A 126,878-nucleotide genomic window follows, 5' to 3' on the forward strand; every position below is an offset into this window, starting at 1 on the left:
CACCACCACACTTGGTTTTTTTTGAAGTGCTGAGAACAGAACCATTAGCTTCCTACATGCTAGGCAAGTGCTCTGTCAACTAAAGTCCAGCTACATCCCCAGGCTTTGTATTTTAAGACAGGGTCCTATGTAGTCCAGGCTGGACTGGAACTCCCTCTGTAGGTGAGGATGACCTTGAACTTGAATCCATTCTCCTGCCTCCACCTCTTGAGCCAGCACTCAAGAGTTATTCATTGAGATAATAGTGGTGTGTCCTTTAATCCCAGCATCTGGAGGCAGAGGCAGGGGAAATCTGTGAGTTCAGGGCCAACCTGGTCTACAAAGCAAGTTCCAGGACAGCCAGAGCCACACAGAGAAAAGTCTCGAAGAAAAAACAAACAAACAAAAATGAGTTATTTGTTGAGGGGCTGGAGAGATGCCCGGGTTAAGAGTGCATACTGCTCTTACGGAGAACCCAAGTTCGGTTCTCAGCTCTAGGGTCCGGGATCCACCTGCACTGCACCCACGTGCCCTCCACAGATAGACACGTACATATACACACAGATAAAAACTAAATTAAGAAATAGTTCTTCATTCAAAGCACTTATTGTTATGAACTCCCGTGTTTCCAGTATGTTCCACGCCATCTGAGTACACGAGACCCAGAGCTGAGGCTTGACCTCCTGGTACTATACAGCTTCCTGCCACGAAAGGACTCGGGCAGGGTGGGGACCAGCTCCTTTTCCGTCCTCACCACTTATCTCTTCCGCCCAGTTGCTGCCCTCTGATCCCTTGGATCTCCAAGGTGGGAATGAAGGTCGCTCCCCAAGGCCTGGTTACAGTCACAGTGAGACTCCCTTTCCAGCACTCCCGTCTCGCCCCTTCCCAGTGGTCTGGATTTCCGGCATGAGTAAAAGGCTAAAGGTGTTAGGGCGGGTGTGAGCAACAAACCCCTGTATTCCTGGCGCTAGAGACTGGAGACAGAAGGATCAGAAGTTCAAACTAATCCTCGGGTGAGTATCCAGTTAAGGCCAGTCTAGGACAGGAGCCCTTACCTCAGAAGCAAACCAACAGAAAATGTTATGGGTCTCAGGTGGTAAAGTGGTTGCCACAAGGTCTGATTTCAGTCCTCAACACGCATGTAAAAACGGGGGACGGGGGCCAGCCAAACGGCTCAGTGGGTAAAGGTGCTTGCTGCACAAATCTGGCCACCTGAGTTTGACCCCTGGACACCACGAAAGGGTAGAGGAGAGAACAGACAGCACAAAGGTGTGCTTGGACTTCCACACACACTGTGACTCGTGTCCCTCATCACACACGTGACCCCACACACTAAGGTGTGTCATGGCCACAGGGAGGTGGAGACGAGCAGATACCTTCGGCTTTATGGTCCACCAGTCTAGCCTTGTCGGCAAGGTCCAGAGAGCTAGAGATCCTGGTGGGGATCAGCAGGTAAAAGTGCTTGACACCAAGCTTGATGATGTAAGTTCAGTCCCAGGACTTCCACGGTGGAAGGAGGAAACTGACTCTGAAAATTGTCCTCTGACCACCACCTGTACTGTATCACACACACACACACACACACACACACACACACACACACACACACACACAGAGAGCAATGGATTCCAGCCCTTGGGTCGCCTCTCCTCTTAAAGAGTGAATCACCACCCCACTCTCGACACCTTCTCCTTCCTGTGCCCACCCGTGTCTCAGTTTACCCCCCAACTTGCCTTTCCACTCTGCCTGTCACAGTTCGCTGCAGATAAGTAAAGGCAGGGATCAGCTGCAACCCCACAGTGCAGACCTCCCCTCCTCCTCCCTCAGCAGAGGCAGAAGGAGAGAACAGCTGGGCCTTCTCCAGGCAGCCTCCTCCTCATTTCTGCTCCCTGAAAAGCAGGAACACACAGCTCTGGCGAGGGAAGTGGGTCTAGGCAGCTCTCACCTCCATTGGTTGCTCAGATGCAAACATTTAATCAGCGAGGATGAGAACAGGAAGCAGGGCAGGAGACTGCAAAGCTGTGCCAGGGATACAAGCATGACGGCCCCGGCTAAGTGTGAGCCCTGCCGGCTCTCCTCAGCCTGCAGTCATCTCCTCACTCACTCCTACCTGCCTCCTCAAGCTTCCCTGGGGCTCACAAAGTCCTGCTGACCAGGGCAGTTCCTGTTGGCTTTTTTTTTTTTTTTTTTTTTCCTGAGACAGGGTTTCTCTGTGTAGCTCTGGCTGTCCTGGAACTTGCTTTGTAGACCAGAGTGGCCTCGAACTCACAGAGACCTCCTGCCTCTGCCTCCTGAGTGCTGGGATTAGCATGTGCCACCATGGCTAGGGAGCTGAAGCTCCTAAGCAAAAGATTGATAGAAAGCCAAATTGTGTGCTGAGGAGCTTCCGGAAGTCTGTAAAGCCTGAGGAGCAGTTCACACAAGACAACCATGATGGAATAATACAGGGGAAGACGGTCAAGCCTGTCCTAGGGGTGGGTAATTATCCCCCAGACTAAGGAGTGTGCATTTCTCTCCAGCAAAAGGTTCTGTTAGGGGTGGAGATGGTTTGCCCAGTCAGGACTCACTGAACAGCCAGCTATGGTGAATGGGGAGGCAACAGCCACCCTGCCAACCCAGAGCCTGTCTGACCCAGGGAGCCTGTGGGTGCGTTGGGAAAGCTGGGCCACATTCACTTTTGGCCCTGAGTAGGTCTGAGGAGATTGAGTCAGGCCCACTGACTCGGTCAGGGTGGAGAGATGTAGGGAGGCTCCGTAATGGCTCAGAGAGAAGGACTGAGGGTGACAGAGAGCTAATTAAGTTAGCACCTCCTATCCATACTGTGTGCCCATCCTTGATCTGTGGAGGAAGCAGCTGACAAATGGATGGAACCTTCTGGTGCTGCATGAGACCTTGATTGTGTTGACTTCAGTATCTTCCTAGGTGTGAACTTCTGAGATCACCTGACACTTGATGAGAACAGGTGGGAACACATTCAGAGTGTTTCACCAAGGTTGTCTTTGTCACCCCACTCTTTGTTATGGGATGGGGGTTCGGGACATTGCCTTGTCCTGTCCTCTAGAGGAACAGAATTTACGTGTGTGTGTGTGTGTGTGTGTGTGTGTGTGTGTGTGTGTGTGTGATTATATATAAGTATATATAGTGCACATACATATACACTATATATTATATGTAACTGTACACATACATCATATATAAAGGGGATTATGGATTCAGAGCAGACACCAACCCCCACTGCCCAAGGAGCAACATGTCAGCAGACCGGTAATGCCACGGTCATGTGGTAAAATATAGATTAATAGAAATGGGTTAATTTGGGGGCTGGAGAGATGGCTCAGAGGTTAAGAGCACTGACTGCTCTTCCAGAGGTCCTGAGTTCAATTCCCAGCAACCACATGGTGGCTCACAACCATCTGTAACGAGATCTGGCGCCCTCTTCTGACCTGCAGTCATACATGCTGTAAACCTAATAAATAAATAAAATCTTTAAAAAAAAAAAAAAGAAATGGGTTAATTTAATATGTAAGAGCTAGCTAGCGATAAGCCTGCCATAGACCAAACAGTTTGTAATTAATATTAAGCCTCTGAGTGATTATTTTATAAAAATGGCTGCTCCCCAGGCTGGACCGAGAGGAACCAAGAAACTTCAGTCTACAGGCTATGGTCCAACTAGTCCAGCAATGGCCCTCTGTCTAAAAACAGAAGGTCCAAGAATCCAGTAATTGTTCATTTTATAAGACTGGATGTCTCAGCTAGTCTTCAGTATATTCTGGAATCCCAAAGAAGTAGGCTCTAATGCCAGTGAAGGAGTAGACTTGCCAGTGAGAATGAAGGCAAACAGGCAAAGAGAGAGCGTCCTTCTTCCGTGTCCTTTATAGAGGCTGCCAACAGAAGGTGTGGTCTAGATTAAAGGTGTAGCTTCCCACTTCAAAGATTTGGATTAAAAATGGGTCTTCCTACGTCAAACGACTTAATTAAAAAAAATCCCTCATGCCAGGTGGTGGTGACACATTCCTTTGATCCCAGCACTCAGGAGGCAGAGGCAGGTGGATCTCTGTGAGTTCAAGACCAGCCTGGGCTACAGAGTGAGTTCCAGGACAGGCTCTAAAGCTACACAGAGAAACCCTGTCTTGAAAAACAAAACAAAACAAAAAACCCCCCAAAAAATCCCTCACACGTGTGTCCAGTTGTTCACGTTTTAGTTGAAAAAGTATTACAAATTTAGAATGGGTGGCAATCTCCCTTGAGGGACATTTTTTTAGTATCTCAAACTTAAATATGATAATTATTGATATTCTCTTAAGTGATGCTACACTGCCTAATAAAGAAATCGTGGAAAGAAAAGACAGATATCTGTACAAATGCATTCTTAACAAAATGTGACAGAAACATTCATGTCTATTATAATCCTCTTGTCTACAACGGGTCACGTGGCTTTAGCTGGTATTTATAACTGCCTTCCTCTGCTACCCATTCTGCATTTCCTCCATCCTCAACAAGAACCTTGGCAGGCCTTGGCTCTTCCCCTGGAGGAGTGACCCACACCTTCACTCCTGAGGAGTCTGTGTTCTTTGTCATCCTGCCTGCACTGGGCTGCTGCAGTTTCCCACTGACTTTAATCCCAGGACACGGTAGCCCCAAGACATCCCTAAAGGATCTCCTGCACTCCAGACGTAACCTTCCTTACCTCCATTGTGGAGAGGTGATCCAATTTCCCCACGGTAATCTGGATAAGTCACCCCTCCAGACACTGTTATTCCTTTCTTAGACTGTTGGCTTAAAGGCATCAGAAGACAAAGTGGCCAGCAGGAAGTCTGAATTTCCGGTTCATTGGAATGTTTGTGTGGCTCCTGGCAGGAGTGCTTCCTACTATGGAACCAAAACTTCTAGGCCAGCTTAACTTCAGGTCACAGGACCAGGAAGCAAGAAGTTTTCTTGTGGGCCACTAGGGGCGATAGTGAGTGGGGCCATTCCCTTTACCTCCCTTTGATTCGTGGACCTGTGAATCCTGGCTGTGGGAGAAGCTGGACCATGTATTAGATGCTGATTCAAAGAATATACCACCTTCTGAAGAACCCTGCCCCAGCCCTCCAGGCTGCTGCTGGTGTTGTAACTGGTTTTTGTTTGTTTGTTTTGTCTTTTTTTTTTTTTTTTCTTTCTCCCAAGACAGGGTTTCTCTATGTAGCCCTGGCCATTGTAGAACTTGCTCTGTGACCAGGCTGGCCTTGAACTCAGAGATTTGCCTGCCTGTGTTGCCCCACCCCTAGGGTGCTGGGATTGGAGGGCTGGGCCACCACGCCCATAATTGTTTTCAAAAGGCCATTCCAGCTTTCTATGAGGCCAGCTGCTCCAGGATGGTGAGGAACACTGTAAGACCAGTGGTTTCCATGATCTCAGGCCCACTGTCACACTTCTCTGGCTGTGAAGTGAGTTCCTTGGTCAGAAGCAATATTGTGTAGAATACCATGATGGTGGATAAGGCATTCTGTAAGTCCATGGATGGTGGTTTTGGCAGAGGAATTATGTGCAAGAAAGGCAAATTCATAACCAGAGTAACTACTCCAGGAAGGGCAAAGCATTGTCCTTTCCACAGAGAAAGTGGTCCAATGGAGTCAACCTGCTACCATTGCTGGCTGGTCATGCTGGAGAATGGTGCCAGATCTAGAGCTCAGTGCTGGCCTCTGCTGTCGGCAGCAGCTGTAGCCGGGCCAGCCTTGGTGAGTGAAGTCCATGTTGATGAACCTATGCATAATTCCCATCTCTGCCACCATGGCCACTTTGTTCATGGGCCCATTGGGCAATGACAGGGATGGCTGAGGAAAGAGGCTGACTGTCCACAGAATGGGTCATCCTGTCTGCTTGATGACTGAATGCCTCCTCAGCTTCAGTCTTGTGTTTTTGAGGCAGGGTTTCTCTGTGTAGCCCTGGCCATCCTGGAACTAGCTCTGTAGACCAGGCTGGCCCACAACTCTCAGAGATCCTCCTGCCTCTGCCCCCTGAGTGCTGGAACTAAAGGTGTGGCCACCACTGCCCAACTGAGTTGATATTCTTAAAGAATTATTCGTTACAGGTCAGGTCATCATGGACTTCGCTTTGTCTATGCTGCCCATTATGACAGCAATCATCTTGCCTTTGGTTATTCAGTGCTGCTAGCTGGCCGCTGCTACTTTGTGGCCCAATTAGTCCATCCAACTGGGCGGCAGTGTCTCCAACCCTCAGGTCTGGCACAAGGAAAAGGGAGACAACACAGCTCTTCAGATGTGCTGGTGGCCTCTCACCGTTTTATGTCTTACAGGATTAGTGAAGGGCACGGCTTCTGGGCCTTCCCAGTGTGGAAGGTTAGGTTTACACAGTGCACCCACTTTGGCATTACACTGTCTCTGAGCCTGAACATCCCTTCATCAACACTAAGCCAAGGGATATCAGGATCTCCAACTCCTTTTCAATCGGCCATCTTTTGACAAATACTTTTTTTTTTTTTTTTTTTTTTTTGGTTTTTCAAGACAGGGTTTCTTTGTGTAGCTTTGCACCTTTCCTGGATCTTGCTCTGTAGACCAGGCAGGCCTCAAACTCACAAAGATCCGCCAGGCTCTGCCTCCTGAGTGCTGGGATTAAAGGCGTGTGCCCCACCGCCCGGCTTGACAAATACTTTAGCCAACCATTCAAACAGACTTTTGACACCTTTTTCAACTGTGAGCTTCCATATTAAACCTGGAGTCTGCACTCAGAATGTCCATATCAATAAACAGCCTGGCCGGGCGGCAGTGGCGCACTTTAACCCCAGCACTTGGGAGGCAGAACCAGGCGGATCTGTATGAGTTCGAGGCCAGCCTGGTCTACAGAGCGAGATCCAGGACAGGCACCAAAACTACACAGAGAAACTCTGTGTTGAAAAATAAAATAGAAAAAAAAAATAAATCAACAGCCTGGTCCAGTTTCCTATAATTCTCTGGAGAGGACTTCAATAAGCAGATTAATAAAGCTGACCTCTGAGTGTTGTGCAGGTTAGGAAGGCCATTTGAGACAACCAGGTAAATGGTGCTTCTAACTGCCTTGCAACCCTGCTGGGGCTGGGTTAATTAAAAGAAATAAATCCAATGCTGGGCGGTGGTGGTACACTCGGGAGGCCGAGGGAGGCAGATCTCTGTGAGTTTTGAGGCCAGCCTGGTCTACAGAATGAGTTCCAGGACAGCCAAGGCTACACAGAGAAGCCCTGTCTCAAAAAACAAACAAACAAACAAACAAACAAACAAACAAACAAACAAACAAAAGAATCCAAGAGGTACCCTAAAAAGGTGAAAAAAGGACACCACTAAAGGCCATCTTCCTGTAAGTGTAACAGCTCTGAAGGGAAAGGTGTATCCTGGTGGTCGGGAGCCAAGGAACACCACAAAGTCACACTGCACAACAAAACTCACACAGGAGGGTGGCTGCCTCTGCTTGGGGAAGAAGCAGCAGGGTTTATATAGGGTTTCTTTGGGGCAGAGTTCAAGGTGGGGGATTTCCAGGGTGGGGATTGGTGGGATTTCAAGTCATCAGCTTGGGACAAGGCCAGGGACTGGTGGGATTTCGAGCTCAGGGATTGGTGGGTTTCGGTGGGTTCTCAAATCCGGAAGTGAGCTCAGACCTTTTACCCTACACTCCTTCCCTGAGGTCCCACAAACGGTAAAGGCTTTGCTCCCGCTGTTGGTTGTAGGCCAGGGCTAAACGGTGACACCCTGTTGCTGAAGACACCGCGCGCGCACGCTCTGACTGTAGGACATGGAGACGCTAAGCTGGGACTGAACTGGAAACTCCCATCCTGCTCTCTGGCTTTGGTAGTGTCAGAGGGCTCACGCAGGCTGCTGTCCCCAACATTCCCGTGTGGATGTGGACCCTGTGGACTGAAACACTGACATGCCAGGCAGGCTGTGCCTGATTGTGCAATACTTGCTCGGCCATTATGACTAAGACCAATTCACCTGGATTTAAGCCCCACTCCACAGAGTTCACATCTGGTACTGTAAACCAGACAAAAACCTGTGGCTGCGGAGGTCCTAGGTCCCAGTGGGGAGGTGACTTGTGTGGTTTTTCTAGGTGGATGTGATGTGCCTGTCACACGCCTTCTAAACATGTGTGTTTATACCCACAGATCCCTGTTGTCACCCTCAACTCATAACGACAAGGGACTGTTACAGTGGCATGCGTGGTGGCCTAGTTCTTCGCCCCAGGTGGACACTTACAGTCACCCCACCAAGGCTCAGAGATCATCGGGGAAGAGGGAACAGAAAGAATGGAAGAACAGGATGTTGTGTTACAATTTCCTCAGAAATTGAAACATTCCATCCCTGCTGTTCTTCAAAAACGTAGGTAAACAACTCAAACCAGCTTCAGGAAGTCCCTAAAACTGACCAGATTCACTAGCCCCTCCCTGCCAGAGAAGCAGAGCCACCGCAAAGACGGCTCAGACCAAATGGCTTCCCAGAAGCAGAAACCAGTTAAGCTGCCTGGACCAGGTTTGGACCAACAGGTACCAGGAAAGGACACTTTCCAACCTGTTGAGCTTCCTGCAGACTGTGCAGTGTGCCTTAGGAAGGGAGGGAGGGAGGACAGACAGACCAGAGTTCCATCCCCAGCACCACATAAAGTCCCAGCATGGATGAGTCTGCCTGTAATCTTAGTGCTGGGGAGGATCCTGAGGGTCATTGGTCAGGCAGCCTACTCAAACACTGAGTTCCAAGTTCAGTGAGAAATTTCATCTCAAATGAAAGGGAATGGTCTGGAGACATGGCTCAATGGTTAAGAGCACTTGCTGCTCTTGCAGAGGACCCTGGTTAAGTAACTCCAGTTCCAGATGATCCAATATGGTTGGGTATTCTCCTGACCTGTACAGGCTCCTGTGTGCATGAACACATACAGAGAAAAATAGTAAATAACTGGGCGTGGTGGGACACATCTTTCATTCCAGCATTTGGGAGGCAGAATCAGATGATTTCAGAGTTCGAGGCCATGCTGGTCTACATAGAGTTCCTAGAAAGCTAGGGCTATGTAGAGAGAGCCTGTCTCAAATACAGACAAACAAAAACAGCAGTAAGAAGACAAAACCTGGGAGGCACAGGAGATGATAAGAGCCAGTGAGACAGACCCAGCTGCAGACAGTAAAGTCTGTCCACATCTGCCATCGAGGAACTTGCCAGACATGGACATGAGTGCCCAGGGCCTTTGTCACTTGCATCCCATGTAGCTTCTCTCTTGGGCTAGATCCACAGGTGACTGTAGCTTTTCTTGGTAGACCTACACTCTGTGCTCTTGGAATCACCCAACACCCTGAGGGGCTCTATTGCAGCCTTGGCTTCCTTTCCCCAGCTTCACACGGGGCCCTCTCAGAGACTCCCCAAATGCAATCTGTCCTCTTCCCACCACACTCGTTCCCAGGCTTTCTTTAGCATCTCTGATGCTGTAGTCCCTCACTGTGAGCATGCTGTCCGAACCAGCACCCCGTGGACCACACCAGACGCTCACACTGCCCTGAACAGTACCTTCATCCCTTGGACCACGGCTGTAGCAGCTTCTAAGAGTCTGAGTAGGTAAACCTGGAAGCATATTCCTCTGGGTGACTCTTGAGTGCAGGGTATCCAAAGCTCCGGTCTCAAAGCAAAGCATTTCAACTGAATTAGAATTGTATGGTTTCAAGATTTCTTTCTTTTCTTTCTTTCTTTTTCTTTCTTTCTTTTTTTTTTTTTTTTTTTTTTTTTTTTTCGAGACAGGGTTTCTCTGTGTAGCTTTGCACCTTTCCTGGAACTCACTTGGTAGCCCAGGCTGGCCTCGAACTCACAGAGATCTGCCTGCCTCTGCCTCTTGAGTGCTGGGACTAAACATGTGTGCCACCAATGCCTGGCTTCAGCCTGCTTCCTTATAGAACCCAGGGCCGCCAGCCCAGGGATGGCACCACCTTCAATGGGCTGGGTCCTACCCCATCAATCACTAATTAAGAAAATGTCTTACAGCTGGATCTTTTTTTTTTTTTTTAAATATTTATTTATTATGTATATAGTATTCTGCCTGCATGTGTCCTTGCAGAGGACATCTCATTACGCGTGGTTGTGAGCCACCATGTGGTTGCTGGGAATTGAACTCAGGACCTCTGGAAGAGCAGTCAGTGCTCTTAACCACTGGGCCATCTCTCCAGCCCCACAGCTGGATCTTATAGAGGCATTTTTCTCAATTGAGGCTCCCCATTTTCAGATAACTCTAGCTTGTGTAAGGTTGACATAAAACTAGCCAGTGTGTGTGTGTGTGTGTGTGTGTGCATGCACACCCACATGCACATATGGAGTAAGTGTGTCACTGGAGGTGGGCTTTGAGGTTTCAGATGCTCAAGCTAGGCTCAGTATCTCTTTCTTCTTGCTGCTTGCTGATACAGATAAAGAACTCTTGGCTCCTTCTGCAGCACCATCTCTGCATGTACGCTGCCATGCTTTCTGCCATGATGATAACGGACTAAATCTGTGAATGTAAGCCAGCCCCAGCTAAACATTTTCCTTATAAGAGTTGCCGTGGTCATGGTGTCTTTTCACAGAAATAAAATCCTAAGACAGAAGTTGGTACCAGGAGTGGGGTGTTACTGTGATAGTCTGGACCATGTTTTTGTTTGGAAGAATATGAAACACTTTGGGACTCTGGACTAGAAAAGCGATTGAACATTTTAAGCATAGCTTAATGAGCTATCCTTGTAGAAGCACAGAGGACAGTGGTACTTAGAATAATATGAACTGTAGGGGTCCAGCTCAAGAGGTTTCAGAGGAGAAGAATATTTGTATGTGGCCTAGAGACAGCTCTTGTGATATTTTGGTAAAGACTGGCTGTTTTGAAGGAAACCCTTGTCTGAAAAGTCTGCCTGAGGCTAAATTGAAGAGTTTAGGATTAATTGCATTGGCAGAGGAGATTTCAAAACAGCCCAGTATTGACTGTGTTGTGTGATTAGTGGCCAGTTCTATGCAGATCTATAATGAAAATGATCAATCTGAGCAAGGAAAAATACAAAAATGTACAGTCTGAAGAGATAGGGTGCACCAGGAAGTGTAATTAGATTCAAGAAAGGGTGGATACTTTAAAGAAAGAAAGAAAGGGAGTGGGGATCTCAGAGCAAATCCTACCCAGCTAAGTTTCCAACTTACGAAAAGGAATTAAAGAAAACTTGGGGCCAGGTGTGGTGGTGCACACCTTTGAACCCAGCACTCCAAAGGCAGAGGCTGGTGGAGCTCTGAGTTTTGAGACCAGCCTGGTTTACAGAGTAAGTTCAGGACACCCAACCTTAGGTAGTGAAGGAAACCATTGAAAACAGAAAGCTGGTGAAAATGTATTTAAAAGAGGGGCCATGTTCCAGCGCCAGCAAGCAGGAGAATTTAGCAGCCTTGGCCACGTGGTTCTGGTTTAAGAGTCAAGTATACAAGAAACGAGTTATGGAAACACCCTGCCCCACCCCCCATGACTAAGGAAAGTCACTGAGGCCAGACATATGTCAGGGGGGATCCCTTCATGGGGACCAAAGAAGCCATTGAAGCTATGAAGGTGAAGCCTGAATTGCCTTGGAGACCCGGAAATGCTGGAGATGCTGGAGTTGTGGGATACCTGCTGAGGAAAGATGCTAAAAGGGAGTGGAACCAGCCAAAGAGAAGGAAGTGTGTTGCATCAAGAAAGCTGAAAGGAGTTGGAGATGTGAGAAGTACTTTGACATCAGACATGGAGATGCAGTTTGGAGTTTGGCCAGCTGGTTTCCTGTCCAGTATTTCCTCACTATGCTCCCTTTCCACCCTTTTGGAATGGTAATGTATATCCTGTGCCATTGTACGTTAAAAGTATGTGATCTGGCCGGGCGGTGGTGGCGCACGCCTTTAATCCCAGCACTCGGGAGGCAGAGCCAGGCGGATCTCTGTGAGTTCGAGGCCAGCCTGGGCTACCAAGTGAGTCCCAGGAAAGGCACAAAGCTACACAGAGAAACCCTGTCTCAAAAAACCAAAAAAAAAAAAAAAAAAAGTATGTGATCTGTTTGATTTTATAGAGGATTACAGTAAAGAGAAAAAACTTTGAACTTTTTTTTTTTCTTTTTCTGAGACAGAAGGTTTCTCTGTGTAGCCCTGGCTATCCTGGAACTCACTCTGTAGACCAGGCTGGCCTCCAACTCACAGAGATCTGCCTGCCTCTGCCTCCCCAGTGCTGGGATTAAAGGCGTGCGCCACCACCTCCCTAATCTCTTTCCCTTCTTAACATAATCTTGCTGTGAAGACCAAGTTGGTCTCAAACTCCTGGACTTAATCCATCCTGCCTCATCCTCCAAGTGCAGGAATTGCATGCATGCACCTCCATCTCTCCACCAGAGATTGGTGGCCTGTGCACCCCAGGGCCCACTTCTCATGAATATGCAGATCTGTGCACCCCAGGGCCCACTTCTCATGAGTATGCAGATTTGTGCACCCCAGGGCCCACTTCTCATGAATATGCAGATTTGTACTCATTTTAGTTTTCAAACAGTCCTGCTTGGCCTGGAACTTACTGTGTAGACCAGGCTGGCCTTGAACTCACAGAGATGCACCTGCCTCTGCCTCTTCAGCACTAGGATTAAAGGTGTGTGCTACCTGCCCTGCCTTCACATGTATGCATGCATGGGAGCTAGAGGTTCAGCTGGGTATCTTCCCCAATGGCTCAGTCTTACTTTTTTATTTTTTGGTGTGTGTGGGGACCTATGCCAAAGAGCATTCATATGAGGTCAAATGTAATTTTTGAGATTCTGTTCCTTCTGCTGGGTAACATGGGTCTGTGCCCACATACCCAGTTTAAGACTCGGTCTCGAAACTAAAAAAATGGGTGTGGGAGGCCGCTTGTCTGTAACGCCAGCCCAGGGAAGGCAAATACAGCTGATCCAGTGGCAAGTGTTCAGGGAGAAGACCCGTCTCAAAAAACACGGTGGAGGGCCAGCAAGGTGGTTCAGGGGATGAAGGCCCTTACTGCAGAGCCTAATGCCCTGACTCCATCCTGGGACCCACCCAGCTCCCACACCTGTGTGTCCTCTGACCTCCACAGGCATGCTGTGGCATGCACCTGCAAACACACATGTGCATACACAATTAAAATATCAAAACAGCTGTTAGGAGTGGTGGTGCAGATCTGCAATTTTAGCACTTGGGAGGTTGAGGCAGGAGAATCGGGAGGTAAGGGCAGCCTGGGCCACACAAAACACTGTTTTACAAATAAAAGAAAACCAAGCCTTGAGACATGCTGTGCAGCTCAGGCCCGTCTCTAACTTGCAATCCTCTTCCCTTAGCCTTCCCAGTTCTGTGTTAGTAGATGATTTGGGTGTTTGTGCCGCACGTGAGTGTGCAGGAGCACATGTGTGGGTCACACAACTTATCTAGGAAAAAAAACTCATATGGCTAGGCCTGTGTGTAAAGGCCTTTACTAGCTGAGCTATCTAGCTGGCTGGCTCATTTTAAAAAATTACTTGTTTTTTAAAGTTAAGCTTGAAAATTTTTGTATGTGTGTGTATATGGGTGTTTTGCCTGTGTACACACACACACACGTATACACATACACATACATGTGTGTGTGTCTGTGTGTATACCACGTGTATTCCTGGTATCCTTAGAAGTCGGAAGAAGGCATATGATTCTCTAGAACTGGAGTTAGTGATGGTTGTGAACTGCCATGTAGGTGCTGGGAATTGAACCTGGATCTTCTGGAAGAGCAGCCAGTGCTCTTAACCGCTGAGTCATCTCTCCACCCACCGTTCTCCTATTATTATTATTATTATTATTATTATTATTATTATTATTATTATTTTGGTTTTTTGAGACAGGGTTTCTCTGTGTAGCTTTGGTGCCTGTCCTGGATCTCGCTCTGTAGACCAGGGTGGTCTCGAACTCACAGAGATCGGCCTGGCTCTGCCTCCCGAGTGCTGGGATTGAAGGCGTGCGCCACCACCGCCCGGCTCGCTCTCCTCTTTTAAAATGTGGTTCACTCTTTCACCAGACTGACTATATATACACAATCCATGTTTGCTTGTTGTTTTTTTCCGAGACAGGGTTTCTCTGTGTAACAGCCCTGGCTGTCCTGGAACTCGCTTTGTAGACCAGGCTGGTCTTGAACTCACAGAGATCTGCCTTCTGCTGCCTCCTGAGTGTTGGGATTAAAGGTGTATGCCACCACTGCCTGGCTACAATCCATGTTTTTTACCATCCCAAAGAAGAAACACCCCTTCCCTTCCCAGGCTGGGGGAGATATGCAAGGATGCGTAGGGTGGAACCCAGAGCTCTGAGTAGCTCAACCTTCAGCATGGTGTTGTAGAAAGAGTGAGAACTGCCTCAGGTTGGTCTGACAGCCCAGCAGGTAAAGATGTTTGTAGCCATTGAACCTGAGTTCAATTCCCAAAATCCACATGGCTTTGGGAGGTGAGAATCAACTCCTGAAAATTGTCCTCTGTTTTCTGAGACCACCCCATGCCCAAATGCACACACATACACAGAAATAAATGTAAAAGAAAATCTAAAGTAAGACATAATTAAAAATAATCATTTCTGAAATGATTTCCTTTTATTTGGGGTTCAGCCAAGACTGAGTGGGAAAGGGGGAAGCCAGGGTGACCCCCACAGGTGGACTCTGGACCTGAGGCCTGACTCCCCAACTGGGATTGCTGCCAGCGAGGCAGGCTGGGTGTTTCTTCCAAGGTGCTCTACTCTCTACCTATTCTCCTCTGGAGAAACTGAGGCAAAACTGACTTGGCTAGATAAGAAGAGCTTACAGTTCCTGAGTCGGGTTTAGGTGGGAGTCCTGGGACACCCCACATCTGCCACACAACCTCTTGGGCTGGACGCTTTTCCTTGGAACCAGCCAGCAACTGGAACAACGGGTACCGTATTTCTTGTACCTGGAGATGGGAGTGAGGGAGTGGGGTATAAGAAACCACCATTTAGGATGCAGCGGGGAGCTAGAAACCACCAGGAGGAAACCATTTTCCTCAAAAGGTGGCTGTTTTTCTTTCCCCAGTTCCCACACTAGCTGAGTCCAGTTTGATCGCCCCACCCACCCCACGCCTCTGGGTTGAGGACCTGATGCCACAGGCATTGCAGAGCGGGGTCCCGTCTTCAGCATCTCTCCAGAGCGGAGTCCTTTGAGTCCTACAAGAAGCACAGCGCCGAGGCCCTGGAGGGTCAGAAGTCAAAAGGCACAGGTCAAAGGCCAGAAGTCAATTTCAGAGGCCTGTGTCGGGGGGAGAAGTCCAGGGGATGGTCTCTGTTCAGGCTTCAGTAGCTCAGGGTCTGTCTTGGGTATTGGCAGATAGAGACAGGGGGAGAGCTGGGCACTGGGACAGATGGTGAGTCAGACAGATGGTGAGTCTCTGCTGAGGAGGAAGCTGGGGGTGGGGGTGACTCAGTCTGGGGGGGGCTCCTCTGAGCAGGTCTAAATGAGGAATTGGGATGAAGAAGGGGGCATGGAGAAAGAGAGGATGTGAAAATGGCACCCTCAAGATATTCCTAGCTCACGTGTCTTTATATCTCACCGAGGGCCTCGCTGCCTCCTGGACTGACAAGGGCCTTGGAAGGGCTTGCAGGGAGCCTTTGTAAACAACTTCTGCCAGGCAAGCTGCAAAAAGGACAAGACGTGGCATTGGGGGGTCTGGAAGGTGGTCCCCAAAATGACTACTTCCCAGGGCCTCACAAGCCCAAGCAAATGTCACCATTAACTGTTTCTAGCCTCCTCTGCCTTCTTTTAAAATCAAAGAATTTTATATACTTATTTATAGATATATTAAATCATAATAAAATAAATTTAAAAGTAACAATGTCACAGGAAAAATAAAAATTAACTAATTCTCTCTTTCCTTCCCCCCCCCCCCCCCAAGACAGGGTTTCTCTGTATAACTGACCTGGTTGTCCTGGGACTTGTAGACCAGGCTGGCCTGGAACTCACAGAGATCCACCTGCCTCTGCCTCCTGAGTGCAGGGAGTAAAGGTCTGCACCACCACCACCCGGCCTCTCTCTACTTTTGAGACAAGGTCTTAGTAGGCTGCCCTGCGTCAGCCTCCAGTGTGGCTTTGACAGCAGGCCGCACGGTCTCTTGATTTTCTTGCTGTTAAAACAGGGTCTCAGCCGGGCAGTGGTGGCGCACGCCTTTAATCCCAGCACTCGGGAGGCAGAGCCAGGCGGATCTCTGTGAGTTCGAGGCCAGCCTGGACTACCGAGTGAGTTCCAGGAAAGGCGCAAAGCTACACAGAGAAACCCTGTCTCGAAAAACCAAAAAAACCCAAAAAACAAAAAAACAGGGTCTCCCCATGGGAGGCCTTGCCTTCTTGTGGGGGGAAGTGGGGGGTGGGCTGGGGGGAGGCTGCAGGGGCAGGAGGAGGGAAGAGGGGGATCTTTGATTGGTCTCTCTCTATAGCCAAGGCTGGCCTCCCGAGGACTGGGGTTGCAGGTGTGTGGCGTCAGGCCTGGCTGGAGAGAAAGGCCTCTGGTGTACCCCAGGGTTTTGTGCATGCTAGGCAAGCACTCTACCCACTGAGCCACAGCCCCAAACTAAGATTCATTATCAAGGTTAACAGGCACCCCTCAGGAGGTGTCTGATGCCAGAGTCTAGGCTTTGTATCCCACTAGCAGCCATCAAATAATTAATACTGTATTAGTCAGGTATGTTACATTCCTGTAATTCCAGTCTTAAGGGGCTGAGGGTGCAGGATGGTGGAATTCTGGGCCAGACTAGTCTATATGAGATCTTGTCTCAAAAATTAAAGGAAAAAAAAAAAGTAATTGAATAAAAATTAGCTGGATGTGGTGGTGCACACAGATAGTCCCAGCTCTACAGTAGTGGCTGCAGGATTAGAAGTACAAGGCCAGCCTGGGCTATGTGATATCGGAAATGAAAACAGAATCCCACAGGGCCTTTGAAGGAACTCAGTAGGTAAAGGGACTTGCTGCCCAGCCTGATAACCTGTTTGAACCTTGGAACACACACAATGGCGGGAACCAATTCCTGCAAGTTGTCTTCTGACTTACACACACACACACACACACACACACACACACACACACACGTGTCATGGCACATGTGTACCTCTGACCTCCATTCACATACACACTGACATACACTGTAGTACGTACACACACGCACACACGTGCGCACGCACCACACACAGACACACACACACACACACACACACACACACACACACACACACACGTGTCATGGCACATGTGTACCCCCTAAATAAATAAATGTAGTAAAAATAAAATTTTTGCATGAGAATGTGTGTGTAGGTTCTAAGCAAGCACAAACAATAAGCCTTTTTTAGTTCTTTTTTTTTTTTTTTTCCCTTCGAGACAGGGTTTCTCTGTAGCTTTGGAGCCTGTTCTGGAACTCACTCTGTAGCCCAGGCTGGCCTTGAACTCACAGAGATCCACCTGGCTCTGCCTCCAGAGTGCTGGGATTAAAGGCATGCACTACCACCACCTGGCGCCTTTTTTAGTCTTTATTACATCTGTGTGTGTGTGTGTGTGTGTGTGTGTGTGTCTGTGTGTCTGTGTGTGGTGCGTGCGCACGTGTGTGCGTGTGTGTACGTACTACAGTGTATGTCAGTGTGTATGTGAATGGAGGTCAGAGGACAACTTTTGGGAGTCAGCTCTCTTCCTCCACATTGGTCCTAGGGATGGAACTCAGGCCGTCAGGCTTGGCTACAGGCCTCTTTACCCACAGAGCCATCCACTAGCCTGGATCTGTGTATTTTTTTAAGCTGGGTCTTTAGCCCAGGCTAGCCAGCTTCCAACTCGAGATCCTCTGACTTCTGCATCTTGGGTGGTAGTATTACAAACTTTTCCATTTGGGGTGTGTTTTTGTTTTTAAGTGGTTTTGTTTGTTTTTCCAGACAGGGTTTTTTGTGGAGCCCAGGCTGTCCTGGAACTCTCTTTGTAGACCAGGTTGGCCTAAAACTCAGAGATCTGTCTGCCTCTGCCTCCCGAGTGTTGGGATTAAAGGTTATTTTTAATTTTTTTCTTTGTTTACTTGAGGCTTGCTTGCATGAGTTACATGCACCAAATGTGGGCCGGAGCCCAGGGAGGCAGAGTCCACTAGAACAGGAGCTGCATGCAGCTGTGAGCCGTAAAGGGGGTGCTAGGGATGGAACCGAGGTCCACCATCTGCAGGAACAGTCAGCATTCTTAATTGCTGAGCTCTCTCTCCAGGCCCAAGGTGTTGTGTTTTGTTTTCTGAGCCAGGGTCTAGCTCTGTAGCCAGGCTTGTTTCAAATGTACTTCCCTTCTTTCCCAACATGCCCTTTTATACATGGCTCCCAGCCTTTCTCATTCTGTCTGGAGACAGTGTCATTAAATTGCACAAGCTGACCTTGAACTCACTCTGTAGCTCAGGTTGGCTTTGAACTTTCCATGTCCTTCCTCAGTCTCCCAAGTAGCTTAGATGACTGGCCTCTACTACCAGCCCTGGCCTGTAAGTGTACTGTTATTATACTTAGGCATACATTATGGCCGAGAGTCCCTACCTGTAGGTGGGTACAATCTGGAGGCTAGAGTCCGGCTGGATCTGAAACTCCAGAGTCACCCCCTTGAACCTGGGGTCCACTTTCTCAATACCCATTCGGGGGTTCAGCTGCTTCCGTGGTCTTCTCTGGAGTGAGGCCGGGGAAGCAGCGCTGGAAGGTTCCGGGTTGGGGCATTGTGTGCTCTTGGGATTTCTGACCGTATTTAGGGGGTCTGACATCCCTATGACCATCAGCTCCCAGCACGGCCCCAGGGCCTGGGTGGCCGGCGAAGGGGATCCCGGCGGCCCGTTTTCTTTCTCTTGGAGGTAAGGCAATGCTGTGCTGACTGAGTCCTGGCACGAAGGCCACAGGGACCTGGGGGATAAGAAGCGGTAAGGCGTGGCCGCCCCTTTCCTGGGGGCTTGGATTTGATAGGTATGGAGGGGGTGGAGCGCCCAGCTGGGGCCTCTCCTTTGGTAACCGTGTGCTCCACCTGGAGCCACAATCTTGGGTTATTAGGTTTAAAAGTTGCAAAATAATTGTTAGCAGAGACTGAATACTCCCGTGGCTGGCTATCAGTTACCATCAGCCACCCCCATCACTAACAAAGCAGGGACCCCCCACCACTAACAAAGCAGGGACCCACCCTAGGCAATCTGCTCAATGCAGGCTGCTGTCGGTAGCAACCATTAATCATCCATCGACTGTTGTAGGAGGTTACCCTCATCACCCCACGGATGACTCTTCTTCATTGGCACCTCCTGGGGCCACACAGCCACAGCAGGGTGGGTGGGATGGAAATCACCTGTCCCTCTCTCTATCTAGGGGCTAAAACTTGTTCCGTGCCAGTAACTAAGGGCCGGGGGGGAGGCTCGGAAGCCGGGGATCACGACCCCTCAATCTCTGGGCCTGGTGAGGCATTAGTTGGGATGGGCGGTGGAGGAGTCTCGCCCCACGCACCTGCCATTGGGAGTGAGGCATCTCAGGGCTCCAGGCTCCCGCGCGGGGGGTCGGCCCTTACGGAGCGACTCGGTGTCCAGACAAGGTGGCGCCAGAAGTTCCTGCCGGCGGCGGCGCGTCAGGTCACGGGCTGGTGCCGCCTCCATGCCCACTGTGGGACCAGCAGCAAAATCTCTCTGCCCCGCTCCCCCAGGGATAAACCCGAGTATGAGGGGGGTGATGACGATGGGCGCCACCTGGGCGGAGCCGGCCGGCGCAGGTCACGTGGGGGCGCTGTTTGCACCTGGGAGCACTTTTTGCAGTGGCTGCTAGGAGCCTCAGCTGTGTGGCTCGTGATCAGGAAGGTCCCCCTGGGAGACCCCCTCTTTGCTATCTTCTGATCACTTAGCACCGCCTTGAAGGTCAAGGGGCGCTGTGGATCCCTTCTCTGCGGCTGGGGCGGAGCCTGGCCACGCAGGCGCATCCCCAGGAAGAACGATATGGCGGGTGCTGTCAGGGGGGGTGCAGGCACCCCCAGGGCCCCGGCACTCGTGGCTGGACAGACCAGGGCCCCAAAGACACGAAACATGCCGCAGATGTGTATGACTTTTTATTGCAGCTCTGGTTTGAGTCCATCCCTAATTTATAGTTCGATTCTCCCTGGTGGACTGACACACCCAAGATGGAGACCCATTCCCCCTCAGGGCCCAGACAATGGCTGTCCCCAGAAGCGGCTCTGGTCTCACACTGTGCTTCCAACTTCTCTTTCCCTGCCAGTCCGTGCTCTGGGGCCGGAAGCATGGCTTTTCAGTTCAGTGGCCCTGGTTGGTCCAGTGGCCTCATCTCAGTGAGGCTTGGGGACGTGGCCATCCACGTAGAAGTTCCTGGTGACCTTGGGAAGAGCAAACTCCACTCCTTCCAGCTCAGGGGTCAGCACAATCTGGCAGCCCAGTCTCGAGTTCTCCTGGAGCAGCGGGGCCATGTCCAACATGTCGTCCTCCCTGGGACAAAGGGCAGTGGTCAGGATGGTGTGGGACCTAAGGTAGCTGGAGTCAGATGCCTGCAGTGTAGCTGGGGGCTGCCCACTCACCTCTCCTCAGGAGGAGGCAGGAGATCCAGGTGAGCCTCACTCACATACACATGGCAGGTGGAACATGCCAGGGAGGCTTCGCAGGCCCCTGGGGACAGGGAGGGAAAGGGACAGCCTTAATGAGGAGCAAGCTCCACCTCAGCTCCCCAACCCCACCCTTCTCAGAGCTGAGAAGATTTCTAAGTGGTCTGTAGGCTTGCTTGTTTGAGCTGTCTCATGTAGCCTAGGCTAGCCTTAAACTCACTATGTAGCCAAGGATGGCCTGAAACTGGCTCACCTGCCACCACCCGCCAAGTGGTGCAATGACAGTTGTGAACCATTGTGTCACACTGACTCTCACCACCTCAGGCTCGGCACTTCTGTACCAGGGCCTAGCGTGTTCTCTACTCTGCATGGCTGCATTCATTCAAGGCTTCAAGTGTTTCTCAATCCCCACTTGCCTTTCTTCACTTTCTTGTGGCATTTATCACCATGAAACTTTAAAAAAAACCCTTTCTAAGCCGGGTGATGGATGTCTTTAATTCCAGCACCTGTCTTGAAAAACCAAACCAAACCAACCAAACAAACAAAAGCCCTTACTAAACACATCTTGTTACTGCGATGTGTGCTGGGGTGGGGGCGCTTGCACAGCATCCACACAGCAGAGGGCAGCTCTGGAGAGCTAGTCTCTCCACCCACCTTTACCTGGTCCTGAGGACTGAAAAGGTCACCAGGCTTCTGCTCCAAGTGCCTTGACCCACTGAACCACCTCCTCATCCTCCCAAATGTGTAGTTTTTGAGACAGAGACTCTTGGTAAGTCGTCCAGGCTGGGTGTGAATCTAAACAGGCACTGAACTTCCCTTTTGGGGGGGTGGGGGAGGGGGGTTGTTTTTTGTTTTTTTGAGACAGGGTTTCTCTGTGTAGCCTTGACTGTTCCGGAACTTGCTCTGTAGACAAGGCTGGCCTCGAACTTAGAGATCTGCCTGCTTCTGCCTCCAAGTGCTGAGGGGACTAAAGGCGTGCGCCACCACACCCAGCCCTTGAAAGCTTTTTAAACATTTCTTTGTGAGAATGTGTGTGGGAATGTGCACACCACAGTCCACAGGGAAAGGTCAGAGGACAACTTGAGTTGTTCTCCTTCCAAGTCAGTTCTAGGGATTGAATTCAGGCCACAAGGCTTGGCGGCAATGAGCCATGGTGCCAGCCCAGATCCTGAGCTTTCCACTCTCCTAGTTCAGCATCCCAAGCAGCTAGGATTAAAGGCCTGAGCCACTAGGTCTCACTTGTTTTGTTTACACTGGGTCTATGATGTCCAGGTTGGTCTTGAACTCCAGGACTTGAGTGGTCCTGATGCTCAGCTTCTGAAACAGCAGAGACCACAGGAATGCCCACCATTGCCCAGGTAATTTATAGCCACCTTTTTATCCTAGGGTTGGCCAGCTGTCTGTTTATCTACCCGCATCTCTGCCAAGTATTAAATATGTTCATTCTCAAAGCAAGCAGTTGAGAGCAATGCTAAATCACCCTTTTAAAAAGAAGAAACCAAAGTCTCAGGAATGGCTTCGAGCTCACACAGCTGGTGAGGCACCAGAGACATGCATGGCCTCCTTGCTTCTCGAAACTCTGTTCCAAATTCTGTTCTGCACAGCAGCTGTTGAACTCACCATCCACTCACAACATCTTTATCGATTTTTACTGGTTTTTGGTTTGTTTTGAGAAAAAGTCTCACCGTGTAGCCCTGGCTGTCCTGGAACTTGCTATGTAGACCAGGCTGGCCTCAAATCACAGAGACCCACCTGCCTCTCCTGCCAAGTGCTGGGATCTAAGGTGTGGGCCACTGCCCAGCCACGTGTGCCAACTTCAGATTAAGAGCTTTAGTCAGGCCCCCTATTCCATTAACCCAGCACAAACCCTTCCAACTGGTCTGTCAATGAAAACCTAACAGTTTCTTTATTCCTGGACTTAGAGTTCCCGTTAGGCTCAGGCTGGCAGGGTACACACAGCAGACGGCATTCACACAAGGACTCTCGTCAATTTGTTGTTGTTGTTGTTTTGTTTTTTCGAGACAGGGTTTCTCTGTGTAGCTTTTGAGCCTGTCCTGGATCTCACTCTGTAGACCAGGCTGGACTTGAACTCACAAAGATTCACCTGGCTCTGCTCCCAAGTGCTGGGATTAAAAGTCTCGTCATTTTTTGAGACATAATTTTTCATAATTTGTCTTTTTATAATTTTATTATTTTTGAGACGGGGACTCTTGCTAAGTTATCCAGGCTGGGTATGAATCTAAACAGACATTGTCCTTTGTTTATTTGTTTTTTTGAGAGAGGATCTCACTATATAGCTCTGGCTGTTTTGGAACTCACTATGTAGACCAGGCCGACCTTAAACTCAGAGATCTGCCTGCCTTTGCCTCCTGAGTGCTGAGATTAAAAGCGTGTGTCACTATACCAGGCTTCCTTTTCTTTAAAAAAGACAGGATCTCACCAAAAATCCCTCGCTTGCCTGGAATGCACTCATTGGGTAAAGGGATTACTACCAGCCTAAAGACCTGAGTTCAGTCCCTAGCAAAACAATATGGAAGGAGTCCCTCAAGTTGTCCTTTAACCCCTAGAGAGGCACACTCGTGCACACTAATAAACACAATAAAGAAAATACCCACTGCAATTCACAAAAGAGCAGCAGGAGAGGATTACAATGCCCCGTGTTTGAATCATGTTTTTTTTTTTTCTTTTTTTTTCTTTTTTTTTCCGAGACAGGGTTTCTCTGTGTAGCTTTGCGCCTTTTCCTGGAACTCACTTGGTAGCCCAGGCTGGCCTCGAACTCACAGAGCTCCGCCTGGCTCTGCCTCCCAAGTGCTGGGATTAAAGGCATGAGCCACCACTGCCCGGCTTGAATCATGTTTTGCCACATGACTCTTGCTTCTGAACCCCACCTACCATCACACGGTGCAGTTTTCTTCTTTGCAAGGGAGAATTATTGCCTCATCTACTCACAAAGCTGCCACAGGGAACTGGCACTCAACACACACTGAGGACCACAGGAGGCCACAGGTGATGTGAATGAGGCTCACTGCAGGACAGATGGCAGAGGGCAAATGAAACATAAGCTCCGTGAGACCACTGACACACGGACAGACATGGGCATGGGATGTAAGCTGGGGTGACAGGATGCCAGACGGTCAGGTCTGAAGAAAGAGGAGCCAAGCAATATGCTGGGAAAACAGTGACACAGAGAACACTAAGCTCAAAGGTTTGGGAATGATAGCACTGAGTTCTGCAGCCTCAAGAACAGCAAGAGAGCCATGCGGGCCAGAGCAGAGGGACAGGCCACACACCTATGATTCCAGCACTGAAGGGCAGAGCTCTGTCAGTCTGACCTGCACAGAGATCCCGTCTCAATACCTGCCACTTCTCCCCAAAAGGCAGGCAGTGGCTAGGATAGAGAATGCAAGGGTCAACAGCAAGAATCCACAAGCTACAAGAGAACCAATATTCCAGGAGCCTGTAGTAAATGCTCAGTAAGCGCTGCTCCAAGACTCTTTTAGTTAAGTGTTAAATTTTTAATTTTAAGTGTTTATTTGTATGTCTGTGTGTGTTGTGCATGAGAGTGCAGTGCCCACGGGGGTCAGGTGAGGGTGTGAGCCCTAGGAGCTACTGTTACAGAAGGTTGTGAACTGCCTGGCATAGAGCAGGTGGGAGGAACAGACATGGTCTTCTGCAAGAGCCGTATGCACTCTTCAACACTGGGCAACCTCTCCAGTTCCATGATTTTCTCCATTTAAAAATGTATTATCACTGTATACATGATGTGCGTGTACCTGTCACGGCCCTGAAGAGGAGCCAGTTTCTCTCCCTACCTTCGTGTGGTCTCAGGGAATTGAACTCTGGTTGGCCAGCGTGTATAGAAGCCATCCTGCCAGCTCAAACACAGAGGTGGCTAAAACAGTGGAGATAGTCTGTAATCCCAGAACTGAGAAAGCTGAGGCAGGAGGATGATCCAGTGGGTTTAAGGCTAAGTCACAGAGACTTTGTCTTAACCTCAGCATCCAAGAGGCGGAGGCAAGAGGATCACTACAGTGAGTTTGGGCTTAGCCTGGCTACATAGCTAGCAAGTTTCAGAACAGCCTGAGTTACACAGAGTTTATCTCAGTTCTTCCCACTTCCCACTCATATGGTGGTGTGGTAGCACATGCTTGCAGCCTCAGTACTCAGAAAGTGGAGGCAGGGGGATCAGCGTAATGGGTTCCAGGCTAGCCTGAATTACATACTTAAGGTGCTGGACAGCCTGAGTTACAGCGTGAGACTCAGATTACTGACCCACTCACACCACACCAAAACAAAAATATTGTGTATGGTGTTATGGTAGAGCACACCTGCCAGCCACACCAGTACTCGGGAAGTGGAGGCAGGAGGGTCAGAAGTTCCAAGCCATCCTCTGATAGATAGTAAGTTCGAGGCCAGCCTGGCTTATATGAGACCCTATCTCAAAAATACAGAAAGGAATAAAAAAGAACGGCCAGGGTCTCCCCATTTTCCTATGACCTACCTTCCAGGTCCACCCCGTGGCGCTGGGCCAGGTGAAGAACATTGTCCCCGACTCTACCCCTCACGGGGATCCGCCGACCAGAGCGGTCCACGAAGACCACGTTGACCCTGGGGACAGACAGGGTGCAGGCGCTGAGCCGACCGGCCTGCGGCCGAGTGGCAGGGCGGGGCAGGGCGTGGCGTGCGGGCACTCACGCGTCCCGGGGCAGCTCCGGGCCGTCCGCCTCGTCCTCGCCTGCGCGCCGCTCTCCTGGAAAACACAGTGGGTCAGGGGCTGCGGCCTCGCTGCCAGCCGCGGCCCGGCCCGGCCCGGCCCGAGGTACCTGTCGTCCCGAGAGTCCTGGACGTCAATGCCGCGTGCCCAGCCCAGGTACCCCAGGAACCCCCGGCGGCCCGCAACAGGACCCGGGCACTCACGCCGCGGGCCATGGAGGCGGCCATGCTAGGCCACGTGACCGGAAGACGGAGCATGCTCAGTGGGTAGGCTGGACTGTAATCGCAGTGTTTGAACGCCGAGGTCAGAGGTGATGTACCAGAATTCAACCCGACTTCCGGCCTGGCCCTGTGGTTGGATCCCGACGCGCCCCAACCTCCCGCCGTGGGCCTTATTGTACGTGTTCTGCTCTTATGAATGAGCACCACGTGAGTGCCTGTGGCGCCCAGAAGACTGAGGCTGTGTGGATGATGGGAACCGAACTCTGATGCTCTACAAGAGCAATAGTGACCAAGCTGATCCCTTTTTGAGACAGGGGAACCTAACTCCAATCCTCTGCAAGAGCAATAGGGACCAAGCTTCCTGACACAGAGTTTCACACTGTAGACCAGGCTGGCCTTGAATTTAGAGATCATTTGCCTCTGCTGGAATTGAGGGCTATGTGCCAGCATGCCCTGGCTTTAAACAATGTTTTGTTGTTGTTTGAAACAGATTCTCTCCATACACACCGAATCATTCTAGAAATTGCTATGCAGACCAGGCTGGCCTGGAACTTGGATTTTCCTACCTCTGCCTCTCGAGTGCTGAGATTAAAAGCCAGTGCCACTACACTCAACTTAAATTTCAAGGATTGTGTGCGCACTCTCGCATCCATGACACATGTAGGTCAGAGGACAACTTGTGAGTCAGTTCTCTCCTATCATTTGGGCCCCAGGGATAAAACTGAGGTTGTCAGGCTTGGTGCTAAGTGTCATCAATATAATACCGAGCTATCTTGCTGGGCCCATGGTTTATCTCAAGAACCAGCCAGTTCTGATGTTTTTTTGTTTTTTTTTTTTTTAAAACCGTTTACTTACAAACTTTAATTCAGCAAAGGTCTGTGTGGGAGGAAGGGGTGAGGGGATACCCCCCCTGGAGTGGGTTTGGGCCATCAGGTTTGGGGAGGGAGGCTGGTGGCTCAGCTGGCCAGGGACAAGAGTCCCTGGGTCCCCTCACCCGGGCAGGCTGTAGAGCTTGTCTGTGTGGGCAGAGAGGAGGCCAGCTCCAGTGATCCGGCCTGGGGATGGTGGTGGTGATCCAAGTTTGGAGGGACACGGTAGAGGCCCAGTGACTTGGGTACAATGGTCAACTTTCACAGACAGTAACAGGGACTGTTGAAGCCAGCAGAAAACATTGGTTTCTGTACCCAGGCTTTGGGCTAAGGGGTGGTTTGCCAAGACCAAGGCTTTGGCCTTCTGTCCACAGGGCAGACACCCTGGGGAAAGGACGATCCCTAGGTCAGAGCTCTTTGGTCCTGAGTCGAGCTTCCGGAGCTCAGCATCTGAGAAGCTCTGGCCTAGTAGGACCTGTGACCCAACTTTAAGGCATCAGAAGGCAAGAAGACTATGGCAGGGGCTCTGGAGATACTGGGGTACTGGCCAGAGTAGGCAGGCAGGGGCGTGAGACAGCTATACCTGCAGCAGATGATTGGGAAAAGAGAACAGGGTTAAGCTGTTGGAAACCAAAAGTGTGGAATGGAGGCCCAGGTAGGCCAGACCCTGAAGGAATCAAAGTCGGGGCTTTTCTGAGGTGGGGGTGGGTGGGATGAATGTGGTCATCATCCTGGTTGTTTTAAAAAATAAAAATTAGAAAAGGAAATCAAAGTCAATTGTCTAAGTTTAAAAAAGGGGACTGTCCCTGATCCTCACAGGTCAGGGACACCTCCAAAGGCACTCGAAAGGCCAGAACACACGAGTGATGAGGCAGGCGAGGAGGCCTGGAGAACTGGGCACAGGAGGCCAGGAGTTGGGCAGGGAAAGAGAGCAGGCCGGGCCCCTCTCTCCTAAGGCTGCAGGGTTTTGGCTCCAGGAGCAGGCCTGCAGGTAATGGTGTGGCCCCCAGACACCCCCACATTCCTTGAGCTCCGGCTGGTTGGTCAGCAAAGTCTTTTTCAGAGATTTCTCTATTACCCAAAGAAAGGACATAAAAAATAAAAATAAAATCCCACAAAACACAAATACCAGAAAAAACCCAAAAGCAATTTGGTGCAGGCCCTTGGAGCATCTCTGGCGCTGACCCCTTAGAAAATCCTCTTCCGCTTCAGGTAGGAGTCTGCGTAGTGGCCGCCGAGGCCCTGGGAGTGCTGGCCCACGTAGCTGCCCTCTGGGCTGGGCTCAGGCGAGGGCAGCAGGTGGGAAAAACTGCGTTTCTGGCCGCCCAGTGGGGTCTGGAGACAGATGGCAGGGGAGGCTGGGTCAGGGGCCTCCCAGGGGCCAGGGCTCCCCAGCCCTGTGCCCCCCCTCCCCTTGCCCGTACCTTTAGCAGGTGGCTGTGACCATTGGGCCCAGGGCCGAGGCCCAGGAGCCCTTCACTGGAGCCCATCGGGGAGGAACCAACGGCCTGCAGAAACGAAAGAGGTGGGGCAAGTCACCCCTGGAGGAAATCTTGAGTGTTCAATTCTAGCCTTGTGCCTGCCACCTGGAGCTATGAGGCCTGGTGGTAATTGAACTGTCTCTCCTGTGTCTGTCCTCTGGGAATAAGACACCTACATTTAGGTGACCTTGAGATGAAGACAAGCTCAACAGTGTTATGCTCCACACACACAGCAGGAAACCAGAGTGGGCCATGGCCACTGTAGCGTGAGCAAGATGAGCCCTGCCACCGACGGAGCCATATCTGAGGCACCCTGGATGACAAAGCCCTACAGACAGACATGGACACACAGGGCCCAGTCCTGGGTGGGGCAGGCTCCTCACCTTGTTGAGGTGGCTCTGCTTGAGGCCAGCCTGTAGGCCACTGGTGAAGTAGGAGGTGGGTGAACCGGAATAAAAATGAGAGAGGGGTCCCCCACTGCCTCCACCACTCCGAGGCTCACTGAAGTTGTTAGGTGGCGGGGACATCTGCAGAGAAAAGTTCAGCTGAGTGAGTGAGGAAGGTAAGGGTAGAAACCCTCCCCCACCACGACTCAGCTTGGTCATGGTGCTCTTCTGGGGACCTCTGGGAGCCACAGTTGCTTTATCAAACTCAGGATGGACCACAGAAGGATGAGCTGTGTGACCTGAGCCCAGTGACCTTCACTTCAACAGACCTGTGTGTGTGGCCATGGGGTAAGCTCCCAGGGAAGCACCCACTGCCCCTAGGGGGAGAAATAAATGCTTGAGCCTAGAAATTTGAATTGGGCAACACAAGATTGCCTCACAAGTTTGTGGAAGCCAGGCAGTGGTGGCACATGCCTTTAATTCCAGCACTCTGGAGGCAGAGACAGGTAGATCTCTGAGTTTGAGGCTAACCTGGTCTACCGAGCAAGTTCCAGGACAGCCACAGCTACACAGAGAGACTCTGACTCAAAAACAAAAACAAAAACCAACCAAACAAAACAAAGAACAAACATTTGTGGAGTTCAGTTCTGAAGAGATGGCACTTCTTGTTACACAGCTGGTGCTGACTGCCACATCCACTCTGGCACACAGCCAGTACGATGGTGTCTTGGCTCTTACCTTGTGTCGGCTGGGTCCATGAGGCCCTAGGGCTGGCTCCCGAGGGTGGGAGAAGAGCCGTCGAGGTCCCACATCCTAAATCAAAGGGGCAAAAGCATGGGGGTGGGTGGGTTGGTGTTTGCCAACCTTACCCTGGGTCAGTCCACACAGTTAACACTAGGGATTCATGACCACACGTGGGCCTGCAGGGGCTTCAGCGAGCGAGCACAGCTGAGGCCAGAGCAGGTGAAGGAATGCCCTGTCCCAGAGGTAGCTGTGCCTGCCTGGGCTCCCGGGATGGGTGCTGTGAAATGACATGTGTCGTGCTCAAAATGGGAAAGACACAGACAGACAAGATGCTAAGCCCTTTCTCTAGGGAGAAAGCATGCCTTGGGACTTAGGCTAAGCTAAGTCCCCGCCCAGCGAGCAAGTATAAAAGGCTGGCTTCCATCCCCAGTACCATATAGACTGGGTGTGATGGTAAAGGCTGAGATCCCAGCACTCAGGTAGAGGGAAGAGGATAAGACATTCAGAGTCATTCTCAGCTACACAGTGAGTTGAGGCCAGCCTGGGCTACATGAGGCCTTGTCTCAAAAAAATCAAAACCCAAGTAAAAAATCAACATGGACTGAAGTCTGAAAGAGACAGACATGGACAGAGACTTAAGAAAAGGGAGCATGTTGGCGACAAGCTCCTGACTGCCCACCTGATACTAGAGAAAGGAGGCTGAGCGGCCTTTGACAAAGTACCTGGAACCAACTGGGAGTGTTTCTGACCAAGTTGCCTTGGATTTTGGAATGCCACATAAAGAAGGAGACATTGGGGGGGGGGGGGGTGCGGGGTGTGTGTGTGTTCCTAAGTCCAACGAGAAAGTCACCAGCGTCTCAGGTACAATTCACACACATTTTATACTATTAAAAAAATTTTTATTGTTTTTGTTTTTTTTGAGACAGGGTTTCTCTGTATAGTCCTGGCTGTCCCAGAACTTGTTTTGCAGACCAGGCTGGCCTCAAACTCAGAGATCTACCTGCCTCTGCCTCCCAAGTGCTGCATTAAAGGCGTGAGCCACCATTAGCTGGCAGGAAGTTTTAATTACACTTTTTGTGCCTGTGTGTACCCATGTGTAGGTGAGGGGACAACTCGAGGGAGTAGGTTCTCCCCCTCTGCCATGTGGGACTGACCAGCAACAGAACTCAGGCCTTCAGGATTGAGATAAGCATCTTGGACAGCTGAGAATCTCACCAGCCACACCTTTAATTGTCTGTTTTTGAGGGTCTCATGTAACCAGGGCCAGCTCTGAACTCCTGCTCATCCTGCCTCCACCTCCCAGTGCTGGCACAGCAGCACCCAGGTGACAGTGTGTGTGCCTGCTTTGTCCTGTGCCCCACCTGCACCTGTGAGCGTGCCGGAGGATGACCCTGGTGCTGTTTCTGGAGCCACCCACCTTACTTATTCTCTGCAGTTTTGGGCCTGTTTGCTCATGTGTTTGCACACATGTGTATGGAGGACAAAGGATGGCATCCAGGGTCTTTCTCCACCTTGTTCACTGAAGTAAGGTTTCTCACTAGTGTCCAGAGCTTGCCAATTCCATTTATCTAGCTAGTCAGCACCCTCCAGAAATAGTTTCCAGCTCATACTCCCTGGGATTACAGGTAAACTGCCATACCTGCCCAGTTTTTACACTGGTTCTGAGGATCCAAACCCCAGTCCTTCACACTTCACATACTGAACCACTGACTGGCCTAGCCCTGTCCACCTTTTTGGAGACAAAGCATCGCTATGCAGCTATGGTTCACCTGGAATTTGCTATGTAGACCAGGCTGGCCTCGAACTCAGAGCCATCTTCCCGCCTCACGAGCAAACCCAGTAGAGACAGGATCTCTTTATTGGCCTGGAGTTTACCTATTAGACTAGATCTCCTGCCTGTCTCTGCCTCTTCAGAATGGGGCTACAAGCATGCCAGTCCTCCTGGCTTTATTTATGTGGATTCTGAGAATGAGACTCAGATCCTCATGCCTGTGACTGAGCTATCTCCGTTGGCTGTTTGGACCAGGGAAGCTCACCCCGCACGGTTTGTAGATGGACAGGCAGAATCCAGGGCAGCCCTGGTACTCACCGAGGGGTAATCAAAGCCATAGCTGTCAGGCAGCCCTGGCTCAGGGGGCAGGCGGTTGCTGGCAATGGGGCTGAGCAGGCGGGACTTCATCTGGAAGGCTTTGCTGCCACTGCTGCTGCCACTGCTTCCCCCAGGAGCTGCAGGACTGGGCAGAGGGGGCTCAGCCGGGCGGCGGCCTCTCCCAGAGCCTCCCCAGCCCCGGGTCTCCTTGCCTGCCAGGTTGCTGGATGGAAGCAGGCTGTGTAGATTCAGGTAGGGGTTCAGGGGGATGCGGTAGTCCTTTGGGGGCTCCCCCAACAGTGAGACCTGTAACAGGAGGGTTGGTTTTTCTAAGGCCCTGGGCAGAGGGGACCTCAAAGGAAGGGGAGGCTGGAAACAGGGTGGCACCTTACCCCAGGGGGCGTTGGCAGGGGCCCACTGTCCTTCGGGAGGCCTCTAAGACTGGAGCCTCGGAGCCCCACAGGGGCTGGGGGTGGAGTGAGCTGGGATGCTGGGGGACCCAGACCCATGGGCTCCCGGTCACCCCCAGAAGGGCCCAGCAGTGGTGGTAATAAGGGTTGTGGCTTCCCTCGGCGGGGCGGCAGTTCCGGGGCCAGGCCCCCCCCTAAAGAGAGAAGGAAGGTGTCAGCTAAGGGCCCAGACCTGAAGAGCCACTCTACCCATGGTCCCTGGGCCCTAGCGGCAGTCAGTGACCCAAGGACTCTTTGAGCATCAGCATTCTAAGATATTCCCAGCGGCCCCATGAGGTGGGCACCAAAGCAACAGGAGAATGACCCAGACAAATCAGGTCACCTGCCCAAGGCTAAACAGAATTCATGGGGAAGGGCAGCAGGACAGAGGTGGGGTGGCAGGGTCCAACTTTACCTGCAGACAGCTCCCCAAGGAGGGAGTTGGCAGGCTGGGCGCCGGCCTGGAGGGTACCCAGAGGTGAATCTCCCAGGATCCCAGGCTTCTAGAACAGAGTACAGTCAGCTGGAGGTGGGAACAGTGTGGTCTGGGCAGCAGACACAGGCGGGCCACCCACAGTCCTGGCAGTCACAATGCCCAGCACCAACTCCCAAGTTAGTCACAGGCAGACACACACGGAGCCTCCCAGCACCTTTGACCTCCACCTGTGACCTACTCATGTGGCCTATGGGCTCCTGAATGTGAAGCCCTGTCCTATACATTGGGGATCATATGGGAAATACTTTCCACCACTGTCACACATACACAGTGACAGTCCTTAGCACCCAGGCCCTTGCTCATCACACAACAATGCTGACCAAGAGTAACTACATCCCAATCGCACAAGGTCAGGCTTTCTTGGCCATATTCACTTTGGGGATAGCTATGGATGCCCTGGCCACCAGAGCAGAGACATCTCATTCTGACAGAAGGGGTGGGCTAGAACAGGTGCCTGTGGGGGCGGCCCCCACCGTGAGGCTCTTACCTTTTGGCTCTGGCTTTGCAGGGCTAACTGCAGCAGTGCAGTGGACAGGGCAGGCCCACTGAGCAGTGGCATGGCAGGAGGCGCACCCAGGAGGCCTGGAATGAGAGAGACATGGATACACTGTGACAACCCACCACCCAGCACAACCCCCAGTTCTCAGAAGTGATGGGTGGGTCTCTTCCTGCTTCAAGTTCTGCTCCCTTTAGGGACCTCCATCCTCATGCCACAGCCACCAACGTAGGAGGAGTGGCTTTTGAATGACACCCTACAACCACGTGTGGCCCGTCTTACCCTGCTTGCCACTGGCGCCTGCATGCAGCAGAGGGTTGAGGAGCAGCTGGAGGGAGGCAGATGGGCCCAGGTTGTTCAATAGCTGCAGGATGTTTGGCTCAGGCAGGAGTCCCTTGCCTCTGTTGAGAGCCTGAGGAGAGGAGCAGAGGAAGGCTCAGAGCAGAGGTCACAAAGGGGAGACACTGGTGTCCAGGGTGCACCCCTACTCACCGTGGCCTGGGCAGCAATGAGTGCGGCCAGCATGCTCCGGCCAGGGGGACCCGGAGCACAGAAGGACACGCGGAGGTGACTGCCCCCCAGCGCCAGGCCATCTGCCCGCTGTTGCGCAGCCTCTGCCATCTCTGCTGTCTCGTACTCCAGCACCGCAAAGCCCTTCAGCTGCCCATCCTGGCCACACGCCAGCTGTGGGAGATGCACGTGTGAGCACCAGGCAAGCAACCGCAAAGACCCCAACCATTGACAGTGAGCCGCTGGAGAGGACGACTACTTGCTACTCACTGTTCCCAGCCCTGTGCCCATTATCTGGTCACTAAATCTGTGTAGAGGCTAGAAGGCCCTAGGTCAGCTTGCCCAAGGCCACGTGGCTAGCCAGAGGGCAGACAGGACCCACCTCAACTAAAGCCGCCGCTTTGGTATTTGTGCTGCCATGCTGGGAACAAATTCTGACAGGAACATCAGGAGGTAAGGGATGGTTTGCAGAGTGTCCTGAACATATACATTGGGCTATAGGTACTGTGGTAGTTGCTGACTTGGGAGGAGGCACCTAGGCCTGCCAGGTAGCCAGGGCCCACAGGCTGGCTAGTCAAAGCTGCTATTGCCGGGTGGATGTGGAGGTCACGGTGCCAGGACAGAGAGGCACTAGTCACAGGCAGAGCTGTCACTTCACCAGTGGTCTGCTGGGGCATAGCCCTTTCCTATCTAGAAGCTCACACTAGGTGTGTTCCAGCAGTGAGACTGGATGGAAGCTACACTGGTCCAATGCTGCCCATACTCTATTACCGTATTCTAAAATCTTTACTAGACAGGAGCTCACTGTCTTGCTCTGGCTAGCCTGGAACTCACAGGTACCTGCCTACCTCTGCCTCCCGAGTGTTAGATTAAAGATAAATGCCACCACACCCAGCCCTTCAAGAAAATAGGTTTTTGGCACTGTGTGTGTGTTTTGCACATACAGAGGAAGACAAGTGTTCTGTAGTCAGTCTCCACTCCTTTCAGACAGGCTTTCTTCCTGAGCCTGGGGCTCACATTTTCTCGGCTAAGCTACAAGTCAGCAAGTAATCTTCCTGTCTCCACCTTCAGTGCTGGGTTTATACAGTGAGACACTGTTTTGAAAGACACTGTCTTAAAGAGAAAAGGAGTAAGGGAGGAAAAAAGGACGGGAGGGCGAAGGCTAGGTATGCTGGCATACCCCTGTAACCACAGCACTCTGTAAACACAGAGGCAAGAAGGCCTGGACGACATAGCAGATTTCAAAATAGCCTTGGCTACATCATGAAAACTTGTCTCAAAAGAAGTAAAATATCAGCCCTTGCTCTGCCAAAAAGAAAAAAAAAGTCACCAGGCGGGGGTGGTGCACTCAGCACTCAGGAGGCAGAGGCAGGTGGATCTCCAAGTCTGAGGCCAGCCTGGGCTACAGCGCTAGTTCTAGGACAGCCCAGGCTGTCACACAGTGAAACCCTGTCTTGAAAAAGAAAAACCAAACAAACAAAAAGCAACCTAAGTCAGTAGGGCTGGAGAGATGACTCAGGAGGTAAACACCAGTCCACAGGACCCACACTAAATTCTCAGAACCCACGGAGAAGGCAGGCAGGGAAAGCAATGAGAATCTAAGCACAGAATCAGGCACAACAAACACGTGGCCTGTCCTCAAGCTGAACTCAGCCCAGGAAGCCTGTTGCTGAGTCTATTTCCATAGCAACTCACCTGCCTGTGGGCCCAGGCGGGTGGGGCCCTCACCTTGTTTTCTTACTTTTGTTAAAGACAGGGGTCTCACTGTGTAGCCCAAGCTGCCCTGGAACTCACACAGATCTTTCTGCCTCTACTTCTGCAGTGCTAGGATTTAAAGGTGTATATCATAGCCTGACTCCAGCACTCACTCAGGAGGCAGAGTCAGGTGGATCTCTGTGAGTTCATGGCTAGCCTGGTCTACATTTTGAGTTCCTGGACAGTCAGAGCTATGTACAGACCCTGTTTTTTTTAAAAAACAAAAAACAAAAAAGAAAAGAAAGGTGTGTATCATTATGCTCAGTGCTTTATTACTTAAAAAAATTAAATTATATTTTATTTTGTGAGTTCATGTATGTCATGGGGCATGTGTGGAAGTCAATGGACAACTTGAGGGAAACTGTTCTCTTTCTACCATGTAGGGCTCAGGAATCAGCTCATGTCATCAAGCTTGTCCTTACCTACTGAGCTGGGATGAATCCAGGTCCTAGCACAGGATAGGCAGCTAAGCCATGCCCCCAGCCCCTCACTGGCACATTCTAGGTAGGCACTCTACCCATGAACCACACCCTTGGCTCATAACTATGCTTATCTTATAAACCAACAGAGACAGATGCAAAGGAGTCACAATGTGACCAGGACCACATGAGTTCTGAACAGGAAGATGGAGACCCGGACCAGGATCAGTCTCTGACCCTCAAGCCCATGTTCTTTCTATTCAGGGCACCAGAACACAACTGCAGACTCAACACTGTTCAGTAAGTATCTACTGAGGAACTGCCATATAGCTCTGTGGTAAAGCACTTACTGGACAAGGTCCTGAGTTCCATTCAGCATTGACAAAATAAATAAATACATGGGACCATAAGAATGAAGGAGCACCAGGCAGCGGTGGTGCACGCCTTTAGCAGATCTGTGTGAGTTCGAGGCCAGCCTGGTCTATAGAGCAAGATCCAGGACAGGCACCAAAACTACACAGAGAAACCCTGTCTTGAAAATCTCCCCTCAAAAAGAATGAAGGCACTAGCTTTTATAATCATCATTCATAATGGCCAGTGAGAGGGCTCAGTAGGCAAAGCCCCTTGCTGTTAAGCCTCACAAACTGAGTTTGACCCCCAGTGTCCACATGGTTGAAGAAGAAATGATGCTTGCAAGCTGTCCTCTGAACACTGTACAGGTTCAGAGGTACTTAACTACTGTACAGGTACTGTAGTATGCACACTTATATGCACACATATATACAGAGGCATACAAACAAGTAAGTTTTGGGTTGTTTTTTTTTTAAAGATACTGTGGTGGATTGGAAGAAAATGGCCCCCATAGGGAGTGGTACTATTAGGAGGTGTAGCCTTGTTGGAGTGGTGTGGCCTTGTTGGAGGAAGTGTGTCACTGTAGGAACAGGCTCTGAGGTCTCCTATGCTCAAGCTACTCCCTGTGTCACAGTTCACTTCCTGTTGCCTTTGATCAAGATGTAACCAGCACCATGTCTCACCATGATGATGAAAACCTCTGAATTCAATGTTTTCCTTTTTAAGAGTTGCTGTGGTCATGGTGTCTCTTCCCAGCAACAGACACCTTAACAGACATTTTTTTTTTTTTTTTTTTTTGGTTTTTTGAGACAGGGTTTCTCTGTGTAGTTTTGTGCCTTTCCTGGAACTCACTTTGTAGACCAGGCTGGCCTTGAACTCACAGAGATCGCCTGCCTCTGCCTCCGAGTGCTGGGATTAAAGGCATGCGCCACCACCGCCCGGCGAGACAGACACTTTTAATACTTGGCCTCTCTAGGCTAAGCACTGTGGCACACGCCTTTAATCCCAGCACTCAGGAGGCAAAGGCAGGCAGATCTCTGTGAGTTCCAGGCCATCCAGGGCTATGAAATGAGATCCTGTCTAGAAAATGGGTCAGGGAGGACAGGAGAGAGAGCAAGGTGCAGACAAAAGGATTTGCTGAGGATATAGAGGGCTGGAATCCATCTAAGCCCTGGCTTGGTGCTAGGAGCCCAGAGGCTCAAGAAGCCTTTGATGGGGGCTGGGGCTGAGCAGGTAGAGAGTACTTACCTAGAATGCAGGAAGCCCTAGGGAATTCCAACCCCTATACCCCATAAATTTAGCATGCTAGAGCATGCCCTACTTGAGAAATAGAATCAGGAGGATCTGGAATTCAAGCTCATCCTCATTTATATACCAAGTTCAGGGTGAGTATGTGCTACATGAGATGCTATCTCAAAAAACAAAATAATGAACAAACACACTTGAGTCAAGTGGAGTGTCACCCTACCCATAATTCTAGCAATTATGAGGTTTAGGCAAGAGTAGGCTAGCCTGGGCTACATGATAATGAGTGTATGAATGATGAGGATATGAGGACTCCCTGCCTACTTACAATAGATGAGCTGAGGATTGGCATTCACGCCTTTGGAATACATCTGGGTTCTCAGACACCATACCCCAGAACCTCTCCCAAGAGTCTCATTCAAAAGGGTGGCACTGCTTTATCAAAGGGCCCAGGACCTACCTGACAGAAGGTGGGCGTATAGACGGCTGATAGTGCCCGGCGCAAGGCATCCACATCGCTGAAGCCGGGTGGCAGGTGGTCCACACAGAGACACCGGGAGTGTAACAAGGCAGGGGTCAGCTGCCCGGCATCTGTCCAGTGCACGTACAGTGTGCGTGGGCCCAGTGGCTTGCCCAGCAAATCAGACTTGGCCCTGGCAGCCGAGTCTTTCTTCATGTACTCTGCAAAGCCATAGCCCTTAGAGTGGCCTGTTCGCTCACTGTACACTAGGAAGCAGCGCTCCAGGCTGCCAAATGGCCGCACCAGCTCCTCAAACTGTGCCTGTGTCAGGCTGGGTGGCAGGTTGGCCACACACAGCAGAGCATCGGTAGGCTGCAACTGCACTGACAGCTCCCGCTCTCGAAGGTGGCTCTGGTGGAAGGCGCTGATGGCAGCTTCAGCCTGCTCCCCATTCAGCAGGGTCACAAAAGCTGCAAGGCAGAGAGGACCTGGGGTCAGAGTGGACTTGTGATCCTATCCTGGGCCCTCTAAACCAAGTGTGATGGCCAAACCAGGAACATGAACTGCCACTGGCAAGCACAAACAAGCCATCTGGAGCCTTGGATTTCCAGTCCCTTCCCTGACATCTCCCACAGCAGTTCACAATCCTGAGTGGTTACTCACTGTGCACATGGCTCTGCCCAGTGTGTCACTCAGGTGACACTAAAGTTAATGGTTAAGCAGGTGGTCACTAGAGCTCAGGCTGAAGCCCCAAGCTTTTTGTTTGTTTGTTTTCAAGACATGGTTTCTAGCAGCCCTGGAATTATTTTTGTAGAGACCACAGAGATCTGTCTGCCTCTGCCTCCGGAGTGCTGGGATTAAAGGAGTGCGCCAACACTGCCATCTTTTTTAATTGTATTTTATGTGCATGCTTGCCTGCATGTATTTCTGTGCACCACCTATGTGCCTGCTGCCTGCGAAGGTCAGAAGAGGGTACCAGATCCCCTGGAACTAGAGTTACAGATGTTTATGAACCATCATGTAGGTGCTGGGCATTGAACCTCGGTCCTCTGGAAGAGCAATCAGTGCTCTTAACCACTGAGCCATCACTCCAGCCCCAAGCCCAAAGTTCTTAAAGGTTCTGGCATCTCAACTTTCTCATCTGTCAAATGGAACAGGTTAACCCTCACATCTACCATTTTTGGTGGAGAATAAACAGGCCCAGATCAGCAGCCCAAGAGCCAGGCTGTGGGTAGGGAACGGTATCACCTGTCTGTGATCCCAGCATTTGTAAGACTGGGCACAGAGTTCATCCTGGGCTGCTATCTAGTGAGATTCTGTCCTAAAAAACCAAGGGCTGGAACCAGTAACATAGCTTAGCTGGCAGAGGGCTTGCCTAGCATGCATGATGCCTTAGGTTCCGTCTATAGGGCAGGTGTGGTAGAACATACCAGTGACTTCACCACATGCAAGACTGAAGCAGGAGGATCAGAAATTCAAGGTCACCCCTGGCTACATAGTGAGTTGAGGCCACCTTGGGCTACATAACACACTGTCTCAAAAACACCAATCGAAGGCTGGGGATGTAGTCCAGCATTAAGAGTATTCATCTTTGGCACCACAAAATAACAATAATAAAAAAAAGAAATAATCAGGACTAAGAATGTACCTCAGCATTAGAGCGCTTTTCTAGCATGTGCAAGGCTCGAAACTTAAGCTCCAGTATCACACACATACAGAGCACTCACAAAATCAAGTAAAAAAAGTTAAAAATACAAAAGGGTAGAGGACCAGATGGCTCAGCACGCAGAGGCCTTGACACCAAACTTAACAACCTAAGTTCAATCCTCAGGGACATGTGGAATATGAGAAACAGACTCCTACAAGTTGTCCTCAGACCTAAACGCATGCTAACACACACACACTCTAAAAAGATACAACAAAATCACCCGAGACAGTTGGTCTTCAGAGTCGCGTTCTGCCCCGCTAGCTTCCTCACTCAGAAGCCATCTTACGACCACAGGAACCCTTGGTCAGAGACCCTAAGCAGGTGGCCCAGCCTGTGTCCTCTTCAGCTCCCATCACGGCAATTGGTGTGGCTTCCCGGACCCTGCCAGATACGCCCTGCCTGAACCCTGCCCCTTTACCTGACCCCCACTCAGTCCCCCATGGCTTTTGATTCCATAACCTATTTTGCCTCTTCAGTTTTTGAAGGTCTCATGTACCCCAGGCTGTCCTCAAAGGCATTCTGTAGCCAAGGAGCCTGAAGCTCTGATCCTCGCCCTCCAGCGTCAGAGAACACCTCTGAAGGGTCAGTTCTCTGCTTTACCACGTAGGTGCAGGGACTGGCCTCGGGCCATCAGGCTGGTGCAGTACCGTTACCCACTGAGCGCCCTCACTGCTCCTAGGATGATTTTTCAAAGAGGGACTCAAACACCCTTGGGTTTTGGTGTGCTCCAGGCCCTGTGGAGGTGACTGCACAGGGGTGCTTGCCAACTGTCTGACTTGTTGATGCCTATGACCGTATTCTTCTTCTTCCAGCTGCACAGGTACAGGTGGAAGCTGGTCTCTCATCTGAAGCCTGGGCTTGCTCATCAGGCTAATCGACCTAGCCAGCTCATTCACACTTGGATGAGGAGTGGGTCATCAGGCCCACCCTGCACTTCCGTAGATGTTGGGGTTCCAACTGTGGTACTCATGCTTATCTGACAAGTGCCGCGCCCTGGCCCTGGCCCTCCTAGGCAGCTGCATCCTAAGCACTCAGCTCACCCTGGCTTGTTGTGTGCACACACTCACGGTGAGCAGGGACCAGCTCTCCAGCTGGAGCCCACCTGCCTCCAATGCCCAGGATCTTACCCAGTGCCTAGCCTGCCAGGCAGGGCTTAACGGGGGCACATTCTCCACATGAGATGTGCAGAGAAGGTTCTAGATGCTCTTCACACCTGGTACATACTGGAAAGCACAGACAATCACTGATGGCCTCACACAAGAAGCCAACCCCCGTCTTATCCATGGGCACGGACTTGACCACTCCATGTGAGGGCAAATGTGCCAGCCTCAGCCTACAATGACAGAGGAGGGTGGCCCGAGGGCTTGGGTTATGAGGGGACAGGTAAGAACAGTGGTGGAGCTGAGCACAGTGATACATGCCTCATATGGCCAGCACTTTGAAAGTGGAGGCAGGAGGATGTCTTGATGTTCAAGGTCATCCTCACTCACACAATAAGTTTGACTCTAGTCTGGTTTATATGAGACCTGATTAAAATAAAACCAAAAGTCAAAAACCAAAAATGGGGCTGAAGAGATGACTCAGCCCTTAAGAGCACTTGTTGCACCGGGCGGTGGTGGCGCACGCCTTTAATCCCAGCACTCGGGGGGCAGAGGCAGGCGGATCTTTGTGAGTTCAAGGACAGCCTGGTCTACAGAGCGAGATCCAGGAGAGGCGCAAAGCTACACCCTTCTATAACTCTTTTTCCACAGAATCTGGTGCTCTCTTCTGGCCTAACACCCATACACATCAAATAAAGATAACTAAAACTTACAAAAAAAAGGCCAGGTGGTGACTTTTTTTTTTTTTTTTTAAATTTGGTATTTCGAGACAGGGTTTCTCTCTGTAGCCCTGGCTGTCCTGGATCTCCCTCTGTAGACCAGGCTGGCTTTGAACTCACAGAGATCCATCTGCATCTGCCTCCCAAGCAATGGGATTAAAGGCATGTGCCAGGCAGTGACTTTTAACCCCAGCACTCGGGAGGTAGAGGAATGTAGATCTCTGTTAGTTCAAGTCCAGCCTGGTCCGCAGAGGGAGATCCAGGACAGCCGGGGCTACACAGAGAAACCCTGTCTCGAAAAACCAAAGGAAACAAACAAACAAACAAACCCAAAGCAGCAGTGGAAGCTAAGGAAGGATTGCTACAAGCTTCAGGATAGCTGGGGCTACATCAAGAACTCCAGGACAACCTGGGCTACAGAGAAAAAAAAAGAAAGGAAAGAGAAGGAGAGAAGGCCAGGTAAAGGAGCCTGCTGCCACGCCTAACAACCTGAGTTCTAGTCCCAGACTCCCATGTGTAGGTGCGCTCTCATATGCACCTGTAATCCAGTCTTCCTAGTCTAAGATGGGAGAACCGCCTATGACAGAGACGAGATGCCGCCTCAGCAAGGTGGAAAGAACTGACTTTAGACAGCTGTCCTCTAACTTCCCCACTTGTTGCTCATGCTCACACTCATACACACAAAATAAACAAGCTGGCATGAAGGTACACGCCTCTAATCCCAGCACTCAATCAACAAAGGCAGGAAGGTGGTGGACCTCTGTGATTTCACGGCCAACCTGATCTACATAGTGAGGTACAGGCCAGGAAGAGCTATATTCACTACACTGCCCTATCTCAAAAATGAAGAAATGGACAATCAGAACAAGGATCAGACAACGGCTCCTGGTGAGTGCATCCTCTAGGACAATATAGGACCCACAGTTCAGGAGAACAAATGCTCAGCCAGGTCCCTCCTGTCACTGTTGGGGACTGTCATCCTTGCCCTGGCCCGCCCATGGCCCACAAACCTGTCCCTTTGTATTTGTCCACGAAACAGTACTTGAGTTCGTAGTCGCTCAGGAGATCATGTACTTCCTGCAAAGACACAATCAGAAGCCAGGAGTCACTGGCCAGGCCGGCCATACAGTAGATAAACGAACATCTCCATTTTACTGTAACAACAATCTTCTACCCAAGGCTGTGCAGGGCAAGGTTGTAGATTACATGCTAGGAACACCAACAACTCAAATTGAATGCCTTCAAGGAGATTGCCCGACCTGTCTGATCCTCTATGTAAGGGTCCAACAATTTTACATCTAATTACTTACTATTTTGTCCACAAGGAAACTGAGGCTGTAAGAGGTGAACTACACAAATTGTTAGGCCAACACGGGGCATGCTACCCAGGGTACCCAATCAGGGACTCCATGCACTTAAGGACTATACACCGTGTGGCTGATTGCACAGGCCACCCCAAACTCCCTCATATTGACAGGGCTGCTGTCAATGAATGCTGGCTTCCAGGGCAAGTTGCCTGGCCTGTTTTCATCTGATGACCCATGTATGATGTAGGATGGGCAGTTCCAGATATGCACTAGATCATGCACACAGGTTTCTATTCCAGGTCTGTCCCCTTATCACGCTCTCCAACACCTCTGGAGCCTCAATAGCCATGTGCCCACATAGTAGTAGGTACTAGGGTGAGCCAGTAAGCAGAGATCCTTTTGTTTTGTTTGGATGAGACAGGGTTTCTCTGTGTAACTGCCTTGGCTGTCCTGGAACTCACTCTGTAGACCACGCTGGCCTCGAACTCAGAGATCCGCCTGGCTCTGCCTCCCAAGTGCTGGGATTAAAGGCGTGTGCCACCAGCGCCCGGCTATATGAGCAGAGATTCTTAGCAGCGAGCAGAAAGGGCCTATCCCACCACCACCGGGCAGGGCAACACAGATACCACTTTCTTAGGTTCAAAGAGCACTGCACGCCCTGCTCCATGCAGGTCCCCAAGAGAAGGGCACTCCCGGCAGACAAGATTAGCCATAGGGAAGTGCCTCAGAATACACAATCCCATCCCCACCCCACCCCCGGCCCGTTCACATCGAAGGGAGACTTCATTTTCTCAAGTCAATTCTAGTAGGCCTTTTGAGAGATGCAGCTCCAACTTCCGGGTCTACTTCTTAAAGGTGTTGATTCATCTTTGATAAGGAAGGCCATACTCTAATCCTGAAACTTCCAGATTTGAGCTCCCGCCACCCCACGGCAGAAGAGGGAAGGCACTCTCTGAGTATGCTTGGGCCAGTTGGATTCTCTATTTCAATCAATCCATTCACAATCTCCCGCAACACTTCAATGAGGCCACAGCTGCACGCCCCCTGAAACTACCTGCCCCTTTCAACCACTTGGTCTCGCCCAAGCCCGGTGGTCGCCCCTAGCAACGCTGGCCCGTAGTCCAAAGTTGTTTTTTTTTTTTTTTTGCCCTTCCTGACCATGGCGTTTCCACCTCTTTCTTAAAGTCTCCTGAACCCGGGAGAGGATGCAGCACTGGGCAAAGTCCCCACACACAGCAGCGTTGGTTTTGCCTGGTTTCCCCTGCGCACGCGCACCGTGGTATTTCCCGCCACGCTCTCACCCCCCCCCATACCTGGTTGGTCACGTCCCCCGGGAGGCCTCGGATCAGTATCTTGCGGCGGTTACGGAACTGGCGCTCAGTATGTTCCAGGCGTTTCCGGATCTCTTCCGGATCGAGCGGCGGCAGCTCTTGTTCAGGCGCCCGGCGATCGGCGGTCTCGGGAGTTTCCGCTTCGGCCTCCGCCTCCGGGCTGAGCGGCGGCCGGTGAGTAACGGACACGTCGGCCGCCATCTTGGGAGACCCGGCGCCTTCTGGGACCAGCGAGCTCAGGGCGGAGCGACATAGAGCGGCAAGGAGGGCGCGCGTACTGATTGGTTGGTGGAAGTCCCGCCTCTTCCCCGGCCCACTTCAGCCTATTGGCTGGAGCGAGTGCAGCCCCCTTGCCCTGACTCTTGGCCATTGAGTAGATGGGCGGAGCTGCAGCAGGGAGCCCGTGCCAGGTAGTGACGAAAAATCCATTCTATCCGCAGCAGCGCCTGAAAAGTCGGTGAGGCACACACCTGGAATCTCAGCCTTTGGGAGGTCTATTATTAGTTAGCAAGTGCTAACCAATAATAATTAGTATTATATTGTGCTTTCTCAAACATTTTCTGAATTCACTTACTGTAATAAACTGTTGGGTTTTTTGTTGGTTTGTTTTTTGTTTTTCTGTTAGAAAAAGAAATCAAACCACAGGCCATGGAGTTTGAAGGTTTTATTGATGGGGAACTTGATACAGCCCAGTCACCCATCAATCTTGCCCTAAGATCCCCCCAGCTCAGGACAACTCTTCCAGGGCTGTGTCTTCAGACTGCAGTGGCTTGAGAGGCACAGAGGTCCTTGTGTTTCTCAAGTGGTAGCTGCCACTCTGGTTCTGCATCTGAAGACATACGGTAAGGCCATTGCAAAGGTCACCACCCATTGGGGCATGAACAGACCTATGATGATGCTGACCAACTCAGAGCCCTGATCTGCCCAGAGAAACCCAAGTAAATATGTGTGTCCTGGGCTCCTGCTAAACTTGCCCCTGCAGACCTTGCAGGATCCTGTCTTACCCTGAATGTCAATCCTTATGAGAAAGATGTCCCTGCCCCTTGCCTTGGGCTGGCACTGATAGGTGCTATTGTGGCTTAGGTTGACTCGGAATGAGGTCCTGATGGGTGGCACCTCATGCCTAGAGCCCTAATGTTGGGGCTTTGGAGCTGCATTGCCCTGGGCCTAGCACTTCAAGAGGTGGATGTAAGCCTCTTGAGGTGCAAGTGGCCAGGCCCTCCCTGCCCCTAGACTACTCTAACGGCCAAACCCTACCCCTTGTGGTGTGTGAATGGCCAGGCCCCACGCCCAGTCAGCCAAGCTCTGCCCTACAAAGAAAGCTCAACATCAGGCCACAAAATCCCACTAATTGTGGGGGCGGGGGACCCTATATAAGATAGTCTCCTGTTCAGTTCTTTCCTGAGCAGAGGCAGCCACCCTCATGTGCTTTTCCAGTAAATCTCTTGTGTGAGGTTTGTTATGCTGTGTGACTTTGTGGTATTCCTTGGGTCCTGACTGCCAGGATGCCTTTTCCCCTCAGAGCTGTAACACAGTAGGTAGTCCTGTCTTTCCACACAAAGCACTGGGGACAGACATTTAGCACAGTCAATCTTGGAACCATCTCTACAACCAACCACCATGTGATCAGACAGTCCAGAACTCCCCAGAAGGAGAGTGGGCAAGGGAAAGGTCAGGGCTCCCCAGCCAGGGCACAGGCAGGAGGGCTAAAAGGTCTGAATAATCAGCTCACACAGGACATGCAGATGGACAGTGGTGCTCCTGTGCCAAGTCACCCATCCACCTCCAGAGTGGCATTTCAGAAGTCAGGCCCATCGTCCCTCTTGGTGACCTTGCCTGCTTCCCAGAAGAAGGGGCAGGATCACCTTCCAGCATGACCAGGGCTTGGAGCCCATATTTGCAAGTCCCACTGACTGTGGACAGCTCTGTGATATTGGTACAGCTCAGCCTTAGAATAGGGAAGACATGGCCCAGGAACAGACTGACCCTATGACCTTCCCAGGCTCAAGCCACACCTTCATTATGGCCTGGCCCACCTGCCCTTGGTGCAGCTCAGTCTCTGCCCTTGTGGGGCCCCACCTGTGGAGCCCTGTCCCATTCTTTTTTTTTTTACATTAATTGTATTGATTTATTACATTTATGATATTATGTCATATTATGTCTTGATACTACTGTCCCTTTGTGGGGTTTTTCCATCACACAAAACAGATTTTGTACTTAGGAAATCATTGCTCTATATTCCTTTCTTCTCTGTCTTGAGATAACATCTAATCTTTCTGTCTCTATGAAGTTGTATATTCTATATATTTCATGTAATACAATTTTATAGTATTTGTCCTTTTTTTTTTTTTTTTTTTGGTTTTTCGAGACAGGGTTTCTCTGTGTAGCTTTGCGCCTTTCCTGGAACTCGCTTTGGAGACCAGGCTGGCCTCGAACTCACAGAGATCCGCCTGACTCTGCCTCCCAAGTGCTGGGATTAAAGGCGTGCGCCACCACCGCCCGGCTTGTCCTTTTTTTAATGTAAAAACATTTTATGTACAACTACAGGAGAAATAATACTCAGACAGCCTGAACATAAACCCCTGTCCCATTCTTACTGTCAAGTTCTCCCAGGCCTCCACACTTCCACATCTGCGGCTCACATTACAGATGTCTGTTTGACACCCTCCTGGTTCTGGCCAGCTGTGGGGGTGGCTCTGGCTGGAGCATGTCCCTGTGGCTTTAGACTGTAGTAGTGAGCATCTTGACCCCCAGCATCATTTGGACTGGCCTCAGAAGTCAGGAACAGCCCATCCAGGAAGCAGTCCACAAGCCTCCACGTCCCTACCTCTAAGACTGGGGGGCTTAGGAGGTATGGAGACTTCACTGGCCAGACTAGGGATATGGAGTCAACTCACCCAGGGTCCTCCTCAGCATAGATTCTTTTATCCTGCACCATGCACACCTGCCTCACACCTGCCTTACACCTGCATCACACCTGTAGTGCCTTGACAAGAACCTTCTCGCACTCATGGCCACACTCATTCCACTCATCTCTAGAGTCCTGCCCAATGGCATGCATGTATCTTCTCAGCTTGGATACCCACTGTTCTGGCTCAGTTCAAACCCCTTCCCTTACTGGAAGTTTGAAGCTGTCGGGGCTGAGGTCTTCTGGTATAGCCCTAGCCCTGTGGCTGGAGGTCCAGTTCTGTACAGCAGGAGAAACTGGCCCCGTGGTGGCTTCTGTTCTAACACTATGGCTGTGACCTCTGTAAGGTTCCCTCATCTTCCATGGGCTGTCCGGTCAACTCTCCCTCCCCATGGAGTACGACCATGTTGAGGTGGTCCCAAGGCCCTACACCCACAACCTGGCAGTGTGGTGTAAGGTTTCTGCCCATGGGCTGACAGGGGATTGGGGGGTGGGCAACTCAACATGCTCAGGAACCCTGCCGAAAAGGGCAGGCACAGTCCAGAGACCCCTACCATAAGAACTGGGAGGAGGCTGGGCGGTGGTGGCACACGCCTTTAACCCCAGCACTCGGGAGGCAGAGTCAGGCGGATCTCCGTGAGTTTGAGGCCAGCCTGGGCTAGAGAGTGAGTTCCAGGAAAGGCGCAAAGCTACACAGAGAAACCCTGTCTCGGGAAAAAAAAAAAAAGAAAAAAAGAACTGGGAGGAGACAGGATATACCAACTGAAGAACTATTAGAAAAGGAAAAGAACTAATTGGGCCTTTTTTTTTTACACCCTATCACAGGCATGCCACCAAGCCATGAAGCAGCCTCTCTCTGGGAGATTCTAGGCAAGGACTCTACCACTGAGTTTAGCTCCCAGCCCTTTCTTCCCTGGGGGATTCTAGGCAGGCCCTCTTACTGCTCAGCTGTATCCTCAGCCCCTTTTCGGTTATTCCAGAAACATTCAGTGGACAAAGGGGAATTTCCTGCACCAGGCACTAAGATAAAAGGTATTTAGTTTCCAAGGACATTACAGTGGGGGGAAAGTTGACCATTTATGGTCTCACTGTCCATCACTGTAAGAAACAAAAAAGAGGCCAGCCTGGTCTAAAGAGTGAGTTCCAGAACAGCCAGGGCTACACAGTGAAATTCTGTGGTGATATTTTAATTGTGCTGAAATGTGATTTTATTTGTATGTTAATAAATAAAGTTTACCTGGCGATCAGAGGTCATAGCTAGCCAGGAAGAGAAGTCAGGCATTGGTAGCTCATGCTCTTAATCCGATCACATGGCAGGCAGAGTCTCTGTGTGGTGAAGGACACAGCCAAGCTCGGTGACACAAGCCTTTAATCCCAGTACCAACCATAGAGACCTGGAGGTCTGTATAGACAGGCAGTGATGAGGAAGTCATGTGGCTGGGCTTAGAGCCAATGAGAAGGCAGAACAGAAAGGCAATAAAAACACAAGTCACACAGGAAGAAGCTCTCTCTGGGGAAGCCATGGCAGCGAGGTGGTAAGATCAGGTAGTCGTGGCTCTCTGATCTCTTTGGCTATTACCTCTGTATTTGGCTCTGTGTTTCTTATTTGATAAGACTGTTTAGGAATTCCCGAACACACACACGAAAGCAGACATTTATCACTACACCTGCTGTGCACCGCTCTGCACTGTTCCTGTGTCAGCCATCTTCAGACAGCTCCTGAAACCTGATTGTTTTTCCCGTTTACAGATGGGGAAACATAGACTAGTGAAGTGAAGTGATTTTCCCAAAGACACACAGCCAGAGCTGAGAGAGCCTGAGTTAGAGTGTGTGTCTCTAGCACACAAGAGGCAGAGGCAAGAGGATCACCAGTTCTAGGCTAGCCTGGGCTACATAACAACAAGACCTTGCCTCAAACAACTGAAAAGAGAGACCAAGAATATGGCTCAGTTGTCAGAGTGCTTGCTTAGGACTCATGAAGAGCTGGAGTTCATCCCAGTACCTGCTAAACCAGACATGGTGGTGTACATCTGTCATCCCAGCACTCGAGGCAGAGGCAGGGGCTGGAGAGATGGCTCAGTGGTGAAGAGTGTGGGTCCTCTTCCAGAGGACCTGGGTGTGATTCCCAACACTCACATGACAACTCATAACCGTATGAATTCCAGTTCTGGGGGATCCAACGCTCTCTTGTGGCCTCTGTGGGCACCAGGCTTACACGTCATGCACAGACATCCATATAGTCAATACATATAAAATTTAAAAAAAAAAAAAAAAAAAAAAAAAAAAAGTGAGAAGCAAGCCAGTAAGCAGCACCCGTCCATGGCCTCTGCATCAGCCCCTGCCTGGGGGTTCCTGCCCTGTTTGAGTTCCTGTCCTGACTTCCGTCAGTGGTGAACAGCAATGTGGAAGTCTGCTCTTCCTCTACCTGGCTCTCCAGTCTGTCCACGATCCCGTTCAGGTCCCTGAGGAGTACATGAAGCCATATGACTTTATCCAAGATAAGCACAGACGGATTTATGCAGGGATGGTGTCCCTCATGGATGAAGCAGTAGGAAACGTCACCGAAGCCTTGAAAAGCCACGGGCTCTGGAACAACACTGTGTTCATCTTCTCCACAGACAATGATGGGCAGACTCTGTCTGGGGGCAACAACTGGCCACTTCGAGGAAGGAAATGGACCCTGTGGGAAGGAAGCATCTGTGGAATGAGCTTTGCGGCAAGCCCCTTGCTGAAACAAAAAGGCGTGAAGACCCGGGAGCTCATCCACATCTCAGATTGGCTTCCACCTCTGGCGAATCTGGCTGGGGGAATCACCAACAGTACCAAGCCTCTGGATGGCTTCGATGTGTGGAGGACCATCAGTGAAGGAAGCCCACCCCTCCCCCAGAGTGGAGCTGCTGCACAACACTGATCGCAACTTTTTGCACAGTTTGCCGTGTCCTGGCAAGAGCATGGCTACCGCAAAGAACGACTCTTTTCCTTTAGAACATTCTGCCCTTAACACTTCTGTCCACGCTGGGATTAGATACAAAAACTGGAAACTCCTCACGGGCCACCCAGGCTGTGGTTACTGGTTCCCGCCTCCATCTCAATCCAACGTTTCTGAGATACCTTCACTGGACTCATCAACCAAGACACTCTGGCTGTTTGACATCAATCAGGACCCTGAAGAAAAAAATGACCTGTCCCAGGAGCACCCCCACATCGTCCGGAAGCTCCTTTCCCGCCTGCAGTACTACCGTAAGCACTCTGTGCCTTGGTACTTCCCACCCTTGGACCCCCGCTGTGATCCCAAGGATACCGGCGTGTGGAGCCCCTGGATGTAGGGTCCCAGGGGAGGCTGGAGCGCATGTGTGCAGGCTAGACCTTGGGCCCCTACTCTGCTGGCTTCTTTCTTTTTTTTTTTTTTTTTTTTTTTTTTTTTTTTTTTTTTTTGGTTTTTCGAGACAGGGTTTCTCTGTGTAGCTTTGCGCCTTTCCTGGAACTCGCTTTGGAGACCAGGCTGGCCTCGAACTCACAGAGATCCGCCTGGCTCTGCCTCCCGAGTGCTGGGATTAAAGGCGTGCGCCACCACCGCCCGGCTGGCTTCTTTCTTTTTTAAAAAATAACCCCAGCCCCTTCACCTGGCCCTCAGGCTACATAATCCACCAAAGGAGTCCAGTTTCAACCACAGTACATTTCAAAAGCCAGTAAAATCCAGATGGACGGATCCTGATGTTGGCTGGTGTTAGTGTCTGGAGGCCAGAGTGACTGGGTTCTTCCTGCCTCCTAAATGGCCGACACTGGAAACTGGACATAGAAGGCTATCCCTGAGTCCTGGAGGCCAGAGCAGCTGGCTCTTTTTGCCTCACAAGTCAGTCCTTAGAACTCCCTCTGCTAATAACCAGTTTTATTGGCAAAACACACGTAACAAAGGCAGGGAGCAGATGATTTCTAGAGGTTCTGCTGGCTGTGAGGGCTCCCTGTCTGTGAGATCTTGTTCAAGCTTTCCACATCCTGCCGGCTCACCCCTCACTCACTCACCTCACTGTGGAGAATAAAGCCCATGGCAGTAAACCAGCATGGAGGAATGTCTGTGCCTTGGTTTGGGTTTGTACAATAACTAAATGTGCTCTTATTCTATCACCCCCACCCACTGTTGCTCATTCTGTCTAAACTTCTGCTACCTCGGCTTGTGTGGCCCTATCCCTGTCATGCTTTTAGATGTTGCTGTCCTGTGCCTGAGGTCACTTTCTCCTCTTCTCCAAGCATTCTGAGCTCTGGGATAGTCCCGAACCCTGCCCAGAGAAGGTGGACCGGTCATTCTGTGGCCGTGCTCATGGGAGTTGTAGGTCTGTAGCATCTGCTAAGGAGGTTTATTCTTGTTGCATGGAATCCAGCCAGATTGTGGCTGGGTCTCCCAATACGCCATGATCTATGCTGCTTTCTCAAGCAGTGGGAAGAAAGGCCAGGAAAGCACCTTTGTCCAGGTGATGGGTGGGGCAGTTTGAGAAAGGGAGTGGCCAACGTCAAGTGTGTGGGCCTTAGTAAAGCCGAGGAGCGCCATCCTTATTCCTCCCATTCCGTGTTTCACTGCCTCGTATTGGGGTTCTGGGGTGGAAGAATGAGGATACACTAGTTGACCTTCAACCCTTTCTCAGGCCCTCTATATCCTCCTAATGTGACTCCATCCAGATTAGCCTCAGAGAGTGCCAAACCCAGAGAGATGCAAAAACGGTGCTCCTCATCACCACCGCTGCCTTGTTCACAGCTTACACCAATGCCTGCTACAGGGTCTGGGACATAATAGGCACATAGTAGATTTTTGAAATGAATGAATTAACCAAATAAACAGCAACTACTCATCATGAATGATACTAGTCCAGTGAGCTGACTATAAGGGCAATATAACTATCCTCCAGCTCCTTAAGCTCTCTGCCCTGGCGGGAGCACGATCCACATATCGGGACAGTCACTGGCCCTGCATGGCAGGGCTGTGATGTCCTCTCCAGGGGGACAAAAGAGAATTCTTTTTCCTAGGAATTCTCCTTTGCCAGCAATCTATTCCCATTCTTCACTGAGCACTAGAAATTAAAACCACCAAATATGATACAGGTCCTTGTGTACAGCCATCTTCCGTTCAGTAGCTGTATTTCCTGGTCATTGATATTCAGTATTTTATTGTGATAAGACTATTGTGAAAAAATGGTGCTAAAGCTAATGACATTTTTTACCAACCTTTACTCAACGCACATGCTGGCCATGGGTCCCCCTCTACTCCAGAGCCCACGGCAGAGAGTCTGAGTGACGGGAGTCTGGACGTCCCTCCTGTCCCGCAGCTGTAGGTGGCCGTTAGGATTCTGAGACCGAAGGTTACTACGACATAACACCTATTTGAATTTTCCTGATTATTCTCTGAGCAGCTGCCTTCAATCCTTTGACTGTGAGCTAACATATGAATAGATTAAAGGAGACTTTCAGAAAGTAATGTTAAAAAATGACTGGAGAGTCCATTTAATAAAACAAATAGAATGGCGTAGGTCTCAGGATCGATCTCCTCGGACTTGCATGTTTTACACAAAAAGGAAAGATGAATAGCCTCGCTTTAGAAATATTAATGTTAGTTCTTTGCAAATGTGTTTACTGCTAAAGGAGGATTGTTTATTAACTTACGAACCCATTTCCTTTTGTTACCACATGACTGTTCCAGATTTGAGGGACAAAATAAAATTAATCTTTCTAAAAAAAAAAAAAAAAAGTGGAGCAGGCAGCCACATGGCTTAGTAGGTAAAGGCAGGTGCCGCCAATCTGGGGACAGGAGAGCAATGCTTAGGACCCACGTGGACCCACAGGAGAGGACTGACTCCCACAGGCTGTCCTCTGACTGCCACTTACAACATCTCATACACAAATAACTGTGATTTAAAATGAGAGGGAGAGTTGGGAGGAGAGTCATCCAACATCATCCTTCCCACTACACGGTGAATTCAATGGCTGCCTGGGCTACGTAAGACTTTGTCTCAAAAATGGGCTGGTGGTGGGAGAATGGGGATGGAGGGAAGCGCACAGACATAAATGTCCTGACAGGAACACACATGAATACAGGCACATAAACACACACCCACTGCACATGCAGACATTCATGGAGACTCCCACACAGCCACCTGTGTGGACATACAAGGAAGGACACACAGACATGGACACATGGAGGGCACGCAGTCACACTTATATACCACACGACCTATCAAAGGCATTTCAGATTGGTCACCTGTGTCCAGTGTGTGAGCAGTGTGTCCTGATGTTTGCCAGTCTTTTTTTTTTTTAATTCCTTGGGATAAGGTCTTGCTATGCTGCCCTGGCTTTGGATAGCTGGCCTCAAGCAATCCTCCTACCTCCACTTTCCTAGTAGCAGGGCCTATTGGTAATACCACTACATCTAACTTTCTATTCTTGCCTTTTTGTTTTGAGCCTAACCTTTAATGGCTGAGGCATTCCTCCAGCCCCTATTCTCTTATCTATTTATTTTATTACCTTTTTATTTATTTATTTATTTATTTTGTTTTTCGAGACAGGGTTTCTCTGTGTAGCTTTGCACCTTTCCTGGAACTCGCTTTGGAGACCAGGCTGGCCTCGAACTCACAGAGATCCGCCTGGCTCTGCCTCCCAAGTGCTGGGATTAAAGGCGTGCGCCACCACCGCCCGGCTTTTTGTTTTTTTGAGATAGGGTTTCTCTGTGTAGTCCTGGCTGTCCCGGAACTCACTCTGTAGACCAGGCTGGCATCAAACTCAGAGATCCACCTGTCTCTGCCTCCCAAGTGCTGGTATTAAAGGAGTGTGCCACCACACCTGGATACATATTATTTTATTTTTGAGACAGGGTCTCACTGTGTATCCCTGACTGGCCTGGAACCCACTATGGAGATGAGGTTGGTCTCAAACTCACAGAGATCCACCTGCCTCTGCCTTTTGAGTGCTGGGATTAGGAGGATGCAGCACTACACTCAGCTTTACATTTTTTTTATTCCATTGACTTATTTATTGTGTAAGTGTGGGTGGGAGAAGAGCATATGTGAACATCAGAGGCAAACTTGCAGAATTTGGTTCTTTCCTTCCACCACGTGGAGCCTGGGGATCGAACTCAGGTTGTCAGGCTTGGCTGCAAGCAATTTCACCTGCTGAGCTATCTCACTGACCCACAAGTTGTGGAGGTCTCTGCAAACACCAGAGCTGGCAGAGTAATGATCCATGATCTGCGTGAAGCAAGAAGGAAGTCCGGTTCGCCACACTTCGTAGCCAGTGTTGGTTCGAACTTCTAGAACCTGACACTGGCAGTGTATTTTAGGCATGTTTAAGTACAGCACAATTTGGAAAAGTTTCCTGGTGTAACATAATCCTGTGTGCAGAAGGAGGCACAATTACAGTGAAATTCTTCTCAAAGTTCATGTCACTTCTTCCATGAAGATGGGTTCTAGAGACCGGCCGGCTACATGAGTTACCTTAAGGGCTGTCTCAGTTAAGGTTTTCATTGCTGTGAACAGATGGCAGCATGCGGACAGACATGGTGCTGGAAAAGGAGCTGAGAATTCTACATCCTTGATCCACAGGCAACAGGAAGTGAACCGAGACACTACATACTTCCTTCAACAAGGCCATACCTATTCCAACAGAGCTACACCTCCCACTCCCTTTGGGGGCCATTTTCTTTCAAACCACCACATTCCACTCTCTGGCCCTCAAAGGCTTGTAGCCATACCATAATGCAAAAATGCATTGAATCCCACTTCAAAAGTCTCCTTAGTCTGTAACAGTCTCAACAACGTTTTAAAAGTCCAAAGTTCAAAGTCTCTTCTGAGATTCATTCAGTGTCTTAACTGTAATCTCCTATAAAACAAAACAAAGCAGATCACATACTTCCAACATATAATGGAACAGGATATACGTTAACATTTCAAAATGTAGGAGAGGGAACATAGTGAGGAAATACTGGACCAAATCAAGACCAAAAACAAGCTGGGTAAACTCTAAGCTCTGCACTGATGTTGAAATGCTCTCCATATCTCCAACTCCTTTCAGCTCTGTTGACTGCAACACACTTCTTTCTCTTGGCCTGGTTCCATTCCCTGTTAGCAGCTCTCCTCAGCAGGTATCCCATGGCAGAACCCAACATCTTAGGTTCTCCAAGACAATCTAGGCTTCACCTTCACAGCTTCATGCAGTGGCCTCTCTACACCTCCATTCAGAAACACCCTTGACACGTGCCGGGCCTCACCAGCTTTTCTTGGTTGTGGAGGAATATTCCATAGCCCTTTCTTCTGTCCTTAAAGCCAGAACCACGTGGCCAAAGCTGCCAAGTTCTACATCTTCACCATCTTTCTGTTTTCGACAGTTTCCTTCACTGCCTAAGCTTGGCTCTTCTGCAACTTGCTCTGTAAACTAGGCTCCCATAGGTCATCAAATCATACCAAGGACCACTGTTTTCCATGTTCTTACTAGGATGATCCATTAAGCAGCACTTACAGCATTCAACTGATTTTCTTTTTTTTCTTTTTTCTTTTTCTTTTCTTTTCTTTTTTTTTTTTTGGTTTTTCGAGACAGGGTTTCTCTGTGTAGCTTTGCACCTTTCCTGGGACTCACTTGGTAGCCCAGGCTGGCCTCGAACTCACAGAGATCCGCCTGGCTCTGCCTCCCGAGTGCTGGGATTAAAGGCGTGCGCTGCCGCTGCCACCACCACCCGGCTCAACTGATTTTCTAATCCACAGTCCCAAGGTCCTTATTCCTTCAAACAAAAACATGGTCAGGCCTATCACAGCAATCTCCCAGTCCCTGGTACCAACTTCTATCTTAGTTAGGGTTTTATTGCTGTGAACAGACACCGTGACCTTGGCAACTCCTTTATGTTTTGATCCTGCAGGGAACAGGAAATGATCTGAGACACTAGATGTGGCTTGAGCATGAGACCTCAAAGCCCACCTCCACAGTGACACACTGCCTCCAACAAGGCCACACCCACTCCAGCAAATCCTAATAGTGCCACTCTCTTTTGGGGCCATTTTCTTTCAAACCACCACAAGGGCTTAGGGGAGGATCTGGTGTGGTCTTAGTCATCTGAGCTATTAGCCACCTCCCATCCTGGATGTGGGAGCTCTGGGGAGCCGCTGGGCCGGGCTCTACAGATAGCACAAGGATCACCAGGCTATTAGTCACCTCCATTTCCAGCCTTCAGGGCAGAAAATAGGTTATATATCTTTTTTTTTTTTTTTTTTTTTTTTTTTTTTTTTTTTTTTTTTTCCGAGACAGGGTTTCTCTTTGTAGCTTTGGATCCTGTCCTGGAACTCACTCTGTAGCCCAGGCTGGCCTTGAACTCACAGAGATCCGCCTGCCTCTACCTCCTGAGTGCTGGGATTAAAGGCGTGCGCCGCCACTGCCCGGCACATCTTTGAAAACGCAATCGCAATCCCACGTGTTTAACATTCCTGGTTCCCCTAGCGCTATCTGTGAGCGCAAGAACCTTTGTGCTCCCAACAACAAATGGTTCTATCTTGGAAATGCTCAGGAGCTCTGGACTGAACCCTAAGAAACCATCATGAGGGGCAGAGGAAGACCTCATCTGTTAAAACCAGAGATTTGGGAACTGGGCATGGAGATCAGTGGTAGAACGAGTTTTAGCATGTGCAAAGTCCCTGGGTTCCAGTCCCAGCCCTAAAAACAAAAATGGTTGTTAGGCTGGGGAGGTGGCTCAGCCTATAAAGCACTCGGCATACAGGCATAGGGACTTGAATTCAGTCCCCAGAATCCATGTAAAGTACACACATGCCTGTGTGGCCCCAGGAAAACTAATTTTGCAGTTGCTGCCCCAGAATCCTGTTGAGATGCAGTCTGTCTGTCCGTGTCTCTCACACAGGTCGGGTTTGAGCTCTGGGTCAGGGCTCTAGTCCATTCATCTCTCTACATTCAGAATCCCTTTACTCTGCAAACCTTGGTCGCTTCCTGGAAGCACAGGGTGGACCCGCACCGAATGTCCAGCTGCCTCCACTCACTGTACATGGTGATGCTCAAGGTATTGGCCATTTTGGTGGCACTGCAGTGTCCAGAGCACAGGATTTGACTGTCACTGGTCACAGTGTGCAGTTCGAAAGCTACCTAGTTTGGGTCCTAGCCAATGGGCTTTGATAGAGACATGTCCAAGGCGATAAGCTGAGGGTCTGACAGTCCACACTGCAGTTCACCAAGAGTGACCCTCTCACAGGAAGCGCAGGGTGCCGAGGCTCCAGCCAGGGCAGGAACTTTTTTTTTTTTTTTTTGGTTTTCCGAGACAGGGTTTCTCTTTGTCGCTTTGGAGCCTATCCTGGATCTCGCTATGTAGCCCAGGCTGGCCTTGAACTCACAGAGATCCACCTGCCTCTGCCTCTGCCTCCCGAGTGCTGGGATTAAAGGCGTGTAGAGCAGGAACTCTTAACCTCTGCACCTCTGGGGGAAAGTTCTGTAGTGTTCTGGTGCTGGGCCCCAACCTGCAAGAGGCCCCACCTCATGCTAGGATTTTCAGATTCCCTGCTCTACATGGTGGACCTGGCTCAACAGGAGAGATCAGTAAGGGGCTGGGGCAGCTCAGGAGGCCGAGACAGATTCTGATGCAGCCTCTGAGAGAAGGTGAGTCAGCTGGGTTCAATGGTGTGCGTCTTCGGTCTTAGCACTTGGGAGGCAGAGGCAAGTTCTCTGTGAGTTCGAGGCCAGCCTGGTCTACATAGAGCCAGGACTCTAGAGTAAGACTCTGTCTCAAAAATAAAATGAGAGAGGGAAGGGAGGGAAGAGAATACTTGAGGAGGGGGTGGGGGTTCTGGAAGAGGAGGATCGGCAGGGAAGGAAGGTTTTGAAGACTAAGCGGGAGTTTTGCCGAGTGAGCCAGGCATGATTCTGGCAGAGTCAACTGCAGCAGCAGAGGGTGGGCATGCAGAGGCAATTGGGAGGAAGAGATGTTCGGGTGAAGAGACTCCACAAGCCAAGTGGGGGGCTAGGGAGCTAACTTTCTCCTGGGGAGCCCCTCGTGAGACCTGAGTTACTGGAAGACTTCTGCAGTGGCCAGAGTTACAGGATGTGGGAGGTTCTGCTCTCTCCAACCCGAGGCCAGCCCTGCCCAGGGGGACTGCTCTCACCTAGGGACAGCAGACAGCAGACCAGCAACCAGAGGGGTGTCATGGTGGCTAAGCTGTGAGAGGAAGGTTCCTTGTCAGCTGCCCGCAAGTCAGTGGGGACAGGAGGGAGGCAGGAGGCGAAAGGTCCAGGGTTGTGTCTTGTTTTGGAGACCCTAGGATTAGGGCCAGGGATGCCAGGATTAGATGAGGACCAGATGCTGGAGAGGGGCCTCAGTTGTAGTTATGTCCAAATGTGTCCATGGGAAGTGCTGACAGAAGAGGCAGATGCCTTGATTCTTAGTATTGAGACAGCAGGGAGGCGGGAGTGAGAAAGTGAGTGAGTGCATGCGTGCATGCATGTGCATGCGTGCATGTGTATGTTACACCTTCCAGCACAGCTTAGGTACAGTGGTGACTTCTGGACCCAGACAGGAAGTTAACAGGAAGCTGCCACAGTGACCTCAGGGACACAGGGGCCATCCCTTTTGCTTTTACTTTGAACTTACAACGTAAAAAAAGCTGGTCTCACACTCACAGCTGTCTTCCTGCCTCTGCTTCCTGGGTGCTGGGTTATACGCAGGTACCACCATGCCTGGGTTCTTTCTTGTTGCTTTCTTCTTTCTTTCTTTTATTCAGAGTATCATGTAACCCATGCTGGCCTCAAATCATTTGTAACTGAATCCCCATATCATCAAAAATGATTTTGAATTTCTGATCCTCCTGCCTTCAATTCCTGAGTTCTGGGAGCGCAACTGTGTGCCACCATGCACAGTTTATGGATTCCAGGGGGTTAAACCCAGGGCTTTGTGCATGTTGTACAAGCAGACTATCGAAAGAGCTATATCCCAGCCCTCTTTCCTCCTTTCTTCTTCCTTCCTTTCTCTTTCTTCCTTTTTTATTTTGTTCTTTTTCTTCCTTTTTTTTTGAGACAGAGTGTGGAAGTTTGAAGGTTATGGCCCGCATAATCTGTGAGTGGCACTCTTAGGAGGTGTGGCTTTGCTGCAGTAGGTGTGGCCTTGTTGGAGGAAGTGTGTCACTGTGGAGGTGGGCTTTGAGGTTTCCTATGCTCAGGATACCGCCCAGAGTCTCAGTCAACTTCCTGTTGCCTGTAAGATGCAGGACTCTCAGCTCCAGCACCATGCTGCCTGCATGCTGCCTTGCTTCCTGCCATGATGATAATGGACCAAACCGCTGAACTGTAAGTGAACCACCCCAATTAAGTGTTTCCTTTATAGGAGTTGCCATGGTCATGGTGTCTCTTCACAGCAATAAAAACCCTAACTAACACACAGGGTTTCTCTGTGTAGCCCTGGCTGTCCTGGAACTTCCTCTGTAGACAAGGCTGGCCTGGAACTCAAGAGATCCCCCTGCTTCTGCCTCCCAAGTGCTGGGATTAAAAGCATGCACCACCATGCCTGGCTGGCTTTTTGTTGTTATGTTTTGAAACAGCATCTCTCTACATAGCCCTGGCTGTCCTGGAACTCACCATGTAGACCAGGCTAATGTCGAACCCACAGTGATTCACTTGCCTCTGCTTTTTTTTTTTTTTTGTTTTTGTTTTTGTTTTGTTTTTTTGAGACAGGGTTTCTCTGTGTAGCTTTGGAGCCTGTCCTAGAACTCACTCTGTAGTCCATGCTGGCCTCGATCTGCCTGCCTCTGCTTCCCGAGTGCTGGGATTAAAGGCATCGCTTCTGCTTCCTAAATCCTGGGATGGAAGATGTGCACCACAACCACCCAGCTTTTTTTCTCATTTCTTAAAACAAGGTACCATGCAGCTCAGGCTAGTCTTGAACTTGCTATCAGCTGGGCAGTGGTGGCGCATGCCTTTAATCCCAGCACTCAGGAGGCAGAACCAGGTGGATCACTGTGAGTTCGAGGCCAGCCTGGTCTACAGAGTGAGTTCCAGGAAAGATGCAAAGCTACACAGAAAAACCCTATCTTGAAAGAAAAAAAAAAAGGGGGGGGGGAATACCACCACCACCAAAAAGAACTTGCTATCATCCTGTGGCCTCAGCCTCTTCAGGGCTGGGCTTACAGGTATGAATGACTGGCATTTTTGGCTTTTAAGATTTAATTGTTTATATATGTCTGTGTGTAGGTATGTGCACATGAGTGCAGGTGCCCAAGGAGGTCAGATCCTCTGGAGCTAAAGTTCAGCTGGCTGACAGCCACCTGGCATGGGTGCTGGGAACTGATCTCAGATCCCCTTGAAGAACAGTACACACTTTTAAGCTATCTCTAATGCCCTATGACAGGCCTTCTTATTTTCTTTTTTCATCCTGATCTCTTTGTGTTGACTGCATTGGGGTTGAATGCCTGGGCTCAAGGCTGAGTCAACAGGTGGAGACAGCACCCCCAAGGGTGGTTAAAACAGTCTCATACAGGTAGCCCACGCTCAGAGCCCATCAGTGGAAGATTCTAGGGGAACTCTACTGATAAGCCATGTCTCCACCTCCTTCTGTTCACCCACTCTCCTGACCCTCGTTAACTAGTCCAGGCAGATGTTCTCTGCTCCAGAGAAGGGCCCAAGGGTCCAGGTGGGCATTCCCTTCCCCAACCATCTCAGGCGTCTTGGGGCTTTATGAGTCTCTAATTGAGAGAGACATCGGAGCCCTTTGCTCCCTTGAGGTAACTGTTGACTCACCTGTAGCACCCCCACTCCGAGTACCTCCTCAATCAGAAGCAGGCAGATCTCTGTGAGTTCGAGGCCAGCCTGGTCTACAGAGCAAGTTTCAGGACAGCCAGGGATACACAGAGAAACCTTGTCTCGAAAAACAAAACAAAACAAACAAAAACTCTTGAAGGTAAAACCAAGCAAGTCTTGGGTCCTCCCTTTGGAAGGAACCCTGCCCAGAAAGAGGTGAATCAGATGCATGAGTGTTCGGTCACGGTTGGTGGGCAGAAGAATGCAGTTTAACTGACTCGAAGCTGGCCTGCGGTACACCTGCTGCACACTCTAGTTTCCACAACAAATATGTTACAATGGAAAAAAAGAAACTAGTGGAAACAAGAAACAGAAGGACTCCGATTGGTGAGGGGAGTGGCTGGGCTCAGGGGCAGGAGCATGTCCCAAGCTTGTGGCAACGATCCTCCATGACCCCAAAACACAGCAGATAAGTAAATAAACCAGTCTTAAGGACACTGCCTTGCATTGATGCAATGGTCATTTTTTTTTAAGGCAAGGCTGGCTCTCTCTCTCTCTCTCTCTCTCTCTCTCTCTCTCTCTCTCTCTCTCTCTCTCTAGTCCTGGCTGACCTGGATCTCGCACAGATCCACCTACCTCTGCCTTCTGAGTGTTGGGATTAAAGGTACAACCACTATTCCCAGCTCTCAAATTTTTTAAGCAAGACTATATATGACTGGGCTTGGTGGCATGAACTTGTCTTTTAGAGACTGGGGCACTGAGGTAGTAGGGCAGCAAATTCAATATATGTGATAGGATCTGTATTGACATGGGTGTGGTCCAACCCCCTCCATGGTATCAACACTCCCAGAGTCCACTAAACAGTAAGCACTGATTGGCACACATCTGGGCAGCTCCAGAACAAGTGTGCTTCCCCGCTTTGCAAACTAAGTCATCCCATGGCTTTATGTGGCTTAAGGACTCACTTCTGATATTTTAATTCCATGTGGCCCTTGGGACAGAATCAAGGGCCTTGTTATGATGGGCAGGAGCTCTACCTCTGAGCCACACAGCCCACAGCCCATCAGGGCCTTAAAGTGATTGTGTTACCATGCCCATAAAGTCCTTAGAGATCCTTCTTGAGGGGCTGGAGTGGGGGCTCAGTGGTTGGGAGTGCTGGCTGCCCTTCCAGAAGACCCGGGTTCAAGTCTCAGCACCCATACGGCCGCTCACAACTGTCTATATAACTCCTGTTCCAGATCTGACACCATCACACAGATATACATGCAGGCAGAATACCAATGTCCACAAGATACAAATAAATAAATAGTTAAAAAAAAAAAAAAGAAATCCTTCTTGGGAAGGCGGTTATTTCCCTGCCTTTCACAAACACATCTGATCGTACAACTCATCAGAATCTCACCTCTTCATCGAAAACAACAGAATAGTAATAAACATAAACATTTATTAAACACTTATCTATGCCTCTCTCCTAAGCAATTTAAACACAACTCATCAGCGCTCTTTATCAGTCCTATGAGGTAGAAAGCCTGACCGTCCCCATAGTTGAGACATAAGGCCCAGAGAGGTCAAGACATTTACCTGAGGTCACACAGGAAGGAAAGGGTAAAATTGGCAGAGTCCTACGTATGTGACAAATGGCCCTCCTGTATTGTATGCAAATGTATGTGCAGGTGTGTGTGCATATGTGTTTGTGCAGAGGTCAGAGGACAACTTTGGGTACTCTTTCTGAGGCACTGTTCCACCATTTTGTTTGGAGGCAGGGACTCTCATTGGCCTGAGTTTCACTGAATGGACTAGGCTGCTGGCCAGCGAGCTCCAGGGAGCTGTCTGTCTCCACCTCCCAGTGCTGGGACAAGCATGTCCCACCCATGCAGCTAACGTGGGTTCTGGGACTTGAACTCACATCCTCAAGGCAAGCACATTTGTAAGCACTTCACGGACTGAGCAATCGCCCCAGCCTCCAACAAGCAGTGACTGAGTGCCTTCTGCAAACCAGGAACTGATCTAGCTGGTGGCTTAAGTTGCGAGGGAAGGAACCCAGGTCTCCCTGCTGCTAAGCACGGGCTGGTGGTTGAGGGCTGATCAGAAGCGCTGCAGCTTCTCCTAAAGTCTCGCTCTATCTGCACACCTGGCCATGCCACCTTGCCGAAGATGGAACCCAAATCCCCCGGGGCCTCCAGCAAAGCAAACGGGTTCTTCCCAGCTAGTGAAGACGATGGGTCTCCACTGTGAAAAGGTGGACGGACCCAAAATGAAAGACTCAAGGATCCACTTGGCCCTTCTGCACGTCCAGGGTCTGCTCGGGTCACAGCCAGGCTCACGGTCAAGGAAAGAAAGTTGTTAGTTCGCAGACAGGGGTTTCCGGGCAAGAGTAAGGTGCAGAGCACGTGGAGGCTTCTCCGTGGGGGCCTTCCCCTGACGCCCCTGAACATCAGCACACGCTGAACACTGAGGGCACCTGGCCTTGGTACTTCTCCTGGGCTGTCTTGAGGATGGGCACAAGATTCTGGAAGGTGGGCCGGAAGGAGGCCTCCGCCTCCCAGCAGTTCTTCATGAGGAGATAGATCTGGGGGTTGAGGGAGAACGGGGCTGTGAGACCATTCACCCTGTGTCATGAGGGTTGGGGGGGAACCGCCGTAGAGGGACTCACCTCACAGGGACACCTGTCAGGCCGAGGCAGCCTCTCTCCGCGTTCCAGCAACTCTGTGAGCCTCAGCACGGTCATCTGGCCCTGGGTGACGCCGATGAGCTCGATGAATTTCTAAGGCACAATTGACAGCATTTATTTGCACAAGCCGTGACCCCATGCTTCTCAGGGGTGTGTGTGTGTGTGTGTGTGTGCGTGTGTGTGCGTGTGTGTGTGTGTGCGTGTGTGTACACGGAGTGTGCTCAGGCAAGGGGAGGCCAGAGGACGACGACGAAGGTGTCCCGTTCTATCCTTCTCTGTCTTAGTCCTTTGAGACAGGGTCTTCCACTGAATCTGAAGACAGTCTGGTGGCCAGCAAGCCAGAGAACTCTGTGTCTACCTCTCACGGTTCTGGGGTCATATGTTGCCTACTCATACAGCCAGGCCCAGATCCCCATTCATGTGGGAGCATTCATGTCTGCATGTGTGTGGGCACATGTGTGTAGGGTATGTGCCCTGGCACATACATTAATATGAGACAGGAGGTTGACGTCAGGAATCATTATGATAGAGCTCATCTTCCACCTTATCCACCGAGGCAGGGTCTCTCAATCAAACCCAGAGCTCCCTGATATGACTAGTGTGGTTAGGCAGTGTGCTCTAGGGATCCCATCTCTGCCTTCCCAGGCTGGATTTAAAGCAGGGCCACCACGCCCACCTGACATTCAAGCGGGTTCTGGGGATCCAGACTTCTGTCCTCACGCTTGCAAGTGCTTAACTGCTGAGCCTCGTCCCCAGCTCCCACACTCTTTCAAGACAGGGTCTTAGGTGTCCCAGGCTGACCTTGAACTCCTGATCCTCCTGCCTCCACCTCCAATGCTGGGATGACAGGCAAGCCCCACCATGCCCATTTTATGCTGGCCAAGGGGAACCCAGGGCTTCATACATGCATGCCAGGCCAGTGTTCCACCAACTGAGTCACAGATCCAGCCCCCTTAAAATCTATTTCTTCTATTTCTTTTTTCTTTCTTTCTTTCTTTTTTTTTTTTTTTTTGGTTTTTTGAGATAGGGTTTCTCTGTGTAGCTTTACGCGTTTCCTGGAACTCACTCTGTAGCCCAGGCTGGCCTCGAACTCACAGAGATCCGCCTGCCTCTGCCTCCCGAGTGCTGGGATTAAAGGAGTGCGCCACCACCACCCGGCTTAAAATCTATTTCTTGAGACAATGATCTTGCTATGTTGTACAGGCTGCTCTTTACTGCTTAGGCTCAAGGGATCCTTCTGCCCTGCTCTGGGTAGCTGAGGAGAAATGCTATCTTTGGGGCTAATCTAATACTCTCCTGGTTTCTCCCCCTAGTTCATGGCTAACCAGTCACTGTGGTCCACAACTCTTCAGTGATTTGATCAGACAGATAAACTAGTCGGGCCCATCAGAAAAAGTCACAGGTGCTGGAGAGATGGCTCAGAGGTTAAGAGCACTAACTGTTCTTCCAGAGGTCCTGAGTTCAATCCCCAGCAACCACAAGGTGGCTCACGACCATCTGTAATGAGATCTGGTGCCCTCTTCTGGCATGTAGACAGAATACTGTATGTGTAATAAATAAATGAATCCTAAAAAGAAAAAAAAAAGGTCACAGAAATTTAGAGCAGGAAGAGAAGATCCCTTGGTCTCTGTGGCTGAGGAGTGTCAGGTGATAGCAGGACAAGGGTCACTGTGTACAGAGCAGAGAGCCTGAGACACCACCACAGTGACTGCAGGATGGAGCTGGAGACATTCCTGACAACACCTGAGACCTCACAATAAATACCAGGATTGTATACATTTTGAGTATTTCCATTTAAAACTCCCCTGCAGGGGGAGATGGCTCAGTGGTTAAGAGCACTTGCTGCTCTTGCAGAGGACCGGGTTTAATTCCCAGCACCCGCATGGCAGCTCACAACAGGCTGGAGCTGAAGTTCCAGATATGACGCCCTCTTCTGGCCTCCCTGGCACCGCACAGATATACAAGTGTGCAAAACACCCACACACAGAAAATAAAGATGACCAGTTCTGCAGCGCCAGCAGAGGCTGAGGTAAGAAGGCTGTGAGGTCTCGGGCAGCCCGAGTTCCAAAAGGAGCCCCTATCTAAAGCAAAACAACGGGCTGACAAGAGAGCTGGGGGGTGGGGGGGGGCAAAGGTGCTGCCCACCAAGCCTGATGCCCTGAGTTCCCCGTGACAGAAGTTAACGACCTCCTGCGAGCTCTCCTCTGACCTCCACACGTGCCTCAGCACAATGTGCTCCTCCCCAGTAAGTAAACATAATGTCATTTTAAGAAACATTAAAACAGGGGCTGGCGAGATTGCTGAGCTGACAGAGGAGCTTGCTGCCAAGTCTGTCCACCTGAGTTCAATCCTGAGGGCCACACAGTGGGAGAATAAACTCCTGCAGGTCGTCCTCTGACTTCTGTCAGGGCCAAAAGAAACTCGGGACAAAGGGCTAACTGTGGTGCCTATTAGCACACCAAAGTGCACGCTGGCTCCCAGGCTGGGGGTGCTGGTGTACCTGTTACACAGTCCACGCTGGTATCCCGGCGCTTCTCACCCACCCTACCCTAAACTTCTCCGGCCTCTCATTCGTGTATAACCCTGGCATTTTGGCCACGCGCTCTCTTGGCTCTCTCTCCTCTTTGCCCCCGACCCCCATGGCCCAGTTCAGTCTACTGGCCATGTTTAGTCCACTGCCTTCTCTCCCTGCTTTGGACTCTTCCAAGATGCCTCTGGCTTGCCCTCCTGCAGACAATAAACCTTCCCCTCAACCACACTCTAGAGTGGTCATGTCCTCACTTTATCCATTTGGTACTGAAAACCCCATTTACACAACCTCCACGTGTGTGCTGTGGCATGTGGGTGCACACCACAACACACAATAAATAGGTGAAAAGAACCACTCAAACAACCTCCCCGGAACAAAACAGTTCCCACAGTGCTGGGCAACACTTGCCCATCAGGCAAGACTGGGCTAAGCAGGCTAGTGACGAGCCTGCCAGTGTCGAAGGGCTGGACTTTAAATGCCTGCTTTTCCAGAAAAGCCCCCTAGCAAACACAGGGGTACAGTGGGGCAACTGTCGCTTACCGTGGGGGGGCTCTGGCTAGAGTCACAGTACGTCAACAGCTCATACAGGGTCACCCCGAAGGACCAGACATCTGATGCATAGTAAAATTTGCATTCCTTCAGGCATTCTGGGGCATACCTGGAGGAGAGAGAGGGGGCTCAGCACAGGCTGGCTGGACTTGCAGTTCACATCCAGTCAAAGGACCCCTGAGATTCCAGTTGGGACCTAACCCTTCAGGGCACAGCCCTAGGGGTTTCAGACCTAAGCCAAGCCAAACTGGACTACAGGGCTTTAGTCCTGCCCCTTCCGCCCCTAGGCCCCGCCCAGCTCCCCTCTGAACCCTAGGGTCTCCTCCACTCCTCATCACCAGAACACCGGGCTGTCCCCGTCCTCGCGCACGCGGTAGTACTCGTGGCCTTCAGGCACTGCCTTGGCTAGGCCAAAGTCTCCAATCTTGACCAGCCTGTCGTTGTCCAGAAACACGTTGCGCGCGGCTAGGTCTCGGTGAATGTAGCGCTGCCCGTGCAGGTAGGCCATGCCCTGGGGTGGGGCAGGGCGAGTCAGGCTCAGCCCCGGCCTGAGCAAGCAAAAGAAGGAGCCAGAGCAAGGCTTGCGGCCATGCCAGCAAAGCTAGACAGGAGGGTGTTTGGAGGGACGGGGTCAAGCGCAGGTGGGTGGGTCCAGGAACGTGCAAACCTCTACAAGATTAGGAGCGGGGCTTTCGGGACAAGCTGGGCTGGCGCGCAGAAGGGGCGGGGCTCGGTGGGCGGGGCCAACCAGGGCTGGACGGGTCTCGGAATAGTCAAACCTCAACCTCTACAGGGTCTGGGATAGGGCTTGCACTACTAGGCCAGGCAAGGGAGGCTGAATAGGGGGCGGGTCAGCTGGGGGGCGGTGGTGGGAGGAGTCAAGAAAAGATGGGTGGGTCCAGCCATAAGGAAACTAGGGATTAGGGGTGAGGCTTATGGGGGCGTGGCCAGGTGACGGGACACAAAAAAAGTGAAAGGGGTCCAGTCCAAGGACAAGAGCATGGACGGGGATAGACCCCTTCAGGGCCAGCAGAAGCAGAGGTGGTCCTCTCTGGAAGGAGGGGCGGGGCCATCCCACCTCGCAGATCTGCTGGGCGAACATCAGGAGCTGTGCCAGCCCCACGCTGTGCCGCGGCAGGTAGTCCCGGAGGCTGCCCAGGGGGACGTATTCCATGACCAGCTGTACAGACTTCTCTCCTGTCAGAAAGAGACCACAGGGGATGGACGCTGAAGGAGGGCTGGAGTCCCTGTATCCTGGAGCTCCGCGCACTGCACACACAGATCGCTCTCACGGTGCGGAGACAAGACCAAGACCCGTGTACACTAGGTCAGGTCCATGGACGAGACGACCCATGTAGAACCGTTCCTGTGTTAGGAAGGTGCGGGGGGGGGGGGGGGGGGAGGGCGGCTCCTGTCCATCCGGGCCCCAGTAGGCAACACCCCCAACTGAGAGGGCTGCCCAGCCACACCCCCACCGAGGCTGAATAATTCTAATTGGTCAGGATGGTCAGGCCCCGCCCCCACACGCCAGGCCTGGCACACCTTGGTCCTCACAGCAGCCTTTGTACTTGACAATGTGTTCGTGGTACAGGGTCCGGAGGATCTCGATCTCCCGCTGCCAGCCTGAGCGGAGCTGGGGACCACATCCCTCCTTTAGGGCCTTCACAGCCACCATCTCGCCGGTACCGTCATTGGTTGGATCATAGCAGTACAGGCTGACCTTGCCAAAGTGGCCCTGGCAGAAGTGGGCAGGAGGGTCAGACCAGGCTGCAGAGCCTGCTGGGCCCTATTACCTCCCTTCCAAAGCTGAAGACGCTCCCATTTCTCAATACTATACTTTTTTTTTTCTTTTCCTTTCCTTTTTTTTTTTTTTTGAGAGAGAATCACACTATGAAGTACAGGCTGGCTTGGAACTTGATATACAGACCAGGCTGGCCTCAAACTCAGAGATCCACCTGCCTCTGCCTCCTGAGTATTAAAGGCATGGCTATTATGACTGGTCCTCAGAACTATTCTTAAGACTTCTTTCAGACACATCCCAGCCCTCCAGGCTCCATCCCAAATCTCCAACCTCACCCCCCACCCCCACCCCACCCACTCTCCCTCCAGATCTCCAAACCCCACCCCAGCCATTCACCCCCACCCCAGCTCTCCAGCCCAGCCCTCACCTCGCCCAAATCCCGGATCTTTTTCAAATAACGCTTGTGGAAAACAGTGGGGTCTGATGCCGGTGAGTCTGAGTTCACAGCCGAGATGCCCACTAGATCTGGAAGAGCCAAGGCCTTCAGTTAGACCTGGGTCTTTCTCCAAACAGTGTCACATGACTGGTCCCTGCTCCCCAGCATCCCGCCCACCTGGACACCCTTAGGTGAGTCAGAAACTACCATGTACCACTGTACAAGCGAAGTCCCTGCACTGGTAGGGACCCCAGCTGCGCCCCCAACCCCCAGGGCCCCGGCTCACTCTGTGGCTGCAGCCTAGTGAGGTCCCGCAAAATGGTGCGGAATGACGGCCGCTGGGCTGGTTCGTAGGTCAGGCACTGGCGGGTGAGTGTGGCAAGCTCCGGGCATGAGGGCTCGGGCAGCTGGTGCTGCTTTGTGTAGAATCGTTCTTTCTGTGGGGGTGATGACCCCAGAGAGTGAGCACGCTACTCCATCCACATCTTCCCCCAAAGACCCAGCCAAGCAGCATGGCTGGCTCAGACCAGTACCTGGTCTTTTTATGCCCATTTTACAGAGAAGGTAGCTGAAGCCTGGTAAAGACTACAGAGTCAGGAATTAGAACCAAGTCCAGCTGGCTCTGCAAAGTTGGTGCAGGTCTACCAAGCCATCCCCAGCACCCTGGCTTCCTTCTACCGGCCCTTCCTCCCTGCCCTCAGCTCAGCTCCCTTAATGCCCCCGGAACTTTACAAAAGCTGTGTTTGGAATCAAGGCTGCTCTTCCTGGCCGGGCTCATGAGCAAAATTATGCACTTAATGAAACGTTCTTTAGGAAACCTTTTGAGCCACTTAGATGGACCAGGGAACCCTTCGGAGTCCATAAAAATCCTTAAGACATACCTCAGAGGGGCAGCGACCCTGCAGGGGTGCCTCCCCATCAAAGCAGATCTCAAGGAGGGTGGCACCAAAGCCCCACATGTCCGTGGCAGTACCCAAGCTACTGGCCTCTCCAGACAGGCACTCAGGAGCTGTCCATGGGATGCGCTCCACCCGCTCTGGAGAGCACGGGTCACAGGTCAGCAAGAGTGGAAAGGGCAGAGGAAGGCCATCCCTGTGCTCAGACCTACCCCAGAACTCACCCTCCCTGGAGAGGGCACCTTGGCCCACACCGGGATCACTTAGCTTGATGAAGGGGCTAGTGCCCTCCTCCAGCCCCAGCCGGGCCAGCAGGACGTTCCGGCCACATACGTTCCCGTGAACCAGATTCTTGTCCTCCTGGGTGGCAGAGGAAGAAAGTGCATGACTGGGGGGGGGGGTCGGATTCCACGTACCACCCCATCCCATAAGGCTCCTCCTGACAGGGATGGCCGTGTGAAAATGACACTGTCAAACTATCGGGACAGCAATGCTACGTCATCAGTACCAGGCAACATTGGGCGCTGAGTGGGTAGCCAAGGCTCTTGGTCAGGAACAAAAATCTAGAAAGACCCCACTGTAGTCCCCAAATGCCCCTGCCTCAGGGACTTTGCACAATCTAGAAAGACCCCACTGAAGTCCCCAAATGCCCCTGTCTCAGGTACTTTGCACAGGCTGTTCCTACACACACACACACACACACACACACACACACACACACACCTCCAAAAATTTACTACTTAGCAGAGGATGGCCCTGACTCCAGATCCTCCTGCCTCCACCTCCCTAGTACTGAGACTGCAAGCATATATCACACCCTGTTTATACGGAGCTAGGACTGGAACCCAGGGCTTTGTCCATGCTAGGCAAGTGCTCTACCAACTGAGCTACAGCCCTACCCCCTTTTTCAATGCTTGTGACAGGGTGTTGTGTAGCCCAGGCTAGCCTCAAACTCACTATACAGCTGAGAATAACTGAATCCCAGATCCTCCTGCCACAGCTCCTGAGTGCTATGATGACAGGTATGTGTCACTATGCCTGGCTTCGCTGTACCCCATTTTCTATGGGAAACTTGATACCCCCAGATAGGGAATCTTGACTGATCCTTCAAGGTACCAAGGAATGATTATTCAAATGAGAGAGCAGACCTTCTGGGAACAGTGTGATCAGAACAGCAATGGCTGAGGTGTATCAGAGGCCAAGCATGGAGATGTGCTCCAGGAAATCACAGTTTAGAACTGCAGCTCGGTGTGGCCTCCCACACTGATGCCCACACCACACTACTACCCAGTCACTGACACTGACACTGTACCCCTCAGGTCCACGTACCAGGTAGCTGAGGGCACTGGCCAGCTGCTGAGCCACAACCATCTTCCAGGTCATGGGCACTCGGCCCCTCTGTCGCCGTAACCACACATCCAGGGGACCATGTTCTACGAACTCTGTCACAATGATATCTGCAAAGATATCATTGCTAGAGAGGCAGCCACCTGCCTCTGCCTCAGGGTCCAGGACAGATGGTGGGGCTGAGCGGGGTTTGGATGGGGGTGCTTTAAGAACAGGGAGGAGAGCAGGGGCCGGGATGGAATGGGGGATCTAGGCACAGAGCAAGTATCCAAGCAGAGGCCAAGATGGAGTGCAGGAAGTGGAGAGGAGGTGGGAGGGGGGTGGGCTGAGATGTGCAGTGGGCCAGGCACAGGCTGGGAAGCAGAATCGGGGCACACCAGGGAGGCCTGTACAGGAAGCCTGGAGGGACAGGCAGGGAGGGGGCAGAGGTGTCCAATCAGGGTGGGAACACAGGGTGACTGGGACCACGCCAGGATTGGGATCTGCCTGGGGCCACAGGGCTTAGAGTATGCATGAAGGATGCAAAAGGAATTATGGGAAGAATCAGACAGGGCCAGCCATCAGGGTCTGGGTCAAGGAGACAGGGCAGAGCCGGTGTAGCGAGGGGTCGGGGAGGGTCAAAGTGCAGTGAGTGTTCGGAGGCTGCTATGTGGTGAGGGGTGGGCACATCCTGCAGATCAGGTTTTGTCTGATCTCAGGACTACAGGAGAGATTGATGGTCAAATGAGTGTGGCTCAGAGGCAGAGCCCCTGCCTGGGATACCATAGTGAGGAGCTGGAGGTACGACTCAACGATAGAGCCCCTGCCTGGGATACCATAGTGAGAACCTGGAGGTACAACTCAACGATAGAGCCCCTGCCTGGGATACCATAGTGAGAACCTGGAGGTACGACTCAACGATAGAGCCCCTGCCTGGGATACCATAGTGAGAACCTGGAGGTACGACTCAACGATAGAGCCCCTGCCTGGGATACCATAGTGAGGAGCTGGGGCATCGGCATCGCTCAGGGGTACAGTGTTTGCTCCACAAGCTGACAGCCTGGGCTCCATCCCCAGTACTACCAAAAAAGGGGGGTGGTGACGAGTCAGGATACAGGCCAGGGAGAGGGTATAGAGGGTGGAATGCAAACCCAGTCGGGTGTTGGGGTGAACTCACTCTCTGAGCCACGGACACAGACACCATGCAGGAAAGCCAGGTGCATGTGTGACACCTGGCTCATGAGGCTAGCTGTTTCGTAGAAGGCCTGTGGGGACAGGGCAGGTCAGGCTCCTGCAAACCCACTCTGTCCCTCCCAGTCCTGCTCTCCAGACACCCCAGGGCCAGCCTTGCACACTTACCAAGGCAATGTTATGGTGACTGGGATCCAGGACTTTAAGCACCACTCGAAGCTGCTGTCCACTGCCCCCACCAGGCTCAGGGGGACAGTCATTGTCCACTTTGCCTTCGTCAGGGCCTCCCACTCTTAGAAGGCCTTCGTAAACATTGGTCCTTGTGCCTTGACCCAAGTGGGACAGCTGTAAGAAGTGGCGCTGAATGCAGCAGTGTTGGCGGCCAGGTGACGCCTCGCCCCCAGGGCCACGCCCCAGATGTGACGCCACGCCCCCAGGGCCACGCCCCAGGGCCACACAGGTGACGCCACGCCCCCCAGGGCCACGCAGGTGACGCCACGCCCCAGGGCCACACAGGTGATGCCACGCCCCCCCAGGGCCACATGCCTTGCCCAGACTACCCACCTGAGTGATTTCATCCTGGTGAACCCTGTGGAAGCTGAGCTGGCTCAGGTTAAGAGGCTGGGTGTGGGCACTAGACCCCCGCATGATCACGAGGTTGGAGATTTCTAGGCACAGGAGTAGACACTGCCCTCGTGGGCTGGCTTCAGAGCACAGTGTCATCCCTACCCAGTGCCTCTCACTGTCCTACTCACCTCCTGGCCGGGGCAGGCAACAGTGGTGCAAGGGGAAACAGTCTTCACCGGCCCGAAGCGAGCAGCCCTGCAAGGCGAGCCGCAGGTCCCCCACACTGTCGAAGGACCGACCCCAGCCATCCAGCACAAAGGCTCCAGGTTGCTGGGTGATGGGGAACTTTCGGAGGCGCAGGCCCTTCGGGCCACTGCCGGGAGCCTGGGGAGGTGGAAGGAGATGTAAGCGGGTCAGGCAGGGCTTAGATCCAGCCTATGAAGGGCGCAACTCCCTACCCCTGTACCCCGGCTCCAGACCCACCGGGTTCCGATGGGCCACAGTGAGGATCAGGCGGTGAAGGTGGCTGGTGCTCCACTGAATCAGGTAGAGGCCATCCTCTGGCCACAGCTTGGCTTGCACAAATGGATCCCTGGGAGAGGAAGAGAGCAGGGGATCACCATCAGCCTCTTGCAGTCACTGTGAGATCCACGCCAATGAGCACAGGAGACCTGCCCAGAGATACACACACCAGCAACTCCAGCTCTCAGGAGGCTGAGGTCACAGGATCACTGAAAGTTCAGGTCCAGCCTGGGCTACATAGTATGACCACGTCTCAAGAGAAAGTGGGGGGGAGTGGGGGACCTTAGAAAATGAGGTTCAGATCTCTAGCACCCATGTGGGAATCTGGGAGTGGAAGCATGCACTTGTAATCCCAGCCAGGGCTACAGCTCAGCTAGTCCAGCCAATCAGTGAACTCCAGTTCCAGTGAGAGACCCTCATCAAAAAATAAGGTGGAGGGGCTATAGAAACAGCTCGGCGGCGGCAAACAGTGCCTGCTGGTCCTGTAGAGGACCAGAGGCTGGTTCTTAGCACCCGTACCTCACACCACCTGTAACTCCAGCTCCAGGGTGTCCCATGCCTCATCTGGCCTCCGTGGGCACCCACATACATGTGCCATACACTCACATAGATACACATATATACATATGAAAAATAAAAAGAAATCAATGGAGAGTGACTGAGGAAGACACCCAAGGCCAACCTCTGGCTCCCTGAATGCCCACACATACATATAAAACCTTCAGAGAAAGCCGGGTGGTGGTGGCGCACACCTTTAATCCCAGCACTCAAGAGGCAGAGCCAAGCAGATCTCTGTGAGTTCGAGGCCAGCCTGGTCTACAGAGCGAGTTCCAGGACAGGTTCCGAAGCTACACAGAGAAGAAACCCTGTCTCAAAAAACCAAAACCAAAACCAAACACCAAAAAAGCCTACAGAGCCTGTGAGATGGCCAAAGGCACTTGCTGTAAGCCTGGTGACCCACATGGCAGGAGAGAACTGACTCCGGAAGGCTGCCCTCTGACCTCCCACATATACACTACGGCATGTCCTCCCCAAATAAATAAATGTGTAAAAAATCACAACTACCGACAGTAAGTCCACACATACATGTACACATACATGTGATCACTGACATAGAGAGATACATGTAAGAACAGTCACATGTGCCTAACATCACACACAGCCACTGACAAAGTGACAGATGCTGAGACAGGAAAACAGCGGTCTGATGTCACACGGGTCACACCCAGACACAGCCACAAGGGACAGGGTTAGTTCCAGTACAGAGATAGTCACGTGTCCCCAAAACACAGATCATGGATGCAGTTCATCACCCTGAGTCACAGGGCCATGTGGGGACACCATTTCCATGTGCTCTGTCCCCTCTGAGGCTCATGTCGGGTCCTGTACCCAATGATGGGCTGGAGAGATGGCTCAGAGGTTAGGAGTGCTTGCTGCTCTTCCAGAGGACTCAAGTTTGATTCCCAGCACCCAGAAGGGGGCTCACAACTGTTCTGTGACTCCCAGCCACTGTGAGCACCGGATATGCATATGGTGCAGACATGTATGCAGGCAAAAAACCAAACCAAACAAACAGAAAACATACACATAAAATTAAGCTACAAAAAAAAAAAAAAAAAAAAAAAAAAAAAAAAAAAAAACCTAAAAAAAGAAAAAAGGTAGATATAAACCAGGTGTGGCAACATATACCTCTAGTCCCAGCACTGGGAGGTGGAGGCAGGAAGCCAGGGAGTTCAAGGTCATCCTCAGCTACATAGAATTCAAGCCTAGTCTGGGCTAAATCAAACACCATCTCAAAAAACAAAACAAGGGGCCAGTGAGATGGATGACTCGGGGTACAGAAGCTAGCTGCCCAGTCTGACGACCTGAAGTTGATCCCCAGCACCAAGATGGTAGGAGAGAACTGACTCCTGTAAACTGTCCCGTGACCACTACTCATGTGCTGGCTGTCCTGGTGCACACCACCACATCCGGTTCAAGCAATGCTGGGGACTGAACCAAGGGCTTCATACACTAGCAAATGCTCAGCTTCCTGCAGCTGAGCTATAGCCACAGACTAGACTTTTTTTTTTTTACTATATCTGTGCGTGCGTGCGTGCGTGCGTGCGTGCGTGCGTGCGTGGGTGGGTATGGTTGTGTGCGCCACTGTGCGCATGTCAGAGGACAACCTCGGCCATCAGTCCTCACCTTCTGCCCTGTCAGAGGCAGGGACCTGTTGCCGGCCACCATATATGCTGGGCAGCATGAGCCTTCAGATTCCATCTCTACCTACTGTGGCACTGTGGGAGTGCTGGGACTCCACACACAAGCTACTGAGCCATGTGTCTTCTAGAGGTCCAACTCAGATCCTCACAGCAGAAGGCAGGCCCTTTATCCACTGAGTCATTTCCCCGAGACATTCGTACAATTTAATTTTGAAGGCTGGAGAGATGGCTCAGACGGTAAAGGGGCTTACTGCTGTTCTGGAGGACTCAAGTTCGGTTCCCAGCACCCACACTGAGTGGCTCACGACCATCTGTAATATCAGCTCCAGGAGGATCCCACACCCCTGGCCTCTTTGGGCACCTGCACTCAAGTATGCAGACATACTCACACACATAATTTAAAATAATAAAAATAAATAAATCTTTAAAATTTAATTTTGAGCTGGGCGGTGGTGGTGCATGCCTTTAATCCCAGCACTCAGGAGGCAGAAGCAGGTGGATCTCTGAGTTCGAGGCCAGCCTGGTCTACAGAGTGAGATCCAGGACAGCCAGAGCTACACAGAGAAACCCTGTCTTGAAAAACCAACAAACAAAATTGAATTTTGAGATAGGGTCTCAGTATGTCCCCAGCTGACCTGCTTGGATTGAGTTGTACACCACCACAGCTAACCTCTTTTCTAAGTATCCAGACTAAGTTATTTTATTATAGTAATGAAACATGGACTAGTATGAGGGCCTTGATATCCCAGAGGTGGCAGCAGCAACGACAAAAATGGAGACTGAAAGGGGTCACACAGAGGCCGGACAGTGAGACACAAACACGGTGGCACACTGATGTGGCCCACAGCTAAATGGTGTGATAGCAGGTGCACAGACACACACTAGGCAGAACACACGAACTCAGCTCCGGCAGCACCAGCCCCTGCCACCCGCGGGCCACCATCACTCACATCAGGGGCCCATGGATGCCGTTCTGGATGCTAGTCAAGAGCCTGGGGGGTGCCACCTCATGGCACAGGTAGTGGCTGGAGTCAGCGGTCAAGCGGAAATAACCATCCACCAGGGCCACAAAAGACAGGGCCTCAGCCCGGGAGCGGAGGCACAGCAACTGTGGGCCGGGGGACATGGTCAGGGAGCCCGGCAGGACACACCCCTGCCTCCTCCGCCAGCCTGGTGCCCAGGGACCCCACCAAGCACTTGTTGTCCTGCAGGTGGATGTGCACGTGACATTCCTTTAGCACCACGTGGGAAATGTCCTGGAAGTCACAGAAGTAGGTCCAGGGTGCTTCCCCAGGGCTCTTAGCCAGCTGCTCTCCAGGCTCAGGGTCCTTGGCTTTCTTCCCAGACCGGTTGCCTTGGGGATTCCCTCTGCTGTTACCTCTCTCAGATTCCTAAAAAACAAGCCAGGGGTGGGGAGGGGGCCAGGGGACAGAGCAGGGCATGGATAGTTTAATGTCCTCTCAAAGGACAGAAGGAAACTGGGTTCAAGCTTCTAACTCCAAAAGTCAGAAAGCTGCAGGAAGATCAACATGAGTTCCAGGCCAGCCTGGGCTACACAGCTGAGTTCCAGGCCAGCCTGGGCTACACAGCTGAGTTCCAGGCCAGCCTGGGCTACACAGCTAAGTTCTGGGTCAGCTGGAATTATAGTATAGACTAGGACACTAACTAAAAAAATAAAAATAAGCTGAGCGGTGATGGTGCACACCTTTACTCCCAGCACTTAGGAGGCAGAGGCAGGCAGATCTCTATGAGTTCAAGGCCAGCTTGGTCTATGGAGCAAGTTCTAGGACAGCCAGGGCTACACAGAGATACCTTGTCTCAAATAAATAAATAAACAAACAAACAAACAAACAAATAAATAAATAAATAAAATAAATAAATAAAGAACCCTCAGCCACGTGGTGGCAGTGCACACGTTTAATCCTAGCACTTGGGAGGCAGAGGCAGGCGGATCTCTGTGAGTTCAAGGCCAGCCTGGTCCAGAAAGTGAGTTCCAGGACAGCCAGGGCTATACAGAGAAACCTCTTCCAAAAAAAAAAAACAAAGCCAGGCGGTGGTGGTACATGCCTTTAATCCCAGCACTCGGGAGGCAGAGCCAGGCGGATCTCTGTGAGTTGGAGGTCAGCCTGGGCTACCAAGTGAGTTCCAGGAAAGGCACAAAGCTACACAGAGAAACCCTGTCTCGAAAAACCAAAAAAGAAAAACCAAAAAACAAACAAACAAACAAAAAACCACAAACAAAACCAAATAAAAATAAAAACCCCTCAAGGGCCAGGGACACAGCTCCACAGCTAACGGTGTTTGCCCAATGACCTGAGTTCCAGAGCCCACATGGCAGAAGGAGAAACCAGCTTCCCCAAGTTGTCATCTGATCTCCACATGCACACCCTAGCACACCCCTGCCCATCTCCCACAAATAAATGGAGGGGTAAAAAAATCGAAGGAAGGACATAAACAGGATAGATGGACAAGCCTCCAAAGCCAGGTGAGGACAGGGCTCACTTGAGCCACCCTGAGGAGCCCACAGCTAAGGTGAGTGCTCACCTGTATCTGCAGTGGATGCCACTGGATACCTCCGGTGCCTGTCACCAGTACCTCGTGGGTGGGAAGCCTGGTGGCCAGCTCTGGGCCTGGGTCCCCAGAACTTTGCCCACTGTTCTGGATGTAGCAGGGGTCCCTCTCAGGCTGGTCCAGTACCTCCAGATGACACACCGGAATGTGCTCTGAGCCAAATCGAGGAGCCAGCCGCTCCAGGGTGGCCAAGTACTTAACCATCACAACCTGCTGGGAGAGGTGGCCAGGCTGAAAGGCCCGCAGGAATCGCTGGAAGACTCTGCGGAGACGCAGGCGTGTGAGTGCATTGTGCTGACGGATGTGCTGGCGGAAGGAGCGAGGGATGCAGTTCTTAAAGCTGTAAAGAGGACACGGAGACATGTCAGAGCCTGTGCAGCCAGACAGGCTGGGTGACATGGGGTTAGTGGCTTAACCTCTCTGCTGCCTAATATAGACAACAAGGCTTATGTCATGAACGTGGAAATAAAGAACTCAATTCACATTACTGTGGCTTCTGCCCTTAATCCCAGCACTATACAGTGAAATTCTGTCTCAAAAATTTTTATTTTATTTTTATTCCTTGTGTGTGTGTGTGTCACCACAATGGTCAGAAGAGGGAGTCAGATTCCTTGGAACTGGAGTTACAGGTGGTCGTGAGCCACCATGTGGGTGCTGGGAACTGAACTTAGGTCCCCTATAAAAGCAGCCAGTGCTCATGAGCACTCAGCCATTTTTCCAGCCCCTTACCTTAGGTTTTATATTACATAATTTACCCCAGGCTGGCTTGGAACTCACTGCATAACCCAGACTGACCTCAAACTTGAAGTAATCTTCCTGGTTCTACCTCTTGGGTCCAAAAATTACAGGTGCATGCCACCACATCTGGTTCTAATTTTTTTAATTTATTTATTTGTATTTTATGTACATTGGTGTTTTGTTTGCATATGTTTGCATGAGTTGCAGACAATTGTGAGCTGCCACGTGGGTGCTGGGAATTGAACCCAGGTCCTCTAGAAGAACAGAAAGTGCCCCTAACCTCTGAGCTATCTCTCCAGCCCCTAGCCCTAATTTTTTGTCTTATGTTTTGGGACAGGGTCTCATGTAGACTGCTGTGGGATAATGCTTTTGTACACTGGTTTAATAAAACATTGATTGGCCAGTAGCCAGGCAGGAAATATAGGTGGGATAAGCAGACAAGAATTCTGGGAAGAGGAAAGCTGAGTCAGGAGACACCAGCCCACTGTCCAGAGAGCAGCATGTAACGGCACACAGGTAAAGCCATAGAACACGTGGCGACATATAGATTAACAGAAATGGGCTGAGTTTAAGTGCAAGAACTACTCAGTAGTAAGCCTGAGCTAATGGCTGAACAGTTTTAATTAATATAAGCCTCAATGTGTTTACTTGTGTTAAGATTCTGCCCTTACTCCAGCTGTGTGACCACACATGCGCAGCTCAGGAGTTAAGGAAAGGTCTTGCGTCTTATGTCATCAGCGTGCCCTGGCGACTACATATGCGCCTTTAAAAGCCAGACAGACCCCATCCTCTCTCTCTGTGTTCTTTCTCTGCTCTGCCCCCCCATCTTTCTCTCTCTCCAGCCCTGGCTCTCCTCTCTCCCCTCTCCCCTCTTCCCTCCTAATAAAGCTCTGAAAACTAACACTGAGTTCTGTCGTGACTGTTACCTTTCCACGTGGTAACCAGTGCCACTTGCCACAACCAGCGCCGCCGCCAGCGCCGTTGACCGTCCTTTCAACTTGGGGGATGCGAGTAGGAGAGATTTGACGCAGAAAAACTTCCAACTACAGCAGCCCAGACTTGCCTTGAACTCTTGTGTTGCCAATCTTGAACTCCTGATCCTCCTGCCTCTACCTCCCATGTGTTCATCAACCAGACCAACTACTATTAGCTAATTTTTTGGAGGAGACTAGTTCTTACACTGTAGCCCAGGCTAGTCTAGAACTTTCAATTCTCCTGTCTCAGCACACTGGTAGCTGTTGACTACAGGTCCTTGCCACATGCCTGGCCAGAGACAGACCCTGAGCTTCCAGAAACTGCCTAGGATTTGATATTTGAGCCCTCTAGTGCCTTCCAGAAGTCTATATCCTGCACCCCAGGGAACCCCACTCTGTAGGCTTGGGTTTTATAGGGTTTTCTCTTTTCCGTATGTGCATGCGTGGGGGGAATCCACAAAACGCGGGTCACAGACTCCTCCTCCCTCTCCTTGCACGACCATTTCCACAGGCCTAAGCATATCTTCCCTTAATAAACTCTTCGTTGTACCTTGTGGCTTTTCTCGCATGGTAAACAGCACCACTTAATAACTAACCCTGAATCCACCTTTCTTCTCAACTTTTCTACATTTCATGTTTGTGTTTCTTTTTTTTCATTAGGATTCTACATTATTATTATTATTATTATTATTATTATTATTATTATTATTTTATGTGCATGCTGTGTGTGTGTGCATGCGTGCATGCATGCCAGTGAAAGCCAAAGCAGGTTTTGGAGCCCCTGGGGCTGGAGTCTGGGACAGCTGTGAGTTGCCAGACGGACGTGCTGGCAGCTGAACTCAGGTCTGCTGAGTCATCTCAGCCCCAGCGTTTGCATTTCCTTTAGTACCCAACCTGCTTTACAAGAGCTCCAGAGGTGGTACTGAGCTCCCAATACTTAGAGCTAGTGTGAGTACACAGTAGGTGATCAATAAGCGTGCTGGATAAATGAGGGCAACATGAAAGGTCCACCCTGGGTCCCCCGGCTGTGGGGATTTCACCCGCTTACTCCTAGTTCCCACTCCATTTCCACTCACCTGACCTCCCTGGCCACCTCCTCCAGGGGGACACCACGGCAGAGAGCAAGGTGGCAGAGGTGCAGAAAGGCCATGCCCAGGCTCTCGTTCTTAAAGTGGTGGATCTCTTCCTCACTAGACAGGTCCCGCAGAGACACCACATCGTTCATGAACTCATGCTTTCCCTGAGGGGTAGAGGGATGAACAGAGAAGGGTGTGGGGATGTTTTTGCTTTATTGCCAACAAACTGTAATTCTCTACTTCTAGGCACTTGTGGGGGAGGGAAAGATAAGAATATTCCTAGGAAGATCAAATACACATCACATACACCACCTCCTCACGATCTTGAGACCACGGCAGACATTACTAGTCAAATATAGCACTCATTCACCCCAAATTCTTTTGGTAAAGACAGCTAAAAGACCCCAGCTAGTATGAGCAGAAATGTATTAGCTGAAGTGGAGTGGGAAGTGGAAGGGAGTCCTTAACTGTTCCTATGTTTCCCCCAAATAATCTAGACTTTCCATCTCTGCTCATACCTGCTCAAAGAGGTATTCAAATGAGGCAGAGTCCAAGAGCTGCACACCCTGCTCTGCACGTTCTGAGGAAGTCTCTGTCCCTGGGAAACCACATCGGTATACAGCTGGTTCCTGGGGATTCATGCCATGCCAGTTCCGGAAGTAAAATCTGCAAGAAGGGAACGAATAAGCAGAGCCAGGGAGGAGGTTCAGCGGGTAAGGGTACCTGCCAAGCCTGAGGACCTGTGTTTGATCTGAGAGACCATGGCATAGTGGATATATTGAATTTCCCTCCACACATGGATACAAGCACGCACACACACACACACACACACACACACACACACACACTCCTTCCAAGAGGCCTTCACTCACCTCATTCGGAAATACAGCCTTAGGTTCACATCTTGGGATGTATCTAGGATGTGGTTTGGGGGCAGCCAGACCTTGGCCTGCGCATCATAGAGGGCAAAGAGATTCAAGCAGGGTGGAGTGATACCTAGAACACGGGAGGGATGAAGTCAGAAGCCTTCATCTGCAGACCTTAGCTCTGAGGATCCTGCAACCCACTGCCTCCTTTCACATACCCTTCCCAGGCCCCCTCCTGTCTACAAGCTGTCAAAAACTGATATATACACAAGGCAGTTCAGTATTTTCACCATCCCAAGGCTTCCCAGAACTACATTTCCCAGAATCCTTTGCAGCTAGGACAGAAACATTGGACTAAATGGCACATGATCCCAGAACTCTGGAGGCTAAGGCAGAACAAGGTCATTATCTGCTACACATAAGTTGGAGGCTAGCCTGAGCTACATGAAACCCTGTCTCAAAAACAAAACAAAACAAGCTGAGCATAGTGTCACATCTCAGCACTCAGAAGGCAGAGGCAGGTAGATCTCTGAGTTCCAGGCCAGCCTGGTCTACGAAGTGAGTTTTACGACAGCCAGGGCTACACTGAGCAACCCTGTCTCAACATACAAACAAATAAACAACAGCCGGGCAGTGGTGGCGCACGCCTTTAATCCCAGCACTCGGGAGGCAGAGGCAGGCGGATCTCTGTGAGTTCGAGGTCAGCCTGGTCTACAGAATGAGTTCTAGGACAGGCACCAAAACTACACAGAGAAACCCTGTCTCGGAAAACCAAAACCAAACAAACAAAAAACAAAACAAAAAAAAACCCAACAAAAACAAAGGTCTCAACCTGTCAGATAAACACAAATTGCTCTCCAAAGTTACTACAAGTAGCTTCACTACAGGCTTGATAAAATAAGCACCTTGCTGCGAAACAGCTTTCTAATATACCAACCGCTCTGCTCTCTGGCTTAAGTCTTCCATGGCTCCCTATTACTGCCCACAGAGCAGTCCCAACCCTTCAGTACTGAGTCACTAGGACCTGGCTTCTGCCTCTTCTGATGCTTGATGACAGGCCTCACAGAGCCCGGGCCTTGGACTTCTTTCTCTGCTTCCTGCCTCCACGTCCCAGAGTACTGGGATGATAGTTTTGCACCATCGAGCCTGGTTCAGGGTGCTGGGGATGGAAGCTACGGTTCTGTGTGTGCTGGGTAAGTGTTCAACCAGCTGAGTGACAAGCTCAGCCCCAAGTTCCAACTTGTACTTCCTTTTCCCAGTTCTCAGAACCCGCACCCCAGTCAGCCTGGAGGTCTTTTGGTCCCTCCAACAGGGCTATCCCCTGGATCTGTGTGGAGGCCATTTTCCCTAGAGAGGTCAGGTCCCATGGCTCACATCACACAACAGAAATTAGGGCGTTGAGAGACGCCCCAATCCGGCTGCCACACATTCCCTGTGACGGTCTGAACATGTCCTGACACTCACACGTTGAAATCTTAATCATCACAAGTAACGTGTTCATGGAATTTAAGGGCAGAACTTTTGACATGTGATTAGGACTAAAAAAGGTTATGGAGGTGGGGCCTAATGACAGCATTAGTGACTATTTTGGGGGGTACAGAGGATAGAAATTAGAACTTTGCACAAACTGATCCACCCCCTAGCCCCTCACTGGGGGGTTCTGGGAAGGGGCTATAACACTGGGTCACATGCCAGCCCCTCACTGGGGGGTTCTTCTTTTTTTTTTTTAAGATTTATTTATGTGCATTGGTGTTTCACCTGCATGTATGAGGTCTGTGTGAAGGTACCAGATTGCCTGGAACTAGAGTTACGGACAGTTGTGAGCTGCCATGTGGGTGCTGGGAATTGAACCCAGACTCTCTGGGAGAGCAGCCAGTGCTCTGAACCACTGAGCTGGGGATTTCTAGGCAGGAGCTCTACCTCTGTGCCTCAGACTTATTTTATGAGACAGGGTCTTCTTGTGTAGTTAGTTTGGCCTGGATCTTGTGATCCTCCTGCCTCAGCTTCCCAAGTTCTGGGATCACAGACAGCCCTGGCTCAGCACTCTTTTCCTTCCCTGCCCCTCTAGAATAACCGCCCCCCACTGGCCCTGGCTTGAGCTGGCACTCAGGACTCACTCCTTTTTGTCCAGTGACTGTGAACCACACCATCAGCCGCCCCCATCCTGAGGCTCCACACTCACCGACTTTATGTGCAATGTGGATGCAGATGTCCTCCGCAGTGAGAGATGCCTGGCTGAAGGTGACCCAGGGCTCCCCGCCCTCCGGCCCAGCCCAGTGCAGCAGCACCATCAAGCTGCCTGTGGGCACCAGGGGCTGCGCTTTTCTGCCATCGGCCGAGCTGTCTTCTGAGGTGGCTCTCCGCCGACACAGAGGCATGTTCGTTACCACTCACTGCTGGTTAAGGACAGGCCGTCAGTTCTGGGCCCAGAGGCCTCTTAGCGCCTCAGCCTTCCAATCACCCAGGCTGAAGTCCAAAGAAAGAGTTGGGTCTTACCTTCCTTCAACCTCAGTTTATACACTTGTTGGACCGCTGGTTTTAGTGATAGCAAAGCCATCCTATATTTTTGTTTCATTTTGTGTATTTAGACAGTCTCATGTAGCCCAGGCTTGCCTCCAACTCACTACTGTACGTTTTCTTAAATATTTGTACGTGTGTGTGTGTGTGTGTGTGTGTGTGTGCCCACCCACATGTGTGTGTGCCCACAGAAGACATAACTCCCACGGAACTGGAGTCACAGGCAGCCATGAGTCACTTGACATGGGTGCTGAAAACTGAACTGTAGTTCTCTGGAAGAGTAGCAAGTACTCATTCTCTGACTCTGAACCATCTACCTAGGCTGTATTTGTTTTCTTTTTTAAAAACAATTCTCGCTTGGGAAACTGAGGCCGGTGGATCTCTGAGTTCAAGACCATCTGGTCTACAAGGTGAGTTCCAGGACAGCCAGGGCTACACAGAGAAATCCTGTCTCAAAACAAACAAACCCAAATCTCAGACAGCCCAGGCTGGCCTCAAACTTACCATGTAGCCCAGGCTGGTCTTGAAGCTCTGATCCTGATGTTTGAATCTCAAATGCTAGGATTACAGGTGTGCAACTGTTTCTTTGATTTTTTAATGCCTTTTTCTTTTTTTTTTTGAGAGAGGGTCTCACTGTATAGCCTGGTGTTGGCCTGGAACTCACTATGTATAATAGGCTGGCCTTGAACTCACAGAGATCTACTTACTTCTGCCTCCAGAGTACTGATAATAAAGATGTATGTCAGCCCAGAATGTTGGAGCACACCATAAATCCCAGCACTTGGGAAACAGAGGCAGGCAGATCTCTGTGAGCTTGAGGCTAACCTGGTCTACAGAGATAGCTCCAGGACAGCCAGGGCTACACAAAGAAACCCTGTCTCTAAAAACCAAAAATGAATGAATGAAAAAATAAATAATAAAAAAATAAAGGTATGTGTCACCTACCACCCAGGAAGTCTTATTTAGTCTGAAACAAGATCTCAATATGCTTTTTCCAGACTGGTTTTCAATACCTACATTCAGGCAATCCACCTGCCTCAGCCTTCCAAGTAACCGGGACTACAGACATACAGTAGTGCCAGCAGACTGAACCCGCCTGTCTTGTTCTTTGGGAGGGCAATGAGGTTCACAAGCTCTATCTACCTAGCTCATGCCAGCCTTGTGCTCCAAACCCTCCTGCCTACTAGAACTGCAAACACAAGTCACCACACCCTGCTTTCTCCTCAATAAACAATCTTACAACAGTCTGAAGAGCCACCCTGAGGTCCACGTTGAGGAGAACCCTCGCCTCCTATCCCCACACTTCAAAGGCAGGCAGGAGGATCAGGAGTTCAAGGCTATCCTCAGATACCTAGGGTGGTAGAGACCAGCCAGGGATACATAAGATCCTGTCTTAAATAAATAAGGGCCTGGGAGACGGCTCAGTGGGCAAAGGCACTTACCTGAGCTCTGTTGCTGGCACCCACATGATAGAAGGGAAAAAAATGACCCCCAAAAGTTGTCCTCTGAGCTACACATGTGTTCCACATATCCTTATAAAAATAGCACAATGGGGCCGGGCGGTGGTGGCGCACGCCTTTAATCCCAGCACTCGGGAGGCAGAGCCAGGCGGATCTCTGTGAGTTTGAGGCCAGCCTGGGCTACCAAGTGAGTTCCAGGAAAGGCGCAAAGCTACACAGAGAAACCCTGTCTCGAAAAATCAAAAAAAAAAAAAAATAGCATAATGGGACTGGAGAGACGGCTCAGTGGTTGAGAGCACTGGCTGCTCATCCAGAGGACCCAGGTTCAATTCCCAGCACCCACACATGGCGGCTCACACCTGTCTGTGACTCCAGTTCCAGGGGATCTGACACCCTCACACAAACACACACGCAAGCAGAACATCAATGCACATAAAATAAAAATATTTAAAAAAAACACCCTAGGGCTGGAGAGATGGCTCAGAGGTTAAGAACACTGACTGTTCTTCCAGAGGTCCTGAGTTCAATTCCCAGCAACCACATGGTGGCTCACAACCATCTGTAATGAGATCTGGCGCCCTCTTCTGGCATGCAGGGATACATGCAAACAGAATACTGTATACATAATAAATAAATCTTTAAAAAAAAAAAAAAAAAAAAACACCCTAACAACACTAAATAACAATAAAATAAAATAAATTTAAGCCAAGCATGGAGGTGAATGTCATTAACCCCAGAACTCTGTGAGTTTGAAGCCAGTTTGCTCTAAGTAGTTCCAAGCTAGCCAGGGTTACACAGTGAGATTCTGTCTCAGTCAATCAGTCAATCAACCAACCAATCAGTTCCTGCTCTGAACAAAGCTCCCAGAAGGCAGGCAGGCTCGATGCAACAGACCTGGTGGTGTATCCTGGGGCCTTCTGTGTGACCTCAGGCAATGCACTCAACCTCTCTGGTCCTCCATTTCCCCGAGGGAATCAGAGACGCTGAGACCGTTGCTATGGAAAGATGTTCCAACCTGGTTCTGCATGGTACTGGGTGAGCAGGAACCCGAACTAGGCAGGAAAAACAACAACCAAATATGACCCAAAGAGAATCCACTGGGGTGGAGGTGAGAGCAGAGCAGCGTGTGTCCTGCAAGCACTGGGCTCTAGGCTTCATCCCAGGACCACCAAAAAAGCAGTACTTCATTGTGGGGCCAGCGAGATGGCTCAGCAGGTAAAGGGGCTTGTGGCCAAACCTGACAACCCAGGTCCAATCCCTTCACATCGTGAAGAGAACCAACTGCTCTGTTGTCCTCTGACCTCCATGTGCACATACATGCATGCACACACACACAGTAAAGACATGTAACCTAATTAAATCATAATGCGCTTCACCATCATGATTTTCTTTTCCATGCCTGAGATCCACCCCAACAGGTGACCAGGGCTGCTCCGACTCCCCTTGGGGGGATACTCACCTTGGCTGCCACATTTCAGGGACAAGATTCCACAATTAAAAAAAAAAAATTCTGGCCTGGCGGTGGTGGTACACACCTTTAATCCCAGCACTCGGGAGGCAGAGGCAGGCGGATCTCTGTGAGTTCGAGGCCAGCCTGGTCTACAGAGTGAATTCCACAACAGGATCCAAAGCTACAGAGAAACCCTGTCTTGAGAAAAAAAAAAAACTCTGTGAACATGGTGCATGTGTGTGTGCATGGTGTGTGCATGTGTGTACAGGCATGTATGTATAGTATATGTATGTGTGCATGGTATACACAGTATATGCATGTGTGTGTGTGCATGGTGTGTGCATGTGTGTACAGGCATGTATGTACACAGTATATGTATGTGTGCATGGTATGCACGGTATATGCATGTGTGTGTGTGCATGGTGTATATGTGTGTACATACTGTATGCACGTGTGTGCTGGCATATGCGTATCTGGCATATGCATGTATGTACATGAAGCATGAGTGTGCATTGATAGTGTATGGATATGTGCAGGTATATGAGTGTGTGAGTGTGTGTAGGCATGTATGTGCATGGTATATGCATGTGCATACATGCATAATGTATGCATGTGTGTGCACCTAAGTGGGAAAGCCTGTTCCCTGTGCACATCTGGAAGCCAGAAGTGTACATCAGGCCCTTCCTCTGTTACTTTCCACCTGTCATTTTAAACGTGTGTCAATGTTTTACATGTATGTCTGTGCTGTACCTCATGCGTGCCTGGTACTGATGGAGGCCAGAAGAGGGTGTCGGGTTCCCTGGAACTGGAGTCATATATATGGTTGTGAGCGGCCACGCAGGTGCTGGGAACCAAATCTGGGTCTTCTGGAAGGCATCTCTCCTGAGACAGTCTTACTGAACCTAGGGTCACTGTTTTGGCTGGGCTGCCCTGGGAGGCCCTAGGACCGTCCTGTCTCCATCCCCTAGTGCTGGGGTGACCTGTGGCTGCTGCCACGCTCCACTTTATGTGAGTGCTGGGACTCACATTCGGGTCCTTATGCTTGCAGGCACCTGACCAACTGAGGCATATCCATTCATCCTTTATTTTATTTTATATTGGTCTAACTGTGTAGTCCAGGCTATCTTGGAACTCACACTGTCCTCCAACTCATGGTGATCCTTCTGCCTCAGTCTTCTAAGTACAGGAATGATGCACTATATTCAGCATTTTACATATATTTGTGTGTGTATGTATATGCACATATATATATACATACATATATACACGTATACTTTTTTTTTCTTTTGAGGCAGCATTTTACTATATAGCCTAGGCTAGCCTAGAGCTCACAGAAATCCCCCTGCCTCTGCCTCCCGAGTGCTGAGATCGCAGGTATCTCAGCCTTGAGCCCACCAGCCTTCATGATTATGTTACCGTAAGGGCACCGAAAGTCAGATCTGCGGGAACTTGTCTCCCCTCTGGGCCAGTTCCCTCAAGTGAGCAGGTACCAGTGGTTACTTCAAAGGCTCGATGGGCAAGTGTCTGGCACACAGTAAGCGTCTAATAGATGTTGATCATAATCTATTCATGTTCAAGACGCCATCCTGGGAACATGGGGCCTTTAGAACTCACTTCCTCTTTCCCAGATCCCGAAGATCCCTGACCAGCTTTGAAGACGAAATCTGTGGTCTCTACTTGCAGAGGCTGCGTCTCTCCCCACCCAAAGCCCGAAAACCTGCCGACCCATCTGGACCAGGCAGCATCTGCACTGTGCACGCTCCAGGCAACCGAACAGTGCAGGAGACAGCGGGTGCTCCCGGTCCAGCTCCGGGGAAGTGGTAGTGCCCCGCCTCCTCCCTGCCGCCTCCCAGGGGCGCCCCTGCACTCACCGCTCAGGGTACTCAGGCTTAGACCCTGGACCCCGCCCCACTGCCGCGGAGAGCCGGGCAAGTCCACGGCCGACGCGCCACTGGCCATTGGCTGCCTGCAGCGCGCATGCCCCCTGCCGCAGCCCGACCCACCCGCCTACGACCCTACGCTCCTATTGGTCATCGTACAGGAAGGGCGTCGCTCCGAGCGGTGGTGGAGGAGGAACGTCTCAGCCGTGATTTGTTGAAGCGGCAAGCGGAACCGCTGAGGCCTCTGCGATTGGGCGTGCGAGACGGGGGCGGAAACGTAGACCAGGGCTCGCGGAAGAGTGAGGTCTGTGAGCAAAGGACCTGGAACCTGCACTGCCCGAGCTTCTGCAGGCTCACTTCTGGGCTTGGAGACTGCAGTCACCCAGACTTGAGGCTCCCCGGTGTTGTCCCTTCCCATCCAACCTCTCCCACCACCACCCCTTTTTAAACACGGGGTCTCATGTAGCCCAAGCTCCGCCCACACAAACTTCCTTTAACAGTATTTGGTGAAAAGACTTCGGCTGTAGCTCAGTTGGTAGTGTTTGCCAGTATGCATGAAGCTCTGGGCTCCATCCACAGCACCATCGTAAGCATTAGAGTGGTAGAGGAAGGCTCAGAAATCCAACATCATGACGGGAGGGTAGGTTGAGAACAATTTAGGCAATAGGAGACCCAGTTTTTGATTTGTCGAGACAGGGTTTCTCTGTGTAGCCCTGGCTATCCTCAAACTTAGATTTGCCTGCCTCTGCCTCCGGAGTGCGATTAAAGGTGTGCGCCACCACCACCCAGCTGGAGACCCAGGTTTAAAGCAAAAAGTGACAAAAAGCCCTCAACATTCTTCTCCATGACACCCCAACTTTGACGCTGGTCCTGTCCTTGGTCTGTCGAGTTCCATATTAGCCAAGAATCCTATTAATCACACCCCAACCCTTGATCTCTGGCCAAGTCCCCTCACTTCCGATGTATGCCTCCTTTGTCCTTCCCTCTAGCAAGGTCTGGAAGGATGGCTCAGCGGCTAAGAGCACTTACTACTTTTCCAGGTGACCCAGGTTCAGTATTCACCACCCACATAGCAGCTCACAAACATCCATAATTCAAGTCTAGGGGATCCAACCCCCTCTTCTGACATCTGCTGGCACCAAGCACACACGTGGTGCACAGACATGTATGCAGACAAAACACTCACACGTATTAACTTTTATTTACAAAAGCAACAACAAAAACTGGCATGGTAGCACATGCCTTTATTCCTAGTACTTGGAAGCAGGAATGGGTAGATCTCTTTGAGTTCAAGGCCAGTTTGGAGAGAAAAACAAAACAAAAGCCGGGCAGTGATGGTACACACTTTTAATCCCAGCACTCGGGAGGCAGAGGCAGGCGGATCTCTGTGAGTTCGAGGCCAGCCTGGGCTACCAAGTGAGTTCCAGGAAAGGCGCAAAACTACACAAAGAAACCGTGTCTTGAAAACCAAAAAAACAAAAAAACAAAAATCAAGGCCAGTTTGGGCAACACAGCAAGGTCAGGCCAGCCTGGGCTACCCAGTGAGACCCTGTTGGGGGTGGGGGGTGGGGAGAGAGAGAGAGAGAAGCAGACAGACAGACTCTAATATAGACCAGAGAGTTAGCTCATCATGTAAAGGCATTTGCTGCCAAGCCTGAAGACCTGAGTTAAGGCCCCAGGTTCCACATAGGGGAAGGAGAGAACTGACTGACTCTTGCAAGTTGTCATCTGATACCACATTCTGACTTCACACACACACACACACACACACACACACACACACGAGAGAGAGAGAGAGAGAGAGAGAGAGAGAGAGAGAGAGAGAGAGAGAGAGAGGGAGAGATTTTGTAAAGAAATAGGAGCGAATATTCAGGAAGCTACATGAGACCTTTTTTTTTAATGTCTGAGTGTTTTTATCTGCATGCATGTTAAATGTACTGTGTGACCTCAGAGGCTAGAAGAGGGCTTCTGATCCTCTGGAACTGGAGTAACAGGTAGTTGTGCTTAGTTAGGGTTTCTATTGCTATGAAGAGACACCATGATCATGGCACCTCTTATAAAGGAAAACATTTAATTGGGGCAGGCTTACAGTTTCAGAGGTTTAGTCCACTATTGCCATGGTGTGACATGGTGGTGTGCAGGCAGACATGGTGTGAGATGGCGCTGAGAGTCCTACATCTTGATCGGTAGGCAACAGGAAGTGAACTGTGTCCCAGATGGGGCATAGCTTGAGCATATAAGACCTCAAAGCCTGCACCCATGATGACACACTTCCTCCAGCAAGGCCACACCTCCTAATAGTGCCGCTCCCTATGGACATTCAAACACTGGAGTCTAATGGGGGCCACACTCATCAAACCACCACAGCCACCATGTGGGTGCTGGGAATCTAACCCTGGTCCTCTTTGAGAGCAACCAGTGCTGTTAATTGCTGGGCCATCACTACAGCCTATTTCTTTTTCTTTCTTTTTCTTTCTTTTTTTAAAATTATACACCAATTTTTTTAAATGTATTTGCTTTTATTTTATGTACATTGGTGTTTTGCCTGCAGGTCAGATCTTTGAGTTACAGACAGTGGTTAGCTGCTATGTGGGTGCTGGGATTTGAACCCAGGTCCTTTGAGAGAGCAGTCAGTGCCCTTAACCACTGAGCCATCTTTCCAGTCCCCTTTTCTTCTTTTTGTTTGCTTTGTTTTGGTTTTTGGTTTTTTGATACAGGGTTTCTCTGTGTAGTCCTGCCTGGTCTGGAACTCATTCTGTAGACCAGGCTGGCCTCGAACTCAGAGATCCACACCTTCCTCTGCCTCCCAAGTGTGTGGTGATATTGTGTCCCCCAATATATTGTGCACCTTAATAAACTTATCTGGGGTCAGAGAACAGAACAGCCACTAGATAGACATAGAGGCCAGAAAATGGTAGCGCATACACCTTTAATCCTAGCATTCTGAAGGCAAAGATCCATCTGGATCTCTGTGAGTTCAAAGCCACACTGGAAACAGCCAGGCATGATGACACACGCCTTTAATCCCAGGAAGTGATGGCAGGAAGCAGAAAGGTATATAAGGGGTGAAAACTAGAAACTAGAATCTCTTTAAGCTTTCAGGCTTTTGAGCAGCAGTTCAGCTGAGATCCATTTGGATGAGGACTCAGAGGCTTTCAGTCTGAGGAAATAAGACCAGCTGAGGATTTAGTGAGGTGAGGTTAGCTGTGGCTGGTTCTGTCTCTCTGATTGATCTTCCAGCATTCACCTCAATACCTGGCCCTGGGTTTGTTTTTATTAATAAGACCTTTTAAGATTCATGTTACACAAGTGCTGGGATTAAAGGCGTGCACCACCACAGCCCTGCCTACACTAGCTGTTTTACAAACACCTGTTGGCTGCTTTTTCTATAATATGGATTTCAATGTGTATTACAAACAATGATTATATATAAGCTTCAAAGAGTCAAGAAAGCCTTAAGACTTGGGTCCACCTCTCACAGAGCAAATGGACTCCAGGTAAGTTCTCCTGCCAATCAATAGCCTAAGTTTCTACATCTATTGCCTATCCCCAAGAGGGAAGCTCTAAATGTAATTTCCTTTAAGTTCTTAATTTCTGTCCCTGGTCTGTATGTTTTGGCAGAGTTCCCCTTGGCTGGTGGATACCATCCAGAGATCAGCCACAGACTGCAAACTGCTCCAGAGATGAACCCTGGACTTGATGAAAGCTGATGTGAACCAGTCCAGCTGATGTGACTGCTCCTTGTCTCTTCAGCTGGGTCAGGGAACCAGATGGTTCTGATGAATGCCCCATTGTCCTAATCCCCTCCTAGCCTTTGACTAGGATTCCAGCCTTCCTAGGCCCTGACAATAGTGACCTAATTTCAGCAGAAAGTAGTTACTGAGAACAGTACATCACCCCTTCTCCTCAACAAAGGGCTGGAAGGTTAGATCCAAAGGAAACTCCCTGGAAATGGGGACAAAATGACTACCTATAATACCTATTGGCAAACCAAGATTATATGGCCTTAAAAATTTGTTCTTTTGGCCAGGTGGTAGTGGTGGTGGCGCATGCCTTTAATCCCAGCACTCGGGAGGCAGAGGCGGGCAGATGTTTGTGAGTTCAAGGCCAGCCTTGTCTACAGAGCGAGATACCCAGGAAAGGTACAAAGCTATACAGAGAAACCCTGTCTTGAAAAACCAAAATAAAAATTTGTTCTTTTTATGCTGATAATTTATAGACAGGCCATGCATCTTTTGATGCATTGCAAATGTTGTCACCCCTCCACCATAAAGAATGCTAAGACTTGGAGCTGGAGAGATGGCTCAGGGGTCAGGAGCACTGGCTGCTCTTCCAGAGGACCTGGATTCAACTCCCAGCGCCCACCTGGCAGCTCACAACTGTCTGCAACTCCAGTCTCAGGAGATCTGACACCTTCACACCAATGTACATAAAATAAAGTTAAATAAATTATTTAAAAAGAAGAATGCTAAGACCCTATCAAAGACAGGGACACATAAGTCAAGGGAGAATGATGAACCAGCCTGCATCCATCTTATCAAAGCCATCTCATGGTAAAGACAAACTAGGTTCATTCCTGCGTATGATTAAACCTCTTTTTCTCAAGGATGGGCTATGCCCCACCTGTAACCTTAACTACAAATGGTTCTGTACTGCCTGTTCCAGGAATGGCAACCATGTCTTTGTTTCAAAAAGTTATAACCATCTTGCAACCCTGCCTTTGTTTCAAATGGTTGTTATGACTACCTGTCGCTAAGATCACCTTGCAGTCATATCTGCTTTAGGAGACTGTTATTACTGACTTATGCTGATGTTCTGCTCCTGTAACCCCATCTATTTTGCCTGCCAGATCCCCCATTTGGAAACCCCCTACCCTGAGCTATAAAAGCTTTGTCCTCATGTTCAAGGTGGACCTCTCAAACCCTGCCTGAGGGGGAGACAGCTTGTGTAAGTGAAAAAAGCCTGATTTAACTAATTGCTTGCTTTAATTAATTTGGCCATGATGATTTGGGCCAATGGTTTTTCTCCTCCCATCTTTGGTCTTTGGGATTAACATTTTTAGTTACTTTATTTTTTACTTTTCTTTCTTTCTATATTTCTTTTTCCTCAAGACAGGGTTTCTCTGTGTAGCCCTGGCTGTCCTGGAACTCACTCTGTAGCCCAGGCTGACCTAGAACTCAGACCCGCCTGCCTCTGCCTCGTGCGTGCTGGATTGACACACCCTGCTGTAGTGACTTTCCCATTGCTGTGATAACCACCATGACCAAGGCAGTTAAGAAGGAAAGGTTGATTGGGGGCTTAGGTTTCAGAGTGTTAGGAATCCATCACAATGATGGTGGGAAGCACAGCAGAAAGTCCCACTCGTGGTGACCAGAAGAGTTTAGAGCTATCATCTCCAACCACAAGCAGGAAACAGCAAACCAGAGATGGCATGCATCTGGGTTTGGTTTTTCAAGACAAGGTTTCTGTGTAGCCTTGGCTATCCTGGAACACCTTTAATCCCAGCACTCAGGAGGTAGAGGCCAGCCTGGTCTACAGAGTGAGATCCAGGACAGGCACCAAAACTACACTGAACAACCCTGTCTCAACATACAAACAAATAAACAACAGCTGGGCAGTGGTGGTGCACGCGTTTAATCCCAGCACTTGGGAGGCAGAGGCAGGTGGATCTCTGTGAGTTCGAGGCCAGGCTGGTCTACAGAGCGAGTTCCAGGAAAGATGCAAAACTACACAGAGAAACCCTGTCTCAAAAAACCAAAAAAAAAAAAAAAAAAAAAAAGGCCATGTGCCACACCTCTTGACAAAGGTATCAGAACTCTTCAAAGTCCACCCTTAGACTTGTATTTCCTCCAGCAAGGCCACACCTCCTAAGCCTCTCCAAACACCTACACCAACTGGGAATCCAGTGTTCAAATGCTCAAGGCTATGGGTGACTTTATCATTCAAACCACCTGAAACGACAAACCAGACTTCAGACTAAGACATACAAGCTTAGAGCTTTTTGTCAGCTTTGGGCTGGAACCTTGTTCTTTTTCTACTGAGCTCTTGTCGTAACTCAGAGGAGGCTCCTTCCTCTCCGCCTCTACTGATGCTCAATAGCAAACCTTGAACCCAGAGCCCTGAGCTTGCCAGGAAAGATCTACTGCTTACCGACATAGTAAGCTCACTGGAATTCTCTCTCATCTCCTTTCTCCCTCTCCTTTTTTTTTCAATTATTATTATTATTTTAGATTTATTTACGTGTATGGGTATTTTGCTGCTTCTGTGTCTGTGTACCACATGCATGCCTGGTGCCCATGAAGGCCAGAAGGCACTGGATTCCCTGAAACTGGAGTTTTGGATGGTTGTGTACTATGTGGGTGCTAAGAACCAAATCCAGGTTTTCTGCAAGAGCAGTCGGTGTTCTTAATGGCTGAACCATCTCTCCAGCCCCATAGCCAGCTCTTCTTTTCTGAGACATTGTCTTACATAGCTGAGTTTGGCCTGAAAGTCCCTATGTAGCTAAGGATAACTTTGAACTCCTGATCCTCCTGCCTCCACTTCTGTTGAAATACGGCTGTGTGTTTGTGTGTGTGGTGTGCATGTATGAGGATGGGAGCTGACAAGTGGTGACATCAGGCTCATAAGTGCTGGGAATGGAACCTGGGGTCTTGTATACACTAGGTAAGCACTTTACCCACCGAGGTCTGGCCACTACAAGTTTGAGTACCTGTACTACTACCTTTTTCCTATTCTAGAATGTCAGACCAAACTACTCTGCCTCCCCACAGGGTGGCCACATGCCACATGGGGAGACAGGGTAGTCTGAGCTGGATGTCCAGGCTGCAGTCCTTCCCTGCTTCTGAAGGGATGGCTGTCTTCTCCCTGCCCGACCCTGTAGTGGTTTGGATGAGAATGGCCCCCCTAGGCTCATAGGTTTGAATCTTGGTCCCCAGTTGCTGAATCTGTTTGGGAAGGATCAGATGTGTCACTGAGGGTGGGCTTTGAGATTTCCAAAGGCCATGCATGCCATCACCAGTTAGTTAGCTTTCTTTTTCTTGCCCCTGCTTGTATATCAGGATGTAAGTTCCCAGCTGCTGCTCCAGCAGCATGCCTGCCTGCTGCCATGCACCCCATTATGACTGTCAAGGACTCTAGCCCTCTGAACTGACCCCCAGCATACGTTCTCTTTTATAAATTGCCTTGGTCACAGTGTCTCTTCACAGCAATAAAAGCAACTAAGACAATCTATTTTGTCACTGCCACGGCCACCAAGGGCTCAGTAGCAGGAAACAAAGTGGGCCAAATTCAAGAGCCAGCTCAGATGGGCGTAGCCCCCTCTGGAGTTCTGAATCTGAAATAGCCTGGGATCCTGTATCCAACACTCCAGATCGGTGACTCATAACGATAATGATCATAATAATCACAGTAATAATAAACAACAGCTTAGCTCATGCCTTCCCAAAGGATGTTGAGTCAGAGACCAGTGGCATTCTCCAGTGGTCCCGAGGTTTGTCCTTCACTGGTGTTCTTGTGCACTTGTGTGTGGTATTCATGCATGTGTGTATGTATTTGAGGAGGGTAGGGGAAACCTCAATGTCATCCCTTAATTGCCATCCATCTTGTTTTTCTGAGACAAGGTCACATTGGCCTGGATCGTCCCAGTTTGGGTAGGGAAGCTGGCCAACATGCTCCAATGGCCAGTCTGTCTGCCTCCCCTACACTGGACTTGAGCATGAAGCACCCCGCCTGGCTTTCTGTATGTTCTGAGGCTCAAACTTCACTCCCTTCACAGTTGCCTTTGTAGACTCAGCTACCTCTGAGCCGGCTGGCTTGCTTCCCTCCTCCTCCTCCCATCTCCTTCTCTCCTGCTGTTTTTTTTTTTGGGGGGGGGTATGGTCTCTAAAGTTCCCTTTGTAGGCTGGGATGACCTCAGAGCCCTCCTGCTGTCTCAGGTTCGCAGATGGGAGTGCAGGCCCAAGCCTGCGGCTCAAAGCAGGACCAACACCCACTGAACAGTGGAGAAAAGAAGGTACCCTAGGCTACTGGAAGGGCCTGTGTTTGCTCCTCAGGCCCAGAGGTCTTGTAGAACTTCTGCACCCTAAACCTAGCCCTGGCCAGGGATGTCCAAGGGGTTTCCCCAACAGGGACTTTCCACGCTAATAGAAGACAAACCCAGGTCAGCTAGACAGTTTTCAGAAATGGGGGATTCCCCTAAGCAGGGCAGGTTTTCAGGGAGGGGCTTCCCTAACATTACCCACCAGGTCTGGGAAAAGCCAAGTTAAGAAACTTAAAACAAAGCCCTTTCTTTGTCTTCTGAATTGGAGGTCAGGGAACACTCAGGTCTCTCTCCTGAGAGCTGTGAGGTAGGTGACTTGCTGGGAGACTTTCAAAGAAGGTTCTATGTTGGACATGGTGTGAAACCACATTCTCTAGAAACTGCACAGCAACCCCAGCAGAGAAAGAATAAGCTACAGGAAGCAGGGCCTGCAGCAGACAGCTCAAGTTCAAGACGCCACTTTGCTGCTGTGTGACCCCATGCAGCATCTTGACCTTGTCAACCCTGCAAGGGAGGAGACCCAGTTCTGTCCCCAGCACTGAGCCAACTGTAGCAACATGTCCACACCTCAGTGCTAGGGAGGCAGGACAGCAGGCCACGAGAGGCTCACCGACCCAAGTAACTGACCTCTAGGTGCTACCGAGATGGCTGAGTGGGTGATGGCACTTGCCACCAATACTGACATCCTGAGTTCTAGTTCCAGGTCCCACATGGTGAAGCGGAGACACTGTGGCATGCATGCTCACAGGCACTCACAATAAATGTCAGTAAAATGTTTAGACCTATTTGTGGAACTACTGTTATGAAAAGACATAGGTTGAGACAGGATACCTAGCCCAGGCTGGCCTTGAACTATCTCTATACTCTTGCCTCAGCCCCCCAAGTGCTGGGATTATAGGCATGAACCCCTTACTCAGTTACTATGTGACATCTCAAACTCCTGTGAGGTTAAAGCAATAAATAAAAATGCCACCCAAGCTAGTCAAAGTAATTCATAACCTATGTTCATCACAGCACTTGGTAGGATGATTGTCACAAGTTGGAAACTAGCCTGTGCTACAGTGAGTTAGTCTAAAAAAATCATGAGAGCTGGAGGAATTACTCAGTGGTTAATACACTGATTGCCCTTAACCTGGTTCAATTCCCAGCACCCACATGACGGCTTATAATCTTTTCCTACTTTTAATTTTAAATATATGGGTGTGTTGTCTGCATGTATGTCTCTACATGTGTGTGGATCCCTGCAACTCAAGTTTGAAAACACCAAGGCTGCAGAGCTTTGTGGCTCACTGCTACCCCCTGGTGGATATTCACTTGGATACAACAGCATTCTGGCCAATTTATCCTTCCTTCACTGCCTGGCCAATCTTTCCTGCTGGCCTACTGTGTTCCAGGGCCAGTGCTGTGGGCATCACAGGGGAGGAGAGAAAGAAAGACTGTTTAAGTGCTGAAGTTACCTACAGTCCACGGGACGTGACAATATTCATGTTGAGGCAGTCTGGCTGGCGAGGTGTTGACAGGCTCAGAGAGATCCCAGAGCCGGTGGTGATGGCGCACGCCTTTGATCCCAGCACTCAGGAGCCAGAGCCAGGCGGATCTCTGTGAGTTCGAGGCCAGCCTGGGCTAGAGTGAATTCCAGGAAAGGTGCAAAGCTACACAGAGAAACCCTGTCTTGAAAAACCAAAAGAGAGAGAGAGAGAGAGAGAGAGAGAGAGAGAGAGAGAGAGAGAGAGTGATCTCCCAGGAATATTTCTGCAAGGTGGTGGTGGCACCATGCTGGAACCAGTTAAAATGTTCTGGATTTTTTTTTTTTTTTCTTCTTCTGTGCAGCCCTGGATGGCCTGGAACTCACCATGTAGACTAGGCTTGCCTCAAACTTAAGAGATCAGACAGCTGCTGACTCCCAAGGGCTGGGAATTATGGTGCGTGCCACTGCCTGGTGCCGAACTGGGTTCTGAGTGTCAAGTAGCTCCCAGAGTGCAATGGGCCCTGGAAAGGAGGGTGAAAGGGCCAGACATTTGGACACTTACACTTCTGGCTGAGGGCAGCTGAAGCAGCTCACTGTACCATTTTTTTCATGCTTATTCACTTGTTCAACTTTAATTTTGGGTTACATCCATATTCTGTAGTATCTGCACCTGTGAAGCTCAGGACACCTTAGAGAGGTGGTTCTCTGCTGCCACCATGTGAGTCCTGGGAGATGAAACTGTGCTAAGCTTGTGGCAAGTGCCTTTAGTGGCTGGGCCATCTTACCAGCTCGCATTAATTGACTGATTCACTCTCTCATGTGCCTGTGTATTTGTGGAGTCCAGAGGATGCTGAATGTCCTGCTCAATCATGCTCCATTTTATTCCCTTAAACAGGGTCTCTCACTTAAACCTGAAGGGAGATTAGTAGCCTACAAGCCCTGTCTCAATCCTCAACAGCATTGAGGCTACGTAAGTCATGCCAGGCATTTACCATGGGTGCTAGTATTTGGACTCAGGTCCTCTTAGGCCTCTGTAGCAAGAGATATTTACCAAGAGCCATCTTCCTAGTCCACAGCCTTGAACTCCTGATCCTCTACCTCGGGTCCTGGGATTGCAGGTGTGTGCTACACACCCCTTTTATACAGGGTGGGACTGGAGGTCAGAGTTCCCTGAATGCTATGCAAAGCACTCTACCAACTAGAGCAGTCTCAAGTCACTAATTCATTTTCACTGAAACAGGGTCTCAGTGGTCAGCCCAGCCTGGCCTTGAACCATGGCCCTTCTGTTTCATTCTTCTACCTGCGGGACGACGGTGTGCATTGTTTTTTTTTTACAGTGTGGGAATGGAAACGTTAAACCAAGCTCTGCCATAGAACTCTAGCCTGAGACCCACTGTGCTCTTTCCAACAGCAGAAAGACTTCCCAAATCCTTGAAGATCTCCTCCTGTGGACGGGGAGAAGGTTCAGCGTCGCAGCAGAGGCCGCTGGCTCCATTGCAGGAAGCACCTATAACTGCAGTTGCAGGAGACTACATGCACACATGCGCGCGCGCGCGCGCACACACACACACACACACACACACACACACACACACACAACCACTCACACATATAAAGCAAAAGTTAAAACTGAAGCCTGGTGTGGCTTGTGCTTTTGATCTCACCTCTTGGGAGGCAGAAGCAAGGGATCTCTGTGAGTTTGAGGCCAGCCTGGTCTACATAGTGTGTTCAAGGACAGTCAAGGATACATAGAAAACCTGTCTCAAAAAGATATATGCACACACACACATATGCACACACACAGACACACACAAAATTTAGAATAAGATGCTCCCCTAGCAGAGGCAAAGGCCCGTGTGAAAGGCTACGTATTTCTAACGTAACCCAGGCTGCCCTCAAATTTGTATCCTTTTGCCTCCATGGAGTGCTTGCTAGGCGAAGAGGGGAAGATGAGGGAGGAAAAGAGGAAGGACAGGCTGAGGAAGACGAGTTGGAGAGACACTGATGGCCCAGGACTTCTGAACAGTGAGGGACAGGGCCAAAAGCACGGCTGTCAGGACTCTGGTTCTCCCCCACCGAGGTTCACCCTCTGCCTCAAACAGCACTGAGCCATCGGCATCCAGCACCTGGAACTGTTTATTAGACATTGTTGCCAGTTGCGGGACAGAAAGCTAGACAGAAGAAAAACAGTGACCACAGACCCATAGGGACAGACCCTGCCCATCTGGGGACATGTGTATCCCCAACCCAGTGGACCGACCTGGCAACTGCTGCCCCTCCCCAGACCCCCAGGACTTTGGCATAACGCTGATTGGCGGGGAGGGGCTGCAGACAGTAGAGCCCCTCAACCCAAAGCAGGAAGTGTGATGAGTGCTGGGGACAGGCTGGGGGAGAAGGGACATGGGGCAAGCCGTGGGCTGGGATGTGAAGGGCAGCAGAAGTAAAGGAAGTCAGGAGCTAGGAACATGGTGTCTAGGTTTCCTTTTCTGAAGAAGGGCCCACAGAGGCCTGCAGGCCGGTGGCAGTGGCTGGGGCAGGTCACGCACTGATGTCTTTCTCGTTGCCCGCTTTGGGGACGGCTTCCAGCAATGGGTCCCCGGGGCCCGCCTCCTCCCCCTCCTTGGCCTCACCAGACTTGGAGTTGGGGACCCAGAGGCCAGAATCGATGCAACGCTGCATGTGGTACTTGGCATCCTGTGGATGGAGAACACAAGCAGGTGAGACTGTGCCAGCACCATGGTGGCCCCACTGTCCCCTGTGCCTCCCTCCAGGCTGCTCAGCACCTCCTCTACCCAGAATTGTCTAGAAGGGCAATGGAAAGGGCTGGTACTGTGGCTCAGTTGGCAGAGCACTTGCCTAGTTTTCCTGCGGCCCTGGGTTCCATTCCAGCACCAGATATGGAGGTGCACACTTGTGACCCTCCACTTAGGAAGGGTCAGGAGATCAAGGTCATCCAGCTCTACAGCACATTTGAGGTCAGCCTGGGCTACAGGAGACCCTGCCTCAGAAATAATCACAAGCACACAAAAAGGAGTGGAGGTGATAACAGAAATATGGCTCAGCAGTTAAGAGTGCTTTCTCCCAAATCATGAGGACCAGAGATCAGATCCAGCACCAAAGTAACAAGTGAGGTGTCCTGAGCACTCAGAAAACAGAGGCAGGAGGATCTGTGAATTCAACGATAGCCTGGTCTACATAGTGAGACTCTATCTCAAAACAAAACAAAACAAAACGAAACAAAACCCACGATAAATTAGGATGGGCTAGAATCTTACTGGCAGCATCCCCAAACTGTGTTTAAGTGCACACTCCCTAAGCTGACCAATGCTGCAACCCATTCACTGTGAAGAGCAGCTACAAATAGAAAGGAACCCAGAGGAGAAAACAGACAAGATGGCAGGCACCAAGTCAAGAACAAAGCTCAGCAGAGGTCGGTCCCTCTGTGGTGCTGGGCATAGAGCCCAGGGCTGCACAGAAGCTTTGTGTCTACCACCGAACCACAGCTACAAACTTGTGAAAAAATTATTTTTCACATTTTTTTGTCTGTGCACGCATGTGGAGGTCAGAGAGAACTTGTGGGAGTCAGTTCTCTCCTTCCACCATGTGGGTCCCAAGGACGGAATGTAGGCTGTCAGACTTGAGGGCAGACACCTTCTTCTGCTGGGGTATCTTGTAGCCTTCACTTGCTTTTTGAGACAGGGACTCAGAACGGAGCCCACACTGGTCTCAGCTTCACAAGCCTCCTCCCGCAGCTTTGTTGAGGGTATGCCAGAACACCTGTTTTTCTAATAACTATGCTTTTCTTTTTCAAATGATTTTATTTTTATATGTATGGGCATTTTGCCTACACGTGTCTGTCTGTGCACTAGCTGCATACCTGGTGTCCATACAGACCAGAAGAGGGTACAAGATGCCCTGGGATTATTGTGAGCTGCCATGTGGGTGCTGGGAATTGAACCTGGGTCTTCTGGAAGAGTAGCCAGTGCTTTTTTTTTTTTTTTTTTTTTAAAAACTAACACCTTTTTTTTTAAAGATTTATTTATTTATGTATACAGTGTTCTATCTGCATGCATGCCTGCACGCCAGAAGAGGGCACCAGATCTCATTACAGATGGTTGTGAGCCACCATGTGGTTGCTGGGAATTGAACTCAGGACCTCTGGAAGAACAGGCAGTGCTCTTAACCTCTGAGCCATCTCGATAGTCCTTCTGGTCTTAGAGACTGGCCCTAATGTATCCTGGGCCTCACTATGCTAGCAGACAATGACCTTGATCTCGTTCCTGGTCCTCTTGAGTGCTGGGACTGCTAGTATGTACATGCCACTACTGGCTTTATGCAGTGCTAGGGACTGAATCCAGGTCATCCTGCATGTCAGACAAGTGGTTTGCAACTAAACTGCAGCCTCAGGCATGCCCAGAAAACTTTTTTTTTTTTAAAGACTGTATAGTCCTAACTGTCCTGGAACTCATCCTGTAGACCAGGCTAGCCTTGAGACACTGCTCCCCCCCCCCAACGCCTGCCTTCTAAGTGCTGGAATTAAAGGCATACACCACCACCTCTGGCTCTAGAGTAAATATTTTTGGTTTTTTAATTATTATTATTATTTTATTTTTTTCTATTATCAGCTTGACACAGTACAAATTCTTATCCTAATAGTGAAATTTTTCATTGGAGCTTGCCCAGTGATTGAGTAAAACCAAAACTTATTATAAGCCACAATCATCCTAGGGTCCCCGCTGCTATGTAGCCTCCCTGGATCTGTGGGTTGGAGTAAATATTTTTGATTCTGCCATATAGTGTCTGGTCATAGTGACTCTGAGGCCGTAGCAGAAAACTCAATTATAAACGATGCAAAAAGAAGTATGGGGCTGGCTGGGCGGCAGTGGCGCACGTCTTTAATCCCAGCAGAGGCAGAGCCAGACGGATCTCTGTGAGTTCGAGGCCAGCCTGGTCTACAAAGTGAGATCCAGGACAGGCACCAAAACTACATGGAGAAACCCTGTCTCGAAAAACCAAAAAAAAAAAAAAAAAAAAAAAAAAAAAAAGTGTAGGGCAGCATTTCAATTACATTTGAGCTACAAAGGTTACTGGTGAGCCTTCCACTAGGGTTTGCAAACTCTGTTCTAGACATGCATTCCCATGGAAGCTTCTAGAATCCCTAGCACTGGTCCTGTGCATAGAATGTTTCCACAGACAAGGAAACTAAGGTGGCTAAATCAGAAGCCAGCTGACAGAACTGGCAACAAACCAAGTTGTTAAAATTCAAACCTGATCTGGATGACTGGCTCAGTGGTAGAGCCCCTGCCTAGAATCCCCCAGTGAGGGGCTGGGGTGTGGCTCAGTGGTAGAGCCCCTGCCTAGAATCCCCCAGTGAGGGGCTGGGGTGTGGCTCAGTGGTAGAGCCCCTGCCTAGAATCCCCCAGTGAGGGGCTGGGGTGTGGCTCAGTGGTAGAGCCCTGCCTAGAATCCCCCAGTGAGGGGCTGGGGCGTGGTTCAGAAGCAGACTGAGTGTGTGGGAAGCACTGGGTCACATTATCGGAGTCACTCAAAAGGGAGAATAAAAGGAAAAAAGCTCAACATTCCCTACTAGATGATGACACAGAAGGTACCCAACACGCAGGCCTCTTCAGGAGTGCCGGGCCTCTCCTTTTTTAAGAGAAGCCCAGGAGGGACACTATCTTTCCTTTGTTTCTTTTTGCGCTCCTGGGATGGAACCAGAGGCCACACATAACAGGCAAGGTCTACTGTGCTACACCCCATCCTCTTTTTTTTTTTTTTTTTTTTTTTTTTTTGGTTTTTCGAGACAGGGTTTCTCTGTGTAGCTTTGCGCCTTTCCTGGAACTCACTTGGTAGCCCAGGCTGGCCTCGAACTCACAGAGATCCGCCTGGCTCTGCCTCCCGAGTGCTGGGATTAAAGGCGTGCGCCGCCACCGCCCAGCTACACCCCATCCTCTTATTGTCACTCTGAGACAGGGCTTCACTGAGCTACTCTGGCTCATCTTGGACTCATCCTGTCTAAGCCTGGTCTTGAACTCATAACCCTGCTCTTCTTAGCCACTTGAGATGACAGGCTTGCACCCCAAGTCCAGCCCATCTGCTGCAGAACCTTGGGGACAGGTCTAGAAACACAGGCGCCCTCAGGGCCGCTTATGGGAACTCACAGTGGGATCCATCTTGCTGATGGCGTCCTGCAGCATCTGCACATCCTTCACGTCAAAGCACTTCTGCAGCTCCTGGGTAGAGACAGGTGAGAACTCGGGCTGGTGGGTGTGGGGGAGGGGCGGCAAGGCTCACAGACCACCTCCTCCCTCCTGGGCCCCAAGGAGCTGTACCTCTGGCAGGGACTCGTAGACCTCCACAGGGTCCAGGCCACCAGGGCCCAGCCTCTTCTTGCGCTCCTCCTCCTCATACTCCTTCATGGCCTTCTCTATACGCAGCTTGGCGCGGCCCCGAACACGCTCCTTAAAGGCCTCCAGTTCGTACTTGAAGCCCTCCATGTACTGGTGGTCTGCGGTCTGTGGAAGAGTGGGGGCTGTTCACTGGACACTGACACCCGGGTGTTTAGGGGACGAGGCCCGTCTGCAGCTCTTGGAAGCTTTCTGGGGCTCCGAGGCCCTTCCTGAACTCCTCATGGGCACTCAAGGCTGGACCTTACTCTCCTGTACTCAGCCCCTTCCTACTACCTTGTGGGCCCATCTACGGATGGCCAGCTGCCTGGCCCAGCTAAACAGCAAGGCCTGGTCCCACCCTCACGTGTCCTCCAGCAAGGTCTTATAGACACCTCAGTTCTGGATTGTTCTGCCCTGCCCTGCTCTCAGGATCCCCAATCTTTCAGAGGACCATGTTTAGTTCCCAGCATCCACACGACAGCTTGGAAACACCAGTAACTCCAGCTCCAGAGTTCCAACACCTTCTTCTAGCCTCTAGAGACACTTGCATGCACATGATCCACATAAACTCACTCAGGCACACACCCATCAACAAGAAATAAATAAGTAAATCATGCACACCCAACAGCTTGTCTGACCACTGGACTTACATAAGGGTAGAAGGAGAGAACCCACACCAAGGGTTGTCCTCCTATCATAGGGGTCCACATACACACCATACAGACATATGTGCACATACATACATATATACCATCACACATATATACCACACATACAATTTTTAAAATTAAGAAGGAAATGAACATGGCCATATTCAGACACTGTCATCCCAGCACCACCCTGAGCCCTCCCGATAAAAGATCTGACCACAGGTCCCTAGTCGGTGTGCACACTGTGGGCTTCCTGGTGCTATGGGAGCCCATACCTTGATCTTGGTGAAAAACTGCCGGAAGCAGGCCCGGGGGTCGACCTTCAGACTCTTGGCCAGCTCCAGAATAAACTGCATCACCATGGTCTGGTGGGCCACCTGCTCCATCAGCGCGCACTTCTGCCAGGACAAACATGGGTGTCACCCAGCAGCAGTGTCTGGGACTCGTTCTGAAGCCGGGCCAGGCTCTACTCACCTCCTCCACTTCCAGGTCAATGCACCAGATAACCAGGTAGTTGGCTGTCTCCTCACACACCAGGTGGGCATTGTCTGACAGGTACTTCTGGCTGTCGTCCCAGCGGTGGAGCATGCCTGCAGGGAAGGATGTTGCAGAGGCCATCGGAAGCCTCTCCCTGGCCTTGACTGCCAACTGAAGGCCCTGTGCAGGAACTTACCGAAATGTTTGATCTGTTTCTCGTACTTTTCGACGAAGGTCTTGTGCTTCTGCTCTCTTGCCTCCTCCGAGTCCTCCTCTGCCTTCTCAGGCTTGGTATTGACCATGCTCTGTGACAGGGCGAGAGGGCAAGTGGGCTGGGGCAAGGCGGGGGTGCGCCTGGGGTGCGGGGGCCGTGGCCGCCGCGCCCATCCTGTCCACATCGGAGGCAGTGGCGTCGCTAAGTGCATCAAGGTGGCAGAGGCGTGGCCGCGGGCCTTCGGGCAGATCAGAGGGTATGGGTGGGCTTCATTGGCCTCCACCAGCCAATCCCAAGCTCAACCTGTCCCCCTGTGGCTCTACTTGGCTCTCATTGTCAGAATTCTTTTCCTAATTTCCAGGGATGGGGAGATAGGGGTGGACCCGGGGCCTTCACAGTTCACACCTAGGTCTAGCCTCCACCACCAAACCATGCCCAGCCCAAGTCTGCAGTGCTCCGCCCATGTCCCACCTTGCTGAAGCCATCTTTGCTGAGGGTGTCCACATTCCAGGGCATGTTCTTCTCCTTCTTGCGCATGTCCTCCAGCTTCTGCTCCCAGCTTCGCTCCTCCTTACGCAGCTGCTGTGCCTCGGCTCGCAGTCGCTCAAGCTCCACCTGGCCACTGCCCTCGGCCACTTCCAGCTCCCTCAGCTTGCGCTGGCACTCAGCTACCTTGCGCTTGCATTCACGGCAGCCTCGATCCAGTTCTTCCTTCTCCTTCTGAAACTGCTCCATGCGCTCCACTCGGGCCTGCGGGCGAGGACAGGCAGCAGCTGCTCACTTACAAAGAACAACTTTAGGAACCGGGCATGGTGGCGCTCGCCTTTAGTCCCAGCACTCAGGAGGTAGAGACAGGCGGATCTCTGAGTTCGAGGCCAATCCGGTCTACAAAGAAGAGTTCCAGGATAGCCTAGGCTACAGAGAAAATTTGCCGAGAGAGAGAGAGAGAGGAGAGAGAGAGAGAGAGAGAGAGAGAGAGAGAGAGAGAGAAAAGAAAGAAAGAAAGAAAGAAAGAAAGAAAGAAAGAAAGAAAGAAAGAAAGAAGAAAGAAAGAAAGAAACAAACAAACAAACAAAAACCCAATTTTGTCCCTTGCCCCCTGTCCACCACAGCCCTGGGGTTTCAATCTCTGCACTGGACGTGACCCCAGGAGATATATACACCAAGGTGTAAGCCTTGGCCTCCCAACTTCCACCCTGCCCACCATAGAGGACTAGACACACCTTGGTCAGGGACAAACCCGAGCCCTTGCTACAGTCCACATACCCATGCGCCACCTGCTGGTGCCCTGGTGCCACATTTTTACAGTTTTTCATCTCACTAGCAACAACCTCTCTACGCAGCTGAGAAAGAACCTCCACTCTGATCCTCCTTCCTCTCTAGTGCAGGTGCGAGGTAGAGCAACAGGAACTGGTCACGTGAGGGAGCAGCAGAGGCCTTGCTCAGCATTTTAATTTTGAAAATATAGGTTTAGTCAATTCATGTATTTTTGTGTGTGCGTGCTCACACAACACATGAAGAGGAAATGTGGGAGTTCCCCTGTGTGAGCACCAGGGATTGAACTCAGGTTGTCTGGCTTGGCGGCGAGTGCCTTCACCCACTGAGCCATCTTTCCGTCTTGCTAGTCCTTGCTTACCATCTTAAGACATGTTGGGTTGCACCAGTACCATAAACAAAACCAAAGTGGCCATGGTGGAGCATTCCTGTGACCAAGCACTCAGGGAAACTGAGGCAGAGGGCTGAGTACATACTAAGCCAGCCTAAGCAATTCAGCAAGACCTGTCTTGAAATAAAACTTAAGGCCAGGCTGGTAGCAAATGCCTTTAACCGTAGCAATGGGCAGATGGAGGTAGGTGGATCTCCATGAGCTCAAGGCCATCCTGGTCTACATAGTTAGATCCTATCTCAAAAATCAAAGTAATAAGTAAATGGAGGGCCTCCACACATGCACTCTGGGCGCACGAACATAAATACAACACAGACACACAGACACCTGGGTACATGAAGAGACACCACACACACACACACACACACACACACACACACACACACACACACACACACACACAGAGGCTGGGGATTCTATAGGAGACGACCACAATGAGATGCTTTCGTAGGGAGATAGCTCCCAGGGAAGAGCACTGTGCAAGAATGAGCCTGAGTTCAGATCCCCAGCATTCAAGAAAAAATTGTGATGCCTGTAACCCCAGCACTCTAGGGAGCAGAGACAGGAGGATGGCTGGGACTTGTTGGCCCCAGCCCAGCTCCAGGTTCACTGAGAGTGATGAAGCAGGACCCCGACATCCTCCTCTGTCCTCTGCATGCGAACCCACACTCATGTGCACACATGATAACGAAAGTCCCCTTACACAGCAGCCCTGCCTGTGTCATGTTCTCCTAAGGGCTCTGAGGTCAGCACCTCACTGGCCCAGACAGCGGCAGGAAGTTGCCAGGCTGTTGGCATCCTGGACGATGGCCACCATTTTCCCTAGTGTCCTCTGCCAGGGAGGCTGAAGCTAAAAAAAAAAAAAAAGGGGGGGGGGGCGGGGGGGTGTCTGTGGTGTCGGTGATAGCAGCCACCTGCCCGACCAGGCTTACATCTTCCACGTGGGAGGGGCCGCAGCAGGCTGACCCAGGCACAAGTAACAGGATGATGTGGGTGTTCTTTTCAGAAGGGACACTGAGCTCCTCAGAATTCTGACACCATATAGCTCATTGGAAGGAGTCAGAAGAAACTCTTCATAGCACATATCTGGCCACAGGGCCTTTAGGGGAGGTGGGGCTGGGAACTCACTTAACCCCTTTTCTAACCTCTACATCTTTTTTTCTGGTCGTGGTTCCACCAGGGACAGAACCCAGTGTCCCACACCTGCTCCACGAGTGGCCTGCCACTGAGCTCCACACAGCTTTTGTATTTCATAGTTTGACACAGTATCTCCTTACATCACTGAGGCTGGCCTGACCTCATCGTCTTGTCTAGGCTGGCTCTGACCTCACTCTACATTGTCTAAGCTGGCCTTGATCTCACTCTACATTACCCAGGTAGGCCTGACCTCACTCTACATTGTTGAGGATGGCCTTGAATTTGTGATCTCCTGCCTCAGCTTCACCAACAGCTGGAAAAATAGGCCAGCACCACTGGGCCAAGTTGGGATTTTTTTATTTCAATTTTCAGTTCATTGTGTACACGGTGGCAGGAACAGATGTGTGCCATAGTGTGTATCCGAAGGTCAGTGGACAACCTGTAGGTATTAGTTCTCTTTCTACCCTGTGAACAGCAGGGATCAAACTCGGTCGTCAGGCTTGGTGACCAGTGCCTCTACCCACTGAGCCACCTTGCTGGGCCCGTACTGCTTATTTTTAGACAGGGTTCATGTAGCCCAGGCTGGCCTCCACTTACTAGGTGGCCAAGGATAGCCTTGAACAACAGCCATGCACTATCACATCTGGCTTTGGGTTTGTCTGGAAACCACAGTAATTACTGTTGACAGTACTATTACCACACGAGACACACCTAAACAGTGGTGACAGGAACTCTTACCCCAAGGGAATCAGTTGTTAAATACCAGGACACTTACACCAACCCTGTGGGTCACACGGCTCCTAGTCACATTCTCAGGAAGTCTGAGGCAGTCAGAAAGAACTCTGCAAGTCACAGCACACCAGGGTCACAGACTGGGCATGTGAACTTGTCAGACCTCTGCTCAGAGCTTATGAACCAGCCCCATCACAGAGGGATGCAGGAAGTGGCAAGGTTAGATCGCACACCAGAACCTTCCCGTCCCCCTACATGTGCTGGGGCAGAAGGCCCACTCCCCTCCTCAGCACTACAGACACCGTGGCAAGACATGAAGCAGGCTCTGTACTAGCAGAGGGGAGGCCTCGCTCCCACCCAGCAGGCCCCAACTGTTCTCCACACAGGAGGAGGACAAACCTCTTCACACAACAGGAACAGGTGTTCCCAAGAATAGTTCTCCAACCGCCAGGGGTCTCCAGGGCTTCCTAATCCAGGGCTATGAGCGGTATGGAATATTGCGCTGGTACTCAAGGCCATGCACTGGCAGCTTCCCTGACATGCGGTTGTCCTAGGAAAGTGGAAGGAATGGGTGTGCACACGGGGTGGAGGATGTATGCAAATTTGGGGACTGGATTTGGGGAAGATGGGAAAGGACCTTCTAGGAGCTTCCAGACAATGAACAGGAGCTGCCTGCCCTCAGGAAGGTAGAGTGCAAAATTCCTAACTGGAAGTACCTGCCTTCAGCTTGAGAGTATAACACACTCAGGGGCCAATCAGAAGGCTCAGTGGGTAAAGGCCTGCCACCATGTCTGAAGACCTGAGTTTGATCCCTGAACCCATATGGGAGAAGGAGAAAACAGATTCCAGCAAGTTATCCTCTGACCTCCACAAGGGTACCACAGCATACACATCACATTTACACATACCTGAATGTATACACAAGTGAGTAAAATCTAACTAAAACATAGAGTATAACACACACAGGTCTGTGGCTATAGATGCTTTGATTTGGGAGAGCAGATAGACCACTGTCTCTTTACTGCTGTGCTCGGGATCGAACCCAGGACCTCCCGCACGCTAGACAAGGGTTCTATCACTGAAGCACATCTCCAGACCACCCTTAGGTCTTGGTAGTATACTATGTCCTGTGGGCAATGCTGGGCAGAGGAGGAGTGGAAGAGCATGGCTCCAACACACTTGGGATTCTAAGGTCTGAATCTGGGGGAATCTGTTCTGGGTAGATTTTAAAAATGTGTAGACTTTATATTCTTTGCTTGATTGTTGACAGGATCCCATGTGGACCACACCAGCCTCAAACCTACTATGGCTGAAGGCTTTGAATTTCTGACCTTCCTGCTTCCAGCTCCTCAGTGCTGAGACTACAGGCCTGTCCCACCATGACCAGCTTTTAAGCAGTGCTGGGGACAGAGCGCAAGGCAATAACACACAGCTGAGCTCCAACCTATTTAGTTTTTGAGACAGTGTCTCATGAAGTTTAGGCTGGCCTAGAATTTGCCATTTAGCAAGGACTGACTGAATTCCTGACCCTCCTATCTCCATCTCCCAAGGTCTGTGTTTGCAGGTGTGTGCCACCATGTTCAGCAAGTAAGGTGACGTTGGGATAAGATCCAGGAGGTCCCCCAGTGAAGTAGGGTGATCTGAACCCTGGAGGGAAGCCAATGAGGCTGGAGGGGAAAGGGTGGGTAGGGCAGGATGGGTTTGGGGTTCTGAGCTTGGGTTTGGTGAGTTCTTTTCTTTCTGGTTTTATTTGTTTGTTTTTCAAGACAGGGTTTTCCTGTGTAACCCTGGCTGTGCTGGAACTCTGTCTTAGACCAGGCTGGCCTTGAACTTACAGGCTTGGCCCTGCCTCGTGAGTCCTGAGATTAAAGGTGTGTGCCTGGCTCCCAGTTTGGTGAGTTTTCAATGATGGCCAAAGTTCATATAGAAGCCAGGGTGGGCAGGATGGGGTCTACTTAACTATAAAGGAGGAGAGGTTCTGGCCGGAAGTTAAGTGGGTGGGGTTTCCTGGAACAGTGGGAAATAAGAGGAGGCGGAGAGTAAGAAAAGCCACTGGAACTGGATGATGGGTGTAGGAGTGGGGCTGGAGGTCAAATGCAGAGAAAGGGACTCCAACACGAAAGTCCCAGGTGAGACTCAAGTCCCTAGCGGGGTCTGTACTCCAGGGAAAGGGATCTTGGGTTGTGGAATCCCAGCTGAAAACTAAGATAGAAAAATTAAGGGTAGGACACAGCCCTCATTCAGTTGGGGAGTTGGGGGGCGGGGGTCTCTGGGCCTTAATGGAAATTAGTGCATGGTGTCCTGGGAAGTAGATGCCACAATCAAATCAAAAGTATTATGGATCCAGATTCTGGGGGGTGAGGAGAGGTAGAAGGGAGATGTGGAATCAGAGGTGGGCAGACGGCTAGGATGACGGAGACCCTAACAGAATCGAGGTCTGGACTCCGAGAAAGAACTCTGAGGAGAAAAAAAAAAAGGTTCCACACAGGATGATGGGGACCCCTACACACAAGGGTTGGCGTTGGGAGAGTCTAGACTCTGATGAAGGTATTAAGAGCTGATAAGATGGCTCAGCATGTATAGGTGCTTGTGGTAAATTGGGGTGACCTGAGTTTCATGCCCAATTCCAACGTGGTGAAAGGAGAGGCCTCAGCCAATTGTCCTTTAATCTACACATGCATGCTGTGCCCCATGTACACAAGACACACAGCACAGTAAGTAAACTAACAAATAAATGTACAAATAATCTGAAAGAGACCAGAGGGGGAAAGCCCAGAGATGCAGGTGGAGTTAGGGTTCCCAATGATCCCGAAGTTCTGGGATGGAATTTAAAAGTCCAGCCCAACATGATGGTGCACGTCTTTAATCCCAGCACTGGGGAGGCAAAGGCAGGCGGATCTTTGTGAGTTAGTGGCCAGCCTGGTCTACATAGTAAGTTCCAGGCCAGGCAAGCCTATAGTGAGATCCTGTTTCAAATAAAGGAGAGAAAGAGAGAAAGAGAGAGAGAGAGAGAGAGATACAGACAGACACCGAGACCAGACTGTGGAATAGAAGACTCCAGATGTCAATAACTGAGGTTCCCCCCACCCCCCGCGCCAGGGCGGCCAGGGTAAGAGGTCAGAACTCTAGAGCGGGGGGTCCCGGGAGTGGGGGGAAGGGGATGCGCGCGCACAGCCCCACCTGGTGCCGCCAGCGGAAGAGGCTGGCCGTGTCGATGTTGGGGTGCGTCTCGTCCTCATCGTCCGACACCTCGATGTGATCCCAAACGCTGTAGTCCACCATCTTCGCCTCGGAGGCCCGGATTGGCTCCCGGCTCTCCACACGGCCGGGCGCTGAACAGGGACCCACAAGGGATAGAGAGTCCGCTCGCGGAGCCCCGCCCCTTCCGCTTCCGCCCCAGGGCGCTGCGCATGACGTCCCCGCCCCAGCATCCGTGAGTGGCGTCACGTCCTTAGCAACCGGAGTCGGCGGCACTGACAACCGGAGGTGATTCTTAAAGGGCCAGGCGCACGTGGTGCGGCCTTCTGTGAGTTCCCGCCGAAACCCAACCGAATATCCCTGGGGGACAAAAACGGTAGTTGCTTAGGGCTTGGTGGCCCAAGGTAATCCCAACATTTGGGAGGCAAAGGCAGGCGGCTCTCTAAGCCAGCCTCATCTACATAGTTCCAGGCCAGCTAGGGCTACACAGTGAGATTCTGTCTCAAAAGATCAAAACTGAGGCTCCAGGGGTGGTTCAGTGGTTTGGAGCACTGGCCTCTCTTCCAGGGAACCCGGATTCTGTTCCCAACACAGCCTCGCCACACAGCCTTGCCTATCAGGGAACTTCAGGTTCAGGGACTGACCCTGTCTCAAAAAAGTAAGGTGAGAGCCGGGCAGTGGTGGCGCACGCCTTTAATCCCAGCACGCGGGAGGCAGAGCCAGTGAGTTTGAGGCCAGCCTGGTCTACAGAGCGAGATCCAGGACAGGCACCAAAACTACACGGATACACGGAGAAACCCTGTCTCGGAAAACCAAAAAAAAAAAAAAAAAAAGGGTCTTGAGGCTGGAGAGATGGCTCAGAGGTTAAGAAAGAGCACTGGCTGTTCTTCCGGAGGTCTTGAGTTCAATTCTCAGCAACCACATGGTGCCTCACACCCATCTGTAATAATAAGATCTGGTGCCCTCTTGTGGTAGGCAGGCATACTTGCAGGCAGAACACTATACATAATAAATCTTTAAAAAAATTCCTTTTATTATTATTTTTCCTACTTATTTACTTATTTTGAACATAAAATTAAGTTATAATTCAAAAGTCCAGGGTTATTTGAAACTGTAAAGTATTTTCTATGTAGAAAATAGTAAAAATGATAACATTTCCCATAAGCCTTTTAAAGCCAAATAATAGCTGAATTATACATATAAATATTGATTAGATTCTGGGATACAGAAGAAACTTATCTTCATCTGTTCAGAGAGCTATGTTTTCTTAAGCTGTGTAAGTAAGATTTCTATTCATCTTACCCTTCACTGTTTGATTTATGGCAGACATTTTTCAATAGACTAATCCATAGTCTAAAAAGATTTTAGCCTCCCCTCCTGAAAGTACAGCCAGCATATTCTTTCATCAGCTTAATACGGTACAAATTCTTATCCTAATAGTGAAATGTTTCACTGAAGCTTGCCCAGTGATTGGGCAAAACCAAAACTTATTATAAACCACAGTCATCCTAGGGTCCCCGCTGCTAGGTAGCCTTCCTGGATGGATCTGTGGGTTGCAATCCGACTGTCCTTTGCTTTACATCTAGTATCCACTTATGAGTGAGTACATACCATGTTTGTCCTGAGTCTGGGTTACCTCACTCAGGATGATATTTTCTGGTTCCATCCATTTGTCTGCAAATTTCCTGATGTCATTGTTTTTCTCTGCTGAGTAGTACTCCATTGTGTATATGTACCACATTTTTATTTTAAATTTTTAAAATTTATTTTACATACCAATCACAGATCCCCCTCTCATCCCTCCTCCTGCTCCCCCCAATACCCCTCACCCATCCATACCTCATCCCCCCCCAAAGGGTAAGTTCTCCCATGGGGGGACAGCAAAGCCTGGTACATTCAGTTGAAGCAGAACCCAGCCCCTGCCCCTGCCTCAATGGTGAGCAAGGTGTCAGACCATAGGGAATGGGCTCCAGAAAGCCAGCTCATGCACCAGGGATAGATCCTGATCCCACTGCCAGGGGCCCCTCAAACAGACCAAGCTACACAACTGTCTCCCGTATGCAGAGGGTCTAGTCTGGTCCCATGCAGGTTCCACAGCTGCTGGTCTAAAGTTTGTGAGTTCCTATGAGCTTGGTTCAGTTGTCTCTGTAGATTTCCTCATCATGATCTTGACACACACACACACACACACACACCCCTTGGTCATATAATCCCTCTTCCCTCTCTTTGACTGGACTCCTGGAGCTCAGCCTGGTGCTTGGTTGTGGATCTCTGCATCTGCTTCCATCAATTACTGGATAAAGGCTCTATGATGACAGTTAGGATATTCACCAATCTGATTACCAAGATAGGCCAGCTCAGGCACCCTCTCCACTATTGCTAATAGTCTAAGCTGGGGTCATACTTGTAGATTCCTGGGAATTTCCCTAGCACCAGGTTTCTCCCTTACACCATAATGTCTCCCTCTATCAAAATAGCTCTTTCAGCCGGGCGGTGGTGGCGCACACCTTTAATCCCAGCACTCGGGAGGCAGAGCCAGGTGGATCTCTGTGAGTTCGAGGCCAGCCTGGACTACCAAGTGAGTTCCAGGAAAGGCGCAAAACTACACAGAGAAACCCTGTCTCGAAAAACAAAAAACAAAAAACAAAAACAAAATAGCTCTTTCATTGCTCTCCCACTCTGTCCCTCCCCCAGCTTGACCATCCCGTTCCCTCATGTTCTCATCCCCCACCCCTCCCCTCTGTTGTCCTCCCTCACCCCCAGTTTACTCATGGGGATCACCTCTGTATGTCCCTCTTAGTGTCCTCCTTGTTTCCTAGCTTCTCTGGACCTGTGGGTTATAGTCTGGTTATCCTTTGCTTTACATCTAGTATCCACTTATGAGTGAGTACATACCACGTTTGTCTTTCTGAGTCTGGGTTACCTCACTCAGGATGATATTTTCTAGTTCCATCCATTTGCCTGCAAATTTCCTGATGTCATTGTTTTTACTGCTGAGTAATACTCCATTGTGTATATGTACCACATTTTCTCTATCCGTTCTTTGGTTGATGAGCATCTAGGTTGTTTCCAGGTTCTGGCTATTATGAATAGTGCTGCTATGAACATAGTTGAGCAAGTGTCCTTGTGGTATGATTGAGCATTCCTTGGGTATATGCCCAAGAGTGGTATCATTGGGTCTTGAGGTAGATTGACTCCCAATTTTCTGAGGAACTGCCATACTGATTTCCACAGTGGTTGTACAGGTTTTCACTCCCACCAACAGTGGAGGAGTGTTCCCCTTGCACCACATCCTCTCCAACATAAGCTGTTGTCAGTGTTTTTGATCTTAGCAATTCTGACAGGTGTAGGATGGTATCTCAGAGTCATTTTGATTTGAGTTTTCCTGGTGACTAAGGATGCTGAATAGTTCTTTAAATGTCTTTTGGCCATTTGAGATTCTTCTGTTGAGAATTCTCTATTTAGATCTGTAGCCCATTTTTTTAATTGGATTATTTGTTATTTTGATGTCTAGTTCCTTGAATTCTTTATATATTTTGGAGATCAGCCCTCTGTCAGATGTGGGGTTGGTGAAGATCTTTTCCCATTCTGTAGGCTGCCATTTTGTCTTATTTACCATGTCCTTTGCCTTACAGAAGCTTCTCAGTTTCAGGAGGGCCTTAGAAAAGAATCTTGGAGCTGGAGAAATGGCTCAGAGGTTAAGAGCATTGGCTGTGAGTTCAATTCCCAGCAACCATATGGTGGTTCACACCCATCTGTAATAATGAGATCTGGTGCCCTCTTGTGGTGGGCAGGCATACTTGCAGGCAGAACACTATACATAATAAATAAAAAAAAATCTTTAAAAAAAAAAAAGGATCTTTATTCTTAAAAAAAATTTTTTTTGAGACAGGGTCTCACTATATAGCCCTGGCTGTCCTGGAACTCACTATGTATACCAGACTGGCCTCAAACTCAGATCTGCCTGCTTCTGCCTCCCAATGCTGGGATTAAAATCATACCCCACTACACTGGGCCTGCCCTTAAATTTTTTTTTTTATTTATTTAATGTGTAGTCCAGGCTGGCCTCGAACTCATGATCCTCCTGCCTCTGCCTCCTTCAGCAAATCCTACCGGTGCGCACCACCACAACCGGCTGCCCTTAAAATTTTTTTTAAATTTACATTTTAGGGGCTGAAGAGATGGCTCAGCAGTTAAGAGCACTGGCTGCTGTTCCAAAGAACCCAGGTTCAATTCCCAGCACCCAATGACAGCTCACAACTGTAACTCCAGCTCCAGATTTAACACCTACATGCAGACAAAATACCAATACACATAAAATTAAAATGAATCATCAGTTTTATAAAATTACATTTTGTTAATTGCGTGTGTGCGTGTGTGTGTGTGCACACGCACACAGGTGAACGTCAGGAGAACTTGCTGGAGTCAGTTCTTTTCCACTGTGTGGGTTCCCGGATCAAACTGAGGTCATCAGGCTTGGTGGCAAGCACCTTTATCAACTGAGCCGTCTCCCCGGCCCCAGTCCTTAAATAAATAAATAAATAAATGTGTGTGTGTGTGTGTACGTACGTACCAGGTGCACACTGCAGATCATAAGGTAATTTGCGGGAGCTGGTTCTCTTTTTAGCTGTGGGTCGTCCAGCTTTGGCGGCAACCATCTTTACCACTGAGCCATCTCATCAGCTCCAGCACTTAAGAAAAAAATTTACATTTATTGGCCCGGCATGGTGGAACGCGCCTTTAATTCCAGCACTCAGGAGGCGGAAGTAGGTGGGTCTCTGTGAGTTAGAGGCTAGCCTGGTCTACCTAGTGAGTAGCAGGACAGCCAGGGCTATGTAGACAGAACTTATCTCAAAATAAATCAATATTACTTTGATTTATTTATGGGGCAGGCGGCGAGTGTTAGAGTGCGCATGTTAAAGCTAGAAATCAACTTTCCTGAGTCATTTATCTTTTTCCATAATGACGATCCTAGGGATGAGCCTCGTCCTCAGGCTTGGTGGCAATCGCCTTTACCGGTGGAGTGGAGCGGAAGGTTTGAAGACCCGCCCCCTGCCTTAACCCTGCACTGTGTTTGAAAGGACTTCTGCAGTCCGAGGGTTGGTAAGTGGCCGATGTCACAGCTTTGTCAGCACTTTGGGGATCAGAAGTGGATGGTGATTGACAAGGTCTGGGGACTTTGGACTCCAACACCATCTCGCGTCACTCGCCACTGCAGCACCTGCAGCCCTCTGGAATCATCCAGAATCCCCCACCTCAAGTGTCTGCGTGCACAGCCTCTGGGTGTCGCTGTCTAACCAGAGACAGCCTTCCCAGCCCTGCGCCCAGGGCGAATCCGAAGGCACTAGAGGGGGCTTTCCTCACCATCTGCGGCTGCCCACAGCCTCTTCCAGCTCACCTGAGACCCCGAATTTCCGCTGGGGCTTGAGGGAATCCATTTTTTTCCCTTTTCTTTAAGCTTGAGATACCCGGGTTGTACATCCCTCCCCGTGCTTTGATACAGGATCTAGAAACTCGCGCTGCAGCCTGGGGCCAGGATTATTTTAGATTAAGGGGTGCTACTTGCGGTGGGTCAGGTGGAAAGAGAGGAGGAGCGGAGCTCTATCCATTTGGCTTGGGGAGGGTTCCTCTTCCCAGCTTTTCGGGAGCTGTTGGAGAAGGGGCTGTCTGAAGCGGATAAAGGTCTGCAGATTTGGGGGGGGGGGTGTCCCCGGCCCGTGGAGGGGGAAGGATGGTGGGCATAAAAGCTCCTTCCTGATATGGCCCCTCCCCCTCTCGCTCGTTCAAACTCGAGAGTGGGCGGGCGGGGCGAGGGAGTCCCCCTTTTCTCCCTCCTCCACCAGCTTGGCAGTCCACCACACCAGCAGCGGTCTATCCCAGCCCGGGCACGCGCATGACGGACCTATACCCAGAGGGTCCCCCACACACCCACACACACCAGCAAACAAAGGGTCTGGACACTTGTCCCCTCCCGCGGTCCCGACCCCAGGCCAGAGACGGCGGGGCTCCTATCTCCAGCCCCTTTTCCCAGCAAGGTAAGTTTGGGGTTGGGAGCTGTGTTGGGAAGAGGGGGGAACCCGACTCCCAGGAGGAAGGGCATTAAGATCATGGGATTCCCCTAGCTCTCCATGTAAGCTGTGATCCCTTCACCCTTGCCTTGGTACGTTTTTGTAGGGTCTCCACCCCACCACTGACTGTGTGTGTGTGTGTGTGTGTGTGTGTGTGTGTGTGTGTGAGAGAGAGAGAGAGAGAGAGAGAGAGAGAGAGACACACACACACACACACACACACACACACACACACACACACGGACGGACAGACAGACAGACCGACCCTGGCTGTTGAGAATTTTCTGGTAGGTGAGAGGATGTCCCCTAGGCTTTTGACACTCGGGCTGCCTAATGGCGGGGAGCTGGGACCAGGGCTTCAGGAATACTCATCAGCACCAAGCATTTCCTAATCTGTTACCAGCTGTGTCCAGCCCCTGGGGACAGGGAGAGACACCCAGCCCCGCGTTACTTGGAGCTGTTTCTCTATCTCGAATCCCTGGTAGCCCACCTTCCCCCAGAGGAGAACCCTACGGTGTATCTTGTTTCTGTAGCGTGCAGGTAAAGGAGAATTGAGACTGCTTTGGGGCTGGGCTGAGGCTGGGGGTGGGAATCCTTGCTGCCACACCACTTAACTGCATCCAGATCTCAGAGATCACCGGGTTCATGTGCATTTCTGAGCCTCTGTTTCTTCAGCTACTTAAAGGAGTAACTGCAAGCTGAGACTAAAGCCGGCCAGGAGCCCAGCAGCCTTTTTCACTCCCGTTCTCCAGCTACCTACAGAAAATGCCAGCCACTGGCCAGACAGACTGCAGTTGCAGCAAACGGGGGGGGGGGGGGGGGGGGGAGATACTTATGAGGACCAGGGAACAAGATCCAAATATAAACACGTCTTTGTATATAAACTTGACCATCACGATGGAGATTCGGCCAGGAATGGAGGAGACCTCCCAGCACTTGGCAGGTAGAGGCAGGAAGGGGAATCAGGAGTTCCAGGCTCACAGTGGCTACAAGGGGTTTGAAGCCAGCCTAGGTTTCAGGAGATCCTGTCTCAGAAGACAAGTCTGTCCTGGCATGGTAACTCTCACCTTTAAGCCCCGCCCTCTGGAGGCAGAGGCGGAGGCGGAGTGATTGTTGTGAATTCCAGGTAAGCCTTGGCTACAGGGTGAGTTCCAGGACAGCTAGGAACACATAGTGAGACCCTGAAAAAAAAATCCTGATTAAGCTAAGGAAATTAAAATTCAGACTAGATTCAGATAATTGGGCAACAGGAAAGAGGATTGTCATGAACCAGTTAGTCACTCCCCCCTTTCTTCTTCTTTTTTCTTTTTGAGACGGGGTCTCACATAGCCCCAGCTGGCCTTAGACCCCTGATCCTCCTGCCTTTACCCCCCGACTGCCGGGATGACGGATGCTAGCCATCCTGCCTTGCTCTCAAACACAGGAGTTGAATCATCATCTTATGAAAATGAGGAAGGGGCCGCCAGGATGGCTCAGTGGGTACAGGTGCTTGTTCCCAAATCTGAGGATCTGAGTTACATCTCCAGGCCCCACATGGTGGAGGAGAGAACAACTCCCGTCTCCATGCGTACACTGATGGCGTGATGGCTGTACATGGTCATCTTTCCCTTCCCCACATAATAAAGAAAGGTCTTTTTTTTTTTCTTTCTTTCTTTTTTTGAGACAGAGTTTCTCTGTGTAGCCTTGGCTGTCCTGGAACTCGATTTATAGACTAAGCTGGCCTGGAACTCACAGAGATCCACCTGCCTCTGCCCCTGGGGTTTGAAGATGTGCACCACCACCACAGACCAGTGCTCACTTGAAAAAGTGGAGAAAAATAAAGCAGAAAAAAGAAGTGAGGAAGGAGCCAGGCACAAGGTGCATGCCTAACCCCTGTACTAGGTAAGGAAAGGACTAGAGTTCCAGGCCGGTGTGGGCCACGTGGTGAGAAGGCCTCGGAAACAAACAAACGAACCAAGACCAAAGGAACGGTTATAGACACTTCCCGGAGGGACACTATAGAGATCCAGTTGAGCCCAGGGCCTGGAGGACTGAGGAGACAGGAGGAGGCCGTCAAGGGTCACATAGCAAGGCCTGTCTAAAAACAAACCACAACCGACTACATTCAAAAGCTGGTGCATGAGAGACAGACAGGTAGACGCTTCTGATTGGATACCCAGGGAGAATGGCTACAGGAGGTGGCATTTCTCTGCCAACACACGGCTGTCTAATCCAGGCAAAGCTCATCACGCTACTGAACATATACGCCGTAGAGACTGGGTTTCTGCTGTGGTCCTGGGTATTGAGAGACTAGCAAGGATCTAAACTCAGAACCTGATTTGTTTCTCTTTGCAGTGTTGGGACAGGAATCCAGGGCTTTGGGGATGCAAGTGCTCTGCCACTGAGCCCTGCCCCAACCCACAACCTACATTTTAATGCATATTTGATTTCCTTCATTAACACATACTAGTTATGCATAATAGTATTCTTTTACACGCATGCACTTGATGCATTTCGATCAAAGTCACCCTCTCTTGACCTCCTGCTCCCACTGACTCCTTTTACTTTCATGTCTTGTGTTTTTTTTTTTTTTTTTTTTGTTTCGTTTTTGATGATCCAATGAATTTCATTATAGTTGCTTAAAGGAGCTTGGGCATCTTACTGGCAGGGACACCACTGAAGAAACATCTCTCCCTCCCCCAGCAACCATTAGCTGCTGTAGATCCTCAGGGAGGGAGGAATCCACAGGAGTCCCCCCTCCTTTTTTTGAGACAAGGGGTCACTAGGATGGCCTAGTAGCCCAGGGTGGCCTTGAACTCGTGATCCTCTTGCCTCTGCCTCCCTGTTGCCAGGACTACAGGGGTGCACCACCACACCAGGCTCTGACTTCGCGTTAAATGATTTTTTTTTTTTTAATCTTTTTTTTTTTTTTTTTTTTTTTAAGACTTATTTATTACGTATACAGCATGTATGCCTGCAGGCCAGAAGAGGGCACTAGATCTTGTTACAGATGGTTGTGAGCCACCATGTGGTTGCTGGGAATCGAACTCAGGACCTCTGGAAGAACAGTCAGTGCTCTTAACCTCTGAGCCATCTCTCCAGCCCGCGTTAAATGATTTTGTAATGTATTTTCACGTTGTGTGTCTGTGTGTTTACACACTCACACAGGTGCCACAGCAAACGTGTGGGGGTCCGAGACAACATAAGGGAGTCGGTTCTCTCTGTCCACCATGTTGGGTCACAGGACTGAGCTCAAGACATCATCAGACACCTCTGCATGCTAAGCCATCCTGCCCACTGCAAATGCACGTCTCTAACCACTGGGAAATACTGCCTCCTGCTGCATCCACACATGAGTCCCAAACAAGCACACAGCAGGGCCACTTAGCCATCCATCTAGCCGAATGCCCAGTCCACTGATGTGGTGCTCTTCTGTCCATTCTGTAGTTTGCATAGCTGTCCTGAAGCTGTGATCTGATCTCAACTGGACAACACTGAGACTCACAGAACATCCATCCCAGAGTGCACTGCACATGTCTGGCTATCCAGGAAGCTGCACACAAATGTAAACACAAGTACACATGCCCGGGTTCTTGAGAGGCCTTCACAGGCCTGCTTCAGCTCTAGATGTGGAGCTAAGGTGACAGCAGATGCTCTGGGCTGTGGTGTGAATAGGGAGGGGCTCCAGACAGGGCTAGTGAATGATGTCTGACTCGGCGGTAACAAAAGAAAAGTACAGTTGAGAAAAGTACACTTGAGAACAGTTCCTCCTGGTGCCCTTCAGTGCAGTGGTTGAAGGCAAACAATTCCTAACCGCCATGGAGACCTGTGATCCCAGCTACTCGGCAAGCAGGACACACACACACACACACACACACACACACACACACATACACACACACACACACATACACATACACACACACACATACACACATACACATACACACATATACACACACACACATACACACACACAGACACACACATACACACATACACACACACATACACATACACACACACACACATACACATACACACACACATACACATACACACACACACACACACACACACACACACACACGGACATGAATAGACACTCAAAGCCCAGAGCAGCCTGCTGTACATCTGAACACCTTCCCATCCAGGATACTGTCCAGAGAAGGAAGACTTGGGATTCTCTGTGTTTTGCTCTAGGCTTATTTTTACAAAGCTTTACATTTCAGTGGACAGAGCTGGATGTGATGGGCGACACCTAGTCAGAGGACAGCAGATGCAGATCAATGAGAACAGGAGGTCAGTCTAGTCTACATACTGAATTCTAGACCAGCCAGGGCTACAAAAAAGAGATCCTGTCTACAAAAAGCACTGGCATTTCTATGGACAACAGGAGGGGTTGGTCTGCACCCCTCTCCATTCCTTTCTTCATTTCACTCCATAAATGCTGTTTTGTTTTTTGTTTTTTTGAGACAGGGTCTTATACTGCTGGGATTATGTATATCACCATACCATTTTATATGGTACTGGGGTTGGAACCCAGGGCTTTGTGCATGAGAGGCAAGTACTCTACCAACTGAGACACATTCCCAGGACCGTAAGTCCTTACTTAGTGTGTACCATGGGCTGCTACAAGCATTTGGGATAGAGACAGTAGTACAGCCTAATATACATACTATAGAAGATTTCCATGGCCTGGGAAAACACCAATGCAGACACAGTCCATGCTCAAGATGATCAAGTATTTGAGGGCTGGGGTGTGGCTTAACAGTAGAGACCCCACCTAGAACCCTCCAGTCAGGGGATGGGGTGTGGCTCAGTGGGAGAGCCTCTGCCTAGCACATAAGGGACTTTGGTTTCATCCCTGTTACTTCAAGATGGGGGGGGCTCGGGGGAGTCTGGGCAGTGGTGGCACACACCTTTTTTTTTTTTTTTTTTTTTTTTTTTTTTGGCTTTTCGAGACAGGGTTTCTCTGTGTAGCTTTGCGCCTCTCCTGGAACTCACTTGGTAGCCCAGGCTGGCCTCAAACTCACAGAGATCCGCCTGGCTCTGCCTCCCGAGTGCTGGGATTAAAGGCGTGCGCCACCACTGCCCGGCTTGGTGGCACACACCTTTAACCCAGCACTTGGGAGACAGAGGCAGGTGGATCTCTATAAGTTCAAGGTCAGCCTGGGCTACAGAGTGAGTTCCAGGACAGCCAAGGCTACACAGAGAAACCCTGTCTCAAAAAACCAAAGTAAATGAATAAATAAATAGGTAAGTGAATAACCACATAACTTATTGTAATATTATAAGTCTAAAGTAGGGCAGGCCAGATGGGACAGCCGGTAAAGCTGCTTGTCACACTAACCAGAAGACCTGAGTTTGATCTTGGTATTCCATGGTGGAAGCAGAAAATCAACTCCTGAAAGTTGTCCTGTGGCCTCCACATGTGAGCGGTGGCATGTGTGTGCACCCACACTCTTAGAGTTCATACACACACACAAATAACAACAATAACATTTCAAAGGTAATTTAAAATTTAAAAGTTAACACCAACAGCATAAAGGGATCCAGGATTAGAAAGAACGCAGAATGTCCTGAGATGCTTTCTAGGTGTCAAGGAGAGCATGTGCAAAGGCCCTGAGGTCTGAACACTTTCTAAATGTGAGGAACAGCAAAGAGACGAACAGGGCCAACCGCTCTGAATGTTTTATAGTCTCTCAAGTACGTCTGTAGTCTGTGAAGCAAAATTACTGTTTTCGTTGTTTCTCTGGCTGTCCTGAAACGCATTCTGTAGACCAGGCTGGCCTTGAACTCACAGAGTTCACCTGCCGCTGCCTCCCAAGTGCTGGGATTAAAGGTGTGTGCTACTATGCCCAGCTCTAACAATTGCTATTACAATAGATAGGAGGGTGGCCCGCATTCTGTGAGTGCCCGGAAAATGTGTTCAGAGCATCCCATGCCTTGTCTCTTTTACCCTCACATCAACCTCAACATATCTGAGCAAACAGAACTTTATTGTTATGGGTTTTTTGTTTTGTTTTGTTTTGTTTTGTTTTTTCAAGATAGGGTCTCTCTGTGTGGCTCTAGCTGTCCTGGAACTCACTCTCTAGACCAGGCTGGTCTCAAACTCAGAGATCTGCCTGCCTCTGCCTCCCCATGCTGGAGTTCAAGGCATCTTCTACCACTGCCTGGCTAACTAAACAGTACTTTTATGTTACAGATGAGAAAACTAAAGCCTAGAAAGGCTGGGTTATTTATCCAGGGTCACACAACCAGGAAGCGGCAGAGGTAGGGTTTGACTGTAGCCATGCGGAGACGATTATAGACTCTAGGTATCACACTGCCAGCTCTGTTCTCTATGGGACTGAGCATGTTAGCTGTGTACATAGAAAGAAAAGGTGTGTTTCTCCTTTCCTCTCTTCCTTCTTTCCAGAACCTCCTAAGTGAACCTTTGTAGCTCCCCTCCTTCCTTCCCGAGCCTTCAAAAGCCAGTGTATTATCAGACTGTCTTGCAGCTACACTGATTCTCCTCCTCCTCCCTCCCTCCCTCCCTCCCTCCTTCCCTCCCTCCCTCCCTCCCTCCCTCCCTTCCAGAGCCTTCCAAACCCAGTACTGTTCTATCAGAATCTCCTGCAGTTACACTACATCCCCCCTCCCATCCTTTCCTTGTTTTAGCATTCTCTGAGTCTGTCTGTTGGAGCGTAAGGAGTGGGGTGTTCCCCCATACAGTCAGAAGATATTCACATTCAGCTCTTCTAACAGTTCTTGCACCAAGGTCTCAGCCATTGCAACAAGACAAGAAAAAGAAACTAGGAAGAATTAATTTTGGTGTTCTGTAAAATGGAGGGGAAATGACAGTGTACAATTACGTCTGACTGGGCACAGTGGCACTTGACTGTGGTCTTAGATACTTGGGAAACAAGGCAGAAGGACTTTTTTGTTTTGTTTTCTTTTTGGGACACGTTTTCTCTGTGTAACCCTGGCTGTCCTGGAACTCACTCTGTAGACCAGGCTGGCCTTGACCTCACAGAGATCCACTTGCCTCTGCCTCCCGAGTGCTGGAACTAAATGTGTGTAGCACCACCACCTGGCCTCAGAAGAGCTTCTTGATCCTAGGAGTTGGCAGCCAACTGAACAACACAGAATGATGAAATCTCAAAAAGTGGGAAGATGTGGGCTTATTGGTTCACATCTATAATCTCAGCACTTGGCAGGCTGAGGCAGGAAGACTTTGAGTTTGAGGCCATCCTGGGCTACACATCAAGAGTCCTCCCTTTCTCTCTCACATCACATTACACACCACATACAAAAGCAGGGAGGATCTTATAGCTCTGTAGTAGCATGCTTGCCTGTCATGCAGGAGGAAACCCTGGCTTTAGTCCTTAGTGCTGCCCTGCCCCCACAACTTTAATCATTCTGATAGATTGGAAATTATCTACATGAGTTCCAGCACCCAGAAATAACTGGGTGTGGTAGCTAGTAATCAAGCACATAAAAAAACCGATGCACACTAGGCGGCGGTGGCACACACCCAGCACTCAGGAGGCAGATCTCTGAGTCCGAGGCCAGCCTGGTCTACAGATCTAGTTCCAGGATAGCCAGGATTACACAGAGAAACCTTGTCTCAGGAACAAACAAACTTGGAGGTAGGAAGATCTGAGTTCAAATTCACCCTGGGCTTCATAACAAGTCTGAAGCTAGCCTGGACTATGTGGAGTCCTGTCTGGAGAGAGAGAGAGAGAGAGAGAGAGAGAGAGAGAGAGAGAGAGAGAGAGAGAGAGAGAGAGAGAGAGCGCCTTCTTGCCCTCCTGCAGCTGATATTCTATCTTCTTATCTTCTTTCTTTTTTTATTTTTCTTGAGACAGGGTCTCAGTTTACGTCCTGCCTGGCTTGGAACTCACTGTGTAGACCAACCTGGCCTTACACTCACAGAAATCAATCAGCTTGCCTCTGCCTCCCAAGTGGTGGGATTAAAGATGTGTTCCACCATTTTTCATTTTGGTGTTCATGTGTTTGCACCTGTGTGTGGGTGCACTCACATGTGGGTGCATATGGCAGTCAGAGGTCAACAATAGATGTGCCTCTCTATTGTTTCCCACCTCACTTTATTTTCTTGAGACAGGGTTTCTCTGTGTGGCCCTGGCTGTCCTGGAACTCACTCTGTAGACCAGGCTGTGCTCGAACTCAGAGATCCGCCTGCTTCTGCCTCCTGAGAGCTGAGATTAAAGGTATGCACCACCACCATCCAGCGCCACCTTATTTTTATTTTAGAGACAGGGTTGTACTATGTAGACCAGGCTGTCCTGGGACTTAGTATGTAGCCCAGGCTATCCTCCAACTCACAGAGATCCACCTGCGTCTACCTCTGAGTGCTAGGATTAAAGGCGTGCACCACAACGCCCGACATATTTTTTGAGACAAGGTCTCTCACTGAACTTGAAGATAATTATTTCTCTAGACTGGCTGGTCATCGAGCCCCACAATCCTCATGTGCACCCCCCATCCCAGCGTGGAGAGTTACAGGTGTACCTCACCCCACCCAGCTTTTACATGGGTTCTGGGGATCTGAATTCAGGTCCCCATGTTTGCATACAAGCACTCTTCTTAATCCACCTCTCAGCCCAGGCTGCAGCTGGTATTTCAATGTAGGCAGACAGAGGTCATAAATGT

The 126,878-nt window shown here is 50.4% G+C and overlaps 6 protein-coding genes across 7 annotated transcripts; 1 reads left to right on the top strand and 5 right to left on the bottom strand.

Annotated features, from left to right (window-relative positions):
- Positions 1-14,556: 14,556 nt before the first annotated feature.
- Positions 14,557-19,906, bottom strand: Zglp1 (zinc finger GATA like protein 1). Its single transcript, XM_059267410.1, has 5 exons — positions 19,437-19,906; positions 18,498-18,851; positions 15,512-15,594; positions 15,060-15,153; positions 14,557-14,878 (listed from the first exon to the last, which is right to left on the bottom strand). Exons 1-5 carry the CDS (start codon positions 19,580-19,582, stop codon positions 14,749-14,751), a joined length of 807 nt encoding a protein of 268 aa, XP_059123393.1. The 5' UTR covers positions 19,583-19,906; the 3' UTR covers positions 14,557-14,748.
- A 106-nt stretch (positions 19,907-20,012) lies between these two features.
- Positions 20,013-26,155, bottom strand: Fdx2 (ferredoxin 2). Its single transcript, XM_059267408.1, has 5 exons — positions 25,353-26,155; positions 25,225-25,279; positions 25,031-25,137; positions 20,506-20,593; positions 20,013-20,416 (listed from the first exon to the last, which is right to left on the bottom strand). Exons 1-5 carry the CDS (start codon positions 25,912-25,914, stop codon positions 20,260-20,262), a joined length of 969 nt encoding a protein of 322 aa, XP_059123391.1. The 5' UTR covers positions 25,915-26,155; the 3' UTR covers positions 20,013-20,259.
- Positions 26,156-27,370: 1,215 nt separating this feature from the next.
- On the bottom strand, positions 27,371-43,622 carry Raver1 (ribonucleoprotein, PTB binding 1). Its single transcript, XM_059267407.1, has 13 exons — positions 43,362-43,622; positions 41,752-41,818; positions 37,215-37,684; positions 32,967-33,158; positions 32,757-32,886; positions 32,466-32,560; positions 31,898-31,985; positions 31,426-31,637; positions 31,034-31,339; positions 28,939-29,013; positions 28,198-28,341; positions 27,758-27,841; positions 27,371-27,668 (listed from the first exon to the last, which is right to left on the bottom strand). The coding sequence occupies exons 1-13, from the start codon at positions 43,578-43,580 to the stop codon at positions 27,522-27,524; spliced, it is 2,229 nt and encodes a 742-aa protein (XP_059123390.1). The 5' UTR covers positions 43,581-43,622; the 3' UTR covers positions 27,371-27,521.
- A 5,030-nt stretch (positions 43,623-48,652) lies between these two features.
- LOC131914767 (arylsulfatase B-like) lies at positions 48,653-49,688 on the top strand (the record flags this gene model as incomplete). Its single annotated transcript, XM_059267409.1, is given in 2 exon segments — positions 48,653-49,156; positions 49,158-49,688. Coding segments are annotated over 2 exon segments (960 nt in total), but the record flags the coding sequence as incomplete, so codon positions are not given.
- An 11,775-nt stretch (positions 49,689-61,463) lies between these two features.
- Positions 61,464-83,285, bottom strand: Tyk2 (tyrosine kinase 2). The gene is made up of 23 exons (XM_059267412.1): positions 83,080-83,285; positions 80,904-81,027; positions 80,550-80,697; positions 80,032-80,195; positions 77,217-77,583; positions 75,863-76,063; positions 75,623-75,780; positions 72,430-72,538; positions 72,135-72,330; positions 71,944-72,047; positions 71,548-71,724; positions 71,366-71,453; positions 70,192-70,319; positions 69,087-69,222; positions 68,848-69,002; positions 68,253-68,403; positions 67,958-68,055; positions 67,332-67,524; positions 66,868-66,986; positions 66,128-66,300; positions 65,781-65,898; positions 62,693-62,803; positions 61,464-62,608 (listed from the first exon to the last, which is right to left on the bottom strand). Exons 1-23 carry the CDS (start codon positions 83,273-83,275, stop codon positions 62,474-62,476), a joined length of 3,549 nt encoding a protein of 1,182 aa, XP_059123395.1. The 5' UTR covers positions 83,276-83,285; the 3' UTR covers positions 61,464-62,473.
- Positions 83,286-99,828: 16,543 nt separating this feature from the next.
- Cdc37 (cell division cycle 37, HSP90 cochaperone) lies at positions 99,829-112,382 on the bottom strand. 2 transcript variants are annotated; one of them, XM_059266709.1, is made up of 8 exons: positions 112,156-112,382; positions 105,912-106,190; positions 105,423-105,678; positions 105,224-105,339; positions 105,025-105,147; positions 104,043-104,225; positions 103,872-103,943; positions 99,829-100,404 (listed from the first exon to the last, which is right to left on the bottom strand). In XM_059266709.1, exons 1-8 carry the CDS (start codon positions 112,255-112,257, stop codon positions 100,249-100,251), a joined length of 1,287 nt encoding a protein of 428 aa, XP_059122692.1. In that variant the 5' UTR covers positions 112,258-112,382; the 3' UTR covers positions 99,829-100,248. The 2 variants fall into 2 exon arrangements, with proteins under 2 accessions (XP_059122692.1, XP_059122694.1); XM_059266711.1 differs by having other exon boundaries at positions 105,423-105,531; positions 112,156-112,381.
- Positions 112,383-126,878: the final 14,496 nt, after the last annotated feature.

The sequence above is a fragment of the Peromyscus eremicus genome, chromosome 7, assembly GCF_949786415.1.
Source record: "Peromyscus eremicus chromosome 7, PerEre_H2_v1, whole genome shotgun sequence".
Classification (NCBI taxonomy): Eukaryota; Metazoa; Chordata; class Mammalia; order Rodentia; family Cricetidae; genus Peromyscus; species Peromyscus eremicus.

Bases quoted from the DNA above. Each gene is read 5' to 3' on its own strand.
- Cdc37 (XM_059266709.1), bottom strand. From the start codon at position 112,257: ATGGTGGACTACAGCGTTTGGGATCACATCGAGGTGTCGGACGATGAG. The intron at 105,148-105,223 runs GTGAGTAGAGCC...TTGTCCTGGCAG, and splicing joins TTGACCTGGAAGTGGAGGAG to AAGTGCGCGCTGATGGAGCA. The intron at 103,944-104,042 runs GTACAGCTCCTT...GTCTCTACCCAG, and splicing joins TCTACGAGTCCCTGCCAGAG to GAGCTGCAGAAGTGCTTTGA.
- Zglp1 (XM_059267410.1), bottom strand. From the start codon at position 19,582: ATGGAGGCGGCACCAGCCCGTGACCTGACGCGCCGCCGCCGGCAGGAA. The intron at 15,595-18,497 runs GTAGGGACTCTC...TCCTTTTTGCAG, and splicing joins CAGATTGTACCCACCTACAG to CTTGCCTGGCAGAAGTTGTT. The intron at 14,879-15,059 runs GTCCTCAACCCA...TCCCATCTCCAG, and splicing joins TGCAATGCCTGTGGCATCAG to GTACAAGAAATACGGTACCC.
- Tyk2 (XM_059267412.1), bottom strand. From the start codon at position 83,275: ATGCCTCTGTGTCGGCGGAGAGCCACCTCAGAAGACAGCTCGGCCGAT. The intron at 81,028-83,079 runs GTGAGTGTGGAG...CCCGTGTTCTAG, and splicing joins CCACATTGCACATAAAGTCG to GTATCACTCCACCCTGCTTG. The intron at 80,196-80,549 runs GTATGAGCAGAG...TCTACCCCTCAG, and splicing joins TTGAATACCTCTTTGAGCAG to GGAAAGCATGAGTTCATGAA.
- Raver1 (XM_059267407.1), bottom strand. From the start codon at position 43,580: ATGGCGGCCGACGTGTCCGTTACTCACCGGCCGCCGCTCAGCCCGGAG. The intron at 37,685-41,751 runs GTTTGTGGGCCA...TCTGCCTTGCAG, and splicing joins GGACAAATACAAAGGGACAG to CTTTTGTGACCCTGCTGAAT. The intron at 31,986-32,465 runs GTAAGAGCCTCA...ACTCTGTTCTAG, and splicing joins TGCAAAGCCAGAGCCAAAAG to AAGCCTGGGATCCTGGGAGA.
- Fdx2 (XM_059267408.1), bottom strand. From the start codon at position 25,914: ATGCTGGCACATAGCCCTCAATTCCAGCAGAGGCAAATGATCTCTAAA. The intron at 25,280-25,352 runs GTACCTCGGGCC...TGTGTTTTCCAG, and splicing joins CAGGACTCTCGGGACGACAG to GAGAGCGGCGCGCAGGCGAG. The intron at 20,594-25,030 runs GTAGGTCATAGG...CCCTGTCCCCAG, and splicing joins CCACGGGGTGGACCTGGAAG to GGGCCTGCGAAGCCTCCCTG.